This window comes from Prosopis cineraria, unplaced genomic scaffold (assembly GCF_029017545.1).
Source record: "Prosopis cineraria cultivar Desert tree isolate PC_DT_omini unplaced genomic scaffold, ASM2901754v1 PC15, whole genome shotgun sequence".
Classification (NCBI taxonomy): domain Eukaryota; kingdom Viridiplantae; phylum Streptophyta; class Magnoliopsida; order Fabales; family Fabaceae; genus Prosopis; species Prosopis cineraria.
In genome coordinates, this window is record NW_026555346.1 from 2243301 (window position 1) to 2374637 (window position 131337).

At 32.6% G+C, this 131337-nt stretch overlaps 13 protein-coding genes and 1 non-coding gene across 20 annotated transcripts; 6 read left to right on the forward strand and 8 right to left on the reverse strand.

Moving 5' to 3' along the window:
- Positions 1-10232: 10232 nt before the first annotated feature.
- Positions 10233-12957, reverse strand: LOC129294294 (ubiquitin-conjugating enzyme E2 10). 2 transcript variants are annotated; one of them, XM_054932539.1, is made up of 5 exons: positions 12877-12957; positions 12596-12673; positions 11623-11750; positions 11114-11218; positions 10233-10649 (listed from the first exon to the last, which is right to left on the reverse strand). In XM_054932539.1, exons 2-5 carry the CDS (start codon positions 12663-12665, stop codon positions 10506-10508), a joined length of 447 nt encoding a protein of 148 aa, XP_054788514.1. In that variant the 5' UTR covers positions 12666-12673; positions 12877-12957; the 3' UTR covers positions 10233-10505. The 2 variants fall into 2 exon arrangements, with proteins under 2 accessions (XP_054788514.1, XP_054788513.1); XM_054932538.1 differs by having other exon boundaries at positions 12791-12946.
- Positions 12958-14776: 1819 nt separating this feature from the next.
- On the reverse strand, positions 14777-18394 carry LOC129294293 (probable inactive receptor kinase At4g23740). Of its 3 annotated transcripts, none has more exons than XM_054932535.1 (3): positions 18076-18394; positions 16281-17544; positions 14777-15747 (listed from the first exon to the last, which is right to left on the reverse strand). In XM_054932535.1, the coding sequence occupies exons 2-3, from the start codon at positions 17482-17484 to the stop codon at positions 15086-15088; spliced, it is 1866 nt and encodes a 621-aa protein (XP_054788510.1). In that variant the 5' UTR covers positions 17485-17544; positions 18076-18394; the 3' UTR covers positions 14777-15085. The 3 variants fall into 3 exon arrangements, with proteins under 3 accessions (XP_054788510.1, XP_054788508.1, XP_054788509.1); XM_054932533.1 differs by having other exon boundaries at positions 17962-18394; XM_054932534.1 differs by lacking the exon at positions 18076-18394 and having other exon boundaries at positions 16281-17871.
- A 6532-nt stretch (positions 18395-24926) lies between these two features.
- LOC129294096 (uncharacterized) lies at positions 24927-29771 on the forward strand. Of its 2 annotated transcripts, none has more exons than XM_054932227.1 (4): positions 24927-25067; positions 26109-26146; positions 26603-28234; positions 29119-29771. In XM_054932227.1, coding segments are annotated over exons 2-4 (2040 nt in total). In that variant the 5' UTR covers positions 24927-25067; positions 26109-26145; the 3' UTR covers positions 29526-29771. The 2 variants fall into 2 exon arrangements, with proteins under 2 accessions (XP_054788202.1, XP_054788203.1); XM_054932228.1 differs by lacking the exon at positions 29119-29771 and adding an exon at positions 28707-29094.
- On the forward strand, positions 29621-34139 carry LOC129294551 (uncharacterized). The gene is made up of 5 exons (XM_054932972.1): positions 29621-29742; positions 31549-31874; positions 32102-32154; positions 33353-33517; positions 33683-34139. The coding sequence occupies exons 1-4, from the start codon at positions 29621-29623 to the stop codon at positions 33491-33493; spliced, it is 642 nt and encodes a 213-aa protein (XP_054788947.1). The 3' UTR covers positions 33494-33517; positions 33683-34139.
- Positions 34140-35032: 893 nt separating this feature from the next.
- On the reverse strand, positions 35033-40488 carry LOC129294098 (hydroxyproline O-galactosyltransferase HPGT1-like). Its single transcript, XM_054932229.1, has 13 exons — positions 40381-40488; positions 40159-40293; positions 39974-40037; positions 39372-39421; positions 39058-39251; positions 38199-38262; positions 38050-38122; positions 37228-37351; positions 36278-36365; positions 36134-36184; positions 35932-36003; positions 35734-35846; positions 35033-35625 (listed from the first exon to the last, which is right to left on the reverse strand). The coding sequence occupies exons 2-13, from the start codon at positions 40269-40271 to the stop codon at positions 35603-35605; spliced, it is 1029 nt and encodes a 342-aa protein (XP_054788204.1). The 5' UTR covers positions 40272-40293; positions 40381-40488; the 3' UTR covers positions 35033-35602.
- A 14858-nt stretch (positions 40489-55346) lies between these two features.
- On the reverse strand, positions 55347-56308 carry LOC129294757 (protein MKS1-like). Its single transcript, XM_054933237.1, has one exon. The coding sequence runs from the start codon at positions 56182-56184 to the stop codon at positions 55504-55506; it is 681 nt and encodes a 226-aa protein (XP_054789212.1). The 5' UTR covers positions 56185-56308; the 3' UTR covers positions 55347-55503.
- Positions 56309-63856: 7548 nt separating this feature from the next.
- LOC129294552 (dof zinc finger protein DOF3.5-like) lies at positions 63857-64243 on the forward strand. Its single transcript, XM_054932973.1, has one exon. The coding sequence runs from the start codon at positions 63857-63859 to the stop codon at positions 64241-64243; it is 387 nt and encodes a 128-aa protein (XP_054788948.1).
- A 934-nt stretch (positions 64244-65177) lies between these two features.
- Positions 65178-66757, reverse strand: LOC129294119 (uncharacterized). The gene is made up of 6 exons (XM_054932254.1): positions 66372-66757; positions 66160-66271; positions 65883-65964; positions 65714-65765; positions 65555-65609; positions 65178-65416 (listed from the first exon to the last, which is right to left on the reverse strand). Exons 1-6 carry the CDS (start codon positions 66588-66590, stop codon positions 65340-65342), a joined length of 597 nt encoding a protein of 198 aa, XP_054788229.1. The 5' UTR covers positions 66591-66757; the 3' UTR covers positions 65178-65339.
- Positions 66758-74373: 7616 nt separating this feature from the next.
- Positions 74374-76217, forward strand: LOC129294080 (glycolipid transfer protein 3-like). Its single transcript, XM_054932194.1, has 6 exons — positions 74374-74674; positions 74798-74853; positions 75023-75153; positions 75298-75433; positions 75691-75834; positions 75953-76217. Exons 1-6 carry the CDS (start codon positions 74533-74535, stop codon positions 75986-75988), a joined length of 645 nt encoding a protein of 214 aa, XP_054788169.1. The 5' UTR covers positions 74374-74532; the 3' UTR covers positions 75989-76217.
- A 1158-nt stretch (positions 76218-77375) lies between these two features.
- LOC129294462 (uncharacterized protein C57A10.07) lies at positions 77376-79758 on the forward strand. The gene is given in 4 exon segments (XM_054932855.1): positions 77376-77799; positions 77802-78290; positions 78603-78727; positions 79054-79758. Coding segments are annotated over 4 exon segments (1026 nt in total). The 5' UTR covers positions 77376-77705; the 3' UTR covers positions 79372-79758.
- A 14642-nt stretch (positions 79759-94400) lies between these two features.
- LOC129294820 (small nucleolar RNA Z221/R21b) lies at positions 94401-94495 on the reverse strand. The gene has a single exon (XR_008589453.1). It is a non-coding gene; the product is annotated as a small nucleolar RNA Z221/R21b (small nucleolar RNA).
- Positions 94496-96402: 1907 nt separating this feature from the next.
- Positions 96403-102874, reverse strand: LOC129294398 (protein LAZ1 homolog 1). 3 transcript variants are annotated; one of them, XM_054932738.1, is made up of 9 exons: positions 102667-102874; positions 100281-100666; positions 100068-100124; positions 99461-99569; positions 99119-99303; positions 98933-99021; positions 98440-98695; positions 97100-97342; positions 96403-96995 (listed from the first exon to the last, which is right to left on the reverse strand). In XM_054932738.1, exons 2-9 carry the CDS (start codon positions 100419-100421, stop codon positions 96711-96713), a joined length of 1365 nt encoding a protein of 454 aa, XP_054788713.1. In that variant the 5' UTR covers positions 100422-100666; positions 102667-102874; the 3' UTR covers positions 96403-96710. The 3 variants fall into 3 exon arrangements, with proteins under 3 accessions (XP_054788713.1, XP_054788711.1, XP_054788712.1); XM_054932736.1 differs by having other exon boundaries at positions 102588-102874; XM_054932737.1 differs by having other exon boundaries at positions 101378-102874.
- A 973-nt stretch (positions 102875-103847) lies between these two features.
- Positions 103848-115250, reverse strand: LOC129294206 (vacuolar protein sorting-associated protein 45 homolog). The gene is made up of 13 exons (XM_054932393.1): positions 114976-115250; positions 114335-114536; positions 114134-114213; positions 113479-113706; positions 113149-113274; positions 112954-113034; positions 112707-112848; positions 112403-112581; positions 111964-112119; positions 106461-106568; positions 106249-106370; positions 104942-105073; positions 103848-104429 (listed from the first exon to the last, which is right to left on the reverse strand). Exons 1-13 carry the CDS (start codon positions 115063-115065, stop codon positions 104369-104371), a joined length of 1707 nt encoding a protein of 568 aa, XP_054788368.1. The 5' UTR covers positions 115066-115250; the 3' UTR covers positions 103848-104368.
- Positions 115251-122065: 6815 nt separating this feature from the next.
- On the forward strand, positions 122066-125622 carry LOC129294208 (uncharacterized). The gene is made up of 5 exons (XM_054932394.1): positions 122066-122415; positions 122671-122741; positions 122830-123005; positions 124753-124861; positions 125144-125622. The coding sequence occupies exons 1-5, from the start codon at positions 122148-122150 to the stop codon at positions 125450-125452; spliced, it is 933 nt and encodes a 310-aa protein (XP_054788369.1). The 5' UTR covers positions 122066-122147; the 3' UTR covers positions 125453-125622.
- Positions 125623-131337: the final 5715 nt, after the last annotated feature.

Here is a 131337-nt window from a genome sequence, read left to right on the forward strand (position 1 = left end):
TATAACTTATATTATTTATGTTTCAATGCAAGATTCGTATTATTCTTGCCATCTCCATTTTTTATGTACGCAAGTTAGTTCACGTTTATTTTTTAAATTCTTCGGGAAAATAAAAATATGGAACCATCTATATATATATGATCAATATTGTTGAGGAAGCATTGCAGGCGAACCAATTAATCCATTGACAAGAAAAGTAAAATAATCATCAGAAGATGAGAAATTAAAGTACATATTGTTAAGAAATGACGAAAAGGAAAGAAGAAAAAGTTATATGCGAACACATTTGGCCGGAGGAACAAAAATTTAAACAAGTGTCGGGGTTGATTGTGAATATATATTCTAGATTAGAACGTGAAGATAGCAGTATAAAATGAGAACTCATATTCAAGCACGTCACGTGACGCTCTCTGGAATTGGAGCCACTTCTTATTAATCTGCATGTTTACTAATATGTGCAAAAGATCTCGAGTGTAGCGTGGGTAGGACGTGCAAATATGAAAATGTTGATGAACAGTGGCATCATCAGTTGCGCCAAATCCCACACAAAAATATCTTTTGAAACATATTCCATGAAGTTAATATCCCACAAACAAAAGCCGTGACTGCAAAATTCATGCCTTCAATACAGTGTGCATATATAATATGTTGTTTAAGTAATTTAAATGTATATTAATGAGCAAATGGGGCTCCTCAGAGAGATATATTGTCTGCAGATCAGTAGAAGACAGAGAAGGTTTGGGTCCCACTGACATTTCACTGTTCACCGCCGGTTACCAGCGCCGATTATGGACTCCTTGATACAGGCACGTGCGCTTGACCATGTGGACATGATGTGGCCCTCTTTGCTCTTGAGAAATCCAACATAAAACAAGAAGCGTGTATTTGTTGTAACTGAGCTTTGGGTTTCGTGGTCTTGTTGACTAATAATTTGCCAATTAAATTGGAGTTTGGAATGCTTGCTTTATTTTTTTTTTTCTCCCGAAAAAGATTTAACTGGCCGGGAGGAGATTTGGTAGAAATCTCAACATTTAATTTTGTGCCTCAAAATGAGAGTGGATGAAGGAATCAAGGAACATATCCATCTTGATCCCCCGGTCATTCATAACTAAAAGGTATAACTATGAACCTTAAAATCAGGTTTGGTTATGAAGACACGGCATATTCTGTAATATTACTATACCTTTGAGTTATAAGATACAAATGATAATTAACTATCATGTCTTCTCTCTCTGTGCGGAATATGGTGTATAAAAAGGTTAGGCATTTCTAGACAGTGAAATACACAGTTCTTAGCTTTAATTTTGATAATAGTAGAAATTAAAAGTGATATATTTTCTCTTGTGTGATGCCTTTTTTTTTTTTGAAGGCTGGATATATTCTTCAAATATTTCAAGTGTTATTATTTAAAATATATTCTTGTGTGATGCATACTGGTTTTGTTCTTTGCCACTAGCCCACTAGTATTAATGCAATACATTGGTTTCTGCTTTTTTCTTTCTCCCTGCTTCCACTTCTGATTTCCCTTAATAATTCACTCATTTTCTGTATCATCTGAAACATTATTAGTGGGCTGCATGATATCCTTCAACATTAATTCCTAATCCCTTCTGCTATGCTGGTCATTCAAAGCTATTCAGAAAATTTGGTAATTGATAGAGATTGACAATATGTAATCCATGACACCCACACGGAGACTAATTAAAGTTGATCATTATTGTCTTTGGACAGGTCCATCCAGCACAGGATGACTTCAGAGATTAGAAGCAAAATCCCACTAATTTATTTATCGACGCATTTAATTTAATTGGAATGGCTGAGTTATATACAATAATTAGAGAACAGTGATTAAAGAGTGTAGCCTTATCGAGGCATTAGTGATATGTATTCAAACTGGGCCAATTAATTTGTGTGCTGTCCTCAGAAGAGACAATCAGTGCCAGAAAGGGTGAGGAACTGAGATTAGGTATTTGATTTTGGGTTTTCAAACAAACGAACCGGATTTTCGGGGGCCATGCTCTCCCAACCCACTCGGGGGCACGACCCATTTGCTATTTGTTTGAGAATTAAATAAAGTGACCATTGAGTTTCTTCTGATTGAGGGAAAAAAATAAACTGCAATAATATAGGTTATCACAAACTACATGCTGACGTTGGACGCGGATGCATGTGAATAAAGAACTGGGAAAGGTCAGCACTAAACCCATGATTCAAAATATTATTATAACACACTCGACATGGGTCACGACGTCCGTTGCTTAGATATTATAGTATAGGCATCTGATTTCTTAATTTAAAATATCAGAAAACAAATGCCGTATGGGTTGGCAATCTGAGTTGCAGAATATATAATAACTGATATTGGCGTGCGTTCCTTTCTGGTGCATTTTCTCACTCTCGTCCAACTTTGTATATTCTCATAAATTTCATGGTCGACTAGAGATCTAGTTAGGGTGGTGAGAGATATTTAAGTATGTAGTAAGTACACTGTAATGTACGTATGCCTATATGTACCGATTGTGTAAATACTGCCGTAACTTACTTGCATAAATCCACGACATTATATATTAAACTATATATAATCCCATGACATATACACTAACGAAGCTCAGGCTATGGTTGGCTAAATTTGAGTAGTATGTTTTGGACATTATATTAATTAATTAATTACCATTGAAAATGACGCTGCAGAGACTTTAAAGAATAGTTACGCTCCTGATTTTAAAAAAGTAGTACAGTATGATTTTGCCGTGTCCCAGAAACGAAGAGGAGCTAGTGGCATAGTGGTAATGGTCGTGAAATAAACAGAGTGGAACAAATAACAAAGCTTCATTTAATTAAGGGGTCCGATAAATTTGACTTGGAATAGGATGGGAAAGGCTCTTGTTTTGTGTATTTGGGGTTTCAGATGATATAATCAAACAATACCAAACACCGATTTCCGTCAACTTCCTCATCTGTCCCTCGGGCAGCCAGCCTACTGTCCTGAAGACCTCAGCAAAAATTCTCAAAACTCTACTATTGATAGTTTTTCTTTAATTATTTATTTCTTATGAATTTGACTGAATTAAAATATCATCCTTAAATTTTGACTAATGTAATTCAGTTCTATAATTTTATCTATTTAAAATATTAATTTTTACATTTTAAAAAATAAAATTATAAAAATAAAGTTATCATTATGGCTTGGAGACTAATATTTTGAATAACCAAGATTATAAAAACTAAATTGCATTGAATTAAAGTTTAAAAACTAAATTGTATTATATTAAAGTTTAAAAATTAAACTATAACCTTGTCAAAAATACAGGAATCAAATAGTAATTTTTTTTTTTCCTTTCTCACCAAAGGACGTTGATCGACGGTTTAAAAACAAAATGAGCGACTATACATTCACAGTTTCACACCAGCGGCAGAAAAATTAACAATAGGCTTTATCTGTTATGATATGGAATTTGTCGTTTTTCTTTGATTATGTGCTAAAATTTTGGGATTTCAAATTTTGGTGTAGTTGGGCCAGTGATGGACTTTAAACCCGTAGATTGGTAATGGATCAAGTCTCCTGCATAAGTGGACTGCACCATTTCAAATCTCTCTCTCTCTCTCTATATAATTATTCATTATTCATGGATCAAGTGGGGGTGAATTATATTATTGGCAAAGCTCTTTCAATAAATATTTAATACAATTATATGCTTAGCTTGAATTTAAAACCACTAGTTAAGCTACATGCTCATTAAACTATGTGTTCCTTAGTTCAAAGTAGGGCTGCACAAAAGACAGAACGACATTGAACTTCACCTTAATTCAAAATCTGATCTCTTTTATAAAAGAATTGAGTTAAGCAACTCGTAGTTCGATCTTATCTAGGGATAACTTGAAGATTAATAGGACCGGACTCAGTCCATAGGACTGGGAGACTGGTCCTGTAACATCCCAATTTAAATTTTAATAGTTAATTTGGGTTAATAAAAATTTTAAAAAATATTTAGAGGTAAGCAAATTAGTAGAAAATATTATTAAATCTAACTTAGGATATAATTCTAAATTAAATTTTTTTAAAAAATTAAATTAATTAATTAATTAAAAAAATATATTATTAAATTATTATTATTATTATAAAAAAAGAGAAAGGTATGATAAAAAAAAGGGGAAGAAGAAATGAACTTTTGGTGCTCTCCGGTAATGATTATGTTTATATAATAAAAAAAAAAGAAGAAGAGAGAGGAAAGAGTAAATAAAAAAAATGTGGGACCCACAGTTTTTTTTTAAAAAACCCATCCCTCCTTCTTTGTTTCTTCATTTCTCCTTCATTTTTTATTTCTTTTCGTGCGCGAATAAAGGGGCGACGGTGCGCAAGTTCGCCGGTGCTGGGTTTTAAGGTAAGAGTTTTTAATAAGATATTTAGGGTGTGATTTCAAGCTTTTTAAGATTAAGTATGTGTTCTAAAAATTTTTCTTAGTAATCCTTCCTCTTTGGTTTCTGAGTTTGTGGTGGTAGAAAATTTAGGATTTGGAAGAGAGATGAATTTATGTTGAATAAATATGATTTTTGAGGTTATTAGTAATATAATAAATGTTCTAGAGTATAAATTTGTTGATGATTTTTGAATTTATGGCTTATGGATCAAATTCTAAACTAGATCTGAAAATATATATTGATTTATTAAGGTTTAGATGATTATTTGGGATGAGAAACGAATTATTATGGCTATAGGATTATGATTCTAAGCTAGAGACTTAATTTTTAATTTTTGGATATTTTAGGTGCGAATTTATAAAATAAAAAAAAAATTGATAATAGAAATTAGTTTAAAATTTGATTTTTAGATTATTAATGTTTATTGATGAGTAAAAGAGGAGTTAAAAATTTTACTTAATAGTATTAACTCTAAATTTGTATTAAGATTGAGATTAGAAATTATGTTATATTTTTTTAATTCTATTATTAGAATTATTTTATTAGTTTCAATAATTGAAACTAATATTTATAAATAATATGTTATTTGTAGATTGTGTTATTGATGAAGATTGTGGTGGGAGAGAAATTGTAAGAAATAATTTATTGAAAAAGTCACAAGGTAACCATGCTTTTAATTTGTAATTAGTGTTACTTCATGTTAATTGGGTGATTATTGAGAAAATTATGAATTTTGTAATATTGTATAATTGTGTAATATTATTATGAATTTGTTTGATTATTGTGGGAGGTGTTGGGAGACTTGCTATTGTTGTTGTATTTATGTGCCACGTGGTACGCCCCTATTGGAGCTCAATAGGTGGCTCGTAAGGGCTCGGGCTAATCTACCTTTGGCCGGGTAATTTAGCACCGAGTGAGGGTTATGGCTCGAGGTTAATGAGGGATATAAGGATGGTTGTTTGTGTGTATTGTAATATTTTTTATATTTTGTTGGAATTATATTATTTTTGGTTCCCACTTAGTAAGCACACACTTAACTGTTTGTACACACTACCATAAATTGGCTTTAGTTATTGGGACTTTTGAGTCTCATTATGTGATTAACAATTTTCAGGAGAAGAGCCACGAGTGACACGTGGAGGAGTCTTAGAGGCTTAGTGGCATAGATCCACTGTCTCTTTTGGGTATTTGATTTATGATTTATAATGTGTTATATTGCTAATATTAGGGCTTTTTGTTTATTGACAATTATATGAATATATAAATGTAATCATGCCTTTCAAACTATTTCTATTTTTGGTATACTTTGGATGACTGTAGTTTTAATATTTGGTTTACTCTGGATTGGTTAAAATGGCATGATTATAAGGCCAAATAACTGGCTTGTGTTGAGAATTGACTAAATTGCTTATTTTACTTGTTGGGAGTATAACGATGGACAAATGTGATTTAGCCTAATGGCACGTGGGAGGTAAAAATTTATCTAAAATGTTATATTGTGTGAGTTGAAGCCAATTATAAAATATTTTATATTGAAATTATTGATATAAAAAATATTTTGGGTGGCTGTAACCAACTATGGTTAAGTTAAATTATTTAAAAAAAAATTGGTGTGTTACAGGTCCTATTAGTCTAGTACTTACTTAGCTTTTTTTCCCTTTATTTTATAAAAGGCAATAATCCATTTCAACTTAATAAACTCAATTAAGATAGTAAAAACACTTATAATAATAATAAAATCTTAATAATTTCCAACAATCAGAAAAAAATATTTTTATTATAGTCCAAATGATTTAAATTTATAATTTTAACAAAAACAGCATTCAACAAAATTCAACAACACTACATTACAATAAAAATTTAAAAACAAACTCAATAAATCTTCATACAATCATCTCCTTAGCATCAATTATACTTCAAACATTTGTCAAAAATAAATTAATTATAATTATAATAAAAAAATTAATATGACTGGACTAGACCAAGTAGTCTGGATGCCTAATCTCTTATTCAGTCCAACCCGAAGAAATTGTCTGATCTTTTTAGCTTTTTGGGTCCTAAAGGACCAACGTCTGTACAAACTAAATAAGACTGAGACCATCTCAAATTAGACTGAACCAGACAGGATTGAAAGGCTTTTACACAGCCCTAGTTCAAAGTAACAAAATTATGCTCCCGTGTGTTGCATGAGGACATTTTAATGACAATTTTTATTAAGGTTAAATGAGAAATTTTGAAGGTCTCATTTTCTTGTTTAATTTTGACTAATTGTAACTAAAAAATTTATTGAACCTTTTTTCCGTGGAAATGAAAAAAAATGCTAAGGAAAGGAATAAAAAAAAAAGTAGTTGATTTGTCATCAGGAGTTGTTTAAATATGAATTTGGCAACTTGAAAGTGCCTAAAAGAAGGGAGCCAAAAAAGGGTATAAAAAAAATTTAGGAAAAGAACTCGGATTAACTATGAGGTCAGAAATCAAAGTACAATGACCAAATATATATATATATATATATATATATCGATCACTGAGGAAGATGTGCAAATCTAATATTTTCCATAGCCATATAATAAGCTGATTGGATCAAAATGATCAAAAGAGATTCAAGGTACAACATACATATCACTTAGGAATATCATATGTTGAGTTTTAGTCGATAGAATCGAGAATCATATTATAAAGCCATTTTAAGGTTTTTTTTTTTCTTTTTTGGTAGCCATCGTGCACACAAGCTCATGGTCATCCCAAGAAACTTGGTCTGTGCATTTTCATTATTATGAGGCTTCCAATTTGATGTATAGTCTTCTGAAGGCTGTTCCACGAGTAATGGTCATACGGTGGATGTAAATTTTATGTGACTAAAAATAAAATTATTTTATTACACGTGAATATTTAATTTTTTATTAGTTTTTTTGACAATTTTTTAATAATTTTTTAATGTGTAAATTTGATAAATTAATGGTTAGTCGAAAAAATTTAAGAAATTAATGAATACTACATGAGAAGGAATTTGGACAAGTGTGATTAAAAAACGCATTATAAAATACAAACCCACCAATACCGTAAATGGGAACAAATCGAAAGCCTCAACTGACTTAAAATAATGAAATATAAATTCAAAATAGGCAAAATAAAAAATGATTATTACTCAAAAAATCATCTCGCGTATAACACATTAAAAACCAATAAAAAAATATAATATTTTTTTGAAACAGAAACATCCACTGCGCTTGCATGGTCAGACACGGTCACTTTTGTTACAAACTTTTGAGTTCACAACAAAACATAAGGTCCAACATAAATTGCATGATCAAGTCCAAACAAAACAGGAAATTTAATGAGATTTAATAACTTTTCTCGGCTCTAAAAAGGTGCACGTCTAACCGTGCAAATTTGAATGAGGAAAAAAAAAAAGATATTCACTAACTAAATGAAAATACTTGTAAACATTATTCTCAAACTCTTGAGTTGGCTTTACGAATTTATCATTTTTATATTTTTAACTTCTGGAATCATGTTAATTCGCTCATAAACTCGAGCTAAGATAGACTCGATTAAACTCGTAAGTTGACTCTTCAAGTTTATCGTTTTTACGTTTTTGGTTTATAAAATTGTGTTAATTTACTCATAAACTCGTTGAGCAAGATAGGTATATATTATGTACAACTAGATTCGTAGAAGCAGTGGGATTTGGTTTAATAAAAAATAAAACTAAAAAAACAAGTATTAATATTAATAAAAAGAAAATAAAAATATCAAAAATAAGTTGTCATATTTTAAAATTTCTATATTGAGCATAATAATCTATAAATGTAGATAGATTTAATTTAAATGATTTAAATTAAATTATGATTATATTTTATATTTTAATTATTTAATCATGTACTTTTAAAGACTATTTATTAATAGAGATAACTCTCACGAGTTTATGATCCGAGTCTACGTTTCGAATTTATATCTCTATTACGAGTTTATTTAAACTCATGAGTTTAACAACCTTGCTTGTAGGTTACTATTATTTTTACCGTAGAATAAACACTGCATAAGATTATAATTTACAAAAGATAAGATATAGTTATATCTTATAAAAATATGTTATTATATCTTGTTATAACGGATGCATTTTGTTGCAGAGCAAAAATGAGAAAAATTAGAAACAGGCTCAATAGAGTATTAAAATGTCATATACAACAAATCGATTGATTAACCTAATATAGCTGGATAACTGACTAGTCCTTCATCGGATGGAGGCAATATAATTGTCCTTCGAAAATGATAAACCAGCTTAAAATCCGATAATTTATTCGTGAAATATAAGTCTGGGAGGTGGTCGCCCTTGTTGGACAAGCATCCCTCTATTCTACTCTCCAGTATTTTATTGTTATTATTTTAGGGAGAATGACATAGAGGTTATAAAAGAATCAATTAATTTAAGTTAGATCCCAATGTCAAATTTCAGTAATTTGCAACTCAATCTTTCAATTTTACAATTTCGTTGTGATAAATTTGTAACTTGTATTCTAAATTTTAATAGAAAAAATATTTTTTTATATTCTTCAATCATGTTAAAATTTTAAAACAAGTTGCAAACTCATCACAATGCATATGTAAAATTGAGAGATTGAGTTATAAATTTTTAGAGTTTGACACTTGAGACCTAATTTGAATTAGTTGATTCTTTTAGGACCTATTTGTCATTCTTCCTTATTTTTATTTTTTTCCAGTAAAAATCTTGGTCAAAACTAAATGTAAATGGGTAGGCGAAGCATCTAACCCAAAGCACCATACATATCCCTCATAATGGGGCCACACTAGTTTACGTTTTTAAATTTTATTAAATCATATAATTTTGGAGTTAATTTTAGACGCCCCTCCTCCACCTGGTCCAAATTTAATGTAAAAGGCTCTGCTAGCATTGCGACAATCTCTTGTCATTTTTCGTATCTCCTGTTTTGGAAGCCATGGCAGTTCACATGAGCTGATCTACTACCATCAGATTCCAAGATTACACCTGGATGGGTCATGACCCGAAAGTCTTGCCTATACATTCAATTATTATTTCTTACCCATCGTTTGTGATAACGTTCCACATACATGTAGCTTGGTGACAGCAGTGCTTATGGGGACGGACTGGTATTCTCGGTACGCGTATAATCTTCCAACATATTCTCATATCATGCAAAAGGTTGATAGGATTGCTGACATATGCTTCAATCCATTCTCTAAAGCCGTTGACGAGTTCTGTACGAGTGCAGGAATATGACTTGCATACTAATATTCAACCACAAAAAGGCTTGCTTTTTGGTTAATATTTTCCCCATCTTGGTTCAAGGAACTATTATTCAGTTATCTCGCCAGGATCGCCATCGAGAACGGGAGCAGGACGAAGGGGCTGGATAAGCTCTATCGATCACGCCAAACATCCAGCAAAACCCCGAGGAGCAGGACGGCCTTATTAACAAACCCAATACGAATCTCCTCGCTAACATCGAATGACCAGTTCTTCTACTGATCATCTACTTCGCCTCCCCTCCATTTGTCGAACTTTCTATCGCCACTTGCCTCTGCTTTATTCCACCACCATCTGTTCATGCGATCATGCTAGCCAGTGGCAACAGCAATAGACGCCAAATTAACCTCGAGTATAGTCCAATAAATTACGACATATGATGGTCAAACTGAAAGACTCAAACTGCTCTCCTAGAATACAAACTCAAAACGAACTCAAGAATCCCAGGATAAAAGCAGAGCTAACATAGAGCCCCGGCAGAAAGGCGTCAAAAAACCTATCCAGTAAACCTTGTAAACAAACCAGATTCATGCAACGCTCAAGTCCATAAATTGGAAAAGAAAATTATTATGCACAGTCAAAATGGTAAAGTGTTGAAAGAAACATTTAATAGAGCCACGTTTCGTTTGTTTTAAAAATAACAAATGCAATACAAACAACAGAGGAAACGTTTTCCCGCATCCATCTTCAACTGGAGGGCCTTAATCCATCCAATATTGAAGGCAACAAATATTCGTACACAGCTTGTTAGGCGTGAACACTGGAAATATAAGGGCTCTCCCTCACACATGCCAGGTCACTAGCCCATAGCATATTTCTGGGTCCAACTTCTAGCGGTTGACTCATACTTGTTCCTGTCTGTCTTGTACATGTGGGCAATCTCAGGAACCAAAGGATCATCAGGGTTTGGGTCCGTCAACAGGGAGCAAATAGATAGCAACACCTAACGGTGTAAGACAAATGAAGAAATTAACCAAAGATTAGTTGCAGGTAAACAGCTTAATATGAATGAAGGAATTTTTAACCTGGGGTGCAACAAAACCCCAATTACAGAAACAATATCTGCTTGTTTGCAGAAGATACATATCAGAGACCCCCCAGCATGAGTTGTTTAAAATTAATCAACATTCCAATGCTGATGCAGCTCAATCATGTATGACCGCCACAGCCTTTTTTTTTTACAGAAAAACACTGACTAGTATGTCGGGCAAGTTAATCCCTTCTGTTGTCATGAAAAATAAACTTGGTATCTGAGCAATGGATAGTTCAGATGTAGCTAATTTTAGACAACAAGACTGAGAGGAATCATCAGATCTAATTTCATAAAAGGATTGCTCTGAAAAGAAAAGGTATAATGTATTTCCAAGGAACAAAGGAACTACTTGTCATCTAAAATAATAAGTAAACCTTTGAAATAGTTAAAGCAGGGCTCCATTGTTCCTTCAATATGTCAAGACAAATGCTTCCATTGCTATTTATATTTGGGTGGAATACCTTCGTCCTGAATGCAACCTGCATGATCCATCATCACACATGTGTATGATAGATTGAAGTAGTTACATCATGATTAATGGTGGCGTGTATCACATGAAAAAATGTACACAGAAACCTTATTAAATGTTCAGAAAAAAGAATAAAACAAGATTATCAAATGTTGCCCATCTTTTGAGTAATCTACACTGGGCATTATATCCTGATTATTGGAAAAAAACCAAAATACTACAGAAAGAAAAAGCATTCAATATTGATGGATCTACCAGGAAGAGACAAATACAGAGCAAATAAGTGAATATGAAAAGTACATTATGTCGTCATGAATGCTAAACTAGCAAATAAGTGGGACACACACAGTGAAAACACAATAGTAACATGAAATAATCAGCAGCAACTGGAAAGCAAGTGAATGCATTACAAACCTTAGGTGGCTTAAAGGGATAATCTGGAGGAAAATGGATCGTAACTAGGAAAACGCCTCCAGCATAAGGACTGTCAGGAGGACCCATAATCGTTGCTTGCCAATGAAACATGTCTTCAGCAACAGGACCTGCTCAAATGACAAGGCATGAGAAATAAGAATCCGTTAAGTCTGAATATTAACACAACTAGATTGGCAAATTAGATTTTAGTACATAGGCCAGAATTATTCCATTACAGAAATAGGACATAAAATCCTCAAAGATTTTTATTACATAGCAGAAAATATAGTTGGACCCCCTTCGCAAAGATACCACAATCATAGTGCCTTGACGTGAATGGCAGAGCCAGAACCATGCTTTCATTGCAATGCTCGTTCTGGTGACAATTACCTCCCTAACCATAAGATCCAATTAAAACCAGAACACACTGTTCCAAAATTAAGATACCAATTTCACCTCAACACCATTGTCGTGGTGTGAATTTGCCGCTCAGGCATGTTTTGATCATCATATGGGGTATCAGAAGACATGACATTTAGCCCTGTTATCCTGAACCAATAACCCTCCAACGGAAAAGGACCAAACAAGATCTATCCTTCTTAATGGAAGAAGGCTCCACAATCGCAGCCAGCCAGACTAATCTTAAACGTTATCCATGCATACCAGTGCCCCAAAAAAGAGTTAACACATCAATTCCAGAATCCAGATGCTCCAGAAAGAATCACAAGAAGAAATCGAAGGGAAATGACATTCAATTAAGAAACATCAATGCTATAACCTTAGAATCCCATAACAAGGAAGAAAATAGAAAAGCACTATCACCACGTTTAAATTGAAAATGTAAAGATCAAAACAGGCACCAAAAACTATACAAAAATAGAAGCACAATCAAACCATCAACATAGGCAATTTACAAATTCAAGTGAGGAAAACATTATAATAAAGATAAAGAAGGAGAGACAGAATGCGGTACCGGCGCTACAAGATGTAGGTGGATCCTTCTGCAAATCCTTGAGTTCCTTCAAGATCCGCTTCGACGCCATGGTGAAACCTAACGAAGAGGCCGAATCATCTCAGATCAACACCAAAACACACAACGCGTAGGCATAGACATGTACAGGCATCAGAAAAACAAGGAGACAACGGGCAACACAGAAATCGCTCATACCACAGAGAAAACGGAGAGAGGTACTCGATCCGGAAGAAGAAAATAGAGTTGAAACCGAAAACTGATTGATTTGAGATAGCAAATACCTCTTGAAAATGCCTGGGCACGAGTTCGGGATGGAACCACCCCCTTTCTATGATTGAGGTGATTTATTTCCCTCTTCTCCTGTTATTATCATTGTATTACTCTCAAAGTTTTAAATTATAAGATTAAAAAAATTTTACATATTAATAAATTTTATTAAATATATTTAATAATTTTATTTTTTAAAATAAAAATATAAATTTTTAAAAATATATATTATTTAATATATTAAGAAGAGAAGTGATAAAAATTAATTATAAAAATAAAAAAATAATATTAAAATTAATATATTTAATAAAATATTAATGTATATAAAGTATATCATATTTTAAAATAAAAAAAATTTAAAAAATATGTTATAATTTGAGGTGGGGGTATTATTTATTATTATTATTATTTTTTTCATTCTCAAGTTGGGTCCTTCAGCCGAGCGTTTTCTGTACGGAATATAACACTTGCATTCCTCTAAAGCCCAAACGTGGCCGCCAAAATGGAATGGCGTCCGCAGAATGTATCTCCTTGACGACGTCGTTTTATCCCTCCGTCCAGTCGTTCACGCGCAATGCATGGGCAAGCGGTCAAGTTCGTGATTTCGCGCCTTCAGGCGCAGTTGTATTTGTCCCTGCCTTCTCCCCAAGACCCAGTCCATTGCTTTACCTTTCGTCAACGGTCTTCGGCGCTCTGCTTCAGCGCAAGACTTGAAATCAAGTTGGAAATTTTATATTTAAAATAAAAATATTACTCATTTTCATTTTTATTTAATTAATTAATACTAGTGCATGTTATTTTATTACATTTACCGAGTACCGACTTTCTTGAGTTTTAGTCAACGGAATTTTTGAGGATCACGCAGCATCTGACTCACGGCGGAAATGGAAAGCACTTTTTCCAGGCAGGGGGAGGGAGATGAGTAGCTTCCAGGCAGCACCTCTTTGAGGGTCTTCCCCTCATGTATAGTGCTCTCTCCCTCATTTTTCACCCTCTCTTTTTTAAAGTTCATATTCTTCTAATGATATGGCTACAACTTAATAGGAAATATGCATCATTAGTTTGTTGAGTAAATTTGTGATTAAGACTTTCTTTTTTATAACCATATGACATTGGATATGATTTGAGATTATCTCACTGCAGTAGGAGAGACTAGAGGGCTACTCCAATATAATATATGTTTATTCATACAGTAAAATCCTCAATTTTGTACCAGGAATATTGGGTCTCTTATTGTTCGATCGAACTGTCTTTGGTGTAATTATAACTTTTTTTTAATATAAAATAAGTATTTTCTTTCCTTTTTTTTTGAATCGATAAAATCAATAATTTCAAAAATCAATATTAGCAACAGAAATATTGTTACTTGTTTTTTTGGCCAAAAGAAATATTGTTACTTTATTAGTCATTGATATAATTTTTTTTTACAAATCAATTTAATTTTAGATTTTGTGTCGTTTAAGAAACTTTTAAATTTTCACGTAATATCTGTATAATTTTTTTTGGTAAAGTTGCTTCGCATTTCTCCCCTCTAGCAGTCTGTTATATTTGGTGACATTATTTGTATAATCATGCATTGCTTTTATTTAATAAACTGGAAATTATTATCGCTTAAGCAAAACTTTCGTAACTCATGGTCAAAATGACAATGGTATAATTGTATAGGCCACAAACTTTCCAGCTAAGAGTTTTAATAGAACATATTAATTTTTTACTAATTCAAGTGAGAGCTTGTTTAGTTTGGCTAAATTGTCTGAGATGGCACATGTATCCATGAATTTAAAAGTCCTGCTGCAAGTATGAAGAGTCTTTCTTGGCCTTTCGGGTTCGCCTTTTATTTTTTTGCCTGTTCCTTTTCGTTTTGGCTTAAATCTCCTGTCAAACAATCACAAGCTACGTCGGTATTTACATGGATTAATAAATCAGAGAGTGTAATAAATCTTTAATCGAGAATAACAGTTGATGTGAAATGGATAATCCTGCTATGACCGTGGAGCCCAAACTTTACAAGTATAACAATTAACAACTAGATCTAGACTCCAAGCTAAATAATGCATGGTCCATGCAGGGACCAACTTGACTTTGACATCACCTAAACTTAGGTTGGTAGATGAACTACTCACAACCAAATATTTCTTCAACTGCAGAAAGATACTAGACGACAGAGAAACACATAATCTCTTCTGTAAAAGAATAAAGTCGGAATCGAAGGAATAATTAATTCTAAGCATCTACAGAGAAAGAAGGTACGTCAGTTGCTTGTGGTGTTGGGGTAGAAGCTGCTGATCTAGATTCAGACCAAAGCTGATTCTCAGAACCTGGCCGTCGAATTTCCTCCATCATTCTCAAAACATCTGGCATTTTTGGCCGCTGCTCTGGTACCCTTGCAACACATGCCATCGCAAGTTGCAACATTTGTACCATCTTTTCCTCTGTACTTGGAAATCTCAGCAACTGTGCATCAAATACCTCTGCTGTCCATTCCTCTCTGACCACAGAATTCACCCATCTAACCAGGTGGATGGCCTCTTCACTTCCTGTGGCATGCATGGGGCACTTTCCAGTCAGAAGCTCCAACAGCAACACCCCAAAACTGTAGACATCAGATGCGTGGCTGGCTTTTCTGAGGTCTGTTACTTCTGGAGCACGGTACCCAGCACTTCTTAGAGACGGTGGCATTATTGTGCCCATCAGTGTTGCCAAACCAATATCCGATATACAACCATATCCGTCCGAGTTGAGGAAGATGTTCGAGGCTTTTATGTTTCCATGGACAAGTCTTCCTCCTTGTTGGGCATGGACGTGAGCAAGGCCTCTTGCTGCACCTATTGCAATCCCCAGCCTGCTATTCCAATCCAAAGAAATCCTTTCTTCCCCTCTTTTACCTGCATAATAGAGATGCATTTGTACCATTGCCAACTTCTTAAACACGAGTTTCTAAACAATGAGATCATTAATGGAGAGTGGAATTTTAGATTCTTTGCAGGTTGTTGATATCTGAATATCTTTATACTTGTTTCAGATGAAATCTAAGTTTATATGATGATGTGTTCAATTAAACTGTACGCAGTGACAGAGAGGCTAAAATACTGTGGAATTGCGAAGGTCTATTACTTCCTCTGAATTTCTTGTTCAGTGAATTGCATATAAAATGGGGAAAATCTGATCTTTTGTTTTAATTTTTATCAGATTCTCCATATATGATAAAACAGAAACTAAAAAACAGAATATACGGACATCGAAATCTACAACAATAGTTAAATAAGAAATAAAAATATGTCTATGGACTGGGCTCATCATGGCAATCTTCAACAAAAACAATGATGAATCATAGACCATGGAAGAAGAATCAAGGGAGGAACTGGAGATAAATATAACGAAGAGTTGTTTTCCAGAGAGGTAAAAAGGTTAAACATACCATGCAACATAGCAGAAACGCTACTTTGTTCATAGTAATCATAGATCATGAGTTTCTCCTCCTTGGAATAGTAATATGCCCTTAGAGCAGCCACATTGTCGTGCCTAATCCTCCCCACAACCTCCATCTGCTGCTCAAACTCACGTTTTCCGATTATGACTTCCTTCAATCTCTTCACCACCACAACAGCAGAGTCCTCTATATTTGCCTTATATGTTGTACCATAGGTCCCCTTACCAAGCACCTCAGCAGATGCTCTCAGCAGATCCTCCAGGTCAAACGCAAAATTGCAATCCTCAAAGAACTCAATCTTGTTTTTTCTGCAATGACTCTGAGAGATATCCTTCTTCAGAAACCTGTCTTTTTTCTGGGATTTAAGTGCTAGCCCATTTTCACCTCCTCCATCGCAGTAGCACAAAAGCAAGAAAGCTGCAATCAATGCAAATGCTAGCCCGCTGCCACCTAGAATGACACCTAATAATGCAGACTTACCAAATCTTTTTGAGGTTTTCTTTCTTGGTCGAGCATTTGCCAATGTAAGATTGTTCCCAGAAAACGCCCTACTTGGGAATCTCAGAAGGGATTTGGGCACCATCCCACTGAGGTTATTGTTGGCCAGATTCAGCTCTAGAAGGGTAGGAATATTGATATCAGGAATTTCACCCGAAAGAGAGTTATTTGCCAGGACTAGAGATGTGAGATGAATCAAATTCGAAATTGATGGAGGAATGCTCCCATTAAAAAAATTGTTGGATAAATCAGCAACTGCCAAATTCTTCCAGACCGAGAAATCTGATGGCAATGGGCCAGAAAAGTCGTTGAATTGAATGTAAAGATAGGTTAAATTCTTGAGCTCAGAGAAGCCAGAAGGAAAAGGACCCGTTATGCTATTGGATGTTAGATTTACGGTCTCAAGTGCTGAGAGGCGACTTAGGGTGTTCGTTGGGATTGGACCGCTCAATCCAACTGCAGATAAATAAAGGGCTATGACTCTGGAATGGTCTCTATTGCAGGTGATTCCTCTCCAGCTATTGCATACAGAAGAGTTTTCATCCCACCTCAGAGCAAGCGAGTGGTTTATGTTGTGGAGGAAGTCAAGCAACGCTTGTTTATCTTCCACGGGCTCGGCTCTAGCACGAAAGAACACTGCTCCGATCGTGAAGGCTGTTGAGAACATGAACAACCATTCTGGTCTGTTTCCCATTATCTCCCGGAGGTATTGATCGATTCAACAGTAAAGTAAGCTCGTGAGAAAGCAGATGGCCTGAAGTTTAAGCAAAAGTATTCAATCAAAGTATAGAATTGAATCAGAGATAATTAAACGTCACTCGTGAAGCTTCTTTGAGTGTGCAGTATGTTTGTTACTTTATACCCTGATCTTATTATATGAGATTGCGACATAAAATTATAAGCTCTATGTGTTGGGTCAAAATAAGCAACTCATGTTTGAATTTGATATTAACTTTATGCTAACTTCTTCTTCTTGTTTTTTTTTTTTTTTGTGGGTGCTGTTCACCAACTCTGTTTGGCTGCCAGGCGACTGCAACAGAAAAAGATGCAAACCAAACTTTGAAACTAGAACTTCATCTAGCAGCCAATAATCAAGTGACAGAAAGAAAATTAGATCCGTTTTGTGGAAATAAATGAGAAATGTACAAAAGAAGAACATAGAAGTGGAAACCTTCGACTTGTTTTCTCTTTCATTCGTTCAAGAGACGACTAACAACAAAAGAGAGCATAAAGCAGAGTAGCGCAATGCTTAATAGTTAATATCACTGGGATGAAAATGGATTACTCGCTCATGGATTCCAAACAGGCAAACTAGTTAAGGATCCATAGGCAGAAGGCAATGCCCCTCCAAAGCACAGCATGAGTTGACGAGAAGAACGAGTAAAAGAAAGAACACCGTTCAGTGGGGGCCCACTTCAGACGGATCAAAGAGATAGGGTCCATCTGATTCGGGGAGGATTTCAATCATGAAGTATATTTGGTCTGACCGTTTGGTGGTGATAGAAGGTGAGTTTGGTATCTGCTTGCTGAAATAGCAGCATCACGTCCGACATTATTATTTTATGCCGCAAGAACAAGAAGAGGCATGTGGAGGAGACCATTAGAGTAGTGAGACAAAGACGAAGAGGATTCATAAACCTAGAATAATACTAAGGCAGAACTACCGGCCTAACTATTGATGCTGTAGGATCTATAGATGCTGCTATTCCTTTTCGGTTCTAATTTCTTGATTATAGGAATGTAAGTGGGGAATGAGTTGGGAGGGAAAAATAAAGCAACCGCAGATTGCGGAATGAGACAGAACAAGGAGTGAGCTCGTGAGCTTTGTCTGGAGTTTCGTTCGTGTGCGCAATTATACAAGGTCGTTTTGATGGGAACAGGACGACACTTTCAGTCAAAAATTATTGACTTACTGCGATAACAGAAAAAATTGATTTTTTTAAGCTAAAATCAATTTTTTAAGGACAGTTATCCAAACAGCAATATTATTGTGTAATCAATTGTCAGCCAAAAAATCAATTTTTGATATAATCTTTCTGAGATAGCTTCTCAAGGTAAAAAAATTAATTTTTTATATAAGTATACTGTTACAATATTAATATAATTTAAAATTTTATAATTAATTAAATATATAATTTAAATAATATATTTTATTTCTTAAATAAAATTTAAAAAATTTAATAATATTATATGCAAATTTATCAATAATTTTATTTTAAAAGGTAATATCTTTTATGATGATTTATATAGTTAAAATTGATTCTAACTAAATTATTTAAACATCTTTAATTCTATTAAAATTAATTTTAGAAAAACAGTATCCAAATAGATTACGTTATATTATAATCAAAAGAAAAGATAACTTTTGATCCATGTACTTTGCTTATATTTTGTTATAAGTTTCTATACTTTTTTTTATATTCTAAATCCCTACACTTTTATTTTCAGTGTTTTATGTTCATTTTAAGATTCCTATACTTTGTTCATTTTGATCATTTAAGAATTTAAAATATTAAAAAATGAAACTACAGGAATCCAGAATATTAAAAAAAAGTATAAAAATTTATAACAAAACACAAACAAAGTGTAAGGATTAAAAATTATATTTCTCTATAATCAATTATGATTAAAGTCACTCATATTAATTAATTATTTTTATAATTAATTATACTCAATTAAAATTCAAATGAAAACTTAAAATAAAGCATTTGTTAAAATGTCGAATGGGAATTGCATCTTGAGTAACATTGTCTACACACAGGTTCCCCCGTTGCTTTTGTCATGGAGTGAAAAGGAAGCACATATATCCCCACAAGCGCAAGTCTCTCGTGATTGTCAGCTAGCTTCCAGCAATGAAATGTGTTAGAAAAATAACAGTTGTAGACAAACGAGTTGACTTTAAATTCGATTTTGAAAGCCACCGAAAGAAGGGCTTAAATCGTCAGCTTGCTCCGCCATGGACAAATCAGCAGTAAGAACTTTGTAACTTCGTTTTCGACAAACTGCCCCGTTGATCTCAGTTTTCTCTAGTGGGATTAAAAAAACGAACAAAAAGCTAGAGTCAAACTATGAAAAAACTTACCCACGATTTTCATTTTAAATTGGATAAAAATATATTTTTATCATTGGAAAATGTTTCAAGAAACACTCAACATCCTAATATTTTTATTGAAATAATTTTGTCCTTAGACTTAGTAAAATAGAATATTTTTATCATTTTCATCAATTTTTTTAATAGTCAACATTTGAGGTTAACGTGAAAAGTCTGGCAGAAAAAAAAATACTTCATTTTATTAATTTTAAAAGTAAAATTGTTCTAATAAAAATGTTAGAGTTTTAGATATTCATTAAAAAATACTTTAAAAATAAAAATGTCTCTTAATTATTTTCAATTTGTTGCTGTCATCATGTTGTTGTTCAGAATGGATTACCTTTGTGGGTGCGGTTGAAATGAATGTAGAAAAAAATGTTACCCTTGTTTATCTCAGATTGAATAATACAGATTGAATAATATAAAATATTTTGGCAGAGAAAAAATTGAATATAAATATTGAAGAAGTTCGCAACTGTTGTTTTTTCTAATGACCATAGATTAACAATGGGAGAATAACATTAAAGTACCAAACTAATGAATTTAGCCAATAAATTTGTGATAGTTAAGCTCTCAATAAAAAAATTTAAAAAAAATTATAAGTATTAATTTAAATAGTCATAAGTTCAAGAATTTTAATTATAATAATATATTTAAACTTTAAATATAGCTTTCATTTTATAGTTAGAATTTCAGTTTGTAAATGTTTAAATCAATATTTGTAACTTATTTTTTTGAAAAATTCATCCCAAAGTTAACTATCATGAACTTCAAATTTTGAAAATTTATTATCATTTTTTCATAAACAATCTAACCCACTCCCTTCCTCCAAAATTCAAAATTATGCCTAACAGCCGGAACGAATAAAAAAAGGAGAACAGCAAGATATAGTATTATCAAGATAACCACCGCCACACATTAGCTACGCACGAAATGAAACCCTCGGTAGACCACCGCCACTACCACCATCATCACGTTGGTAGCATTGGTAGACCATTATTTTAAGGGAAGTTTACAGGTCAGGAAGATATTAATAAGACGTTGTTTTAAATTTTAATTTATTTTGAATGTTTTTACAGTCAGATTTTCAAATCGAACAAAGGAGTATATCTAAAGTCTTTAAGTTGAGAATTTTTGGTATAAAATATTTCAAATTAATTATAAGATTTAAAGCCGTGCGGTGGTGAGAAAATTTCTAGATCATGATATAAACTAATTAAGTTTCTTGGATTAACATGTGCAGGTACAGGACCACCAGCTCTAAGGTCAAAGAATAACTTGAATGGATAAATTAATTCAGGGTGTATGAAGTTATTGGAATACAATGATAAAAGCTGAGGAATAGTGGCTGAGTAGCCAACAGACGTCAAACCACGGCTCTAAATATAGTTCTACCATTATTTTCAATTATAAAATATTTTTAAATAAAATCTCACATAATAATAAAATTTATTAAATATACTTTATAATTTTATATTTGTAAGATAAAAATATAAATTTTTAAAAATTTCTTTCATTTAATACTTTATTAATAAAATAATATTAAAGAGAGAGAACGTATGAAAAGGATAATCTTAAAAGGCATTATTAATAAAATTTTATTTTTATTAAAATATATTATATTTTAAAATATAATTTTTTTTTAAATTTTATAATTTAAGATGGAAGGAGTATATTATACTTGCATCCGGCTGCCAGAATTGTAACTGACCACGACTTGCCAAAATAGGTTTTTTTTTTTTTTGGTACAGGACTTGCCAAAATAGTTGATTGATTAACACAACTTATATAGCTCTCAACTTGCCAACCCCACCCAAAAAAAAAACAAAAAGGAGTGCCTATGCCTTGATCGCTCCGCTTCTGCTTGCACGACAATGCAACTCACCCTTGGGCCCAAAAAAATATTAAAAAAAACACACACACACACACGGACGCACACAATATGACAATACGACTTCCAAGCAATCAAAAGAATTGATCAAATTAATGAGACTTTATCCGAGTGATAAGCAGTTTAATTTTATTTAAGGAAGATCTCAAATTCAAACTCTATATATGCAGAGAACCTTAGCTGGGAAACTTACCACCATAATCAGGTATGTGATGTGGGTCAGATTCGAATTAATCAGGACAAAGCTTTAAATATCGGGTGGATAACAAAAAAAAAAAAGATTATTTAAAGTATTACATCCATTATGAATTTTGTGACTTTTTAAAACGATTGTCTTTGCCTTTTTTTCTTTTGTAACATTTTACCTTTTAGATTGATGCTTCTTTCATTTTAAAAAATGAGACACTTTTACACAAATATATGTACATGCACGTGCATGCTTTTACAAAACTCATCAAATATATTTTATAATTTCATTTTTTAAAAACACAAATATAAATTTTTAAAAATGTTTTTTATTTAATATTATATTTGCAAAAAAAATTAAAAAGAGAATGTGATGAAAATTATAATATCAGAGCGTTTTAAATTTTGATACATTGAATCTCCTTAAAAAATATCTTATAACTGTGATAGGTATTTAATAGCATTTATCAGATTAGTGAGAATATATTTATAGGCATTTTAGTAAAATATCATTACATTTGAGAACTCTCATAATATTTAAACGTGGAAACATTGGGAAAATGAACATTTGAACCGACAAAAAAAAAACTAAACATTCTTTAAACTTAATTCTAAAATGAAAACCTTACATAGAAAAAGATAAACATTTTCTTGAATAAGACACGCGTGAGTGGGGAGGAGTTTTTGACGAAGATAGAAGTGAAAGTGGAAGTGGGATAAAAAGTGCATTTGGTACGCATGAAGATGAGATAAGAATTTTGTCTAATAAATGTATTTATATTATTAAAAGATCAAAACACCCTTAAAATTAAAAAAACAATTAAATCATGCCGCTATAGCTGTTAAAAAACCTAAAGAAATGGACAAGAGAGATCTTGTCGGAGTTGCTTTCCCATTGTGAGCAATACTACCAAGAAGACAAGATGCAACATTCAAGATCAAAACTACTCAAATGAAAATGCCATAGTAAAAAAAAAGAAGCATAACACATGAAAAAAAGAAAAAAGCCCCCCACTACCCACAAGATCACAAAACCATGGTTCCCACCTTTATCATCAGAGGCGCTTTGGTTATTTATACTAACCCGCAAATCAAAGGCAAAAATGGAAGATCTTCAATAAAAAATCAATAACTCCAAAAAAAAAAAAAAATCAACGAAGCAATTGTAGAGCTAATAACTTAAAAGCTGAAAGTTGTGCCATGGAAGCTAGATTTGAGTGTGGATTACTTCAACCATGGGAAGACCAACACTGATCTGATAAAGGTGGCAATTACTAAAATGAGGGAGCAATCATTGAGATAGACACACTCCATCAAATCCTCATTGTCACGTTCTCCATAGTGTCATCATCAGCAAACATTGTCCCTCGTGTTCTCTCCAGCCAATGCACCTTCCTTTGATGCGAAACCTAGCAACAATAAAATCCTTGATTTCATTCATGCATGGCAAAAAAAAATATATATATTCCAGAAATACATATCTATGAAAGAGGTAGGTTGAAGCTCAAACAGACACCATTTTCATTGACTAAGCAGATTGAAAGCGCCGTCATCACTTGCCACTACCTCTTCGCCATTGTGGTTGCGAGCCAACATCTCTGGTCAAGCATCGTCGCATTCTCCTTTTAGGCTTCCGTCAGTGAAAGTGAGGGAGAGAGATTAAGGGTAAAGAAGTCAGTTTCATGGGTCTATCCAAGGAACCCAATTCCATCAAATTTGATGGAAATTGCTTCTCCAAAGAACTCAATTCATGTAAACCAAACGCATAAGCTTATGGGTTTTACTTCCACTTTCATTTCTCTCCCTCCATCTCCTTGCTATCGAATGGGCCATAAGAGTCATGGGGTGCAATTTTTAACTGCTGAATCTGTTGAACTTGGTCGCTGGGCGAATAAAGGAACCACAACTTCCTAAAATTTTAATTTTTTTTAATATTATATAGATATTTTATGTTTTTAGCCCTTTATAGTTTACATGTTTTTTAATCTTAACTCTCACGCAGTTAAATTCTAACTGCCTTTGGTTGGTTGCCTCCTTGAATCAATGTTACAACAAACTACTCTTATTACGGAATATATTTGTAGGGCGATGAAGTGATATTAAACTATAATGCTAAAAAAAAAAAACCCTCAAAAAAATAGAGAAATTATTCTAGATGTGACTTGTTAAAATTTAAAAAAAATCACATGTAGGCCTCACAAAAGGCATTTCATTTTCAAGAGGTACTATAAAATACATAAAATACTCTCAAGTCATAAACCCTACATATCTACTACTCAACAAAGGGTATTTACAACTTATTATTGAACTCATACATAAGATTTTGTTTTCCTTTGCCCAGTTATAAAGCTCTTTGCCAAGTTGTAAACACATAAAATTTGACACTTGTGGGTATTTCATGCATTTCATAAGCCTTTTAATAATTAAATGTCTTCCGTAGGATTTATGTGTGATTTTCCCTTAAAATTTTACCAAAAAACATTAATTGTAAATTCATGCTGGGTTGCACATATATATAGAATAATGAATCTCATCTCATCCCAGGATACATTAGAAAGGAATCTGCCCGAAAACAAAAGTTGGAATGGAAGTTCATGAATCCCTAATGAAACTAGTTTAATTAACTATCCCTTCACATCTATTATGATGATGATTATGAAATCTTTAATTTTGTAAACTTATTTCAATTATTAATTTAATCTCTTAAATTTAAATGCAAATCTTCAAGGCAAATATATTGGGATTGAAAGGAGTAATTAAGTGCAAATTTTGATCGCTAATAAATTGACAAGGTATTGGAATTTGGGGGAGGCAACTAAGGCAGGACCCAGATCTTATTGTTTTCTAAACCTACGTGGCTCTTTGTGACTGGTAAATTCCAAAAGGTTGCGCGAGATATCGCCAAAGGTAACCCACAAGGGCATATAAGGAGATGTGATCCAAAATGGAAAATCGGAAAAACGAGAATATAATATGAGAAGCAGAGATAAAACCGAAAGACAGTAAAAGCGCATAAACCCTAGCTCGAAAATCTCGCGATAAATAAAAAAATTGCCTCGTCTGCAATCTCCGTTTATATCTCCGTCGAGAAGACCAATCTATCTCCCCTGTAAGCTCCAAATTTCTCGCTATCTCTTTCCTTCCTCAATCATCGCTCTTTATATTTTCTACTGCTACATGTGTGTGTGTGTGTGTGTATTATTTGCACGCCGTAGCATCCCTATTTCCAGTTTGTTTATTTAGGATAGCTTCCCCTGTTCGCTTCAGGGCGATTGATTGATTTTGATTCTTCTAGGCCAATGAAATGTACTTAAAATTCAGTGTTGATTGGAAGGTTGGAGAGACTGCGTGTGAAAAATGCGGGAGAGGGAATGGGAGACTTTGGTTTGTGAGGGGTAGAAGGGCGTGGTCTATTTTTATTGACGATAAGGCATTCAATTTTGAAGTAATCCAGATCGATAAATTCTCAAATGTTCTTATTAACAATCTAACAAAACAAAGATTATTTAATCCCTTCAAATCGTACAGTGGAGTGACGAGTCTAATCCTCAACCTATCGGGGACTGTTAGACGGTTTTCTCTTTCGCCGTAAAAATGGTTTTCGTCTTTAAATATTGCAATACGGCCAATGTGCTGAAGAAGTTCTTAAACCATCTCCTTGTCTTGCATGTTTGATTTTATCTCTGAAACTTACACATAGAATAGTTTGTTAGCCCGCCTAAACTAAGACACTAATCCAAATTGGTTATGATGGTTTTTTGGGAGGACTGTAACTCATTGCCTGTGCTAGCCATATCCACCAAGTCACCAATGAAATCAGAAAAATATATACTTGATTTATAATGCTGACTTAATTTTTTCTGTGGCACCTGAATGGCTACTAAATGCTTGAATGAACTTTCCCATCCTTTTTGTTTGCTCTGCTCCCTCTGTTTATCGTGATTCATGTTATACTTGTAATTAGACAAAATGTTTCTCACTCCCATATCTGGTTTGCTCCTTTGTATAGGCTGAATGGCTATTAGATGCTTGAATGATCTTTCCCATCCTTTTTGTTTGCTCTGCTTCCTCTGTTTATCGTGATTCATGTTATACTTCTAATTAGACAAAATGTTTCTCACTCCCATATCTGGTTTGCTCCTTTTGTTAGGCTGTCATTACTACCGCGGAAGAGTTGCTGCACGCCCAGTAAGTTAAAGCTTATTTTCCTATATATATATATATATATATATCTCCAGTAATGTCCCAGTGATTGCATCAACTTTTGGATTATTTTCTCTTATTCTCTTTCCAATAACTTATAGATAATGATTTTTTGTACTAACACCGTATGGGAAAACGACTTAATAGTGCCCAAGTGGTAGGATGTTTTGCTTATCTGCATTATAGTCGATCATTCACTTATATTTAACTATTTCGATTCTTTATTCTTTTTTTTTTTTTTTTGGGTAGGGACCTAAGATATCAATTCCTATATTTAAGTTTAACCGTTTTAAAAAAAATATATATATATATATATCTATATTTTTTTAGGTTGATTTTTTTTTCCTGTCACCTGTTCTATGTTTACTGTGTTACAGATAATCAAAAGAACACAACCAAACTTATTATATAATGTACTGACAGTATTTTGTTAATTGGTAGTGGTTCGAGAAAAAGATGTCTGTTGGGAATATGCTGATAAATTAGACGGAAACAAGGTAAGATGCAAATTTTGCCAAAGGGTTTTAAATGGAGGCATCAGTAGATTGAAACACCATCTATCTCGACTTCCAAGTAAAGGAGTAAATCCTTGTAGCAAGGTCAGAGACGATGTTACTGATAGGGTACGGGCAATTATTGCATCAAAAGAAGATGTCAAAGAAAACTCTAGTGTGAAAAAGCAGAAGCTGCCAGAAGTCAAGTCTCCAAGTCCTGTTTCTGCAACTAAAGCTCTTCTATCTATAGATGCAGCTTCCCCTGTAATGAAGGGCTTCCTTACAGTCAGTCCTATGACTCCTCCCTCTGTGAACCACCAAGAGAATGCAGAGAAAAGTATTGCTCTCTTCTTTTTTGAGAATAAGCTAGACTTCAGCGTTGCACGGTCTTCATCCTATCAAGTAATGATTGAAGCCATAGGGAAGTGTGGTCCGGGATTCACTGGTCCATCAGCAGAGATGCTGAAGACAACATGGTTGGAAAGGATAAAGTCAGAAGTTGCCCTACAGTCAAAAGATGTTGAGAAAGAGTGGACTACCACTGGTTGTACAATTATTGCAGACACATGGACCGACAATAAATCAAGAGCCTTAATTAATTTCTTAGTCTCGTCACCATCCAGGACGTTTTTCCACAAATCTGTGGATGCATCTGCATATTTTAAGAACACAAAATGCCTTGCTGAACTTTTTGACTCTGTTATTCAAGAGTTCGGCCCTGAAAATGTTGTGCAAATTATTATGGATAGCAATTTTAACTACACTGGCATTGCCAATCACATTGTCCAGAACTATGGAACTATATTTGTCTCTCCTTGTGCTTCCCAATGTTTAAACCTCATTTTGGAGGAATTCTCAAAGGTAGATTGGGTAAGCAGATGCGTTTTACAAGCACAGACCATATCAAAGTTTATATACAATAATGCATTGTTGCTTGATCTCATGAAGAAGTTCTCTGGGGGCCAGGAACTAATCAGGACCAGCATTACAAAATCAGTATCCACCTTCCTTTCATTACAGTCTATGCTGAAGCAAAAAACAAGATTGAAGCATATCTTCCACAGCCCTGAATATGCGTCAAACTCCTCATATGCAAATAAACCACAATGCCTATCTTGTATTGCAATTGCTGAAGATCTTGATTTCTGGAGGACTGTGGAAGAGTGTGTTGCTATCTCCGAGCCTTTTCTGAAAGTGTTGAGAGAAGTTTCTGAAGGAAAACCAACTGTAGGTTCCATATATGAACTAATGACGAGGGCAAAGGAGTCAATTAGGACATACTACATAATGGATGAGAACAAGTGCAAAACATTCTTAGATATTGTGGATAAAAAGTGGCGGGACCAACTCCATTCTCCTTTACATGCCGCCGCCGCCTTCTTGAACCCTGGTATTCAATATAATCCTGAAATAAAATTTCTTTCCTCTATAAAAGAAGACTTTTACAAGGTTTTGGAGAAACTGCTTCCTGTACCTGACATGAGGCGTGATATCACCAATCAAATCTATACCTTTACAAAGGCTCATGGGATGTTTGGATGTAGCCTCGCAAAGGAGGCACGAACAACAGTTTCACCATGTAAGTAAATTACGCTCTTGTCCACAGTGGCTTAGAGGCCCTATTTTGTCGCTGATTGTTTCAATGAGTAAATTTCATAAAATCTCCTTTGGCCAAAAACAAACAATCGTAAAATCTGAGGGACGGACTTCATCTTTAACCTTAAGATGTAGAAAGCAGACCATGCATCCTGGAGCATAGTTCACATCAAGGTTCCCCTAATTGTTACAAAAAACGTTGTTTGAGGTGTTATTTTATGCAGAATTTGATTATTATTTCCGAGTATCATGATAACCGGGAGTTGGTGTTCTTAGGTTTCAAGACTTCAAAGTGGTCCTTATTATTTTGTCCTCTGGGCTATTGATTCTTTATAGTGAATTTTTCAGAAACATTGTGGGCTTATTTTGCCCATGGGAAATTACAATTTCTGAAACTTGGTTTTGATCAGGGAAGCCACTAATCTAATTTCAACATGAACTGTATATTCCAGCAGGAGGGCGGAAGGTTTGGTTCATAAAATGACGAGGGGACGCATTTTAAGAAAATGGTTCACAACTAAGCTAGCTGTGGCCATATTTTTAAGCAGCGGCAGTTTCCCCTCCCGCAACATGCGCTTATTGCTTGGGGTCTTGGTCACTATTTCTTAGAGTAACAGCAACATGCAAATTGCTAATTGCATTCTATTTGTGGATGTTGTACCCTACTCTGATTCTCATGGAATGGCAAGATTGTTATGAAAATGCAGAGCTAGCTTGTAAATTTTTAGGTCTCTTATTCAGATTGTTTGATGGATACAATATAATTTTCTGTTTTCTTTCATGCTATTCCTTTACGTGCAAACCTGCTAATGCTACTGTATCGAGGGTTAGATAATCAACAATGTCATGTTGTATTTATTATTGCAGGGCTTTGGTGGGAACAATATGGTGACTCTGCCCCTGGGTTGCAACGAGTGGCCATTAGAATATTAAGTCAAGTCTGTAGCACCTTCTCTTTTCAGCGGCACTGGAGTACATTCCAGCAAATTCACTCTGAGAAACGAAATAAGATTGACAGAGAGACGTTGAATGACCTTGTCTATATAAATTACAATCTTAAGTTGGCTAGACAAATGAAAGCCAAGTCTTTAGAAGCTGATCCGCTTCAATTTGATGATATTGATATGACTTCGGAGTGGGTAGAGGAGAGTGAAAATGCAAGTCCGACTCAGTGGCTCGATCGTTTTGGCCCTGCCTTGGATGCGAGTGATCTGAATACCAGACAGTTTAGTTCTGCTATTTTTGGCGCAAATGATCCCATATTCGGATTGTAATTATGGGGCTCATTAATTGCTCACTCGGATCATGCGTTCTTTGTATATTGACATTAACATGTTAATGATGTAGTATATTGTATCAACCGCTAATTATGGCCAACAAGGCTGCTCCAACGTGTCGAGAACGACAGCAGCCAGCTGCCTCATGTAGTGGGTATCGAAGTTCGAATCTCCTAATTGTATATAGAACACAACTACTGTCAATTTATAGGAGGTAAATTTTAATATTAACATATCATCAAACCATCATGTATGTTTTTTTAAAGCCAAATTCATAATCCTATTGTATTATAAATAAGTTCTCACATTTCTTGAATTTAACATGTAACCTTGGGTTTTTAAACGTCAATTTCAGCTGAAGTTACAATAGTTCATTTGTTAAAAAATCTATCGTAAATATTTTTTGTATTTATTAATTTTCTTTTACAAAATTTGAAATTGCTTTTGAAACTAAAAGTATCCTTTGCCGAGTATGAAAGATAAAGGGCAAATTCTTTATATCTAAATTTATTTTATGCATAAAAAATTAAAAATTAGATTTCTAACCATTTAATTAATAGATAAGAGTCTGTCGTTTACGTCAACGTGATGAAAATAATAATTTTTCCAAAGTAAACAGAAATGAGAAAATTGATCCAACTTCTCTCGTAAATAGAAATATGTTAAAGAAATTATAAATTATATTAATCTAAAAAAATCGAAGAGATTTCACATGATTATTAAGAGGGTTTGTGTAAATTCTTCATGGATTGTCTAAGCATAGAAGTTACTACCCTGGTTTAGAAATATTTTATTATCTTAAAATATAAAATAATTTAATAAAAATTAAATTTTATTGATGACATTTTTTAATATTATATTATATTTATTTATTTTTGGTCAAAATATTATATTTTAAATGAGGAGAGAATTGAAATAATTAAAAGATAATGATTAAATATATAAATTGGACTCATGGTCGTGACAAATATATTAATAAAAAATTATGAAATGAGTTTTTAAAAATTTGGAAGTGTGGCCCATCTATAATAAGTTGGAGTTTGAATTTTTTTTCTTTTTTTTTTGAATAAATAAAAAAACTTGTGTAAGAGGACCAAATGATTATAATAATAGCCTATTTATAATCGTATACCACTTTAATATTTAAATACTCTTAAATACTTCATAATCAACTTAGAAGCCATAATATATTTTAGATTTGAGAATCAAAATGAAATTTTACATTTGAGAAGGGTGTTTTTATCATTTTAATTTAACATAAATATTAATCTAACCACAATGCAAAATATTTAAAATATTGAATTGTTATCTTTATTTAATTTTATTAAGTGAGTTATATGTGTAAAAGTCTCATTTAAAATCATATCAAATGAATAACATTTTTGAAGTTTATAATTTGAAAAATAAATTGTTTTTATTGAATTGCGTAATCATATTTCATATCTTCTTATATTCTGGGAGGAAAGTATTTGATCCAAAAAAAAAATAGTCATAGTATTTTCTCTAGTTCTATTTATGAAAGAGAGAGAAGAATTTTTTTAATTCTATTTATAAGTCACATCATTAAATTTTAATTATAAAATTTTTCTTTTACCTTTCATTGAATGTTGAAAAGAGAAAATACTCCCTTCGTCCCTGTATATAAAGTGTTTTTTAAAAACTTGTTTTATCCCTAAATATAAAGAATGACAATAATATTTTTAAATAATTAAATAATTTTACTTTTATTTTTAAAAAAATTAAATAAATCATTAATTATATATTTTTCATACTACTATCATGATATTAATTATGATATTATTAATAAAAAATTATTCTGTTTTTATGTGAGTTCAACTAAATAACAAACCTTTATTAGTAAGCGAGATTTTGTTAAAAACACTTTATATATGAGAATGGAGGGAGTATGTTATTAAAGTATGTATATTTAATAAAGATAAAATTAAAAAATTATTAAATAATAAGGTATAATTAATGAGTTTTAAGATTTTTTATAGTATTAAAAATAATTTATAAATAGCATCACAGCAGTAATTATTTGGCCGACGTGGCGTCCCTGGTTAACCGCTTCGACTTTCAAAGCTGGGGAAACCTCCTCCATCAGTCCATCGGAGATTTTTGGCGTTTTTTCAGAAGTTCTGGACTCCGACTTCAGGACCAGGCTCGGTCCACCGCCTCACAACGGACAATTCCCGATGCACCGTTCCGCCGCATCCCCGTCACGGGCGACCAACCAGATGCCCGGTCCGTCTGTGTACTCAAAGGTCGGTCTGCCCGGTCACGCTGCCGTTTCTCCCGTCGGCCGTCCGTCGTCGCATCACCATACTGCTACCCATTCCCCTTCTTGTATTTCTCTCCATCGATTTTGTCCAATCACCTTTTAAAATTCTACAATGACGAAATGAAAATTGTGAGAAAATGAAATCGGTAGTTCGGACAGGCTTCATTACGTGCTCGTGTAATTTAATTGGTTCAATAAAATAGTTTATTTTTCTAATTTATGAAAAAATCAACTAACTCATGTTCCGCCATGAAATTGATTTATTCAATACGTTTATCTCATTGATTTGCAGTAGAATTGGGCATTAAGGTTGCTGTCAAGCCAGAATATAAGATCACTTCTCCGGTAAATTTTGCCGTGCTTGTCTCCCTTATTCATTTGATCCGACATATATGGCATTCATAATATTATTTATTTTATTTTAATCTTGACTTGTCTCTATTCTTTTATCTCGAGAACTTGTGCGTGAATGCTTGTTAATCCCCATTTATGCCAGTTTAGTGAGTCATTCTTTCTTCCTTATGTTCATTAGGATCTTGTATTCTCCACAATCAATTTCATGATCTCTTATTCTCTATCTATATATTGGACGGTTTTCTTGAATTTCACTCATTTTAACCTGGCAAAAGCTGGGGTAAAAATGATAGTCCGTTTTTTTTTTTTTTTTGTTTCCTGGATGTTACAGTCTGCACCAGCCTTATACATCTATCAAGGCTGTTGCAGCCTAGCAGGACTGAGTTGAGCGAACCTTTTAGATGATGCCTTCGTTTTCTCGATTAACCTTTGCCTGGCATAATGACTTGATTTTGAGTTATCTTAAATCTCTTAGACAACTACGTGGCTTCTTCAATTGCTTTGTCAGTGATATGTAGGAATATTTCGGACTGATAGGAATTAGTGAGGTAGGGGAAAATAAGAGAGAAGAACAGTGAAGGTAAGTAGAAGCCGAGAGAAATGAGAGATATTGGGGAGAAGAGATGGAGAGGATTTTAGAAGTGTAAGGAATACTTTTTGATTGATCGCCGAGATAAAAATTACAATTCAAATGCCTTAGTATATATAGGCTTCACGCTCACACTGCCCCAACGGCTAAATCTCAACAACTGTCGTTTAAATCTGAACTAACTAATGTTTTACAAAACTATAACAGTCAGGATCTCTTAAGGCCAATGAATAGCTTTTTTTAAAAAAAAAAAAAATCTTTTGCACCTTTTCCTATTTGGGCGCAAAGTTGCAGATTCGCTCCTTTTTCTGCATTTTTTTAATTAAAAGTGACAAATCTTCATTTTCTTTTATTTCATAAATCTGGGTAGCTAGGCCTATGGGGTAGGTCTTGCAAAAACTATATTATTGTTTATGTACTTCTATTCGACCCAATACAGCTTGTTGGTATTTTACCTTTATCATTTAGATGTTTCTTAAATTTCTTATTTAGCTTGTCCCCCCCCCCCATGCATGGGAAAGTGCTCAAACTATGCGTAATTTACTTGGGGATATTTTGATCTTTTAGCATGACTTTTCAGTGCTTTCGTGAATTTTGTAGCCTCATTTATCACTGCATGCTGGAGATCTTCCATGGAGTAACTTCCAATTTGATTTTGTATCAGAAAGAAAAATTTTGGCTGAAGCTGAGAAGGATAGCCCAAATTGGAGCAGTTTTGGGGTCGAAAATTTTCCAACCTAAGGTGCTCATTCAGCATCACCAGTGGTATGTTCCAATTTTTACAATTGTTTACTTTGTTATTTTATGATAAACTTGCTTTTTCTGTATATTGATAAATATCTGGCTGATTTATCTTCAAAAATTCTTTGGTAATTATAATATATGAATGTAGCTTCCAAGGGTGTGAAATAAACAGTATTTTTCTTGCAGATTCCTGGTTCAACTCCCATTGTGAGCAAATATATTGCCTTGGGCCTGGGCTGAGAAGCTGTCCCCATTGCCGTTTCAAATTATGGTGATAATCCAACGAAGGCATGGGCTTGATCCCTGCATCTCTTTATGGATATGTTCAATGTTCAAACAGTAGCATGACTGAATGTTTCTGGAGAATGGTGCACGATAATTGGTAAACATCAATTATGAAATCTAATGGTTATCTTGAACGATAATTGGTAGACATCATTACTTTCTTCCCTTAATATTCTTAGTTGTAGACATAACATGACTCTGATGATAGTTCCTTTGAGACTAGAGCGTCTCCTTCTTAACATATAGTTAATCATATTACTCAAGTGAAATGTTTCAGTGTCGAGTCTGTAACTTTGGCATCAAGTTTTTTGAATTTCCTTTGGTAGTGGCCTAAAAATTCAATACACTACAACCTCAACCTTGCATTTGTCCTGTTTGATCTGATTATCTCCTGACTCCCTCCTCTGTGCTGAGGGCGATTATCTATGGTTAGCATGAAAACTAATAGCCAGTTTTGACGAAAGCTATCTGTGCTCAATAGATGTTATGCTTTTAGCCTGAATGGGTGGGGAACAGTGATTGTTGCCCATGTTCCAAGGAAGCCTTTCTAATGTTACGGACAGCTTTTTTTGGGGTATTTTTTGCATCTACTTATAGCTGTATTGCAGGAATAATCGCTGCCACTGGCACTACAAGCCTTTTTAGGGACCAAGAGGGTATTAGGAGCCCTGCTAGGTGAAATTCTTTTAGATACCCTGGATCTTAGTTTCGCTTTCAACTTCATCATTGTTGGACTTAATTTGAAATTTCTATATTCTGCATTTCTACATTGGCTGGAAGATGTCTAGCAGTCTTTGCTATTTAATTTGTTCTGCAAGCCTAATGAATGCTTTTTTCATTTGAACGTTCGGGAATTTGTGAATGGCTGCACCATTCTGCGTGAAATTTGGCTAAACTTAAAAAGTTATTCTCCCTACATGAAAAGGGAAAATATGTTCTTCCCAAAAATTAAAAAAAAGCTTTTGTTCACATTTATCAAAAGGAATTTCGGAAATATGCTTTGTAGTCTAAAAATCATAGCTTAAAATAAAATAGGAATGTCTAGACTTGAGATGCTCGACTATGTGCTCACATTCTTTTTTTTTTTTTGTTGGTCCCAAAAAGAAATTTATTAACAGAAAGAAACTCGAAACAAAGTAGGTTACATTCCGGATGCGAAAGAGCTTTGCTAGCCCTTGAAGGAACACTAACAAAGTCTAAAAACCAACGAAGTGAGGAGACTATGCCTAGTATAGTGCTTGAAAACCAAAAGGCGACCCGTCAACACAGCATACTATTTAATTATAATACTTAATGAAAATTGGGAGGTTCTTCAACCATCAACGAATGAAAGAACAATGGAAACCAACCCCCCGAGGAAAGCTGAGCTTCTATAACAGCACTGTATTGCAAACCTTAAGGTCATGTTTGTTTACTCGAATGGAATGGAATGGAATGAATTGAAAAAATCAATATAAAAATGAACTAAATCATGTTTTTCTTTATAATAAGTACGATAAAGTTCATTAATATATGTTACAAATGTGAAAATCATTACACCCTCTAAAAATTTTATGAGCTATGATTCCCAACCTCATGAATTAAATTACCACTTTCTCTCATGAATGTACTTACCTATTCCCCTTAATCATTTTATTTTTATCTTTATTTTTTCAATTCACTTCATTCCGTTATATTTTAGCAAGCAAACCTAACCTAAGTCATCAATGCCTGCTGAACTTGTAACTCAACAATCCGCTAAGTAAGTTCAGTTCGTAACATAAACTATTTTGTCAGACGGATCTGAGGAATATCAAAACTCCATGGGGACAACCAATCAATTCAGACACCCGCACATATTGCTCCTGAAAGACGAATATGTTGCACCCAGAGAATTCAGTAAGTGATTCTTAAATATTCAGTTACACCATCAATTTCATGAGCTCAAATTTGGAGACCAAGTGAGAGAGAACCTGATGACCAAGATGAGCAACAAAACTTCCCCTCATCAACATGCTTCACATCAAGCCCAAGAAACCAGGATCCAGCACTGACATCATCATGGGCGTAGGTACGAAGAATTGATCTGCCAATTCAAGAAACAGATTCAAGCTTGCGTTGTAAAAGCAGTAACTGATACCACTGATGCAGCAAAGAAGAATGCATCTGACCTGTTAATTAATATGAATTTAGCCAAAGCACGAGATATGACATACATCTCTCCTGATGCATGGCGAAAATATCTGTTGGCCAGAAATTTAAGGATCAATTTGAGTTAGTAAATGGACGGAATTAAGTTCTTTGCAAAACTCTGTGTCCATCAATTAGTCTAGAGTAGAGGACTAAAATAAAATCACGGGTGATTCAACTTACGATTTTTTGTCCCCAAATTTCCACCATTCCGGTTCATACCATTTGTGATTCCTGCATGATTAACGGGCAGTGATAAGAGAGCCATAGAATGTTATAATCATAATTGCACAACCTTTTAAACAGCAAGATTCACAAGGGTCTCACGGTTCAGAGAATACTTCGCCCGACTTCATACACCCTATGTAAACACGAGGTTTGTCTAAATGAGTTGCAAGTGTAGCTCCCAATGCATCTGTCGGGGAAGAAACGAGTAAGCTACTAAGTTACATGACATATAGACATCCGCAAGGGGTGAAAATAGTGGTGAGACAACCCAGGATTTTGCCTAATTAGTGCAAAGCAGACAAAAAAATATTTTCACATGGCCAAAGAGAAAAAAAAAAGGATATAACTGATTATTCCTTCTGGAAAGATCAAAATGAAGGAGTAGCACAGGGATCATGAAGCAGTTAAATCGTGAAATTGATCCTTTTTGGTTTTCCCGTTAATTTTGGTTTGGGTGGCCTTCCTGTTCGTCCCTTTGTTAGAGGTGTACCTAAGACACTTCATTAATATGCATTTTTGTGTGAGGTTCTTCCAGTGATAATTATGCAAGAACAGGTTAATAAAAAAGCATGGTAAAATAACCCCCAATTAAATGTAAGGCATATGGCGTATGATAAAACAAGAGGTGGGAATTGAAACAGGATTTTGCTTCTTGAATCCACATCCACAAAGATACTAGTTCAATGAATGACATGAAGGATCTTTTCTTGGAGAGAGTTTAACTTGGGGCCACAAGAGAACAATACTTCTTGCAACACATAGTTCAAGTTAATGGCTAGTAATTAAATGTAAGAGATGATGCTATAAAAACAGTACAACCTAACCCCTGAAGGAGAAACCAAATAGTTTTGATGAGGCTTTGCCACGTTAGAGTCAATTGACCTAATGTATAGAATGATTTGGCCATGGCGTTCTCTAATTAGGAGAGTGCATTCTAAATATCTACCGTGAAAATACCCAAAATAATCACAAATCTTAAGCTAAAACAAGAAAACAACAGAAAATTAGCATTAGACTGATTACTACTAAAAAAAAAAAAAAAAACTGACCAATATTTACATAAACATCGTCATTGACTTTAGCATAAAACTCAGCTTCCCATTTATCTGCAGCAAGAGCAAAGAACAACTTAGCCTTCTTCGGGAGCTCCTCATTAGCCTCCACATGGTTATCCTGCAAACATGGGTGTTACAGATTATTAACTCGCTTGCTTATGCTGCTGAAAGTTATGTTCTTCTCACAAGAAGCAATGGCGTATAAAATAGACGTTATTAGCCCTAAGCAGCCTATGCAATTGCCACTGCCAAAGTATTCTATCATGTCTGGTATCTACCTGAATATTCTCTAAAGTCACCATAAAGCACAATTTTGAGAAGCAAAGCTATTAGTGATAAAAAACAATCTTAGGCTCGACACATCTTAAGATTGGCTTGAGATTGAAATATTGACTTTCATGCGTTAATCCAAAAAGATTGATCTTAACCTAATGGCTAATTCGAACAGAAGTATAAGAAGAACAGAATGCTCAGATCAACAATTAATTGCAAAAACACAATAATGGCTAAAATAAAGGTTTTTCTAAAGCTGTTTGCTCTACCTTGACTGGCACAACTAGTGAATAACATGCTTGTAATAGCATTCTTCGGTGAAATAAAGATTTTGCATGCTCGTCTGCATTATTGAATTATCTAAAAGTTGTGCTCGTGAATATCAAATCTCTTATTGTGAAAAGGATAAATTCATTAGGACATTAGGAAAAAAATATTTTATTTATAGAGAACTGTATCCCCCAAGTTTCATTGCGTTTCTAATATAGAATAACAGTGCAAAGTATAAACTAAAGTAAAATTTTTGAAATATATTATACATACAAGGATCATGAAATCATTAGTCTGTCTATTTTCACGATCAATGTCTCTATCCAGTTGGTCGCCGCGATTAGCACTGGAGAGTTGCAAAATTTCATAAGGTTTCCAGTTGAACCACAAAAATAAAGAAATTAGTTTGAAAGTATTTGAACCTTCTTCCAATAACAAATCGTGCAACGATGCCCTTATTATCCTCCATTTTCTTCAAAGCTGCACCTGCAAAGGCAATGCTCTAAAATATAAATCTCTTTGACCTAAAGTTTTAGTGTGGCAGGCTGTAGTCTCAACATAAGAAATCTTTAAATAAACACTCTGAATTGTACTAAAAGTTACATAATTTACAGACCATCAAAATAATTATGAATAGAATAAAAGGTGAAAAGCACAAGCCACTATAACTTATAAAACAGAGTGGTAGAATCTTCACATGGGTCATAATAATAAGATAAATGATTTTTCTCTGTAGTGTCAAGAGAACAATATATGAAATCACACCATAATATAACCTAAAAAAAAAAAGATAAGGTAAAGAAAAGCATCAAAATTCATGAAAATGATGCACAGCATACATCCTAGTCCCTTGATTTGAACAGTCAGTACATATATGCAAAGTGCAATAACAAGGGTATACATATATAATGAAAAAATTGTGTTTGCTCTATAAAGCAATATTTCCAAAGACTGAGGAGTACTCAGGCACAATACCATATTGTGCCCTGAATTCTCATAGCAGATTGTGCCCTGAATTCTCATAGCAGTACATGATAAAACAGCAACTTAGTTTCAAAATTCATGCTTTATGATGTTACTTCAGTTCATTACACAGCCTCACATCTGAAACTAGTTTCTTCATTTTGGAGAGAGATGTAGGATTGTAGACAACTAGGGTTAGGTTCAGACTACATTATTAGATATACTCATTCCAGAGTTGTTCAAAAGGATGTCACCAATTTAAAACAAGAAGCAAGAAAGAGCATAGATAACCATCAGACCGGAGGAGTAATATTCTACCTGTTCCCATCCATGCCTTACGGATTGCATCTCTATTGTTCTGCCGGCCAAACCTTGTGATTATGCCAATCACTAGCAAGGGCCCTCTCCTAGAGTAAGTCCCATTAGTCTCAGTCAAATGCTTTGAAGCGAAGCCTTCTTGTCTAGCTGCAGCAAGTTCCATTTCAAGGGAATCAAGCTTCTTATGTTGCTCCCTAGCAATCATATGATTTCAAATCAAGATGATGGAAAATTTTGAAAAACTTAAGAAAATCAACAGAGATCATTACCCAAACCAAATGGCAATCGAGAATGCTTTTTCAAAATTAACTTACCTGCAGGCTATGATTTTCAATGTATCATCCACGGATATAGCAGATTGCCCCTAGAATGAAAACCCTGTGGTTAACTTAGCCAGAAATAGAGGTTCCTATCCAAAGAAAATTTCAAAAACCGTACAGTTGAATAACTACAAAATGAGAGTCCTTAATGTGCCCATAATCATATAATCTTCTAGCTCTAGATAATATCAAGCCTTAAATACATGCAGGTTCGGTTATCTAAATGCATCCTCGTGTCATAAAATTATGCCTGTCACTCATGGGAACACATCGGCAACAACCTTTGGCTGTTTTATTACATTGCTTTGCAACTATGATAAATTCCCCACATTGGAATTTGTCTGCGTTGAAATCCAAAGAATCGAAATTATTACAAAACGAGCAATCTACAACGAATTGTCAGAGTTAGGAATCGCACTATCACTTATATCTCCCATTAAAAAGCAAGCAAGCGCGCCACAGAGAGAGAGAGAGAGAGAGAGAGAGAGAGAGTATTATCACTAAATCCGTTAGCGATGATTCATGAAGCCCAAAATGCGCTAGAAACAAAACGTATACATCATCAACCATACAGATAAGGGTAGAAGCATAGTCACCTGCCCAGTTATCCTGTCAAGTTCTCTAATCAGATACACCCTGTTCTCTGCGTCCTGCCATAGCCTGTTTCCATCAGCGCAGGAGGGGAAAACAAGGCAAAAATGGAAGTACGAAGGAAAAAAATTAGAATTTCCTTAAAACGATAGCATAAGAACTGCGGAAAGAGAAGAGTAGGAAAAAGAACCTTCCAGCGACGTAGATAGAAGCAAAAATAGCGAACATGGAGATCAGAAGAGTTGGCATCCGGGACCGATAGGCCATGGTGGAAAGCCTAGAGCTCGATCCCTTGCTCTGCATTTAAGTCCGATATGCCTCCAAGCTGTGAAACAGATCCAAATCTTTCAAATTGATTCAATTTTGGTAAAGAGGAGGGGCGGGTGAGATGCAAGAGAGAGAGAAGACTTACTGGAGGGTGCAACCAAGCGGGACCTGCCGTTGATGTTTGGCTTTCCGAGCTGGTGACCACGATCACGTATTTATTTAAAAGATGCTTCGCAATTTTCTTACAATTTTTTTTTTTCTATGAACTGAAAATTTTAGTGCGCCCAGGGTCAATTATGCTAAAAAAAAAAATTTTATAAAAATACTTCTAAATTAGCTATTAGTAGAGTTTTCACATACTCTCTTCCATAAAAAATATAAAATTAAATCTTATTTCTTAATAAAATAATTATCTATTTTTTAACTAACATTATCTTTTCATATTTATCTTTATTAAATACTCTAAAATAAATATAAAATTATTATCAATAAAGATATTTTTGATAAAAAAGCAATTATTATACTTTGAAAGAATAAAAATACCTTATATTTTTTAACATACAACTCGTTTTATAATTTTAAATGAAAAAATATTCGATCTTATAATTTTAGAATTATGCATTAAATTCTTTTCAACTAGATATTTTTTATTAGTTTTTTCTTATATTTTTTATGGGCAAATAATACTAATAACTATTGTTATACGAGCCATATGAATTAAAAGGGACAATGAACATGAAATAAATAAGTTTCTTTGAATGTGGTGACCGAGACCGAATTATTTTAGGATGGTACGAAAATAAATGATTTTTTCTAATTTTTCACCGCACGATGAAGACGGATAGATGAATCAAGAGTGAATGAAAACTTCGAAAATTTTCAACTTCGTCTTTTTGTCTAACCTGTCGTTTATTTATTTATTTGGAAAAAACCCCTGCTTTGTTTATTAGATAGCGCGCATGGAAAAGGAACGTAAGCTTTATAAATAAAATAATTTTCCATAAATGTCCTTTCATTTCTTTGCATTAGCACTTTGTTCTGTATTGAGCACCTTACATTCTTCCTCAGATATTAATTACATGCAAGATTCTCTTCATTTAAATTAAAAAATACGTGATGTTCACCATAGAAAATAAAAATACGTGACGCTCTTGATAAAATGTAATCCGGATAAGGACAGCAGTAGTAATAATAATTTAAATATGCGTCAAAATCTGCGACTTGCCATGATAATTGTTACAGTCTTTGGTTTCAGCCGCATTGACTTCTCTCACAATAACTAAATAATACTTCCTCCCTTTTAAATTATAAAATATTTTTAAATAAAATTTTATATACAAATAAATTTTATTAAATACACTTAATAATTTTATCCTCTAAAAAAAATATAAACTTCTAAAAATATTCATAATTTAATATATTGAAAAAGAAAAGGAATGAAAATTAATTGTATAAAGAGAAAGGATAATATTAAAATTAGTACATGAATGAAACATTAATCCATTTAAAGTATTTTATATTTTGAGATTAATTTTTTTAAAAAATATCATATAATTTGAGGCGAAAAGAGTACAATATGCGCATACTACATGCATGTGTTTCAGCATCGCTTAGTTGGATTTTAATTAAATAATAAATTTTTATTGATATGCATAACTTGATAATACTTTATATATAAAAGACAGAAAGAGTATAATGCAATGAGATTACTAATGCCATGTGAATATGATAGAACATTAATATAGTGTACAAGAGTAAAAAAAAAAAAAAGAATGCAAATGATTTATGTTCTCGTGATGCGGAGGCTTGGTTTGAAGTTGTCAATGTAAAAGAGCTATGAGCTGAAGTTGTTAACGTAAAAGAGCTGCGAGCAAAATAATGAATGAGATATGGGCACGGTGCTTGCATGTGTTTTAGGATAGATAGAGTCTAATATTGCTGGAGATTAGGAAGGTGCGACTTCCTTTCTAATGGAGAATCATATTGTCCTCCCTTGCCCTCACAGCGTGGGGGTGGAGCCCACCTTATGTAATGGATTCCAAACCTTATATTATCAGTGCAGATAGAGCTGAAATACGAGCGAACTCGGCCCTTAAAGGTCTAAGTCTTAAAGTCCGGTTCCTATTTTAAACCTTATTTTTCAAGCACGGCCTTTATATGAAGGGCTCAGGGCCAGGCTCGTAAGTCTTTTTTCAAGAAAATAAAAAAAATAAAAATAAACTTAAACATTATAAATTAATTAACATATTTTGAAATTTAAAAAATAAAATTCTCATAATTTTTTAAAATTAAACAACACACATTTAGAAGTTTGTAATAAAATTTAAATCTTAGTTAAAAAATAATTCATTTTTTATAAATACACAAACATAATAATTATGGAAAAATAAAAAAATATCAAGAATTTTATACTATACACTGATATTTATTAAATTATATTAAATCAATTTGAGAAGAAATTAAAATTAATAATAATATAATGTGTGTAGGATCAGGTGAGCAGGTCATTAGCTTCAAACACGTGTTTCACCAAAGAAAATAATAATAATAATAATATAACAGAGTTTAAAGGGCTACCTGAGCCTGAGCCCTTTTTTACAGAGTTTATCAGGACCAAGCTCTTAAACTCGATTACTTTAAAAAATTTATTTTAAAAACCTGAATCTTTATTTAAACAGGGCCTCTAAGCCCGGCCCTTCAAACCTGACCTTTATTTTCGACTTTAAGTGTAGGAGGGACCAGGACAATTCTCACCAAGAGAGAGCCTCCTCCATATTAGGGAGAGAAATCATTGCACTCTCTCATCCCTCTCACACGTATATAAAAATTATTTTTAATTATGTCACTAAAAGTGGAAAAATAAGAAATAGACGAGTCATTGATATTGTTTTTTTAAAAAAAATAACACAATTGGAATTGAATTTCCCCCCCCCCCAAAAACAGAGAACTTACCACGATTACAAAAACGCTTACGCTTTATTAAAACCAGAAGCCCAATTTGGTCAAATCCAACAGAATATTGGTGGCACAAGCCCATCTTTGTTAAATCCAACCATATCTCATCTCACAGTTGGGAGCTGGTCCGGTGGCCCCCCCTGTTTGTACACTTCAAAAGTGTCATTCACAATTTCACATGTCTATCCCATTGAGGGTAAAAATAGACTAAACTCTTATTAAGAGCTCATGGCTTGACATGCTTTAAGCCTAGGTTATTGTATTTATTAAATAGGTATCAGCTAGATCAATGCCTTTGATTAGACCTATTTTGATAAGGTCTAGTTTGCAAATCTAACATAGTAGCCTATTTACATATATATTATTATGTAATATATTACATACACATCAATTTTATCATTTAATTTTCAATCAATATATTGATTTTGATGTTATTATTTTATTGTTGTGTTATAGTTGGTAATTTATCTTGATTATCATGTATTGGAATTTGATAAATCGTGTTATATAAATATAAATCTTAATAATCCTAAAACATATTTAAGACATTTAAAATTAATATGTAAGATTATTTAAAAGATTTATTTTTAAGTATGTTTTCAAATAAGCTTCTAGGCTAGGTTGAGCTTTAGATTGTCTTAAGCTTGAACTGTGGGGAAAAAAAAAACTTTTATATACACTTCAAGCTAAGCTCATGTTTTTGATCTACCATACAAGGTTATACTTATTTATTAGCCAAAACCTAACTTATCTTAGCTTATTTACATCCCTGGTCATATAGTCCACATCTTTGAGAAATAATGTGCCCCTCTTCTCCCTGCTCCTATATGCTCATTGGTCCTTAATACGAGATCACTTATAAAATTTAATGAATATTTTTGCCTCGTTTAAAAAAATATTCTCATCTCTTTTTGTTCATCCCCCCTCTCCAGTTATAATAAATTATATTAATCAAAGAGTATTTTGAAAAAAGTGCAAAAATTTTAAAATTGTGACACCTAGTTATTTCTAACCAATACTTTTAATTTCATGAAAGTGGCTAATTACTATAATATTGTAAATAGGAGGGGAGGGAGTATTGCATTAGATAAATTGGCATTTTGTCTTTGTACTCCAAAGATTGGGTTTTTCAACCACCTTTCCATTTGAATACCATCCTAGCTATCGATGGTTATTTTTTTGGATAAACGATGAAAAGAAAAAAAAAGAGGATGGCTGCTCCATAAAATAAGAGAACGAAAAAGGAAGAAACTGTGTGTGGGGAAAGTGAAGGCTACGTAACGCCAGAGCTTGTTTTGCAAGATAATTAACTCTCACGTTTTCCTCTCTTTTTGAACACAGCCGAGCTCAACAATCTAATTACGATAGCACAGTGCGGCAACCAAGAATTAAGTTACAGCTATCACGAACATCATTGTTATGTCATTGATTAGATTATAATTAATGGCCTCCATATGGTCACTTCTCAGCCAAACCATTTAATGTCCCATGCTCATCGAAGCTCAATAATACGGGCCCAAAATTCTAGCAACAAGGTCAATGGATCTTCAAAAAGTTTCAGCATAGAAGCTTCCAGCTGAGATTGATCAATGATTATCCTACGATACCCCACAGCTCATACTGGCACTAAGGTGAGAATAAGCTCAGTCGACATGCACCATAGTCCAACCTTTCAGTACTATAGGAGGAGAATAAGCTCTGATGCTATGAGTTCTTTGTTTTTGAATTTTTGGTTTTGGTTTTCCGTTGCTTTATTGCTCTTGTGCCCGTTGGATATTCTGGATTATTAATGATTTTTTTTGGCAAAAAAAATTAATCAAGGATTGGTGAAGGAAATTTATATCAATCAAAGATTACTTATTATTAAAACTCGAATAAATGCTTGTCAATTTAGGTTAATCTTTTATTAATAAGTATCATTCAAATTTTAACGACAACTTATTATAAATTAACTGCAGTTCATTCAAACTTTTTTCATTCAAAATTTGATAATAATTAATTTTTAATTAATATAAATTTTATCCAACGATCTTTCATCACTATCCCCCCACCAACAAAAAAAAAGACTCGCCCAGCTATAGACGCAAAAAATATGATAATATGCACAGTACTGTTATTTATGCAGTGGTTATCAATCGTCAATTCTATTGTGTGTTGCTACGCTCGTAGACATTAGTAGAAAAAAATGAAATTAGTGATGGATAAATCAGTAACTAATTTTAGATTTACTAAAAATATCCATCACTGATTAATAATTAATCAGCTTCTGTGACTAATTTATTTTATAATTAAATTTTTTTTGCAAGTTCCAATCACTATCATGCCATTGATTGCTCTCGCAAGTGTACGAGATCACAATAATGAATTACTTGAAGTATTTCAGACGTTAAACCTACAGGGAAGTTGCGCTTTTACTAATTTAAATAATTAATAGTTAAAAAAAAGATAAAGTGGATAATTTGATGAAAATATAAATAATAAAAATAAATTAAGAAAATAATAATGACAAAATACAATCACTTGAAGTGTTGGGATTTTGGATTTAACCAATAGGTTGTTAGCTTCTACCATTTGAGTTGACTCTAATTAATTATAATAACAACTATTCTTAAAATGTCATAATATTTTCTCGAATTATTAGTCCATTTTTTATTAGCATTAAATTCGTTCCCACGATACCTAAACAACTAATTAAATCATGAAATTATAATTTAAGTCACTATAATTTTTAAAAGCTATCCATAGCCTAGTTATTTATATTTATCTCTCTAGATTTAAGTTCTCTCTTTACCTCTTAGTCTGTCAAAATTACTCATAAATTTGATTAAATGGTGACCAATCATTAAATCAATATGAAGAGTAAAAGAAATAAATATAATTAAAAAAGTAAAAATATTTATAAATATAAATGCAAAAAAATTAAAATAAAAGAAAATAAAAATTTAGCTCTCTAATTGGGCTACATCCCTACCCCAACTAGATAATTTAGAAATAAATAAGAAAATTAAATAATACCGTTTTAAAATTCCCAATCATAAAAAATGATCACAGAGAAAATTAAGGAGTAAAAAAATAATAATTATGATTTGTAGAACTTCTCAATGATCTCACTTTCAGTCTTCAAAATGCTCCCGCGAGCTTTAAATATCTCAAAAAAATTCTTGAGATATTCAAATAGGTGATTGGATGATTTCTCTCTTGATGGAGTGAGTATTTATAGTTGAAGTGAAGGCTCATTCTTTTTTTCTTATTAATGTGAGACTCTAATATATATATATATATATATTATTTTTTGTATGTATCTCTTCTTTATTCCTTGAAAATCGTGTACGGCATCTCTCCAAAATATTTACTCTCTAAGCATATATTTACATGCTTGTGACAATTGCTTCCTATGTTCCGTTCCTTTATATATATGTGTGTGTGTGTATAATATTTTTCTTTTTTTAATTTTCATTCTATTAAATTTATTATTCTTCTCTGCAAAATATAAAAATAAAAAGATATGAGAATATTTTATATTAAAATCCCTATCTATTTTATAATTAAGTGATGAAAGGAAAATATATAATATTAATTAAATAGATATGAACTCTTAATAAATATAATCAAATTCAAACTAAAATTTACATCTATTTAATTATAAAATATACACTTATCAACCACCTCTCACACCACCTCACAAGTACACATCACCCATTACCCACCACATCTTAACCACTCAGACCTCTATGCCACATTAATTTTAATTATATTTAAATGTGACATTACCTCGTCTTGAACCTAAGACCCTTCTCCTTTTATATGTATTTTTTGCCAGTTGAATTGTGATAATTTTTCATTTTCAATATGCAAAATTTAATGTATATTACTCAATTGAACACATATATTTAACTTAATATATTTTTATATATTTAATATATTATTATTTAAATATGTTGATAATATATATTATCATACACACATTAATACATGCAAATATATAATTCAATATTTATTATCAGCTAATAAATATATTATTTAATGTGAATTAATATTTACTATGAGAATCAGTAGTTGTGCATATCATTATATTATCTATGTTATAATTAAAATATTGTCATATGATAAAAATTTTATGTTATATTTAAATTTACATAATAAAAGAAAAAAATATTTTTATATCATTTTATATTATGTATTTTTCTTATAACAAGAGAAATATATATTTGTATAATTATTTAATTTGGTAATTTTAAAGATTTTTTTTTCATGTGAACCTCTTTGTGTATATTTAAACTTATTTTTTTAATTGTTTTAATTAAAAATATTTGTCACTAATATAAAAATTTAATGATGGATTTAAATATATCATTAAATTTATAAAATTTGATCAAAATATGATGACATCCTTTGTACATTCGTCACTAATCTATTACTAATTTATATAATTAGTCACAGAATTTAATTTGTCACAAAATTTGTCACTAATGCCTATAATTAGTTAAAGTCTTTTGCTGATTTTTTTTAGTAGTGTAGATATTCTGGAGTGAATTTCTTTGTTTTTTTTTTATACTCGAGATTTAGAGTGAATTTCGAATCCATATGCATATTGCAAAATTCCTGTTGCAGTGATTGATATGGGAAATTGATATTTTCTAAGCCACAAGAGTATACACCAAATGGATGCTGATTTTCTTCAAGATATAGTATTAAACATGTAGATGGTAGATTTCTCTTGATTAAAATTATTTCATATTTAAAAATTAAAATCAAGCTGCGAATCATCTGTTTAAGAAATGGGATCTTTATCTCTTATTACTTACATATGTCCATTTAAGCTGGTTATAAAATTATTCCAAGGCAAAGAAAGGTAAAACAAAAGAAAAAGTATGCTAACATGCCAGTTTTTTTATTACGCTTAAAATTTTAAATCACAAGTCCCTTTGTTCAATAACCCAGATCTTCTTTGTCATAGTTCATTTAAATTGAAGATGGCAAAATAAAAAAGACGTGAGGCAGCTTCTTCTATTATACAGTCACATGAAAATAGACCTCAATTCATTCTCTTATCATTTTCCCTTCTGTTCCTTTCTCGGTATGCCTCACTCTGAATTTCTTTATTGTTTAAAATCTTATTTTCTCAGCGAGAAAAGAAAAAAAAATTTCTAACTTGTAATTAAGACTTAAAACCTCATTTATTAATGAAAGAAATGTTTCAAAACTAGGATTTCATTTAACAACGTTATTCTTATATTTTCACTCCATGCATTTTGTTACTGATGCTGAACTTTACGTCACTATCAGCAACTCTCAGATTTACGGGGACAGGCTTAGGGTCCGTTTGTATTTCAGTTTGGTATAATAGATTATGAAAATAATTGATTAAGTGGTAGATTTTAATCATAATTGATTATATTATAACGCAATCTGTTTGGATACTGTTTTTCTAAAATTAATTTTAACAGAATCGAAGATGTTTGGATAATTTAATCAAAATTAATTTTAGTTATATAAATTACTATATAATTTAATTCTTAAATACCAAATATTAATTTTTTGAGGATACAAAGTTTGAATTTTATTAAGAAAAAAAAAAAGAGAAGAGAGTTTGTTTTTATTTTTATTAAATTATGTCCTTCGTTTGTAATTTTTTCCTGAGCCTTTCTTTATAATTTTTCCCAACATTTTTGGTTAGCTTATCCACGAAAGCTCGGCTTCTCAACTTTGGAAGAAAATTGATTTTTTGCCCAAAAATCGATTAACCCATTTTATGAGTGTTTGGATAGTTTTGGCAAAATTCAATTTTTTACCTCAAATAATCGATTAAAACGCTATCCAAACAGGCACTTATAAGACCTAAATTAATGCAAACTCGAAAAACATAATTTGATTGATTGGTTCTGTATCAATACGATCTTCGAGTATGTGCGAGAGAGGTCACGAAATTTCGCAACTAACTAAGTGCGTGTTTGAATTAAAAAAATTTGTAACTAAAGTTAGAATCAACTGAGGTTAGCAAATTGAAGTTAAAAAAAAGTCAGTGACTTTAATGTGATTTATGTTTGGATATCTTTTGTTGAGAAGCCAGTTCAACAAATTAAAATTTATTTGGATGATTTAATTCAAAAGTCAGTTAAGATATATAATGATAAAAATGAATATGAACTTTCTTGTATATATTTTTGTGACAAATTTGATATTTTTAGGAAAAAAAATAAACTTAAAATAACAATTTTAAAAAGTTATTACAAATATAAAATGCATTGAATATAAAATTAGTAAGATTTGAATATTATTAAATTAAAAATAATGCAATTGAATTTTTATTATATTTGTTTTTCGCAAACTTTAAATTTAAATTAAGAATAATATAATTTAATATTAATATTCTTCTACATATTTTTCTCCAGCTGTAAATTAAAAGTTTTTCATATGTATTTTTCTTCATCTTTTTTTTTTTTAATCTTGGGAGTTGAGAACCTAAACGATCATGAAAAGATAAATTATTGATGCTTATGCACATATCTAAATCTAGCTTGTGCAAGCACCATACGGAGGAGAGAAAAAGGGTAACAAAAAAATAATTGTTATTTAAATATTCAATATTCCCACTGACCGCAAATGCCAAACGCTGGAAGCCAAACAAAGTAGCTTCGCAGCCAACGCCACGTTTAGTCCATAAGTCCATTAAAATTTTTTTTTATCCAAATATGATTTTTTTCTTTTCAAAGAGCTTTTAACATCCTAACTAAAGTTTGGGTAGCCCAAACCTCAGTTAAGATATTATCCAAACATAGCCTAAATCCACCTGGCTCGCGTGACAACCAAAATCCAAATTAAAGCTTTTGCTTTCCATGATTTCTTGTTTGAAGCCCTAAGCATTATTATAATGGCAATTGGATCGGTAATGGGCGGGTTTTTTTCTTACCAAAGCATGCCTTTATATCTATACGTTGCCAACTGCTCCCATGTCTGACTCTCGGATAATCATAAACAAATGTCAAGTTTGATTCTTGTATAATTAACTTTTGACTTTGCGCCTTTAATCGTATATGACTGCATCTATATTCTCTCTCCAGAATTTCCAAAATCTCATGCTGGCTATTTTGCTTTGCGTCGCTGCATTGTGTTCCTCTGGGATAAAAAGGGCTGCTAGCCTAGCTAACAGGGGTGAAAATATGGTGGATGGAGTTAGGTTTTAATTAAATAAGGTTGAACTTATATATATATATATATATATATATGGTAAATTAAAAGTTTGAGTTTAATTTAAAACTTATATAAGAGTTTTTTTATGACTCAGAATTGAGCCTATTTAAAGCCTGACTTAATTTACAAGTCTATTTTTGAGCCTACTTAAAAGTAAAGCCTTTTAAATAAGGTCACATTTTAGTTTTAAACGTCTCGAATATACTTTAAGACTATTATAATATACAATATATAATCTAATTTATTAAGTACAATATATAAGAATTGAAAGGACTTACTAACTACAATATAATATAATAACAAAGTGACAATATTAAAATTAATATATAAGTCAAATATGATTGAAAATATAACTAAAAGTAGTAAAGAATAAATTGATTAAAAATTATATGGTAAAACTAATATGTTTGTGATATAGTACATAATATATATATAGGCCGGCTTGTTGGACTCGTAAGTTAGGCTTTAAAAAAATAGACCCAGCTTATTTAATTAAATAGACTTAATTAAAGGCTTGAACCTAATTTAAGCCTGTTTAATAAGTAGGCTAGGCTAGTCTTGAAGTAAGTCAGACTGTAGGCCTCTATTAAGAACCTGATATATTTTCACCCTTACTAGCTAGATGATATTTTCCTAAAGTTTTTTAGGAAGAATTAAATTTAAGGCTCTCCCAAAAAAACTTTTCAAACAAGGAGGCCTATTAATTTTATATTAGATATTATTCTATAAAAATATGTATATATTGTTATTAAAAATTGAACTTTAATCAACAAGTTAAAGTTCAGCTTTTAACAATAATATATATAATTTTATAAAATAATAAATCCCTTTCCTAAGGCTTTAAATGATACTTTTATTGCTCAAACACAACGGACAATTTGTGATGGACAATGAGTTTTAAATATGATATTTTAAATATAAAATTTAAATTTAAATTCATCAATCTAAACTCTACATTAATAATTTTATTGATTTTACAGCTCTTTTAAACTAACCAATTAATTAATCATATGCATATGCTACGATTGTCTGTATCATGAACAGTTTTTTTTGGGTTTATTACTTAAGTTGTGAATGAATGTGCCTGAATTATCCAAGACGAAAAGGATATGCAGGTTTCGGAATGCGCTCTATTAATTGTATGAAGAAAGTGATAACTGATAAGTTTTCATATATGCAAAGTTTGAGAATATTCCCTCATATAATAAGTTAACAACAATAAAATATTTATTTACAGGTTCACATTTTTTAAACACATCACGTGACAATGATATTCGATTTTTTTAATTGATTTAGGGTTGATTTGGTTTACATACATTTTACATTTAAAAAAATTTTGAAAATTTAGAAATGTAAAAGTTATTTGATTTCCTTAAATTGTTTTTAACTCCATTTGAAAAGAACATTCAAAAAACTCTAAAAGCCAATTCTCAAGACTTAACTTTGGATAGTTTTTTGAAAGTATTTTGCATGCTCTTACCATCAACTAATTCTCATTCTTCTATTTTTACTCAATCATTGTCATAATTTAAATAACTTTTAATCTATTAAATTGATTTTTTAAAAAATTATCCAAACACAAATTTCATTATAATGACTAACTTTTGTCAAATTGATTTCTAACAAATAGACTTTCAACTAATGAACTTTTGACAAATTAAAAATCAAATACACATTTAGATTTGAGTACTTAAAGCTAAAAATATGGTCAACATGAATCACATGAGTTGGAAAAAAATATAGGTTAAGATTATCTTATGAGTTGAAAAAATCACTACTTAACCCAATACTTGAAGGTTGACAAGTTAATGGCACTACGGTATTTTTTGCTTTAGGCAACATTTTTATTTGAAACAATTCTAAAAGTGTTGCTTAATATGGTCATAAGCAATAGTTTTTGTATGTTGTTATTGATTCCTTGCTTTAAGTAACACATTTTTGGCAGCATTTGAAAAATGTTTCTTAAAATAAAATGGGCAATTGTTTTTAAGTGTTGAAATAACATTTTTGAATGGGTAACATATAAAAGGTCTTTAATAGTAACATTTCAAAAATGTTCCCTGTTTTAGTAGGTAACAAAAATATAAATGTTGCCCATAGATCTTCTTTCTAATAACATTTAAAAACTATTGTTTGTTATTTTTCAATACACAAAAATTTATTTTTGATTTACTTGTATAATATATATATATATACTTTTATTTATTTATTCTCTTAATTTTTTAATTTATTATTTGGATAAATTAAAAAAATTAATTTAACAATTATATATATATAATTTTGTATTATAATATCAATAAGTCAGCTTAGAAGAGTAGTTAAGGTTACTCCTTCCTCTCAAGAGATTTAGGATTTGAATCTTAGGCAGCGAAGAAAATATTAATGTTTGACTTTTTAACTATTTTGCAACAATTTTAAAATATTACCTATTTTATATAAGAAGCAACATTTTAAAACTGTTGCAATATGTCTTTCAAAAACTGTCATCTATTTTTATAGTTTTAGGCAATAGTTTTTTAAATGATGTGATCAAAAATGAGAAAACCATTGCCTAAAGTAATAAGCAATACTCAAGTTGAGAACATTCGAACATTGTTGCCTATACTTTCAGGCAACATTTTTCAAATTTATAGGAACACTTTTGAATTGTTTCAGGATAACAAAAATGTTGTAGTGTGAGAACCTGTCAACCTATTTATTTGTTCTCAATTTAAAAAAAAAACACATAAATGATGATAAGTGCCAATGTGATACTCATTTATGATTCATTTTAGATGCACTGAAGTATTAAACCACAATATTTGTACAAAATATATGAATTTAGCTAACCAAGTCAAGCTATACCCATCAATTTATTAAAAGTCACATGGTTCAACCCTTTTTTATTTTTATTTTTAAAAAGATAACATGAGTTAAATGAATCAGCTTTGACCTATCAGGATTAAGCCATATAATTAAGGGTAATCTTGTCTAGTCTGGGAAACTCATTTTTATTTAAGCCAACTTTTTCAACTAGACTTAACTTTTATGATCGCTTATTCAAGTCAATTCATATAACCCCAACTCATATTCTTAACTTTATAAGTACTGTTGGTTGGCCAGACCAAGGAGTGATTTTTTAATATTTACAAGGATTAAATCTTCACCTTGTTTAATGACACTACTGTCGAATAGTATCAAAATTAATAAAGACTAAATTTTACAGTAAAATACAACCTAGGTTGTCTCTTTAAGAGTCAATATAGTAACTATTTGAATTATGATTATGAAAAGCTAAAAAGTGAGGGATTTTTGTGTGATGAAATTTAAAACTAAATTAAAAATAAATAAATAGAGAAAATTCAACTATAAAAATTACCAAGCACAAGCAGCGCAATCAATCACGATCAAATCACCTATCTTAATCTTCCTCATCTACAAATTAAATTAATTTTATTTAATTTTATTATTCTAGTTTTAGTATATATTTCTTAAATTATTATTTAAGAATTAAACAAGAAATTAGGTTATAGATTAATTAAAATCTCCCTTAACCCACAATCTAACAACTGTTTTATGTTAGCTGCACAAAAAATAAAGCAGGAGTAATCACTAAAGCCAAGTTAAATTACGCTTAAGTTATTATATCAATCGATTATAGCAAGTAAAATCTCAGATAAAATTTATAACTCAAAAATTATACAATAAAGCTATTCCAATCAGTAATAGCAGTTAAAACATAAAATTTAGAGGTAGAGAGAAGAAGAAAAAATTAAAATAAAGCTAAAATAAAATCTTTCCGAATATCAAAGACTCTGATTAAAATTTAGGATCATAGTTTGTAATTGATCACATAAAAAAAAGCTATTCATAAAATTAAAAATTAAACAATATGAGATAAGAATAGGAGAGGCCATCGCTAGAGGAATTGAAGAAAAAGATGAACTGTAATCGCGGTTACCCTCTTTTCTCTCCTCCGTCCAAGTCGTGGTTTTTATATATTTTTTGTCTCCCGAGTGGCGCGGCTTTCTTTATATACATAAACAATGTTGCACACATTTTCGTACGGTGAAAGAAAAACATGATAAAACTATTCTCAACAACCTTAATTAAAAACTACACTAAATAATTTAAAATATATTTAAATAAAATTTTAAAAATTTAATTTTTCATTTGATCTCCAAGCATATCCATATTCTTTTTATCTAAAATAATCTTTGTCAATATCTTTTAAATTGAATCTAAAAAATCTGCACAAATAAAATAAAATTAAATAGCACATATGCACAAATATTAAAGATATTATTTATATTTTAAAATTATAAATTTAGATAGTTAACATTTTAAAGCTGAATATTGGCTAATAAAATTAAATAATATTTAATTAAACTGAATTAGTCTCAAATAAATATTTAAAAGTCTAAATTAAAAAATAAAAATATATAAAATTATTATTTATCATTTAATATTAGTCCCTTTCATCAACCAATAGCTAGTGAAACCAGTATAAAAATAGAAATCCATAGCCGATCCAATCTCTAACCTGCCCTGCTAGTTTTGTCCCACCATATTGGCCGGGGAATGAGAATAAGTATATCAACGAAACAATACCGCGCCCTATTTGGAGTTTTAATCTGAAGCGTTGACATAATTAATTATGCTCCCCAATAGAAAAAAAGGAGTTGTATGTCAGCGTGGTGGGTTGTTCAATCATCTAGGGTTGCTCCGTGAATGGAATATTCATTGGGACATTTTATTTTCCATACAACCTTCATTGATGACGTCATGCATACTTCATACTGATGTGATGCACATTGAGATACGGATATCAGCAAGTTTGATTTGATGCAAAGGGACTTAAAGACGACGGGAATACCGGGTAAAATGCACCGGAGCGTCAGCAGTTGGATTAAATGGACACGATGAGATATTTCGCGTAAACGGATGGCCCGCGAATTAAATTAAAGGAAAATGAAGTTAATAAAATTGAAAGAATAATCAATCCATTAAGAAATTCTCAACTAAAAGAATAACAATTTTCTTTATTTTTATTAATCCTTCTGCAGTCCCTCCCCCATCTGAAACCCAGCACTCCCCCTCATCAAACAATACTCTCAAAACTTAACGATAAAATCTAAGTAACTTACGAATCAAAGAAATTGTTGAATAAGTCGATAGAAGGAGTACGAGGCGAAATAAAGTAGGAAGGGCTAGGCACGAAGCTACCCTCCATAAAGCTCCGGTGAATGGCCGGGCTCAAGTCATGAAGGAAGCTGCCCACAGCTTGATCTGCCGTTGACGGCGGCGAGAAGAAGCTCGCAGGAATCGGAGACAGCGCAGCCGGTCCCGGCGACAAAATCCCAGGAAACGTACTGCTGGGCCGCTCAATCGCATCGCCCGCCTCCGGGATCCCTTCCACGTCACCACCAGCATGGCCACCATGATGCTGCACCGGTCCTTTCTTCAGCTGGGGAGACCTGGCCCTCTCTATAGCGGCGAATCGCGCTGCCGGTGATACCTTATCGCCATTATTACCAGTGAAAGGATCGTTTGACCTCGCGTTGGAGGAAGAAGCCGAAGAAGAAGAGCCAGTGAGGCGTTGAACGAGACTCATGAAGTCACCCGGCGTGGTGTGGATGACCTTGGGGGAGACAGCGTAGATGATGATCGGCTGGCGCGGGGGAGGCCGCGGTTGCGACGGTTGTGGCGCCAGCGGCGGTTTCTTGATCTTGTGGGAATCTTTGTGTATCCTCAGAGGCGCGGGACGAGGGCCTTGAAGTTCTCTTCTCGGTGATTTCCCTGTCGGAATGTCCGGGAAGTCCATCCTGCTTTGCAGCTGTGAATATGATTGAATTGTAATTGTAATTAGAGTATAAGATAGATACGAGGGGCAGAGAAGGAGGAGGAGGATCGATGGAGAAGCCGATGAAATTCAGTGTAATTATTTTAATTCCAAGGCGATCAGGAATATATACATATAGGAGCATAATATAAATCCTAGGAAGAGAGCTGGTCAACAATGAAGGGAGATTAAATTAATATCCAATACGTTTGATAGTAAAATTTGGCTTCTTGTAAAGGTAATATTTTACAGGGATTTTATTATACGGAGTCCGGTTTCGTGATGTTATGGTGGTCTGAACGTGTCTATTCCCTTTTTATTTTTTTGAGTTTTCCTTCTGTCAAGGTGGGTGTGGGTGTTGGAAAGGGTCCAGCAGTGCCATGTCAGAAGGGCATGCAGAAGGAACGGCGCAGGAGGGAGATTGGAAGCACGTTTTGTGAAGTTGGAACTTGGAATACATGGTCATGGATAAAATGAGATATAATGGAAACTTAATTAACAGTTGACACCGAGCATACTCTCTTCGATTTTAATTATAAGACAGAATTAATTTCACAGTTTTTAACAAGCTAGTGATCATTAATAAAGCATATCTGAAAATTACATCTTGGTACAGTTAGGGAGGGGTGATGGGGGGAAAAACTGCTGCATTTTTCTTGCATACATATATATATTATATGATCAGAAGAGATATGTAAGAATGTCGCTAGGATCTGTGAATGACGCTCATGCGATGCGGCGCAGTAAATAAAGACAAAGCAGCGATTTGAAATTAACGCCGGAACCTTCCTGAAACTACACTAATTGTTTTGGTGGCACGTTTTTTCTCAAGTTTCGGGTATATGTCCTGGATTCGTGTTCTTGCAACCGAGCCAAAATAGCTACTTTCTCCGCTGTCATTTATAAAACATTTTTAATTAAATTTTGTATACTAATAAAAATTTATTATTTAATTATAATTACATAAAATTGTAATGATTTTTTAATTTTATCTTTAATTAATAATGTCACAATTCATATTATGGTGGCAGTGTGTCAAGTATATAATTAATATCTTCTTTATTTTTTAAGATAAAGGTGAAATTATTCAATTATTTAAAAATTTCATGACATTTTTTATATTTAGAGATAAAATAAATTTTTTAAAAATATTTTATGCATAAGGACAGAAATTATTGGGGAATGACAGCTAAGCAAAAGACCGGTATTAATTGTCCATTAAGTGGAAATAACGGATGGGTGAATCCCCTGAGACCCCAGCCAGCTTCTACTTACTCCCTTTAATTTTATTTATAAATCATTTTTAATGTATTTTATTAAAATCAAGAAAAGCATTAAATTTCATTAATTTTTCTTAAAATTTAACAAGCTTTTACTTTTATTCATAATAAATATTCTTAAATTTTATTATTGATATTTTTATTTAAAACATTTGATAGGGATAAAAATGTAAAAAGGAGAGCTCTATAAATAGAACCAATTTTTTTTTCTCTTTTCGCCTTATAAGTAAAACTAAAGAAATATATATAGGAGATTACGTAGCACTCTCTTCATTCCAAATTTGTTCGACTATATTATATTAATTTTATTATTATTTTAAAAATCCTAGACTTAGTTAACTATTTCATATTTGATTTAACTAGCTATACATAAGTAAAGACTGAAGACACATACACACGTGTATATTATATATATACTTAAAATACTTATTTTTAATTAAATTAAAATACGTGAATATTTTATAGATCATTTATTTTCTATAACAAATTCTTATTATTAATATTATATTATTAACAAATTAAAATCTACATATCTTAGTTTAATTACATAAAAATATATTAAGTATATATATAAGGTTATTAAGTACACAAGTCTTTACTTATGCTTTTCACTCGCCACTTTTTCCTCGTTAATCTTGTTTCTCTCTTTGACCCTCTCTATTGAGAAAATCAAACGATGGCGTGCATGTTTGGCAATATCTCGCATTTACTAAAGAATTCTTGATACATATGTCAAAACATTAATTAATCTGAGAATAGTTTTGGAATGGTATAAAGAGATTATACTTTCAATATAAGGCCTTTTCCTGGCTGAATATTAAGCAGTAGGTTCATTGGAGTCGCGTGGGTATAAATTGGTTAAGGGGAACTAATGGGATAACACGCTGTACACACAACATTACGCAGTCCGCATGGAGATAGCACATAGGGTTCATTGGCCACTACAAGAGCGATGGAGGAAAAGAATTAATGGCCGATTTTGTCGAAGAGGAAAATAGCAACCGGCACCGCCTGCACATGTCATATGCATGGATTTGTTAGATATCGCGTCCTTGTCTGAAATTAAATGACATCTCGCATCACTTCCAACTTCTAACTTCTAAGCACTATTTTTTGCATACCCTTTTGCCCAGTCGCAATTGACGGCGTCTAAATTATCTCTACTAGTCTTGCAATCCCAACAGTGACAAATTATTGTATATTTCCAGCGAACCCCCCCCCCCCAAAAAAAAGAGTGTGTGTTGTCAATTGTGCCCAGACTCATAACATGTTAATGAGCTAACAACTGTTATAATTGTCAGCTTGCGCCACATGTATAGAAATAGAATGATATAATGTGCTCTAATTATTCTCTCAAATACATCTTCACTATCGTTTAACTGATCGTGCGGAATCTCTTTAGTATAGATCCCCCGCAACGAAACTATATAATGTACATACGAATTCACAAACTCGATCCAAAACTCTTTCTCTGCAGAGGCCTGTTTTAATCAGGACACATTCATATATAAAAATGAATATGGCTGCAACAGTGGTATGTATGGTTATTAGTAATGGTCAGGGCATATGGTGCCGTCAGCAATCGTTCGCAGCATGACAACGTGACAAATGGACAAATTTTGGTTATTTCAAGCCCCTTGACAACCTTCTTTGCCAGTCTTGAGTAACTAGCTACCTCCCCTTGAAAGTGTCAATCAACTGAAGTAACTCACGCGCTGCCACACACACACACACACTGATTAATTCCAATATAAGAGAGTACTTAATTAGTTGACTTTGTTTTTTGTTTTAAATATTTAACTGTAATGAAAGATACCATCGGACAAGCTTCCACACAAACATAAAATGACTGTGTCTTGTGCATGAGGGGGTGAAAGGTCGGAGCACCTTCTAACTCTCTGGATCCGGTTTATTAATTATATTCCATACGAGCACACGAGTCAACTGTTTCTTGGAGCTACGTACTCGATGGAATATGACCTAGTCCCTCTTGCACTGACCCAGAAAGCCTTGACTCGGCGCAGCGATGCGACGAAGTGACTTTAGCATCCATTTCTTTCATTTGCAACCTCAAGACATTTTCCACTACCAAACACACATTTGCTGCGCTCCCCCATTCTATAATTACTCGTGGATTTGGTCACTCGTTATGAATTTTATTACACGTATATTAGCATACTGGTAGATTAAATTATATTTAATTGATTCATATTTTATTCTAAATCAATTATATAAAATACAACACTATTTAGAAACCAGTTAAAAATATAATAGTATTTTAATTCACGATTTTAAGTTTCTTCGATGCCATGGCCACCAGACTCGAGTTCTTGATGGGCCGAGTCAAAGCCCATATCACTGTTACCCCTGAGTTATCTTCATCTCCGTAAAATCAATATTTAGTAAAAAATAAAAAATAAAAACTAATATTTAGTAAAAATAAGAAATAATGACGTCCCATTACAAATATACATTCATCGCCGTGCAATGTTAAGGGGCAGATAAAAATTGTTTTATGAAGTTCAATAAATACTGGTATTTTCTTATATTCAAAAAATATAAAAGGGAAAATAAAAAATAAAAGAAGAAAAAACCGAAAAGGAAAATTGAAACAGCACTTGAAAAGCGAATTTGCACTATTTTTAATACTGTATATCATCAATATCAATGAATAATGTATTTATCTATCTCATGTGTCTCCCAGGGCGCGTATAAATATATACAGCCTCTGTTAAAAAATATAAAATATTTTTTAAAAGATTGAATATTTAAAAATATAAAATATTTTTAATTTTTTTAAGATGTAATCATTATTTTTTTAAAGTACTTCTGTTGAATACATCATTCATATTTATTTTTAGGTGAAACGCCCTATTAAATAGGGATAAATATGAAAATATAGAATTAATTTGAAGACAAGTAACTATTTTGTTAGAGTAAGATTTAGTTAAAAATATTTTATATTTTTTAAAGAGGATTATATAATTATAGGGCAGTAGAAACAGTATTATTTAAAAAAAAAGAGATATAATTACAGACTAAATACAGAATTTTAAACTTAAATTTGTGTGAATACAAAAAAATTGTTTAATTAGATATAGCAATGTTTGAAATGATCTCGGGGTAATTGATTTTAGATCATTATAGGGAAAATAATTCAATGAGATATATTTTTAATCAACAGAATTAAAATATCAGTCATCCTAATTACAGGTGAACGTTGGTTGGGTCTGGCTAGTTTGGTATTAAAATATGTAAAATTAACTAATTGAACAATATTAAAAATGTGAATTGAATCGAACCAAATGAGAATAGAGCTAAAATTTGACAATTTGGTTCAATCAATTAATTACATTTGAATTTTATGTTGGGTTGTTAGGACTTGAACCAATTTTGTTAAATTTTTCTTGTTAAAATAGATAAGGTTTATTTATAAAATTGAGCTTGTTAAGTGACAGTAACATATTTTAATGAGAGGCTAAGGTTTCAACGCATCAAATTATATATTTATATTTCTAAATATAAAATTAAAAAGAATAAAATAAAATAAAGTAATTAATAAATTAAATATAATTTATAAATTTATAAATTAATAAATTATATGCACATGATAATTTGGTTGGTTTGGTATAGTCAATTTAAATATTACTACCAAATCGAACTAATCAATTGAAAACATTTTAAAAGAATTCAAATCAAATTGAAAAAGCAAACAAACAAAAAAGAACGATTCAATTTTTGGCTTCAACTCTGTTTCGCTCACCTCTAATTCTAATCATCACATTCATCGTGATGGTTTTCTGTCTGCTCACTCCACCAAATATGAGATAATTTTGAATTCCAAAAGAATATGATGGCTTAATTCGTGAATGTCATTATATCATATATATTTAAAAAAAAAATAAATAGGCAAAAATACTCAAAGAATTATTGTCAAGAAGTGTCTGATAACTTAAAGTGAAAAAAAATACATGAGTGCTCATAAAATTATTTTTTTAATGCATACATGACCAAACCATTAAACATAATTTTATGGGCACTCATATATATTTTCTCACTCTATATTACTAGATATTCCTAGTAGATGATTTCTTGAATATTTTTGCCCATTTATCCTAAAAATGTAATCATGTTATTAAAAATGAATTAAAAAATGCATCAACAACATGTATTTATATTAGTGAGGATTTCATTCATAATCAATAAGGTTGTTCTCGGTTCAAATATGCATATATGTTATTGATATGATGATTTTGTTAATAAGCAATATGTAAATACTCTTTTCAGCGGTTGTTAAATTTGAAAGTATATTTTGATTTTGGCACGTCATAAATACCAACTCATCCAAAGTTTTACCCTTAAAAAATGGAAGAAATGTAGACCAATGATTTCATTTGAACTTGGTAGGAAGGAGAAATTGATGATAGTGAATGATATAGGAAGCACGTAGACATTTGAGAGCAGGTTACGTAATAATTAATAGTGAGCAGGGGAGGGAGAGCAAATTAGCAAAGGAAGATATCATATCATGATATGATTATGATTAGGCATGCGAAATAAGTGGAGCACGTGATCTGGTCATGTGCCTCCATTCCCGCATACTCACGTGCTCTTTCCACATCGGTTAGGTTCCTTTCTCACGTCTCCAATTCCAACCCACTTTATTTTTTTGGGGGAGGTTTATAGTTAATTCAGCTCAGTTCAGTACTGGTTTACAAACCCTACCCCAGATGGAGGCTTATTCTAGTGACAGATTTGGGCTTGATGGGAAGCTCATGAAGGCTTATTTTAGATGATTTCAGTTGAAAACTTGACATGATGTTAGGCAAGTCTAGCTAGCACGTAGATATATATTCTCCCGATCATGTATATAAGTTATTTCATTTTGCTGAAACGAAAAAAAAATAATTTCATTAATTTTATTTAAAAATTCAATAAATTTTTAATTAACTTTACCCATATTAAAAAGATATATTTTAAAAATAAAATAATATTTTATTTAATAACATTTTCTCAACACATTTAACAAGCATAAAAAAATTAAATTAAATTAAATATAATAATTATTGAAGTGTTATACAAACAAGGATTAGAGCAAATACTTTGTCTATAAATAGGATCATAAAAGTATTATCATTTACATTATGACTTTAATAAAGCTATAAGGCATCCAGGAATTTGATATTAATTAATGCTGTTGTACATGACAAGGCACCACAACTATTCGTTACATTTAGAAGAAGCCAGCGAGCGATTAATATCTGTTTGAGACCGTGATTGTTATACACCATAGGAAACAAGTTTATTTTTTACACCTGCTTCAATTATCATATAAATTCTTATATTTTATTTTAGGTATTTTAAATCCTTACACTTTATTTATAATATTGATCTGTATATTTTTAAAAAAACTTTGACTTGACATAAATGATGTTAATAATGCTAGCATGTCAATTAATATGTTAATTTTTTATTTATATGTCAAATTGATACCAACATGAAATTTTTAATAAGTAAAAATTTTAAAAAGCATATATCGGATGAAATAAAAAGATTGACCTTAGACCTTTTAATTGATTAGAAAAACACGCAAATTTCGTATAAAACTTTAAAAAAATTGCTCATTAAAAATTCTATATACCAGCATTAGTTAAAACACGTAAGTACAAAATGAACAGTATTAATTAACATGTCAATATTAATAATATTGTTTATATCATGTCAATATTTTTCTAAAAATATAGAGACCAATGATACAAATGGATGAAAGTGTAAGAATATAAAACACATGAAAAATATACAAAAATTTATACCAAAAATTGAATAAAGTGTAAAGATCTAAAATAATATTTTTCTTAAAATATAACTTGTCATGGAAGAGTAGGCCATTATATTCCTTAGTTTTGGGACTCAGGAAATTCCATTAGTGCCCCATGCCGACTCGATGCTAGCTGTACGTTCAAACTTCTCCGCATGTATGTGCACCCTTCCTCGCTTGCCAATTAAGCACATCAAATATCCCATTCTAGTTGCTACTAGAAAAGCGAACGCTTGATGAGATTTATATATTTGACTTCTTATACATGATTTTTTTTATTTTTTTCATATTATAAGAGAAACTGTAGCTAAACAAATTGAACCACGGAGACCAAAGGCAATTCCCATGCATGCATGGTTATCAAATCCATAGCCCTCGTCCACATGACTAATTAGGGAATTAAAAATAAATAAATAAAAAGTCACAAAGGGAAGGGCTATTTGACTCGAGAATCAGATTTCAGAATGGCTCGAAGGGCTTCCCCCCAACTCTCAACCCATATATATGTGCCCCCTACATTTGTGCCTTCTTCGCACATGCTCTGCTATTCCCTGCAATGGCAATAATGCAGTACTCCTCGGGGAGGTTCAAACCCAACATTGATGTAGCTCCCTTTTGCCCTCGTCGTGCCTCCTCCAACACCAAGTTCTGTTACTTCAACAACTACAGCGTCTCCCAGCCCAGGTACTTCTGTAAACCCTACCGCCGCTACTGGACTAGAGGCGGCTCTCTCCTCAATGTCTCCGTCGGCGACGCTTCCCGTAAGTCCCACCCTACCAAACCCTCTCTCCATTCCCCTTGTCCTGCACGCCTTTCCTTCAGCGTCATTTCTTGTTCTCAGGACCTGAATCCAGAGCTTCCCATATTGACATGGCCCTCTTGTTCGCCAAGATTTTTAACCATGACACCACCTCCCCCTGAGAATTCCATCACCAGCCCGTGAACGGGCCGTCGCAGCAAGTAGTTGAAGCCCAGAACGACAAGACTCGACCGCCGTCTGATCCGGTCACATATCGTGATCGCGATCTGATAGAGGGGCTTCCTCTTCAGGAAGCGGTTCATAATTTTTCAGAGCATGAGTTGGAGGGCTTGTTTGGTGCGGATGAAGCGGACCAAGTTGTTTTCTAGTCTGATGTTACGATGTCCTCTTCGTTCTCTTGGCAACCTCCCACTCCCAGCCCTTTGATGGCATTTCCGCAGGAGCTGGAGTACTCGATGTTGATATCCGGGGTGATGCCCTTCCACCACGACGACCGATTCCCAATTAATTCTATAGTTCTGCATTCAATTTAATTAATTAACAAGCCACGGTTGAAATTTCACTGTCTCCTTAATTTCTGGACGTTTTTAATTGCCACTTATTGATTAACTTTTTTAAAATTTTGAGTTATTTTTTTTATATAAGTAAAATCATTTATTTTAATAAGCATTTATTACATAATTTTTAAATCACCTCTCATAATTTACATAACAAAAAATAATTAATGTATCCTTTTGTTAATTAACATAAAGCATTTTAGCTCATTTTTCTATTTTTAAACTAAATCATTATGATTAATTATTATTTTTAAAATGCGTGATACAATTTTTTTAATATATAAAAATAGGGGGAGTATATTCTTCATTTATTTATGGGAAAGAAGTGGGAGTACATTCTACTCTACTGGCCCATGATGTTAAAGATGTTCATTAATTATACAGCGAATTTTCAAGTAATTTTATAATTGAGTGTTTGGTGCAATTGTAGTAGTGAAGACCAGAGAGCAGAGACTACTAAAGATGTCTCACGTCGTACGTAACGGCTCTCACTAATTAAACCGTGCATAGGCGAATATTCATGAATATATATTATATAAAAAGGGTCATTATTCATAAATTGTGAACTCTTCCATAAATTCATAAATAAATATGACGGCCCGAATCACTCCATCTTCAGCGTCATTTCGTGCTCTCATTAATATGTACATATATAACAGATTGAGGCACCCACGCCCCACAAGAAGGATCCCCCAACACAAACACACACACACACACACAAATCAGCGTCCGCGTCCGAAGAGATCGAAATGCATGTCTGCATGTTTCCCTTCTTCGGCACCATAAGCCTTGAGCATCACTGGTACAGATCAAAACGCACACATCCATCTCAAACATAATTATCGATCCACGCTAATTGAAAGTTAATTAATCATATATAAGGGAGAATTCAAAAAAAAAAAAAAAAGGGAGAGGGGGGGTATCCAACGACACATACTCTCGGCTGCTAGTGGATAGCGATCAAAAAGCGCCCCAATTGCTTTCAAGAGTCTCTGCAAAATACAACAAAGCATGCGTGGAAGTGATATTTCAATTGATTTTTTGTTACTCAAAACACAACACAGCACACACTCTAGAAGAAGAACAAGTGAAATACCAGGGCCACTTCACTAGGTCTTACGGGAAGTTCCTTGACGCCCGTTATCTTGCTGAATAATAAACACGCTTAATTATGAACACTCCGGATCCCCATGAGTTTATGTGCTATATGTATATATCATGTACGATTTCTTTGTTTCAACATCAATAAAATGCCACACTCATACCTAATAAGCAGTCTCCCTTGATATTTTTCAAACGTAAAGTATCTGTATCCATTGGTGAAGGGCATCTTATATTCTTTCCAACCTGCGACGTCCATCCTCTTGAACAATTAGCCACTCCCACTATAATATTACACATCATCTATAACACGATTGAATTAGTGTCGCTAAACATTTCTACATCCAAAATCCCGATCTCCTATTCAAGGACTTGATGTTGGCAGGGAAAAACAGAGAAAATTGGGAAATGAAAAGGAGCGTAACGTGAAATGAAGCTTACTTAGGTGCATTCGCGCGGTGGCCGTAAGGTGTTCGCTCTTGATGTCTTCGATAACAATGTGAATATTTTTACCCATGGCTTCCCTGGCTGCCTGCAAAAAATTGATGACATTCTGTGTGCAGAAAAAAAGCATTGATATTGTTATAGCGTAGGATTCACGCGAAGAGGGGAAGAGAAGTTGAATATGGTGAATTAAGAGAATACAGAAAAACCTCTTTGCCTTCATGAGGACCGTAAAATACCAAATCAAGGTAGGCACATTGAGACGCGAGCAGTTCATCCAGCCTCTGAGTGTTCTGTTCATGGAAGGCAACGTAGAAATCTTGGACAGTTTCTTCCACGGAAGGGTGTGGCAGGAACTCAGGGACTAGACCGCACGATCCATCGTCGCTGCCCCATGCTTTCCATTTCTCTCTCGTCTCCTGCTGCATCTTCTATCCCTCTAATGCTAATGCACGGAATGTGGATTTCCACCCTTGCCATATTACTGCTGGATTTCCAGAACGTGTTTTCATGTTCAAAATTTGGCCCCGCAAATTCTTGTTGGAGCTGATGAGGAAAGCAGAGTTTTGAGCCAGAGATGCCATCGTCGAGTAGCCCCGCACAGCATTTGGGGGTAGGAACGGCGCGGAGCCATCCTATTGAAGCTTGTCCTGATTAAGTTACTTGTCATGTTGGCCTTCGAACCTGTTTTCCGTGATTAGATTTCAATTTGGGGCAAGGAATAGATCGTTGCCTCGCAGTCATAAAGAAACCCGAATCTCAAGTCTCCGTCTCTCTTGAACTTTGAAGGCCCATTCTGCTTACTCAGTTACTTGTATACTTGACTTTCGGAAATACCTTTCTCTGTTTTTTGGTTAACAAACCTACTTTCAATATCTGGTTACTCTATTCTCCACTTTAGGATCCTGTTCGCGTGTCCCGGTGTACTCACAATTATTAAATACAGTGTTAAAAGGACATTTTTACGTCAAACTAACTAAAAGTTTGCTTTTAGATGTTAAAAGAAAAACGTTGCAATTTATCCCGACCCGTGTCACTGCGAGAGGGTAAATGTTTGTTAAATTAGTAGACTGGGACCAATAGTGTCTTAGGACATAGGACTGAGTTTTGTGCATTTGTACAATAGTATGAAAAGACCGAATTGCCCTTGAGGGAAAAACTATCCAGCCTGCCTAGATTGCTCTTATATTTGACCATCGAGCATAGCATCGTAAGAATTCTAGGATAGCCAACCAGACTCTTGACCCACTTTCACATATTGAACAAGAATTTCGAATCAATTTCAATCTCATGACAAAGGATTTCAGAATAACCATAAACAATTTTTTTTAAAAAAAAAGCATATTTAGAAGAGAAAAGTTCATCAACGGAGGGAAATTTTAGAATACCGACACCATAACCTCCATATGCTATTGGGACCATGGCAGAAATCAGAATTGCGAGAGTGATCTGCAACGCTTTTCAAAGTTGTAGAGCAATGCTCTACTTGGTAGTTTGGTAGTTTAGAATATATATATATATATATATATACATACATATATCTTATTTTGATGGTATAGAATGTCGTTTGACCCTTAAAGATAACATTTTCTATTATGATATCATTTAGTTAAGGAATTTAGGCAATTTATAATATCGTAAAGTAATAATAACAGCACGCCAAAATTAGAGCAGAACCATAACCATGATGGTGATATTTGGTACAAGAAAGTTAAAGAAAATTACTGATGAAGATCCAAATAAGTGAGTGTAACGTGGTCGGCGTCGGGGGGTGGAGCAATTCCATCCAAACTCCCATCCAGCAAAACAAGCAACTAGTTAGTCAAAAAATGATGGCACAGTGCATGACATGAAATTAAGAAGTCAAGTAATGATTGGGGAATCATTCGTTCCCACCTTCCAAATCCATAAAATGACCTAATCCATCATTTACGGCCCACATGATCTTATAACCCAGATTGTGTTCATCTCCAGCAACAAGAATCGTTTTGTCTCTCCAAATCTTTGCCCCCTTTTGTCTGCTTTGTTAAATTTCTGAGAACGGAGAATACAGCTGACCACCACAAGCAAACTCTTTCTTAAAAAAAAAAATTATTTCAGCAAGTAAATTTTTTTCTTAAAAAAAATTGTACACAGTTGTGGCATTAAAATAAATTCTGAATTTCAATCAATATTTCATCCGTTTTCAAATGTAAGAGAAAAATGGTAAACTAACAATTTAAAAATACTGATGAAGTATGATAATCATGCCTGAAATTAAAAAAATAAAGTAGATTATCTATGTAATTAATAAAATAAATTTATTTTGTGAAAAAATATTAACTTTATGAAAGACAATTTAAAAAATATCATAAAAAGTAAGAAGACATTTAACAGTTCTTTTATAATAAAAAAATGGAGGAAATACTTTTCGAACTTGCTGATAACAACTGGGGAAAGTTGATGGGACTTCGAACTCCAGCCTCACACCTGTGTTAGTTGACTTGTACTCTTTTCATTCTTTTTTTTTTTTTAATATAGCCAGTTTTAAAATGGGGTTCAATCACAATATGAATCCTGAATTATAGGCGGAATGGAAGAGTGATTTAAACCTTGAGCTCATATTTATTATTTAATATATTTTGAAAGCTGAAACAATTAAACTTGACACCCCATAATTAATTTGAAACTAACTGCCGATGCTTTAGGCGTGAGGCCTACATTTTCTCTCACTCACTCCATTTTGCTACATCTAGACCGCTCACTCGCTCCAAACGACCTGAGCTTTTGTCTTTGACGTCGAAGCCCCACAGGCAGCAGCGTTGGTACAAATAAGGACGGTTAGGTGATTTTCTGGTCAATTGAAATTGGAGTTAGAGAGAAGAAGAGACGCTGGAGGCCATTTGAGGAGACCAGATCAAAGAGAATGAGGTGGAAAGTTGGAGATGTTTGGAGAGTCTGGTGGGCTTTGTATTCACAGAAGGTGGCGGCTCACGATGGCATAGATTATTGAAGCTCGATTGGGGGGGGGGGGGTCGTGGAGGTCATGCGTTAATTGTATGGTAGCTTGTTGGGATAAATGGAAATTGAAAGTGATGATAGTGTTGGGTATAAGGTCAAGCCACGTCTGCAATCGGCCGGCCACCGCGCCACACTGTTGGACCTTGCAGCTTCAAGCGTCGACCCAGAGACAACAAGGTCATCATGTATAATGAAAATTTAAAATTTTAGGGGCTTTTGATTAAAATTAAATCTAGCCAAAGGGTTTTCACTCAATTTTTACATTCTCACTTTCGAATGTAAAAGCAGGTATTTGTTGACCTGGGAGAATAAACTTTTGGACTCCTTCAAATGAATATTAATTTTAAGATGAATAATTTTTGAAAAGCAATGAAATCCGGACAAACATTATGGGAAAATGGGATTTACAGAGACACATTTACGTTTCCAAATGCTGAAACCAAACAGACGCCCCGAGCCTTGGATGATGAATATCTATTGACAGGTCTTACGTTTTCACCCTAGGAAATTAACCTCGTATGATTTAGATACATGATTTAGATTTGAAATAAAGGAGCAACAAAGGAAAAACATAGCGGAGAAAAATTCAGCCGATCAAATAATGAGGGGAAAAAAAACCAAAAGAAACGGGTCTTGCCGCAAATAACCGTACATTCATCCACTTGGTGCCCCCGAGCCCCAACCCAGGACATCAGACAAGCCAATGCAGCCATTTTGCATGTCCTTTTTCCCTTCTTGCTGAGCTGAATCCTGCATGTTTTTTTTTTTTTGAAAAAAAATCTAATCAACTTTAATTTTGATATATAACTTGTCTAAGCTGGACTTCCCAAAATTAAGTGCTAATTTTTACTATTACATATATTGTAGACAATGGATGAGCAGTCTTTTAATTTCTAGAATGTAGTCAAATATTTCATCTTATACTTTACACCGTTCATTATTAATCCACACCGAACACGTTGATATGTAATTTTTAAAGCTATTTAGCACAAATTAAAAGAAACAACTCAGTATTATCATTATTATTAATTGATTTTGTCTTACTTTTAAGATGTTTTAAAATACTGAAATTAATTGTTGGGTTTTTCCCTAATGTTGATTAGATTTAATTTTTAAAATATTTTAAAATTAAATAAAATTAACAAAGAATAACAACAGTGAGCTTATATTTTTAATCACCTTGAAATTTGCGCGCAAGTCTCATCTACCGTGTTAATTGACAGTGTTAGAAAAGAAGAAAATTTTTCTACAATTTAAAAAAAAAAGTTAAGGTTTGAAAATACCTACCAAATGATCTCTAGTAATTTAAAGTAAGAAAAGAAGTAAAGATACATATAACATTATCAAAGTTGGCGTAAAAAGTGATCAGATCGTTAACTTTGCTTTAACACTGTCAGTTTTCAGTGTTAAATGCTGATTGTATTTGTCATGTGTCATTCTTTATTGATGTAGAACAAAAATGTGCAAAAATACCAATGAAGTTATCGATTAATAGTGTTCAGTAGCTTAGCGTGAGAAAAATAATAAAAATACCTATAATATTATTGAAATTAGTGCAAACATGATAAATCGATCAAATTCCTTAACTATTGATTCTTTAGTTGATGTCTAAGCAGAAGTTAATCATTTTTTTGTTGATATAGATAAAAAATATTTTTATTTTAATTTCTACAAAGGTTGATCAATGACGTATCTTACCAAATTTTATTTTTTTTACTGAAGTATCCAACCCCTTCCTCCTCTCTCTAAACTCATTTTTTTTATTTGTAAAACTTAAGATTTAGCATAGTGAGACAAGTGGCATACAATCTAAGATGGACAGTAAACATGTTTACTATGCCACTTACCTTAAGAACATTTTAACAACTTTAAGTAATTTCATTCATGATAGGTTCAAAATTTTTAAATGATTTTTGTCACTGTTATAAAGAAGCGATCAATTTAACTTGATATTTAGTCAAAATGATATTTTTTCACATGATATTCATACGATGACAAGTCAACTTTTATAAAATTTTATCTAAGAATATTTTTTTATCCTCGTCAGTGAAAAATTGATCAATTTTTGCTTATGTATTAGTTAAACGATTAACATTTTAGGGATTTGATGGATTAATTATTTTTGCACCAATTTTAATATTATAAGTATTTTTTCTTTTTTCTCACTTTAGGCTACTAGATGCTTTTAACTGAAAATTTTATGAACATTTTTACCCCTCTTTTTGTCTACATTAAAAAGCACAATTAGCTTTTGACACTAACAAATAACGGCACTGGGGTCAAATTAATGGTTTAGTCTTTTTTATGCCAACTCTCATAATTTTGTGATATGTTTGTATTTTTTATTACTTTAGACTATTAGATATTTTCATTGATTACTTGGTTGATATTTTTACACTTTAATTCAAAAATAAAATAAGTTTTTATAAAATCAAAGGGCGAAAATAGTCGTGCAGATAGAAATTTAAGGGGCTAAAACTATGGCTTTACGCGATTGTAATCAAGACATAACCAAATTTAATCTGAAAAAAGAGAATGACCACATTAACTAAGAGTGACAACATATACTGGGAAAGAAATATAGATGACAAAAATAAAGGACGGTGGAGAAGAAGACGCTAATTAAATCCGATTGGGTAATCTAAATCACATTCTGCCACCATAGCTAAAGTATTAAAATTTCCTTTTGTAGTAACAGCGTTTTGGGAATTCGATCCGGGAACTGCGCATCCCAGATCAAGTTCAAAAGGCACACATGACATGACACATAATGGTCCAAATGCCGAGCTAGCTTGTCTCCGACTTTTGGGGCCTGAAGCTACTTTTTTATGCGTTAAGGCATCATTTGGTACGGAGCAGTGGGTCTGGGAGTGGATGATTTTAAGTTTGGTCGGTGGGAATACCCACCCCCCTCTTTTCCATTCCTCTCCCTTTTCTTAGGTTAGACAGAGACAACTTATAGTCTTATACAAGATAGGAAATAAATATAATGTAGCAATATTAAAAAGTTTTTTTCCCCTCAACTCTATTCACAAATGAAAGTGAATACATTTTAAAAACTTTATTCACAAATTAAAGTGAATACATTTTAAAAATCATATAAAAGAAACAAAGTTATACATCCAAAACCTACCTCGATCTCATAGTTAAGTGAGTGCGTGTATGGAGATTGCCTTGAATCTTGCAGGTCAGGCGATAGTTGTAAATCTTTTGCACATTATTTATTTTATAATAAACTCTTATTATAATACTTTAAAATTTACTATTCTGATTTAATTAGCTGAAAATATATTAGATATACAATGTTATTATAGTTACCCGAGTTCTCTCCTAAATATAAGAGAAACTTATGTAGGGGAATATATTGATAATTTAATCGAGCCGTGCATGCATCTTCATATGAATAGGAGCAGGTGCCAAATAAATTAAAAAAAAAAGTCTCAAAGAATCTTGGACGTTCACACCCGGCCCACACACACCTATAACATTGATGTATGTGACACCTTTGTGTATGTGTGTGGGGGGACTTACTTCTTGACTGGAATTAAGCATGCTTTTGCCATACACATGAAGTACCACTGTTAATGTTTGCCTCTATAAGTTTCTGGACGCAACAGATCTGGCCTCAATCTAGCCCAATTTTCAAAACTATTTGCCTTGGAATATTGTTTGTATTATAATAAATTGAGAAGGGATCCTTATATTTAAAAAGATGAGAGACAGACGTCGGGCTGGGGCTAAGGGCTTCCCCTAGTTTCTGCTAGAAAGAGGAAGGTGATATGAATTAATTAAATATTGGGGGTGAAGGGATGAGGATAAACAAATTGTAAGTGGAAAATATTTGAAATGGTACATATTGAAGTTCACAGGTGTTCACCAAGTAGGTGACTCCAAGTGATATAAAATTGGGGAGCCACGAGTTTATTTTAATGGAGGGATTCCTGCGTACGGTAAAAAACAAGAATAGAAAATTGAAGGCATACAGTTGCCGTTTGTCCTGAGGCTTGCCGTCCAGTAGGAGTCATACACATGATCCCTCCAGCAACACACTACCTCCCTCTCCAAAGACCTCGCACTCGATAATCTCAATGTTCCTGTCTTCCAATGCCTCTCTCTTTTTCAACCTTATCCATGTCCCATCGTTTCCCACACTGCTTCTGTTCAATCACTCTTTTTTCCCTATTCATCATGTGATCACTGATCGCTCTTCATTGCATTTCTCACATGCATTCTCTCTTGAGCCTTTCTGGACCAAACTCACTCCAACTTCTTGTTCCTCTTACATCTTATAAGTGTTGATGATTGGCCTGCTTGTCAGCAATGCTCACCTAAGGAAAAATTATAAGTAAAGTATGTAAATTTTATAACTTTACATATATTATTTTTTATATTTTGCATTTTTTAAAATAAATAAGAAGACATTTTATCTAAAAAAATGTATTAGATATATAATATTTTAAGATCTTAATAAGATATAAAAAGTATATTTATAATAAAATCATATTAACCTATTTGATATAATTTTTTAAAATGAAAAATGATAATCAATTTATTTATGTTATTACAATTTTAATCCTAACATTATCATTATTTTTTTAAAGTATTAATTTTTATTAAATTATTCTACACTCCCTAACTTCAAGTCCTTATTCTGCCACCACTTGTCAGCTTGATATATTTAGCTAGCTCAACCTAAACACCATGTAGGATGTCTTAGTCTTGCTCTACAAAACATCATAAAAAAACTTTATCTATTATTTTTTAACTTTTGTAACGATAAATCATGATTTCACAGCGTTTTATACAAACTTCTTAAAAATTATTGTATAATTTCTACATATAATTTCAAGTGTAACTGGTTCAATATATCCCGGCGTGCACACCCTGGCTGTGACGAGTTAAGGCAAAGTGGTTAGGGAAAGATTGAGATGAAGGGCCAGATTCTGTTGCGCATTGAATTTTTAAAATAGTGGGACCTGCAAAGGATAAATTTATGCGGATCATATTTTAAGAAGAGAGAAGGATACATACATATATGTAGAAAAGATAGCTCCAAGGTCAAATGTAACGTCACCATCAATGGTTTCCGCAGCAAACTCATAGCCCACTGTATTTCCCTTTCTCCAAATTTTTGGTCGTGATAGCACACTGTTATTATTATTAAACAAAGAGAGATAGGAGAAAGGGGGGAGAGAGAGAGGGCGCCATGTTATTGGATGTTTGCAGACAATTCAATAGATGGCCTTGCAAGACTCTCACTACATGAAAGAGCCCCTTTTTAAAATTCAAGGAGTTCCCACCCTCCCTCTTGTCCCCTGCGTCTTTATATATATATATATATTATGGAGAGGAGTGGAAGGGTGAAGAAAGATGGAGCAGAAGTCAGAGGTAAGGTGTGCCATTGAGGAGCTGTCGATGATTGCTGTGGCAAAACATGGAGATAATGACGACACGGCCTTCGTCTCCACCGAGCCTTTTTTATCTGTGTGTAACCTAGTTCTACAAGTTCTGGGTGAGTTATTGTTACTGACCACCGATTACCACCTAGCTCTCCCTATATATATGTTCCCAAGTTTCAACCATGAAAGTGACGCCACGCCTAACATATCTTGCATGACTGATGCTGATCTTGCAGATAAGATAGGGCCGACCATGGCTGTTCTCAGACAAGACATTTCTCAAAACATCGAGGTCTTAACAGATACTAATTAACGCGATCCTCTTCATCAGAGGGATCAAACACACTCTTCTCTTAATTCCTTTTGTGTTTCCTGCTTCTTTGACATGAGGCTGTTGATTAACTGTCATTTTTTCAGTTAGCGCATCATAGACACGCTTATCTTTCAATATTTGATCGCAGAGACTGGAAGTGGTGCATAAATCAAATCCCTCCATGAACTCAAACTTGGTTGAGATATTGAAAACAGAGGCAAGCATAGGCAACGCGAAGAAGGGACCCAGCTGCAGTAAAGCCTTTGTTTGGCTCACTAGGTCAACCTTTTAACACTTTTTTTGTGTGCTTTTTAACTGACCTTAGTAATTTAATTTCCATCCAATATTTAGTATTATTATTGTCGTGAAATATGACAATGATACTACCGCATGTTCATGCTATGCACATTTTTGGCGGTGTAGATCTCTGGATTTTGCGTTGGCGTTGTTGCAGAGCGTAGCAGAAGATGGTGGGAAGAATATGGAGGATGTAGTGGAAGAGTGTTATAATAACACTTTGAAACCATGGCATGGATGGATTTCATCTGCTGCTTTCAGAGTATTACATGCATAAACCATTTGTTCTTTCCTTCTAACATCAGTAGTCCATTTTTTTTGGCTTGGGATTTTTATCTCAAGTTTAATCTACTTATTGATCTCACGAATGTCTTTCATTCATTTAAAACTTCACCATAAGAGCGTTCAGCACTGACAGATATATAAAGCAATATTCCCTTGCTAGCTATTATTGCTTTTTAAAGTTCAAAATCCTATTGAGCTATAACATAAAGTGCTAATGTGCTATATAAATTGCAGGTGGCTCTAAAACTGGTGCCAGATAGCCAAACTTTTGTAGATGTGCTCAAGGCAAAAGATGAAAACTATGAAACCCTAAAGGAGGAAATGCAGGCATTGGTTTCTTTACTAGGGCCCTTTCTCCACGACGTTCACTGCATTTTAGTAAGCTTCTATATTGTATTTGTATTGTACATGCATGGCGACATAAAATTGATTGATTCCTTTGTTCGTGGTCTCTACGTGTGTATACCTAGCTGATCAACGCTTAATTATCTTGCAGGAAGTTTATAACTTGGATAAGCTCAAGTCCACTTGAAGTGAAGATTGAAGAATCCAACCCACTGCTTTATTCATGTTATGTGTATAATATCTCCTCTGGTTTATCACTTGGATAAGATGTGTTATGCATATGTAAACTTTGCTTATTGGTCTATTCAGTGGAAGAAAAGAAAACTCTGTATAATGCATTGGCATCTTTGTATATATGATATTTCACCTTGGAGCAAATATCTAACACAAAATAAAAATTCTGGTTCCGCACCCCATGCTTCATGTCTCAAAAAGCCTTTTCCACCATCCGGTCCTACGTGCCTCTACCTTCTAAAATGAGTATCCCTGTATGAACTATGGATGAGCCTTACATACAAAATTTGTGTATCAACGATCCTATTGCACTAGAGTAGCGGCGGGTTTAGAAAGCAATGCAAATGAATGAAGGAGATGAAATTTAAAATAAATTAAATTGCGAGGCCAGAATTAATTTCAGCACTTTTAAAAAATAAGATTATGAATAATTTAATATTTACACACACAGTAGGGGTGACAACCATGATGGGCAAGCATCCTTGCCTCCTTTTGATTCCGCCATCTGTTTAGGGGCCCTTTACAATGACTACCCAGCTTTGTTATCATTATTATTTTTTGAATTAATGGCACTTGCTGTTAATAAGCTGGAGATGAAACTCATCACATGATAACAAATATCCATCTGTTTAGAATATAAGTGATTTTAAATGAATTACACTTTTACACTAATATCATATTTTTATGTTTATTATTATTTAATAGAATGTCTTACTTAAAAATGAATGACGAGTGATTTATTTACTAAAAACATTTAATTTTAATAGGTATTGGCCAAGTACCGCACGTATTGTAGAATATGGTACTTCACATGATATGAGGATTTTTTTTTTCCCCTAATCCCTTACATGTATTCTATGATAAGCAACACTGTTTGAGACATGATCAGGGAGTAAAATGTGAGCACTTTTTGATAAACAGTTTGAACATTAATTCCTCACATTATAAGGAACAAATTTTTTTTTTTTTTTGGGCCTAGGAGGGACTAACTCTCGAGTTAAACCCGATCACATGAAAAATTGAATGAGAAGTGAGTGCTTTCTTCGATCTTAACAGAAGACAAAGAATCCCCCTCGATGTTGCCAGGCCCAAAAATTGCATCAGCGAAAGTCCACTAACCAAAAAAAAAAGTACGGACTTCAGTTAAACTAACCAATAAACAAATCCTGGATGCGTTGGATAAATGTTTTCGCGCACGCTCTGTTGGTGTTGGGTTTTTAGTTGCGCGTAATACTTTTACTGGGTATTTTTTGGGCTATTTCTTTTCTAGGTGTTAAAAGTTGAAAGTTTGGATCCCACGTCCTTCTACTTGAAAAGCAGATCCTCAGATTTTTTTTTTTTTTTACCAGAGCAGGTCCTCAGAATTTGGGATCTCAGGTTTCTTAGTTGCAGCGGAAATATGGGCGTACTCCCTCTCCCTCTCCCTCTCCCACTAGTTGGACTTCGATCTTGGTCGATGCAGTCAGAATCTTGGTGTTCTTTGAGCTTCCAAGTTGTGGTCCTTCAATTTCCTCTGATATTTCGAGATTAGATCTTTCAATACTCGTTCCATCTTGCGCTCTTTAATTAGCTTTAGAGTTAAAATTGAGATGCGGAGCTTCCGACGTTTGACTGCATACTTCTTTCCGGTGCGTTCAATCACTCTTTTCGTTTTCAAATCATAAATTGCGATGAATAATTTCTCATTTGGATCCGGAAGTCCAAAGCCCTACCCAAAAAGCGAATTTGACTTGGAATCCGGAAAACCCATAAAACGATCCCGAAAGTTAAAACCTCGCATCTTCACCCCATCAGAATGATCAAATCATTTGGGAGTCGCCTTCATTACTATTTCAAGTTGCACCCATTTATGGGCTTCTTCATCTCCTTGTGTTTTGGGATCACAATTCTTCTGGTCCTTTCTGTATACGAAAGCCACTACAGAACGGTGAATAGCTATGGTAAACTCGATCTGGGTTTGGACGATTATCCATTCCCGAAGCTTCAAAATCTTATAATGGTTGCGGGCCATTCTATTTATACGAGCAGTAGTTGTGGGAAGATCGAGAAGGAGGAATCTTGGTATCTGGAACCTTATCAGAAAATTGCTGGTCAAGCTGCTACTTTTATGACTCACATACGAGAGGGAATTGATATTGCAGCCAAAGATGACTTGGCTCTGCTCTTGTTTAGTGGAGGAGAGACCCGTAAAGATGCTGGTCCTCGCAGTGAGGCACAGAGTTATTGGGCTGTCGCTGATTCCAAAGGATGGTTTGGTGAGTTCCTTCTTATCAAAACGTCACGGTCTCCCATTGGCAGATTTTTACTCGATCATTGAAAGCCAATCTGGTGACTTGTGAAGTTGAGTCTAGGAACCACAAACAGGGGAATGATAAAAGGAAGAAAATATTGCGTTTTCCTGTCTGTGCTCCAAATCACTGAATGCTCAGCGAAGCTATTTTATATCTTAAGTTCATATAAATTAGTGCTTGAAACTTGTAAATTTGTAATCCTTGGCAATTCCCACACCTTTTGATGCTCCAATGACATGATCACACCACAATTCTGCCTGTTGATTGTTTGTGTAGGTAAAGAAGAAAGTGTGAAATGGAGAGCACTTACTGAAGAGCATGCCCGTGACAGTTTTGAAAACCTCCTATTTAGTATCTGCCGATTCCGGGAGCTCACCGGCGCATATCCTGAGAATATAACCGTATGTATCTTATCCAAGCATCTGTCAATTTTTCGTTTAAATTTGGAATACATGAAAGATATTTTTTTCTTGTGGGTGAATCTTCCATCTGTTAACTACAGCATGTGGATATTTGGAGAGGCATAGAACAGCATATACGAGAATTGCTGATAAAATTGCCTTTTTCTGACGAGTGTCATACTTCAATATGAACTATATTTCGGATTCTTATGGTTATATCCTAAGAGGATCTGAGAGAGTTGAAGTTTAGTGATTACGCCAATAAAAATCATTATTGCTTAGGGGGTTTTGAGATAGGTTCTGATTTTGTTGAATGTGGGAATCAGGTTGTAAGCTATGATTTCAAGCAAGAGAGATTTGCGAATCTGCATCGATCTGCAATTGGGTTTCCAGAGTCAAGGTTCTTCTATACAGGCACTTCTGCTGCATCAAATGCAAAAAAAGCTGCTTTAAAAGGGGAGGCACTGGTGCGAGCCCAATTCCAGAAAGATCCGTTTGGGTGTCAAAGTTCTCTTTATCACAAGAAACTACGGCGTGACCCGTTTCATCGCTCCATTCCTTACCCGAATGGTTGCCCAGAAATTCAAGCTTTATTCAGATACTGTGGACCAGCTCCTTACCCTGGTTCTCTCCCTTGGGCATAGCAAACCCAATTTAGTCAAATTACACTATGAACTACCGGCATGAGAGCTGAGGAGCCGGCAGATAGGATGTATTGAGCTTGAAAAATGGCGAGCCCTGTAGATTCAAGAGTTTTTCCATGTGTTTCAGGTAGGCTGAATTGATTCACCCCCGAGTGAAACATGTCACTGCCCCCGTGGGAGGGTATCAAAATATGCAATTTGTCCTCGCCGGGGAAAAACTGTTGAAGACGGTTCCCATAGTTTGCTTCAAAGAGAGTTCTTACTTGTATATTTATTTGAGTTATTTCAGATTAATTTTTAGAAAAATTGAATGGAAAATTTAGGTAGCTGAATATTTGATATGTTTATTTCTAATGAAATAAAAAGACGTATTCTTTTTAATTACTATTTGGGAGAATCACGGTTAAGTTTCAAAACTTTAAATTAATAATAGATTCTCAGGCAAATTTTTTTAAAAAAATAAATTTTAAATATCGATTAAACAAGTATAAATTTAAAAGTGTTAATTGAAAATAAAACATTTAAGTTTCATTAAAAATATGGTTTGAATTGGTATTTGCAATTTTTTAAAATTAAATATTTTATTATCATTAATTTAATATTTTGAGATTTAATTGCTATTTTTTTTTTATTGCTTTACTGGCAAAGGTCCAATCCAAGAATGAGACATGGGCTAGTTTTAGTGGACCGACTCAGTCTTTTTTCCCCCGTGATTTTGGAGTTGAAAAACTTTTGTTTTGGTAAAATAAATAAAAACCTTACGAGTTAAAAGCTACTCTCACCGTTTTGTCATGTTCGTTTGAAGTTATTGCATCCATTGATATAATGTACTCCCTTTTATTTTTAATAGAAGACAATTTTAGAATTTTTTTAATTCTTAATGTAATTTAGAGTTGTTAATTTTTTTTGTTAAAATTTCATCCCTTTAGTTATTTATTATTATTTGAATTCCTAAAAAATATTATTATGGTTATTAATTATGAAAAGAATAAATTAGATAGTACTATATATTTTTATCAATTTAAATAGATAAATATAATTTCTTAATAGTTAGCATATATCAAGAAATATTTTGGGAAAATCACAATTAAGGAACCCTGAAGCAACATATTCATAGTTGAGGACTAATAAATTATGATTTAACACTGCAATTCTTGGGGTCCTAAGTGAAATTAATTCTAATTGTGAAAATACATATTTGCCTTTAATGTTTTTTTTTAAAAAAAAAACAGTACTAGCCCTCTCTAGATAAGCATTTCCACTATGGACACCCCACACACATCATCTTAAACCTCACCCCGCCCTTCATTTCTTTAATTCCATACTTGTCATTTGGTTATTCGAGAGTATATGAATCAAATCGCCTTGCCTTGCTTTTCTTCTGTCCCCCCCTTTTCTTGATCCCATCTTCTAGATTTCATTTATATGTTCCAGGTTAATCCAAGTGGTTTGTATGGCTTTTAACTCTACATTTTATTTTCAATGTCATTGCTGAGATATTTTCTTGTCTCAATGTCACAAATTATAATAACAAGAGATTTCCTACATACTCTCTCCACCTTTAATCTTTACCATTGATATTTAATTAACTATGAAAAAAGATCCCTATTGCAAGTGTTGCATTAAACAATATATTCACTTTCCCTTTTTGTTAAATTCACATCAATTGTTATGCTTGAACTTCCTATTCTACTTATTTTGGGACTCTTTTAGAAAATAATATAATACAAGATTATGTATTTTGAGCCTTCTAGATTTTAGCAATAAGCAATTCACAAGGATGCAACCTCCATTTAATTTTAACAAGATTAAATTATCTAATTAACCAGTGCAAAAAAATAAAAATGATCATGGAGAGCAATAAATGTTTTGATCTGGTGAACAAGTGACCAAATATTCATTTTAGCAAGACTCCATTTGATTTTAGCAAGAATAAATTCCCTAAGTAATTAGTGTAAAAAATTAAAAATATTCATGGAGAGTAACAACTGTCATTGTCTGAAAAACAAGTGACCATTTAAGAAAAACAAGACTACATTTTATTATAACAAGTGCAAAAAATTAAAATATTTATAGAGAGCAATAACTGTCATTGTCTGGTAAACAAATAATCATTTGAAAAAAAAAATAAGACTTCATTTTATTTTAACAAGAATAAAGTCCCTAATTAACAAGTGCAAAAATTAAAATGTTCATGAAGAGCAACAATTATTTTTGTCTGGTGAACAAGTGATCATTCGTGAAAAATGAAACTCCATTACATTTTAACAACAAATAATTTCTTAATTAACAAGTCAAGAAAATATGAAGATTAAAGAGTGTTTTGATATAGTGAACAAGTGACCATTTGTTTAAAAAAAGACTATTCAATTTTAACAAGAATAAATTATCTAATTAACTAGTGCAAAAAATTTAAATTTTCATAAAGAGGAACAATTGTCATTGTCTAGTGAATAACCATTCGAGAAAAACAGGACTCCATTCAAATTTAACAATAAATTAATAAGTGCAGAAAATTAAAATGTTCGTAGAGAGCAATAACTATTTTTGTTTGGTAAGCAAGTGATTATTCATGAAAAGTAAAACTCCATTCTATTTTAACAACAAATAATACCCTAATTAACAAGTGTAGAAAATTATGGAGATTAAAAAGTGTTATGGTATGGACGTATGGTGAACGAGTAACCATTTGTGAAAAAAATAATGCTCCATTTGATGTTGATAAGAATAAATTTTTTAATTAATTAGTATAGAAAATTAAAATGTTCGTGGAGAGCAACAATTATTATCGTTTGATGAACAAGTGACCATTTGAGAAAAACAAGACTCTATTCAATTTTAACAACAACAAAGTCTCTACTTAACAAATGCAAAAAATTAAAATGTTCATGGAGAGCAATGGCTATTTTGTATAGTAAACAAGTGATCATTCATGAAAAATAAAACTCCATTCTATTTTAATAACAAATAATTCTCTAATTAACAAGTTTAAAAAATTATAGAGATCAATAAGTGTTCTGATATGGTGAACAAGTGACCATTTGTGAAAAAAACAAGAATAAATTCTCTAATTGACTAGTGCACAAAATTAAAATATTCATGGGGACCATCAACTATCATTGTTTGGTGAAAAGGTGATCATTTGAGAAAACTAGACTCCATTCAATTTTAATAAGAACAAATTCCTTAATTAACTAGTGAAAAAAAATTAAATTATTCATAGGAGAGAATGACCATCATTGTCTAGTAAACAAATGACCATTTGATGGAGAGCAAACAATGTCTTGGTCTAGCGAACACGTCATTATTTAGGAAATTACAAGTCATCATTCCTTTTAACAACAATTAACTTCTTAATTAAAAAGTCTAGAACATTAATCATTTGAAGGAGAGCAACAACTGTTTTGGTCTGATGAACAAGTCACCACTTAATAAATAACAAGTCACTATTCCCTTTTAACAATAATCAATTTCTTAATTAATAAGTTTAGAGAATAACCATTTTCATTAATAGAACCAAGTATTGAAATCTTTGAAGAACAAATCATCTTTTAGGAGAAAAAAAACTCCCTTTCCCATTTTAAAAAGAAACTATTCCTGAATGAATAGATATTGCCATTGTATTATTGCAACTAATACATGCACAACGTTAATTTCACCAAATTTCATGCTAATATTTGTCATTGCAACAATAAATACTCTTATCAAATTTTATATCTGTTTACATTATATTGTTGTTTGTTTCCCTACTTTTGCAGCCTGAATTTGGATTCTTGCAAGTCTTATAAGTGCGAGGAGCCTCACCATATCTAGAACAATGATAAACTTTTTAGTTTTAGAATTGTGATTCTATCCTCCTACTTCGTGGCCTCCCTGGAGGTTGGCTAGTCAATGACAATTGAAGGAAGATTGATGTGGAAAAATTTGTTATCTATTATTTGCCATTTGTCATATCAACCTACAACCATTTAAAATAATTTTTACTCTTAATTTTGAATTTATAATTACAATTCTAATACCAACAATATATAATTACTATTCTAACAATAGAAAGTTCAATAATTTCAAATTTTAACTAAATTTTATACTATTTTCTAAATCAAAATTGTAGTTATAATATCAACAGTGTATCATTGCTATTTTAATAATAGACAATTCAATAGTTATAAACTTTCCTTTCTATTTGCCAAACTAAGTTAGCCAACAAAATAAACTATCTCAAATCAATCACATAGCAACGTTAAAAAAAAGACTAATTATATCAATTATCATTTGACAATAAAATGTACAATAAAATGTACATAAAGAGGGAAAAAACAGAGAGTAAAGTTTCAATCTTCAACAACAAAGTTTCAACGTCCACTTTCAATGGAAATTGAGAAATTTAGAACGAGTCATGCATCTTCAATCTATAATAGCAATAGGTGTTTGCTAGTAAGGTATTGTTGCTTAACAAATAAAAATATCCTAGCAAACTTCACCCCTTTGAGGAATAATGGGTGCTTGCAGCCTTATGCAGGAAATCTATCAAAATGTTATGAACTATATAGAAAGCATATTAACCTTTTTCTTGGAGAAGCCTAAAATTAAGAGACCCTTGTTCAATAAATGAGAAATATTCATCAACAACTTAAATATTTTAATGATTGAGCATAGTCTTTTTGAACATGCTTTCCTTTTGGATTTTGAAGGTAGAGAATGATGGATGATCACGATCCTTAAAAAGATTAGTTTCTTTTAAAGATAATAAATCCCGTAATTGATAATAATTATAGAATTTTAATAGGAAAAGAGAGGAAAACAAAAGACAATAATAGCAAGGTGGTATGGAATTAATAAGGGGAACTTGGATGATTGATAGTGGCTGACGGAGCTTTACTAGTGTCTACTATTGTTGAAGATGAGGACAACGATAAAGAAGGTCTTTGATATTCCTTGGTGTGGTAATCGAACTAGGTATAGGGGATTGAAGAAGTGAAGGGTGGGCTAAGGTTTAAAAAGATGGGTGTGGGTGCCAGCTCAAACACTAAGGGCAATTACATAGTTTCACAATAAAATTAATTACAAATAGGACCTTAGGGACTATAATGTTAAATTAAAATTCCTTGATTCTCAACTGTAAAAATGTTTCTCAAAAAGTCCTTAGTTGTGATTTTCCCAAATATTTTTCATTTGCAACTATCAACTAAGGTTGTATAATGGGGCAGGATGAGATGGTTTAAGGGATTGTTTTGTGTAAAATGGGCTAGGCCAGCCCGCATCTAGTAATGACTCACTGCAGCCTGTTTTGGAGGCCATTTGTAGCTGCCAGTTGGCCCAGCCTGTTTTGCATGATAGCCTTTTTTCAAAAAAAAAAAATTAGCACGGCATTATGGATGTACGTGACAGGAGAAAAACAATGAAAGAAATCTTTTAGGAAATATTATGAAGGCACACAATAGATTCCAAAAGCAAGAAAGAAGTGAGACACATGTCAAATTGTGACATACATGCTCATTGTATGGAATATAGATGCACCAGATTTCTCAAGTTATGAGCGAAAATCTTCAATGTCAGGTTTAGTGAATGGGTCAGAGGCATAACAAATCACAGCCATTTACGAATTGAAAGGAGTGAATTTTTTTTTTCCTTTCAATGTGGCAACGGAGATGAAAGTACCGTCCATAGGAATTGAATTGCAATCTCTTGCACTCTTAAATTTAAAATACACTGCTACAGTATATTTCTCTTTCAATCTATAAAAAAGGATAATGGCAATATAATAGTTAGAAGGAAAAATTAATCTTCTAGTCACTTAATTTTTAATTATAATTCGTTAATTTGATCTTCAACTTTTGACTCACTTATTATTCGATCCTTATTTTTTATTTTTTTTAAAATTATTCTTATCAAATAAGAGGAATAAAATAAATGTTTATATCTTATTTTAAAATATCCTCCTTTTACTCGATGTGTAATCTAAGCTAATATAAAAAAAAACTAACAAAAGTTAAATGATTGAGTTATAAGCAAGTGGGCTAAGTCACTATAAATCATACTTGAAAAACTCAATTATAAATAAATTAAAAATTTAAAAATTTTAAAAAAATTAATTTGTTATAATAAAAAACAATAAGCTACAGTCAAAGGCCTCGATAAAATGAGCGCCTGGTATCAAACTCCTAAACATTTAATAGAATATTCAAGCTCCCGCCCCCCCCCCCCTTTTCTTTTTTGGATTTAAATCTTCTAAACCCGAGAATGATAAATTTTTGTGAAGTTTTTTATTTTCAGTATTTTTTCTCATTTTATTATCTTTTATAAAATATAACATTTTCTCTTTCTTTCTTAAAAAGAAAAACTTTCATAAATTTACCATTTTCAACTTTAAAGAATTTAAATCCTTCTTTTTCTCCAATTGTCAATCACTCAGATGGGATTGAATAAATCAAACCGCCAAAACGGTGAGCACTTCTTGAATCTTTTCCCGAAGCCAAATGCGAAGTGAACTTCGTTAGAAATTGCAACTTTCAGATTCCAGAAAATTTAAACTCCATCAAGCGTCCAAGCTCAAAAGCCTTCAAAACACAAATTAGAGTGTTTAGATCGTCGTCGCCCGTAGATTGGACGAAAATTAGGGGAATCTAGAATAGAAGCTACCCTCTCGAACAAGTAGCCGTAACAATCCGAACGGGAAGGAATAGTTAGAGAGAACCAATATTTATTTTTGAAGAAATCGACCCAATAAATTCGGAGTATCGAACCACGAAGCGAAACTGTGATGTAATCGGTGAATCCAACCTTCCGATGCGAATCACGAAACTCTTCTGCACTGCCAAGAGAAAATCCGGAATGATGCATGTAACATCCAATTTAAATTTTAATGGCCAATTAAAAAATATTTTAAGGTAACTGAATTAATTAAGAGATATTTATTTAATTTAACTTATGATATAATTTTAAGTTGAGATTTAAAAAAATAGATATATATATAATAAAATAAATAAATATGAAAAAAAGGAGATTGATAAGTGAAATATATATATATATATATAGAATAAATAAAGAAAAAGAGAGCCACAAGTTTAGTAAAGGGGATTGATATTAAAAAAAAAAAAATAGTTGTTAGCCGAGCTGCAACAGGGGAGAGACAACAGTGGAGGCTTTTAATGGTCAGAATCTCTAATAAAATATTTGGAGTGAGATTTTAAAATTTTTAAAACTATGTAAGTATTCCAACTATTTTATACACATATTGTCTTTAATTTTTAATTTATTGATGGTGAAAAACTTAAGATTTAATATATTTTTAGTTTTGGATATTTTAATTGATTATTTAGTTTTTTAATGAAGCTAATGATGCTAGAATAATAATTTGTATGATTTATATTTGTCCAAATAGTTGATTTGGAGAATTAAAGTTAGGTTTTAATTGAGAAAATTATAAAGTATGAATATAGTGGTAAGTTATTCAAATTTAATGGTTTATTTTGGTTCAATGAAAGTTATATTGATGATCAATTGAATTGTTTTTTAGGTTTATAATTGAATCTGAATATCAATGATTTTTGTAGGTATTATAAATGTTAGAATTTTTAGATTAAGGATGAATTGAAAAATTATTGTTGTTTAATAGCTTTAATAAGTGAACTAAGATTATTGAAAGATGGGAATGTAATTGGGATGAAAAAATTTATTTGTGGCAATAAATTGAGACTTTTTTGAAAAAAATAATGTTTAGATAAAATTGGAATTTCTTTGTGATAATTAGTAGTTTATTTGGGATCAGAATAATTGTAATAAATGAATAATGATATGTGACATGAGATTAAATTTTTTATTTATAAGGTATTTTTATGAAAATTTATGGAACAAAGAAGAGAAAAATAGTGATATCAACAATGAATTATAGGCTAATTATAGCTTGTTGATATTTATAATTTGTTAGAAGAGAGTTTGAAATTTGGTTAGCCATACTAACCTTAAATAAGTATAAGTAATGAAAATTAAAGTGTAGACTCTAAAATTAGAATTGTTTTATTGATTTCTGTAATTAAAACTAATACATTATATTACCATGTCATGTATAAATTATTTTGTTGGTGAAAATTGTTTTAAATTCTAAGGAGAGACAAGCAAGGTTACCCTTGCTCATTCTCCTTAATCTCCAAACATCATAGCAATTACCAAACTTAACAAATTATACAAATGGAATCCTAAATTTTTAATATTTAAAACATTTGAAAAGATTTTACAAACTGAATATCAGAATTCATTTATATGTAGAAGTATATGGGATTAAAAAAAAATTAATGCATTTGCTTAAAATTTGGAAAACGATGAAACAATGTAGGAAATGAGGCATGCGTCGCAACTCTTCACACCTGTGTCGCAGCACATTGCATGCTTTTGACAGCAACCAAAGGCAACTTCCAACGAGCCCTATTTCTCTATCCGACATTTAATTGACGTGATCTAGATGTATACAGAGAGATTTCTCCTAACTCTAGTCAATAGCTTTGGTTTTACAATCAAATTATCTCTCATTTAAAAGTTGAACACTCATTTTAAAATCCTTCTTTTTTACCATTTTCACATAACTTGAGTGCCTAAAACTTACACCAAAAACTAAAAATTATGAACGCCACCTAGATGGACTAAAACAGACTTATACAATATGCCACATCACTAACTATACTTTATTAAATATATTTTTATTGTTCAACCCCTTAATCTTAAAAACAGAAGGGGGAGCTTAAATCTCACATTTTATTAATTAATCATTATAATTCACATGTCATATATGACTTTTATTTACATTAGTATTTTGGCCTTGATATAGATCTCACAATCAATATACATATATCCTAAAGGCCAAAATATACTATATAATTTAACAAAACACTTTTTGCAAATAAATCACAACTTGAACTAACCCTAATTAGCAATATCATGTAAAAATATACATATACATACTTCAAAAAGTAAAGAAGGCCTACTAATAAGATATCAATCCTTTCTCTTAAGCTAGTTTTTGTAATATTAAAGATACTAGGATAAGTATAGCCACTCAGTAATCAAGGTCTATCTAACTCATACTAATGCATGTTAATCAGTTTAGATACAAGTAGCAAAAATATTTAATTTCAAATCATTTAGCATGATCAATATGCATAATCACAATTATCACTTATATTAGCATGTATTCATAAGGTAATGACCTATTAACACATTTTTACATAAATGTAATACAAATCTCATAATTTTAATCATTAAGGTCACAATACAAACAACCATATACCCTTTTATCACTATATGTATGATAACACCTTTCTTGTATCCTCCTTATTTCTATAACACGAAATTGTGGGCTATAATACATTGGGATCATCTATGAACTAAGACTATCTTAGCCAAACACGTGTGAGAGATTACCCAGTCAAGGTTTTTTAACTCATTGGTGAGTCATGGTTTCCCCCATTTCTCACACTATGAGATGTCATTCTCCCTATACTAGATTCCTTGTAGTTAGGTTTAAGTCCCTTATTAAACTAGTGGGATAATAATATAGACAATCCAGGCAAGCCATCAAACTCGGATGAAAGCCTTATCACATGAATTTAATTCTCTACTTCTCTTCCTATGTGAACTCCTGCCTCTTATAATCATGCAATGCATGTATATGTAACACTTTAAGGCATGCAATTTCTCCATGTCAAGCATGCATAATACCATCATTGTGCTCATCTCATACATGAAAATCATTGAACACCTCATTTACATATTCGCTGAACTCCTCAACTATACATTTTGTTAAACTCCACAGTTATTACTTAATTGAACCTTACAATTTTTATTTCATTAAACCATTCACATATCAAGCCATTAAACCTCGCTTAGCACATAATCATTAAACTCCCTATTAACTCATATTATTGAACTCTAAAGAAATCATAGCATAGCACTCCACTGTAATGTTTCATAGAATTTTGCATATACCATGTCATTGAACTTTACAAAATCATGATAGTAGATTTTTGAAGTAATTAATACCATACTTGCATTTCATTCAATTTCACATATTTAAATTATCAAATATAAATTAATAAATCAATTAATACATGAAAGCACAAGAAAGAATTCTTTCGGTTACCTCAAGTCTTTGAAAGATAAAAAAATTTAACCCCTCAAATACACTCTTAAAGCTTCCATGAAGCTTGAATAGTGCCATATATGCTTACTCTATAATTAATCACAATATAATTCATCAACTCTTTTTGGATAATTTTTACTATTAACTCAAACATTTCTTCACTCCCAAGATTCAATCTCTTCTCATACAAGGGTATTCATAGGGTTTTTTTAACTTTTCTTAACTCATATTAACTTCATTAAACTCTTGAATAGCCATTAATGGAGCCACATTGCTCCAACCACTTCATTAATAGTGGATTTTTGAATATTTATGACTTTTAACGATAAAAAAATGCATAGAGCTATAAATGCGAGGTTTAAATAATTCAAATAATGCCCATTAACTCTATTTAAGTTAATGGGTTTGGACACATAACCTCTATGAATAAAAAATTATCATTCTCAACCACACCCTAACTTCCCAACTAGAGAAAATGGAAGAGAAGGAGCGATTCAAATTTTAAGAACTTACCTCTAGTGTTTTGAAACTCTAAAACACTTTAAATGCTTGAATCCCTTAAGTCCTATCAGAGCTCTTATATATCTCCTTCACTTCTCCTTTATTTCTTCTCAATTTTTTACGTTTAATATACCCTTATTTATATGAAAAAGTGGCTATGCACTGCGACGGATACACCATGCGCCGCAGTGTATGGCATAAAAGGGCTCGTCTTAGTTGTTTTACACATATGGCATAGCATGTGGCACATAACCTCCTCCTTCAGATTTTTTTTCCCTCTTTCATATCCGAATGACCTGGCTTCTTTTTTAACCTATATTTAGTGTTAAAAGTACAACTAAACATACCCGTTAAACCTCTCTGGCCACACACCTCACTAATAAACTTAATTATTTAAATCAAGCTTAATTAATCAAGTTTAAATTTTGAGGATGTTACAGTTGTGGTGGAAGAGAAGTTGTAAAAAGTAACTTATTGATAGAGTCACAAAGTAACCATACTTTAATTTGTGATTAGTGTTGTTTACTGTTATTTATATGATTGTTGAGAAATTATATTGTTATGTTTATGAAAAATTATGGAATTGTAAATGTGTTTTGAAATGTTTTTCCAAGTTGGACGTTATGTTGTAATATTGTTGAAAATGAAAAAAATTATGAAGATTGTAATGTTTTATATTTATATGATGTTGATATGTAATTGTTTGACTTTGTGACATATGTTAGGAGACTTATTATTGAATTTTTATGCTACATAATAAGCCCTTACTGGAGGCTCAATAGGTGTCTTGTAAAGATTTAGACTAGTCTAAATTTGGCCGAATAATTTGGCATCAAGTGAGGGCTACAACCCGATTAATGAAAGAAGATAGTGATAATTGTTTATCATGCACTACAATATCTCTTGTATTTTTTTTTTGAAATTATGAAATTGTTATTTTTTCACTTAGCAAACACACATATAACTATTTTCCTGTACTATTATAAATTGATATTGGTTAATGAGACTTTTGAGTTTCATTATATAGTTAACAATTTTTAAAAAATGAGCCAAATATGATGCATAGATGAGCCCCAGAGACTTAGTGGCGTAGATTCACTATCTATTTAAGGTATTTTGGTGTATGATTTCAACAATATTATATTACTAATGCTAAGACTTTTTAATTATTAACAATTGTATGAATGTAATGATGTGATCATGCCCTTCAAGCTATTTATATTTTTAGTAAACTTTGAATAACTGTAGCCTTAAAGTTTGGTTTATTTGGATGGTTTGAAATGACAGAATTATAAGGCCACATGTTTGGCTTGTTTTGAAAATTGATTGAATTGTCAATTATAGTTGTTAGTTTAGGGTTTGCACTTGTTGGAAGCATAAGGTTGGAAAAATATGATTTAGCCTAATGGCATGTAGGAGGTTAAATTTTTTTTTAAGATGTTGTATTGTGCAAACTCAAGTCAAATACTGGACACTTTTTTATTAATTTTATTGATATAAATTGTGTTGGGTAGCCGTAATTCAACTGTAGTTGTAGATGTGTGTGAGCAGTAATAAAAATTATTTTGTATTATTTGAAAAGCTTGCTAGGTGATTGTAAGATTTTGAAATGCATAATTATTTTTAATTTCTTATGTTATTTTGTGTATTGTGTTTCAATTTTTGAATCAGATCACATGAGCCTTTCATACTTAATCTTATTTTTAAATGCTTGGAAACTCAAATTTTAAAAAATGACAATTTAAGGAGCTTAATTTTGTTTACCATGATAATATTTATTTATCTAGGTTAATTTTTTTTACTATGATAGTCATTTTAAAAGGTGAAATAATTTTATAAAAATATATTTCATCTCTTTTTAACCATGATAGCCCATTTTCTACCATGGTAAAAATTATGTTTTATCATTTTTTTAATCATAAATTAGTTGACTACTATTTGTCATGATAAATATTCTTTTATCACGATTAAATTAATTATTTGAGAAAAACTAAGAGGTTGTTACAACGTAGTAAACGCCCAATCAATCGAAGAGTATCAAGGGGGAAGAGTTGCGAGCTATCAATGATGAGGTTTAGGGTTAGGAAAAGTTGATAGAAAGGAATGTGGACTTCGAGGAATTTTCTCTTCTGCTTTGCTTGTGCTTCCCTGATGAAAACAATGTTTAGACTTCAGTTTCATAAATTTTTTTTTATAATGTTAAATTGTAAACAAGATGGAACGGGCAGCTTAAGAGAGAACTCACGTTATGTGTTTTTTATAATGTTAAAATATGGGCGTTTACTATAATTTAAATTTAACAGCATATTATAATATTTAGGCTTCAATTTCATATTTTTTTATAATGTTAAACTAGCCTATGCTATCCCGTGCGATGCACGAGGAGCTAAATGTCAACATTTAAACATTGTAGCAAATAATAATTATACTATTATTGGACAACACATTATAATAAACTTTGTTCTACCACAATCACATGCAAACAAATAAGAAAATAAAAAAAATTAAATGGGTTTACAAATACAAGGCTTCAATTGTCACACTGACAATAAATTTTAAAATATTTTCTTATAAACAATATTTGTTGTTGAGCTGTTTTGGTGGCAGTCATCTCCATGCAATAGGATCTTTAGGTCATCTATGTCTTTAACTCTTGATAATGTCACATATAGTTGATCATGTGTGAAGACAGGCTTTGTAAAATATAATCCTACATGATATAAAAATTACTTTTTACTTTTATTGATAGTCATTGCAAAGGATAGCAATAAAGGAAATTGCCTTCGTTTCATCTTGAATGGCCACCTAATTTTTTAAGAATTCATGTCTATCTTATGAATTAATACCTTATCATTTTAATTTGATCCATTCAACTCGCTCATAATTTTTCTTCAATGGGCGAGTTTTAGCTCACTCATTTTGATCGGGTAATGGCAACGTTTTCGGCACTGCCGCCAGCGTCGGCAACTTGGAAAAGATAAGGTTAAAATTTATGGAGCAAATAATTAATGTTCTGGATGATGATATGGTATCAAATTTGAGGCCTGTAAATGCTATTGCTGAGAAATAATGATTGAATTCATTATTTATGATAACCTCTTCATTTTTATTACTATCGCTCTTTTTTAAAAATATAAAATATTTATAATTAAATTATATTTTATGTTCGTCTTTTATTTAATAATTTATTTTACTTAAAGACTAAAATGGTTGAATAATTTATTTATTAAAAATATTTTTAAAAAAACTTTTGAATTAAATATTGAAAAACTAAACATAACTTGTATTTTTTAAGATCTAATAAAATAAATGCATAATATTTTAAATAAAGTAGATAATTTTAAATCAACTTAAAACTTATAAAAAATATTTAACTTTCTAATTTTTTAAACTAATAATCATAATAATATATATATATATAATTACAATGTACTATAATTTAAAAGGGTTAACTATATATCTTTACCTTTTATTTAATAGTAAATAAGACTTTTTTTAAGCAAATAGTAAATAGGACTTCAAAATTTGTATTTAATTAAAATATATATTTAATATTAATAATTAATATAAAAATGCACCATTTAATTTAATTTCATAGCGTCTACACTGGAGGCGTCTTTGATTGCCGTCTAGGCACTTTTCGCTTATTTAAAAATCTCGATAATATCAACATAAGAGTGATTTAAATCTAGATGGAATTGAATCCAAATTTAATAAATTATTTTATATTTATTAAAATAAAAAATTAAAAAATATTTTAATAATTTTTTTATTAAAATTTTTATAATTTGATTACGTAGATATATTCTGTTCAGTTTAATTTAATATTAAAATTAATATAATTTTATATTTGGATAATTTATCATATTTAATAAAAACATAAAAGATTTTTTTAAAAAAAATTACACATTAAAATTTTTAAATTTAAAATGTGCAGATCTCATGATGAACACCGACGATCGAATCACAAAATTATGCATCGAAACAAATTCTCTCGCCCCCGAATTCTCTCTCCCGGTGACCTACCTGCGATTCTGAACAGTTCAAATCAAATTTTAATTATGCGAATCTGATCCGATACGATAGTCCAGATTTGGAGTGGACTCTCTACTGAATGGAGAGAAGCCACTTCCTCCAGAAGATAGAAGGCGAAGGCAAAACGACTGTTTCGTGACCAAAAGAAAATAAAATTTAAGAAAAAGGAACCATCAGGAACCAGAGTTTTATCCCCAAAAGCTACGACAGCTATACGGTCCGCATCATGGCTAGGGTTACAGAACCCCCATCACTTGGCTCCAATCAATCACACATTCATTCGAAACCGGACCAATCAGATCAACAAAAACAGATTATTTTCAGATCGCAAGAAAAAGAGAATACCAGATGAGAAGAAATAGGGCTCAGATAGAATGGGTACGAGAAATTTATCAGCACAGATTGATAAAAATCATCAGAGTGGTGCATGACTTTCTCTAATACTCATCACCGCCCACAACATCCAATATGAAGAAAGATGATAGATGTAATGTGCATGTGCGCAAGGGGAGAATATAAACGAAGTAAAACAGAGCGAGAGAAATGAAGGACACGATAGCCCTATCTGAGAAATTAAGCAGCGAAGAGGGCAAGGGTAAAGAAGAAAAGCAGAATGATGGTTATATATAGGTGGAGGAGGAGGCCGAGGTTAGTCCTGCGGGTATGGTGGCCACTGGCCAGTAATCTCAAAACGCAAACCCTAAACTCTTTTAAGTTTTATTGACAAGTTTGCCCTCACTAGGTTATCTTCTATCCCACGGTACAGTTGTCGGCAGCTCACGCCCCCGCGTGGAGCAAGAAATGGTTCCCTGGGACTGGGATAACTGCATGGCCTCAAGCCTTCGAGTTACGGCTAAAAGTATATTTTATAATTACGTTTTTTTTAAAATATTAATTTAAAAAAATGTCACCCATCTAATATTTTATTTATTAAATAATATTAAATAGGGATAATATAATGCTTAAAATAATATTGAAAAAAATAAAATTGATAAAATTTTATTTTTATTAAAGTGTTTATTTTAAAATGTTAAATTTTTTTTTAATATCTTATAATTTGGAGGTAGCACTTTTTTTTTTTTTACACTATGAGATATTGTAATATTTTCACTGAGATCCGTGTAATAACTTTCGGAATCATGAGTCTTTTCAATGCTATCGTAATAGAATTCATTACAAATTTACTATTATGTTTTAAATTGAATAATATTTTTATAAAAAGTACATATTGATATAAGCCATGCAATATAGATTTAGTACATTCACTCTGAGGGCTGAAATTTATTATTATGGAGGTGACAGGGCTGGGTTAAAAGAAAAGCCATTTTTGCGAACATTACTTGAAATTTGATCTGAATTTGTATTATTTATAACTCAAATAATACGATTTTGTATATTCTTAATACACACACACATATTGACAAATGATTTGAATTACAAACTTGCCATATTACTTTGTTTAAAATGGTGGTGGCAAAAGTTGAATTTAGCAAAAATGGTTAGTTTCTCAAAAGCTAAAATATAATTTTTTTATTGAAAGAAATATCATGTTTATTTTTTAACTGTACCTTAAACAAAATTATTTTCAATTAAAAACACGTGTACAATTAAAAAAAACCCAGTCACTATAAGTTGCAGGGGATTTAATATACAATAATGTATACACTGAAAGTAAACAAATGAAACTATAATGCCAACAGCCTTGTGGCTCAATTGGCACCCCACCCTCGCCCTTAAGGTTGTGGGATCAAACCCATAAGTGATGTGTGTGTGAGTTGTCCATTTTGGAGAAGGATTAAGTTAGGATTAGCCCCAAAAAACAAAACATGAAACTATGGTCTTCTTGAAACAATCTTTTGGAGGCTAGGGAAAATAAAGCAGACTCAAGGGAGATGTAAAAGAATTTTTTAAAATGCAAAACAGATATATAATATTTATAATTATAATTATCATTTACCAATAATAAACTTTTCACATACATACAAAATCCAAATTAAATCGGCTTACAAATAATTTAACTATATTAACTTTTATATATAAATAATATTAGTTATATGCTTTAATCATTCTATCCAAAGACATGAATGTTTTTTTTTTTTTTACTATCTATTCTATTCCATCCAATCTAATTTTATAAGTCACTTTTGGCATTATCACCAAAGTCAAGGGGATGCTTACAACTCAATAACCCTAGCTTTAAATTAACAGTTTTTACCTTTGCCCTTATTGAACCCATTCTTAAAAGAAATAATTTAAATCCTTAACACGGGAAGTATAAAATAGGGGTAATATAAAAAAAATGCAATAAATATATTATATGGTGCCCTCTAAAAAGGACCAAAAAAAATTCTCATCCAAAAGACTTGTAATAAGGACAAGAGTATCCATCTATTTTCTTTCCCCTTTGTTCATTACTTCCCGGACTAAAGCAACTTACAAAAAAGGCTATGTACACGAGACGGTCCAAAAGATATACAATTACACATGACATAAAATGACCCCTGACCTATCATTATCATACTTAAAGCTAATCAAGGAACCGTTTAGCGGAAGGAAAAAGGGGAAAAAAAAACGATCATCAAATCACCTGGACGTAGTTTAAAAAATAATGTCAAAATCCATTTTGAGTATGACTTTAAATTTATACATGCATGAACTGTAAAAACGAAATTCAAAACCTAGACGTTGACGCTCTGGATTGGGGAGGCCGCCTCTTTCCACTGGGCAAACCACTGTCACTGACACTCCCTTCCACAAGAATATCTTGAAGCTCAGGAAATTCAGTCCTCCATGACCGCAAGGGTACGAGATGGCTATCATCCTTGGTGCTCCTCCTCCTCTCCTCGTGCCGTTTCACGTTCTCTGATATCTCATGGAATGTTTTGTTTATTTTTGCAATTCCCCTTTCAACTGGTTCTACCACATGCGAAACTGTGTATTTCATGTCGTCAACAATCTGGAATACAATGACACCAAAAAAAAAAAAAAAGCTAGATCAGCTTTGACGCATAACTGAGAAGGCTCAGCTTAAACTGTATGAGTATAATGTTCATATCTCACAATTTCACCACTTCCAACAACCACATCACGAACACTGTGAGTAAATTTCATTCTCTCTCTCTCGTCATGTCGTCCAAGCCGTGTCCTGGTTGTGCGTTCAGAGTCTTGAATCTCCTCAGGGTCAGGTAATGTCCCTAGCGATGCATAGTCATCCATCACCGCTACATTACGAACACACCTCTCTCCCCTTTTATAAGGTACTGCAGGGAACACATAAAGGTGCACAACAGCAGCTATGCCCATCTGCCAACAAATTTTGCAATGGAAACCATTAAAAAAAGGCCATCCCAAAACATCAGAATTGACAGGAAACACTATAGCATACGACACGCATGATGAAAATTTAAGTTCAAACAGGAGCAAAAAACAGCAAACTACAGTAGATAAAATGACTTGACTCTTCACAAAGATAAGCTGAATGCATTTTTTGTAACTAATACAAGTTTTTGTCACACTTCTAAAGCAGAGCAGTCATTGACCTCAAAAGATTTAAGAAGATAGAGCAGAGCTCAGAATATTCCAGGTGTGAGCATGACCACAACATGTGCTAACAGAGTACAAAGCTCACCAACTAAAAATGAATTTCCCCCAAGATATTATACACTGCTTAGTTTTGGCGGTTTACTGCCCATTTATCAATTCTAATTATATCCCTCATCAAACTTTATGGAACGTTTACGAAGACAAGGTCACTGATACCATCCATTCAGTCAAAAAGAATCATGCTAATAAATACTCCTCCCTCCATCCCTATATACAGGGTGTTTTCTAGAAATTTATTTTGTCATTATAAATATAAGGAGTGTCATGATATATTTAAGTAATTAGACAATTTTGCCCTTGTCTTGAAAAATGGAGAAGATATTAATTGTGTGATTTACCCACCACCATGATATTGATTCTGACATTATTAGGGGCAAAATTAAAAAATTATTGTGATTTTATGTGATTGCAACTAAATTACAAACTTTTATTGGCATGTAGGATTCGATTAAAAACACTTTATACATAAGAACGGAGAGAATATTTCATCCACTTCATGTATTCGTTTATACAAACTATATAGACAAGAAAATTCAATTTGTCATATCCACAATAGAACCTGCAAGTTCACAAATTAGTCTATTCAATATTTACATATATCCATATTAGTAAAATGTGGCGGTGGCCCAAGGCTTTCATTCATAGATCCCACATGATGCTGATTAAAGCTTAAACTTGCTCAAAACACAACCAAACATGGATAATACGTCATACCAGTACTCCCAAAAATTAAAAGAGCTTGATAACGCAGAATTAGAAATGAGAATAAAAAATCAAAGAGTGCCACAATGGCTAACCTCTATACAGATTATATAGTCTTGTATACGTGTTTTGAGCTCCTGAGCCAATGAACCTTTAAATGCTCCGACTGAAAAAAGAAATGCAACAGCCACCCCTTGCCACCATGTCAGAAACACAATTGACTTGAAAGTTAGGAACTTAGCCAGTGGTTTAATTGGCTCCAATTTATCTTTAGTAACAGAATAGAACTGTACAAGGCAGTATAAGGCCCATGTCTGGCTAAAATTAAGAACAACTGCCAGGTAGGGATACCTACAAGCAAATAGGAGAATCAGAATGCAAGAATTCTAATGACAAATAGCCCTCCCCAAATCAAAAGAAGTAGAAATAGTATTTTAACCTTTTCAATTGGTGATCCCAAGAGAGTATGAAATGTTATTTATATTGCACAGCATAATTTATATTTGAGAATTGAAATATGTTCTATGACATGCACAATGCACGAGCGAACAATATCAAGATATAAACTGATATATTAGCTTAACTTACCCATACTTCCATTCAAACTTCCCCTCTCCATAAACCCCAAAAGATTGGAGGATCATTGCCAGCAATGCGCATATCATTTTTAGTATCATCTGAAATAAAAGCTTTACTCATCAGAAAACAATAGGTAAATTCTGATCCTAACAGGGAAGGGGCTTTACATATCTCAATCTACCAAATCACACATACATATTGCACAATGCCAATTTTCACAGCATTATAGAAGTCAGGACCAAGATACCAATCTCTTAGGAGGCAGTTTAAAGGGAATGGATGCTCTACAACTCCATACGCATATACTTCTTTTAGAAGAGGAGAGTTGTAATCCATTACACTCATGCTTTCCATGAACTGAATTGTCATGTCCTCACCACCTATGAGCATAAAAAGTTGAGCAAAAAGTGAGACAATCACAACACAATTCAACCAACAAATAATTTTGCATTAAATATATTCGACATGCATTGCACAGATATAAGTTGCAGCTGCAACTAGAGAGAATTGTATGGGTGTATAATCTGTTTGACATACCTAAGCAAGCTATCAAGTATCTCTCAAAGCAATATAATGCAAAAGCCTCATAGCAATCTCGAATGACTTCACAGTTGAATGCTGCACTCGAATCAAGTAGCGACAAAAACTGCAAAATAAAATATGGAAATTGACAATGTGTTATTCAAGGAAAAATAAATAAAAACATTATGATTTTATTCTGCAGTAGGTCAAGCAGATATGCCTATACTTAAGTTTGCTGTAGCTCACAACAAAGAATTCCTGCCAGAAATGCAAACTGAGCTTTATAGAAAGTTGTATCATCAGCTAAACAAGGGAAAAAAGGCTGGAAGTCTACAATGAAAGGAAACAATGCACAATTCTTCCAATAAGTAAACAGCAACAACCTATGTTCCCGAAGCAAAATACAATCAATCAACATGCATGCACTAAATAGTAGATTCCCTTGCACTTCCATGATATAGCAACACCATTATAGTCCATAATGAAAAAATTGAGGCAAGATGGAAAATATTTACATTGCATTCAGCGTATGCAGACATGGATATTCATAAAAAAAAAAAAAACTAGATAAATTTAACAAACCATGAAAAAGAGAGTAAATGGCACTTAATTTGTTACTTACCGATTCCAGTGCATAAACAGGAACCATTAAAATGAGACCAATCAAAAACTTCTGCTCCTGAACAAGGAAACACACAGATATGAAGGAAAAGAAGAACCTGAGGTGAAATAGCCACGTTAAAGAAAACTAGACAAATATAGTAAGAAGCATTTCAAGAGGGGAAGGAGAGATCAACTAAGTATGACCAAAAAGTAGAAGAGCATAAGATTGAACCTCTGGCTGATTATAGGCAGATAAATGCTCAAAAATCAGATACATGGAGAGAACAAGAGCGACAAGCACAAATAGACTTGAACTGGAGATAGCCCAGTTGAAGGTTCCCGCAAACTCCACACCTAGGTTTAGGAGCCACATATTTCCTGACCTGATCGTGGACTCAAGGAATGTATAAAAAGATGTGGAAGAACATAAAGCACCCGTCAAACTCGTGGTAGAAAATTATTATTTCTCGTAATAGATGGTCAGCATTCCTTGATCAATCTCATGATTTGCTACTTCTACAGCATGTGTTGTGTCTCCAAAAGTCTAAAACGCCTCTGATTCACTCATTCAACTCTCTTTCTTTCAGTCTGCTCTTGACTGTACGGAATTAATCAAACCTGTAAGGCACAATATTTGACAGAGGAAAACCACCCTTCTGTTACAACAAATAGTCCTCAAATATAATGTGCACCATGAAGAACTAACAAATTCCATTAACAGTAAACAGGGATGTTAGCTTTTGACACAAGGAAATCCACCAAGAGAATGGACAACAATCCTGCATTGACAATCATATTCATTATTTAACTAATTAATAACAAGAAGAAATGACAACAAGCAGGAACGCTCTAAAGGTCATCCTTAAAACTATGTATTATGGTTCAATTAGAAACCAAACATAACAGGAAATGAAGTAATGGCAATCCCCGAGAGTTAAACTAGAAAACATAAAACCCTCCTGACATATTTTGGAAGTTGGCAACTAAAACAACCAAATCTTGAGGCATCATTAAATAACAAGATTGCAAATCAGTATACATGCACCATACTTTCATGAGAAATTGAGTCCAACCACCAGATAACTCAAAGTTGGCATGACAAGTTCTTATCATGCATATTAAATAACCGACCTTCAAAAGGTTACGATCCTTGGCTTAGAACATGCCAATAAATCACAAACAAAAGAACCACCTAGCCCAAAAGCCCAGAAAAAGGTTGACCCCAGTCACAACTCACAAGTACCAAATAATATAGAATGGTCAAGTTATTAAGCATGCTGCCCCACATCACCTTCTCTAGTAAGTAAAATAACTATAGTTAGTTGCCACCTTATCAATTGCCTCAGGTGAAAACATCATCTTTGACAATATCAGGTGTACCTAGATTGCTGCTGGAAACAACCTTGTTCATGTGTCTATTCATTTTTTTATCCTCTCTTTTCGGGGAAGGGACGTCAGAAGGAGGAATTGGAATAACACAGAAGACACATCATCATCAAACAACTTCTGTTCCATCTTATCCTAGGGAAACGAAAATGCAAATCAACAGCGCATGAGAGCCATAATAGTATGTTCTTTGCATCAGTAAATTATTCATTGATAACATATAGGTGCGGTATCTTCTCCCTGCGTAAAATAATGTCCACATGGAACTTATTACTTATCAAACGGTTATATCGACTTTCTTTCATACATTAAATTGCAGCATTGCTGCTACTCTATGGAGAATGGGCTCGGGATCGCAGATATAGTTTGCTAGGCGCAAAAAAAGTATTACTGAAATTTAATGTTTTTTCAGACAATAAAAGTAGATGTGGTGAAGGGCGACAATAACTTCTAACGTGTCCAGACTCCAGAATTAAAAGATGGAGGGCATAGTATTTCTTTCTCTAAGAGGTCAACAGTACAACAACATTCATATCTACTCCCCCCTATCTCCAGTGCAACCGGCCTAATTGCAGGTAACGAAAGTATTATCATACACCATACACGGAACTCAGAGATTAAAACAAAAATAGCATAGTGATCAAGCAGAGGCTCCAGTAAGGAGCTAAAAACCAATGCAAAAATAAGATAGCATAATGAGAGTACTGAAATAAGAGCATCATCGCTACGATCAACTAAACATCACTATTTCATAAGAATTTTCTCTCGCCGTGCCTAACCTTATGATTGCTATGGTTGATAAATAAATTCAGAATTTGATAAGAGCAGGGGAGGCTGAAAAAGGGTCAAACGAGTGAGGAGAGGATGACTTACCTTGCTCCATGTTGCAGAAAGGGAACAGAAACAAGTGAAAAAAGCAAAAATAAAACCATCATTCGTAATAAACCGCTGAAGTTCAATAAAACCTCAGTTCATTAAGAACAGTGAATCAGACTAACTAGCCGCGATTGTTAATCAAACAACAGTTATAAAACACACATCTTTCACGGCATATGCAATTCCAGTAAGAAGAATTCAGCGGGAAAAGGAATGCGAAAAACCCTAGACGACATAAAAATGGAAAATAAGTTCCTTATGAACCGAAATAACTCACTGCAACCGAAACGAAATAAGCACTGCAATGTGGCACCAGGGATACGGCTGACAGAAAATTAAGAAGAGAGAGTTCAAACCTTCGCTAAAAAAAAAAAAATTTCCCTGAAAAATCGAGATGAATAGTTTTGTGGAAGAATCAACACAGCAAAGTGGGGAGAAAAGCAAACGGAATTTGCTTCGGCGGTTGGAAAACTATAGTCACGAAATTATCTGAAAAGGGGCGAAGATTCTAAAGGTACTGAAGTGATTAGAAATAGTAGTCACAGACGAAATCGAAGTCGTTCATGTGAGAGGGCCCCTGACTCATCGGTCGTTGGTCATCTAGGTTTGCTGATTTGGCGCTTTATCCGAGGGCTGTGACTGGCCACGAGCTTTGGTTGGTAAAATTTAAAAGGAAAAGAAAAAGAACACGTCATGTTGCGTGCGTGGCAAAAGAAGGAGGGCCGAAGTTTCCGCTCCCGTGTCATATCGAAGTTCGGCTTTGGGCTTTGTCACTCATGCTTCTCGCTCTGCCAAACAATCTGAGCTCACCTTAGACTGTTAGCTAAGAAAGGTTTATTTTTGTTTTGAAGTATTTTTTAAAAGGTTAATGAGCAGATAGATAGAGTCATAAATTTTTACTCAAAAATTATTTTGACTTTAAATTTTTAAATTTATAATAAAATAAATTTTGATCATTAATTTTTTAATATCATTACTGTTCATGTAATTACTGTTCATATGGACTCTCAATTAATGCTGACATGTCATTATAAATTAACATCACAAATTCTAAACTATTATATTGTAGCATTCTTAACCCTAAATGATTATGTAAGTAACATTTTCAACTATAAACTTTAAAATTTTAAGAAAATTATCCCCACTATTTATATATAAAACATTAACTATTATATATACTAAATTAATTTCAGTATAATTCACCACAATAAATGCATCGTTAGTCATAATGAACGACCTATAATTTTATAAAATAACATTTTTTATCCCTTTTTTTATAATATTTTCTAAACGATTCATATATCATGCTTTTATATTCTATCACTCTAATGTAATATTATTTTGAATAATTTTTATTTATTTAATGATAAAAACTTAAAATTTCATTTAAAAAAATTAAATATCATAAAATTTTGATAGATGCAAAAGTCAATGAATTTAAGACTCAAATTAATTGATTAATTAAAATTATCTAATAAATAAAAGGAGGGCCTAAGTACCCTATTATAATTCCGTCTGGAATGCTGTTTTAGACACATTAAATTGAAAATAATGATTGAACCAATATTAAATAGGAAGGCGGCCCCTATCTTTCAAAAATGCGAAAGAAGTTTGTCTGCCAGTATACAAAACTTACAAAAGAATCGGGATATTCATTACATGGTTATACAGTAACTATAAGCATCCTCAGCAGGAATCAACAAACCCATTAACATGGCCAGAGAGGCTGTGGACAAAGCGGGGGAGAAGAAAGCCCATTACAGGAATTAGAAGGTTTCCTATCTTTGTACCCAGTTCCGTGTTTGTTTTTTCTCCTGAAACGAGGCGAGTGTTTTTGCAACTTCTCATTTTAGGATATGTCAAAATCCACATTATCGCCAAGGCGTCAGCTAGCATTATTTTCAACCTGCTTAACAATTATTTTATCGTCTTCTGCAGCGGATAGTGGATCGAGTCCAATACCTCTGATCAAGCTCCTCTGGTGACCTTTTTCCATGCATGCCCAAGACACATTAATTCTGTAAACACTTATCTACGTGGCCCCTGCCAGAACATCCCTCAAACGACAGAGGAGCTAGAACGAGCTACCCTCTGAGCTTCTTCCAAGTCCCTAAGAAACCTGCGATTTTAAACAAAGACATATCTAATGCCAAGGAAATCGAGACTACTATCTGTTAAAATGTCTTCACAGTTATTAGAAGTATCCTCAACCCATCAATGGACAGCCAAATATAACAAGTACATCAATCTATAAGAAAATAAGACCAGACCAATGAACTTTATCACCTAGATAAAGACCATGAATCATTCACAAGGAACTGGAATAGTCTAGTCACAGGATATGGTTTTTGTTGTAAAAGCAGTCTACTGAAGCATAACTCACCAACAGAAAAACCACCAAATCCCAACCACATCGCTTTAAAAAATATCCAAATTAAGATAAATCAAGTCCAAGTTAAGACAAGTTTCAAATTTTGCTCTCAACACAAGACAAGAACCAAGCCAGAACCTGGACCTATCAATTCAACAAATCTATCAATTTTAGCATGCCAAATTCAGAGCATAATTGGTGCACAAAAGCCGAAAACATTGCCTACTCAAATCCAAACTATCTTCATCGGTTCATCTTACCCCTTAGAATTAAGAACTGTAGTACCGCAAAGTATAAAACGAACCCCAATATTACTGGTATTTTGTATAGCAACACATCGTGACTCCTCATAAGTCGTCCCACCAACAATGAAGATGATAACTTCCTGCGGCCTTCATTCCACGAACACATCAGAAATGACACATTAATATTCAATAAATCAATTAACAAAACTGCACTATCTATAAGTCGGGAATAGTTGGTCCATTTCTCATATTCCATACAATGCACAGAATCCTAAATCCACTATCTAGTTTGAGACTATTCAAGGGTATGGTAATTATCATATGTAAAACAAAAAGGGAAAAACAAATAGACGCAATCTTACACTAGCTATGCAAATAAACACTTTACATATATGTAAGGCTTCTTCTTCTTCTTCTTCTTTTTGTATCCATTATCATGGATTTTTTTCTCAAACACTATTTAAATATGATTTTCCTCAAAACAGAAACTGATATAAAATTATTTGAAAATGTAGAAAAGCAGTGCAATATGTCAAACTACATTAGCAAGTAACTTTAAATGTATTTTATACAAAACATTACACTCATCTGCATAATTGTAGTACAAATCTTTGTACCTGTACACAACATTTTGGATTGTAAAATGCAACATACATGAAACAATGCTAATCGTGAATATAGTGGCATTATTTAGAGGCATATTTGATTCACTCCAAAAACATGATTTGTTCCTGCTGCAGCAAATGAAACACAGGACTGTAATAGATCAGATATTAAGTTTTTACAAATGCAATGATGAGAGAGTACAGTACAGATGCCAAGGACCAGAAATCAAAGGAGAGAAGCTTTATCATATATTGTAATGTCTGAAATCATATCAATGGCAGTTAAGGTAGTAATCTTTAAGTTGGACCATATTGAATAGGATTGTCATTTAAATTCATAATTAAAAACTACAGACAATTAGACTCCAATCAATTAGGAGGCTCATTAGCATAAAAGGATATCAGAATTCAGGCTTGAAAGAAACCACAACAAAAGTTCACGTCATGTTGTCAAGATGATACACGTCCATTAATATGTCATGTCTTACAATCATGCTGATAATTTCTGATACAGATATTTAAGAGTGTCTCACTGCATTCTTCTTAACTAATATCCTGCATTCATTTGACTTGTTACTAAAAAGCTCATTATCCTTGTTAGACTTCAGTCAAATATCAAATGACTTATCAGACACCATGCAACTTCCAGTGGCGCCACATGAAATCTAACAACTCACAAATAACACAGAAGTATACTTAATACTAATAGCAACCAACCTTCCCTGCTGAAAGTGATTTCCAACAATTGGGTAGTCCACATCTCTCAATCGTCCTTTCACAATACTTTCCATGGTCTGGAACAGAAGTGGCTGATGTTGAGTGTATACATTCTCCACACCCTGAATCATAATCAAAAATAAATTTATTTTAGAATCCAAGATTCACAATATCAAGCATAAGGTATAATAATCAATTTTGTTCCATGATACCTTCAATCCACGGGCCATGTTACGAGCAATATTCAGTAGATCTCTACTTCCATAAAGGTCACCCGTTCTCTTGTCAACACCTGCTTGCTTCAAAAGAAACTGGACAATCTGTTGTAACATAAAAAAGATATCAATAACAATTACTTCCTAATGGAATGTAGGGCCATCAAGAAAAAAAAAGATTCATATTTCCTTCTCTACATTTGTGGTTGACCTATATTTAATGTAAATATTATTTCCTTCTCTACGTCTTGCAATCCATGTAGCCGACCCCACCTAGTGGGATAAAGGCTTGTTGTTGTTGTTGTTGTTGTTGTTATTATTTATTAATAAAGGGGATACTGTGAGGAGTAAAAATAGGGATTTTGTAGATATCCTATTCCCGAATATCCTCTCCTGATTCCATCTCCTGATTTCTTGGAGATTTGATCATCTTCTCACATGTATAAATCAGTGTACATACTCTGGGATTCAATAATAAGAGTTTTTCGGTCTATTTGCTACATGGTATCAGAGCAACTAGCAGATATCGACGCCGAAAACTCTGAGACAGAAAGCACCGAAGACGAGACACAAGAGTTGCACCCGATTCACACTTCTCCAATGTCGAAGAGTGATGGGTCCTCGCAAATCGATCCAGATAAGGCCGGTAGTCCCCTCGGGTCGATCACTGGTCATGACGGATCATCGGTGCTCGTGGTTACCATGAAACTCAATGGCTCGAATTATCGGGTATGGGCACAGGCTATGCGACTTGCGATTGGAGGCCGAGGGAAGATGGGTTACCTCGATGGCTCATCAAAAATTCCAGAAGAGTCCAGAACGCAGGAGCTACAGCGATGGCATACCGAAAATTCGTTGGTATCATCGTGGCTGATCAATGCCATGATTCCGGAAATTCAACAGAGCTTCATATTTCTTCCATCAGCTCATGAAATCTGGAAAGCTGTGCGAGATTCATACTCTGATGGGAAGGATTTGGCGCGAATATATGAGCTTAAAACAAAAGCATGGTCACTGCAGCAGGGAGAACGTGATGTCACGGCTTTCTGGCTGGAGCTGAATACCATCTGGCAGGAATTAGACTTGATGACAGAAGTGGAATGGTCTAGCAGTAATGATGCAATCCGTTATAAGGAGCAAGTCGAGAATGAACGGGTGTTTCAGTTTCTTGCAGGACTGAATCAATCTCTAGATGATGTACGGGGGCGCGTTCTGAGCCGTATGCCACTTCCATCCACTAGAGAAGTATTCTCAGAGGTACGTCGAGAGGCTTCAAGACGCAAGGTAATGACTCCTGGAGCTATTTCTGCACCAACTTCTTCCTTGGACACTGCTGCACTTGTGAGCAAGGGCAGTGATTCAAATCATAAGAACCAAAAGGGGAAGGTCACTTGTGAACATTGCAAGAAGATTGGGCATACCCGTGACACTTGTTGGGATATACATGGAAAGCCAGCCGATTGGAAGCCGAAAAAGGGCAAGCAACGAAGTTATCAAACTTCTCATGATGTACCGCCAGATAAACCAGACTCAATACCTGAAATTGATAAGGAGCAACTAGGTAAGCTACTTGAGATGCTTAGTGTGTTGCAGAAGAATGAGAAAAACCAGAAACTGAATCCTACTGCATCTGTGGCTCACAAAGGTAAATGTGCCTTACTTACTTCTAATAGTAACCCCAAATGGATTGTTGATACTGGGGCAACTGATCATATGACCTCAAATGTTAAACTATTCAATACCTATATTCCTAGCGCTGGGAATGAAACAGTAAGTACAGCTAATGGATCTTCCTCGTCAATAGCAGGAACAGGAAGTGTGGTTATTTCTAAAGTCATGAGACTGAATCATGTTTTACATGTACCTTACTTGGCTTGTAACTTATTGTCTATAAGTAAGTTGACTAAAGAGGCAAATTGCTGGGCTCATTTCTGTTCTACTCATTGTATTTTTCAGGACCTCTTATCGGGGAAGATGATTGGCAGTGCTAAGGAGCATAACGGTCTCTACTATCTCGATGAATCAACCGTGAGTAGTCTTTGGTCTCGAATCCAGTGTCACATTGCAAATAAAGACTTTAATGATCTTATGTTATGGCATAGGAGAATGGGTCATCCAAATTTTCAATACTTATGTCGTTTGTTTCCTGAATTTCAAGTTAATAAAATTTCTTCATTTCACTGTGCTGAGTGTGAACTTGCTAAACATCACAGATCTGTGTTCAAACCTGTTGAATATAAATCTACCCGTCCTTTTTCCATTATTCATAGTGACTTATGGGGTCCTACTCGTATTGCTAATCGTACAAATACTAAATGGTTCATTACATTTATTGATGACCATACTAGAATGTGTTGGGTCTACCTATTACAAGATAAATCTGCTGTGCCCTCTGTCTTTTCTCAATTTTATACAATGGTAAAAAACCAGTTTGACACCACAATCCAAGTCCTCCATACTGACAATGGCACTGAATACTTTAATAAAACCATGGATATGTTCCTCACAGAACATGGAATTGTCCATAAAAGTACCTGTCCTAACACTCCCCAACAAAATGGTATTGCGGAACGGAAAAACAAACACCTCTTAGAAGTTGCACGTGCCTTGCTCTTCACTTATAACGTTCCCAAATATTTCTGGGGAGATGCAATTCTTACCGCTACATATTTAATCAACCGCATGCCAAGTCGTGTCCTCTCATTTACCACACCTCTTGAGAAATTAAAAGAATCTCACTCCATTACTCATCTTGACACCAACCTACCACTTAAAATTTTTGGTTGTTCCACTTATGTTCACTCCCATCACTCCCAAAAGCTGGACCCTAAAGCCATCAAATGTATCTTTCTTGGTTATTCCTCTACACAAAAAGGGTATAAATGCTTTGATCCTCATACCAAGAAACTTTACATAAGCCGAGACGTTAGCTTTGTTGAGCATGAGTCCTTTTACCCAAACACTTCAAGTCAGGGGGAGAGGGGGAGTGACTTTCAGTTTTTGGAAAGTGAAAGTGAGAGGCAAAGGGGTAAAGAAATCACCACCATTCATGATTCTGATCCCTTCATTCTTGCACCAACAAACTCTCAAATAGAGTCTGAACTCTTAAACCCACAGTCCACCGAATTCAGGGTCCAATCTCCTAGGCCAGAAACTGAAGTAAAAAGTCTTTCAGATTGCACTGAAATTGCTGGAAATGCACTGGAAAAGACACCCATAGTCTACTCTAGGAAGAAATGGCGAGAAAGGGAGACTGTTATACCTGAAGCACAACCAGAATTCGAACCACAAGAGGCTCCTGAAGCTGGGAAAGCGGAGACAGACTTACCGATAGCCCTCAGAAAACAACCCAGAACTTGTACACAGCACCCCATCCAAAGGTTTGTGAGCTATCAGACTCTATCCTCACAATTCCGCACTTTTGTAACTAACCTTGATAAAGTGAAGATTCCCAATGATGTATATGAGGCCCTTAGCATACCAGATTGGAAGAATGCTGTGATAGAGGAGATGAATGCTTTAACAAAAAATGGCACATGGGAAGTTGTAGAGCTACCAAAAGGGAAGAGGGTTGTGGGCTGCAAGTGGGTGTTCACCCCAAAATATGATGCTGCTGGTAAGTTGGACAGATTAAAGGCACGGTTAGTGGCAAAAGGGTTCACCCAAACATATGGCTTGGACTACAAAGAAACTTTTGCCCCTGTAGCCAAGCTTAATACTATCAGAATCCTAATCTCTGTGGCTGTAAATCTGGATTGGCCTCTCCAGCAGCTAGATATTAAAAACGCCTTCCTAAATGGTGACCTTAAGGAAGAAGTCTTCATGACACTACCTCCAGGTTTTGAGGCGGGAAAGAACAATCAAGTGTGTAAGCTTAAGAAATCCTTGTATGGCCTAAAACAATCACCGCGGGCTTGGTTTGACAGATTCTCGGAAGTCTTGAAGAATGAAGGATATAAGCAGGGATTGTCTGATCACACAATGTTTGTAAAAATGGAAGGTGGTAAGAGGTGTATTCTCATTGTATATGTTGATGATATAATTGTCACAGGTGACTATGAGGAAGAGGTAGATAGAGTAAAGAAGGCTCTTGGAAAGGAATTTGAAGTGAAGGATCTTGGTAACTTGAAATACTTTCTGGGCATGGAGGTTGCAAGATCACAAAAAGGGATTTATATGTCTCAAAGAAAATATGTTCTCGACTTGCTTACTGAAACAGGAATGTTGGGATGTAAACCTGTAGAGACCCCTATTGTTGTGAAGAAGAAGGGGAAGAAATTAATAAAAGATATGGAAAATCAAGAAGATGAAGTTGAACCTGAGGAAAATGATTGTGAAGAAGAAGGAGAGAAGAATGAGCCTGTGGAAAAAGAAAGATACCAGAAGCTAGTTGGGAAACTGATTTATCTCTCTCATACTCGACCAGACATAACTTTTGCAGTAAGTGTGGCAAGCCAGTATATGTGTGACCCTAGAGAAAGGCATATGGAAGCTGTATACAGAATCCTAAGGTACTTGAAGGGGACACCAGGTAAAGGATTATTGTTCAAGAAGCAAAGTCTACGATCAATAGAAATCTACACAGATGCAGATTGGGGAGGAACATACAAGGATAAGAGATCAACGTCAGGCTACTGCTCATGTGTATGGGGAAACCTAGTTTCATGGAAGAGTCAAAAGCAAAGAGTGGTCTCAAGGAGTAGTGCAGAATCAGAACTAAGGGCGTTGGCCCAAGGTATATCAGAGGTACTATGGGTAAGGCGAGTACTAGATGAGATATACGTCAAGACTGATCTTCCACTGAAGTTGTACTGTGACAACAAGGCTGCCATAAGTATGGCGCTAAATCCAGTTCAACACGAAAGATCCAAACATGTGGAGATTGATAGACATTTTATAAGGGAAAAGGTTGAAGAAGGAATTGTGTGCCTTGTCTACATACCAACAAAGCTTCAAGCTGCTGATGTACTCACCAAAGGATTACACAAGCCAGCATTTGATAGTTGTATAAGCAAATTGGACATGATTAGCATCTATGATCCAACTTGAGGGGGAGTGTGGTTGACCTATATTTAATGTAAATATTATTTATTAATAAAGGGGATACTGTGAGGAGTAAAAATAGGGATTTTGTAGATATCCTATTCCCGAATATCCTCTCCTGATTCCATCTCCTGATTTCTTGGAGATTTGATCATCTTCTCACATGTATAAATCAGTGTACATACTCTGGGATTCAATAATAAGAGTTTTTCGGTCTATTTGCTACAACATTTAATCCACTGAATGGTGAATTTCCACTCCGGAATCCAAAACAAAAAAGGACAAGGTAAAGCAACCAAAAGCAATCTACAATCATCTTTCACATGTGGTGAACAACATTCCCAAAGGATAGAAGACCGCCAACCATGCTGGGGAGCATGTTAACAAATTCCAAAAATAGGTGAGGAACAAAAGAAATTCAGGTATTCAAAAAAGGCAACCATTTAAATTAATTTACCCCAGGCTTGTACTTGGCTGATCGGGAAGCCAGTTTGTTGAAAAGCTGCATCAATTGAACAGGGCTATCCTTCTCATATCGCAAAGCATACAACATGACTAAACGTAGCCGGTCCTCATCTGATATGCTTTCACTGTTTAATAGATTTGTCACTGCCTGAAAAAGAGTACATAAAAAAGAGAAGTCACAGCTTGTAAAGTATGTAACCATTTAGAGCGGATACCTGTACATATGATACAGGAAATTGATGCTTAGCACTACTCTTATTGTTTCCTTCTGGCAACTAAGAGAATCGCATTAGATGCCAAATAATTTTTCTTAGCTGAAGATTAACCCATTGCATATATTAACCCATTAAATATGTTTATTTTATTGCCCAGAAAAGCTTAAGCAAAAGGAAGTGAAAGGGTTTCAATAATAAAAAACAAACAACATATACCTCAAAAGCAGCCCCTTGCCCTCCATTACAAGCCAACTCCTGTTCTACTTCTGAAACTAACATAAGCTTTCTCTCTTGAACAATCTTGCTCATTTCTGTTACCAAGGCTACATGCTTTGACACATTTCCATGCATTTTTCTGTACTCAGGGTAATTGTCAACAAATTTGGCCATGTCCTCTGCAACAAGTCAAATCATGAAATCAATGAATCATTTACTATGCTGCTGTGCTTTGGTGAGTTTATTGCACTAGTACCAGCAAAAAGAATTTTACTGTAAATATTGAGAAATTCAAAGCACAGACCTATTGTCTGGATGTTCTGGTTACTCTTTGCCACTTGCTGAAATTCATCTACCAATCGCTTGATATTCATGCCTATATCTCCAAAATTCTCATACATGTTACTTTTGAAGAAAGAATCTTGCTCTGATGACAGCACAACTTCCTGTGACAAGGAGTAGCACAAAAATCACTTTCCAATCAGGACACTTTTTAAATTGCAACATCATGACATGATAGTTCATGTTAACTTATAAAGAGTGTATCAAACCTCCTGCTCCTTTGGAAATTTACCAAGGGCTTTTAAATCTACTTTGTTATCTTGGATTCCTATAAGCTCATGAACCATTGCCTGCAAAATATAATGACACAAACGAGCATTACACATATATTCAAATAACTTTTCAGATTAATCAGAGGATGTTTCTTGGTAAGCAAAAGAGTTTTAGCTTAAACCCACAGATACCTGATAGGTCCATTGATTTAACAATGGGGTTACAGGATCATCCCTCCTGTCAATTACCAATAATAATGGAGAAACTTCGGTTCGCCTAAAATCAAAAAGGCCACTTTCCTGTTGGTACATCATTTTCTGTTTCAAGAACATTAATTCAATTAGTAATTTATCACAAGCAACATGATACAATAATATGACATGTTGAAACTAATCTACACATTGCCAAACCAAAAGTGAAGAAATTTTTTTCTTTCTTTTTTTTTCTTTTTTTTTGGTTAAAGAGTTACAAAACATGGCTTTATAATCATTTTAAGGGAACAAATTCTTGTCACTACTTACAGCTGCTTCCTGTGCTATCCTTTTTGCAATGTCAGATGTCCTTTGGTATCTAATAATGGGTCTTCGTTTTAAAGCCAAAAAAACAGCTGCTATACTGTCAACAGCCCGATCACAGAAGCGCTGCAATGTTGAAGGATCCACCACCGCTGGGAGCATATAAATGTAATTTGAAGGCATATTTAAGGTAAAATGGTAAGGATCAAGGGCAACAAAGTCTGCATAAAACTCCTGGATCACCAGGACGACAATAACTATATCAGCATTAAGATTTTCAACATGAACGCTAGAACTTGAGATTGCACTACAATATAAAAGAGGGTGGTTAAGGGCTTCAAGCTCAACAATATGATGAGTCATTTATCAGATAAAAAGCTAAAACAAAAATAAAATATTCTTTGTAATTATATGCAGGAGGAAGAAGAGAAAAAGGAATTTCTTTTCAACCAGGGCTTATTTCGCAAGAATCACGATACTATTCAGGAATAATAAACTGCTAAGTAATGATCTTATCTACTTTTTTTAAAAAAAAAAAAAAACTTAGCAGAGCATCTAATATAACAAAATCCATGTCCAAAGTGCCAAAACCAGCATACTCAGACAGAAAAGCTCCTAAAAGACCAAAAGGTAGAGACTGCAGTGCACACATAAAAAATACCTGAACTTGCTGGACAACTTCCTCTTCATCTGAATCAGCGAGTATGTGAATCTGAGTGTCCTTCAACATATTGGAGAAAACTGTAATTTCAGAACGGATTCACAAAGTGTCTTCAATCAATGGGAGAAAAAAACTCCTAAACTTGGAATAAGTATAATTGAAGTTCCAAAGGACATGTTCCAAACAACTTTAAACACCTACAAAGATGATATTCTCCAAATCTAGGATTGGCTATTTGGCGGCGTAGATGCTGGATGTTCTCTGAAGTTGGTCGAAGGAAGTAAACAGCCTTGAGATGTGACATTGATTCCTTCGACTTGGAAATGGAATCCACTAACTCTACCAAGAAGACTTCTTTCTGAAGAAGCTCTGACTGTGAATAGACAACACTGACAATACTTACCTGCACCAATTTGAGAAAGATATCCACTCAAACTCAACAACAGATTTCCACCTTTCAGAGAAATTCTAGAAAGTTGAAACTGAATTCCTTCAGTAAATTGATCTGCGGCTTTAGAATAATTTAATTTAAAAATATAATAGCAGGCCAAACAAACACGACGATAGTAACTGCAAGCTAAATCAGAACAAATAAGGAGAAGAAAAAGAAATATGGAATAGTCCTTCATTGTTGTAGGTGACACGGTACTGACACATGAGCAAAACTTAACGCAGATGGTAGCTGATCTAGCAGAAATATCACTCGCCTAAATGATTAGAAATTGTTAATGTGTAAAATATAATTTGAATCAGCAGAAGTCATGATTCAGAACAAAGGATTATAAGTGCCAGGTCCAACTATCGAACACCGATAACCAAAGCTGGTTAGTAAAGGGACGTACCGTCTGGGAATCTAATATGAGAACCTTCATGCCAGAGATGTCTTGCAACATCCGGCTGATATAATCCCGTACCGCCGATATCAGAACCATTTTTCCGGGTTTAAGTCGGATGAACCCCTCAGTTCCTGGTTATTTATCTTTCCCTTGATGACGACGATGAAAGTTCCAATTCCAATATAGTTAGTGCGAATCGGGAAGGGAACGGCCGTGCGACTCAGATCTGGGACGACGGAACAAGAAAAGCGTTCAAGTCCTGACGCACCGTTTTAGATGTGCATCGAGTTCGTACTTTCTTCAATTTGAGACTTCTAGTGATGGCGACGATTTTTTTTTTTTTTTTTTGGTGGGAGGGGACAAAGCGTTCTTGAAAGAGGAAATTTTACTCAATTTAATTTCCATCAAAATGCTTAAAATTTTAAAATTTCATTACATATCCATTTTTATAATTATACATTTTAACTGATTTTTAAATTAAATTATTTAAATAAATTTTAATTTATTTAACTGATTTCTAAAAAAAATATTTAAACATCAATCATGTTATAGTCATAAATATTTTTTATAATTTCAATTTGCTAATTTCAATTGCAGATTTTTAATCCAAATACATGTTAAGGGAGGGGATGATATCCTCCTCTTCCTTCTCATTGTCATCCTCTATTTTTCTTAATTTCTATCATTAGATTAAGATTTTGGATGATCTAGATTTGATCTCTTCCGAAATATTTTATCTTACTTTACTTTTCGTGTTTTTTAATTGTTCTTACTAAATTTTAATAGTTTGAATTTTATTTTTTTTATGATTTAATATGTTTATATTGATTTAAAAAAATTACTTTAGATCCTAACACTTTACTCACGTTTTGTTATTAGTTACTGTACTTTTTTTATACTTTAGGTCCTTATATTTTTATTTTTTATTATTTTAAGTCCCTTCAAGTTCCTACACTTTATTCATGGAGGAACTTAAAACAATAAAAAAAAGTATAGGAACCTAAAATATTAAAAAATACAAGAAATAATAACAAAATTCAAGCAAAATGTAAGAACTTAAAGTTATATTTTTTCTTGATTTTATAGGAAACCAAATCTAAATTGTTTAAATTTTGATCTAATGGCTGGAAAGGGAACAAAAAAAGGATAATGTAAAAGAAGAAAAGAGAATCAATGCCCACTAAACCTCCTCTCCTCCAATTAAACTAAGCGAGATAAGATAATAACACTCTCTTCTCTTCTCTTGAACCAGACATAGCCTTAGGAGTTAAGAAAGATAATCAAGCTTGAAAAGGTCAGTATGTTCAAGCTTAATATTATTCTTTAAGAAACCTTTTAAAAAGTACAAATTATATTAATGATGAAGGATGATAAAAAAAAAAGATATACAAAGCTTAATATTTCTGCCACTAAAAAGGAAATGATCAAATTATACCAAGATTGAAGGTGATAATGATAATCTCAATGTCAATGTTGCCAGTTTTAATTTTTAGTATGTTATTTGTATTATTAAGAGCTCTTACTGATTTGTTGTGATTGTGGACTGATTTTGTTTTAAATTGTTTATTTTTTAAAATTTCATCTTGTGAGAAATAATTTTTTTGAATTATAAATATGTTTTAAATAATTAATTTAGAAAAAAACATATATAAATCTGTGTAACATTCTGATTTTAAATAATAAAAAATTATAAAATTTAAATCTTATTAAAATATATATATATATATAATAAAGATTTATATTATTTGAAGTCATTCGGGGATAATAATATGATTAAGTATTTAATTATAAATTAAAATTTTAAATTTTAAATTGCATAAAAAAATTTAATCAAGATATAATTTTAAAATTTTAAATATATAAATAAATATGTGTGTGTAGGTAAAAGGAAAAAAAAGAAATGCAAGGTATATTTTAAATTCCCCATCAATTAGACGTGAGAAGAGAAAAAGTTTTGTCATGTATAAAAGCTGGAATGCGCATGGGCAGAGACCGGAGAGGCATTGATGTAATTTGTAAAAATTATAATTAATGATTCAATAGTTTGAATAATTTAATTTAAATCTATAATTATTTTTGTAATATAATTGTGGGCTCCAACTTTTCAGTTTATATTAGCAATAAAAAAATTATTTAATTATAAAATTCATTTCATAGTTATTTTTTAAATAATATTACCTTTCTAATGATGTAATTATTTTGTAAAGTAAAACAAATATTTTGATTAAGATTTTTTTATAGGATAGTTAATTTGACATTATAATAAATTAAAAATACATATTAAAGTTGTTATAGATATAATAAATATTATAAAATATTTTTTTGAGGTTGAAACTCATATTTAAGAATTTTTGAGTTAGACTCTAAATCTGTATAATTGAATTTATGTTGAATCGAAAATGTAGAGACAAACCTCTAATCATTAAATATTTATTTAAGTATGATTAGGTATGTCTAAGGTTATAGAATGGTGATTTGAGGATTAAGGGTAATTTTTAAATTTTTAATTTATTTTTGAACTAATTTTTGAAATATAAATTGATGAAATTGTGATATTAGAAGTGATTCAAGGCTTAAATATAGTTTATTAGGATATGAAAATTATAAAAAGAATTTAAAAAGTTAAATGAGGCACAAATCTTAAATTAGTGTTAATATAGTCTTAGGCCTAAAACTTTCTAACTCTTTAAATTAGAATTATTTATTAATTTAAACATGAAATTAATATATAAAATTATGAAATAATTATGTGGACTGTATTGATAAAGAAAGTGATAAAAGAGGAGTTGTGAAGGGAAATTTATTGTTTAAGACACAAGGTAATCATTATTAATGTGTAGTGATGGGCATGTGTGTGATTAGTTATGTGTTGTTTTTGTTTGGAAAAAATTATGAATTGTTAGAAATAAATATTGGTATGTACTTATTTGAAATTATTGCTAAGTGGATTAAAAATTTATATTTGTTTATTATGATGAGATATTATTATTCGGTTATATTTTTGTTTAGATGTTTAAATGATGCATAACTTGTCAGGGTATTTTAATATATGGTATTGTTAGAAATTTTTGTTTGGTTAATTATTATCATATGATAAGCCCTCATTGGACCCAATAAGTGGCATGTAACTTGGTCTAACTCATATTTGGTTGGGTGATTTGACATCCAGACATGACGAAATGAGGATATAAGATGTAGTCATACAATTAAATACTTATCTAGTTTGTTTGAAAATATTATTCGATTAAATATTTTTATATGCCCACTTAGTAGTCGCATCATTGCATATTAATTTTTAATTACTAGGACTTTTAAGTCTCATTCCTCGTGGTTAATATTTTTACATGAGCGAGTCTGGCCTAAAAAGCATCAAAGGCGTAACTTTGATATATGAGACACAACCTTTTACGTTACTTCTTATTTTGAATTATGTAATATATCTAGCGTCAATTTAAGACACATCTTATTTTGTAGAGCATATAGACGTTAATCCTTTTTATTAACTGCATTTATATGACTAAGAGGATCATGTCTGTCCCTTTTGATCCTTGACCTGATTTAAATATCATGCCATAAGAATCATGTCTGTCCCTTATGGTTTTAATTACTTTTTGGAATATCAATAACATAACAAAATTTACTTGGAAGTATTGAGTATTTAGTGAAAAGGTATTTATAATACAAATAAGTATATATTCTATAATTATATTTTGTTAAGGATACGTGTTAGATTATGGTGAATGTTGTGCAGACCCGTTTTGGGTATTGTTGAACCATATTATTTAAGAAGTGTTGGTACTTAAACAAGACTTGTGGTGTATTGTCCTAGATGTACACTCGGGTCACATAACAACATTAAAAATTTGTATTTAGAAATTATTTAGGATTCTGTCACCTTGGATAGGCTTTTGCATCAAATGTTGATTTAAAAATTATTTTCCTCAATATAATTGTTTGACATTGTATTTTATTAGATAAAATTTTATTATAAATGCATTTTCAATTATCATGGTAGAGCTTATTCATTATGTTAAATTCTTTCTACTATAGTCGGTTATTTGTAAAATATTTTATTTATATGATAAAATATTTTCTACCATAGTAAAGCTTTAAAAAAAAGTTTTGTTATTTATTACCATGATAGAAATTTTTTTTATCATGGTAAGGGTCTAATAAAGTAAAAATAATTTATTAAATTAATAAATTATAAAAAATCAGTTTGAAGATTTTAGGGTGTTATAGTTTGCGCCCCTAAAAACATGGGCTAAGCTTTAAAAACATGACTTTGGGGTATTTTTAGGTTCTAATTCATAGTTTTATTAAGTAACCACTAATAACCCTTAAAAGTACGTTCAAATCATATTTAAACATACTTTTTCCAAATTTAATAAAAAGTTGAATCCCTTAAATAGATTTTTGTTAGATGAAAACTGAAAAATAAACATGCAAATGATGAACCACTGTAGATCCGGACAGTTAAATTAGATTTGATAATTTTTAAAAGTATATATTTAATTTGAAGATTCAAATTCATAATGGAGGGAAAATGCTGTGGAAATAAACTCACTCTAAATACAAGCCATTGGCATTTTTTGGTTGCCTGGACGTGTTAGTGTGCATGTTAGCATTGGCCAAAATAATTAAAATCAAATGGAGGGTTTATCATTGATAAAACATGAAGTTTACAGATGATGATTCATTGATCCCTGAGCCATCAAAGCCAATCATCTACTAGTGAATCGATTCGCTCGTTCCAAAACATAGTTAACTATTACCTAATTAAAGAGCAGAAAATTTGAATCATTTCTAATTTCTAATTCTAGCCTCCTATTTTGAACTCGCATAAAAATATCCCCGTTAATCAATGAAGTGATAAAACCTTGTGGTAAGGTTAAGAACTACTCTCTCAAGTATGGTTGTGCAAAAGTGTTTTTGTTCGGTCCTACCCAATTTAGTTCAGTTTGGATAAAATTGGTCTTGAAGGATCAAAAATATAAAAAAAAACCTTGCCTTATTTTTGGATTGGATTAGACAAGAGATTGAATATTAGATCACTTAGTCAAGTCTAGTCCTATAAATTTACTTAATATAATTATAATTAATTTATTAATTATTATAACATCAAGTTAAGTTTGTACTCTATTAAAAAGAAAACTAGAAATTAAAGGACAGGTCCCTCGCTCAAGTCACTCGCACAACATGCCCATTTTCTTGCTCACAGTGTTGCAAACGAAGTATCTAAATGTGATATTTAGATGCAGTAAACTTAAACTTCTATACCAAAATAGGCCGTCGCATTTTGACTCAGATAGACACAAATGCTACTTATTTTAATGGACATGTCTGGCTCCTTTCACTTCACATTGCTCTTATAATTTTAACTGAGCAAGCCTGTTTTTAACTCTCCTTTGCGAATCATTAATTTCAAACATATGATCTTTTTATATGATGCTCTCACTAAATAGTTGTGGATGATTTAAAAAATTGTTATTGCAATTAATTTATCTTAGAAAGCGCAGAGAGATATTCTAAGTGCCATAGTTTATTGAAATTTAACTATAGTTGATGGTCTGTAACTATTCAATGTAAAATTCAGCCTAGCTCATTGGCATCCTAACAGTCCATAAACTATTCTAACATATATAAAAAATGAAACAAGTGGATAGACAAATTAGGTCAAAATAAATTATTATCTTTTGTAAAAAAAAAATTGAGACATTAGCCTAGTTTTCTAGTATTTACTAGACTAGTTTAATCTTACTCAACTTCAAGTTATACTAGGGCAAGATCACATCATAAGTTGCCTAACTTAGTTCTTTTCATGAAAATAACTAAACTTTGAGTTAAATCAAAGTGTTGTTTGGTTTGTCCTTTGCACAGCCTTATCTCAAAGTCCGATGCAAGTAAAACTAATCAATTGTTTCACAAAAATTAACAAAGTGATTTTTTAATTGTGTTAAAATTAAATATCTTTTATACTTACTCCGGACTAAAATATAAGATATTGGTAACTAATTCATAATTCTAAAAAAATGTTAATTGAAACATTAATTTCTTAAAAAATCTTGCATCTTTTCAATTTTGCCCTCATTAAACATCATATGTAGATGCTTTGATAATGATAATTAAAATTTGAATGCATCATTTTTTCATGAAGAATAATAAATAAAATAGAGGTATAGTTAAAAAATAATTATAAAAATTACCTAATGTCCTAATTTCTGGACAAAACAAATATTTTTAAATATACTCCTTTCGATCCTATTTATAATTCATACCTACTAATTTATTAATATCAATACAATATAAATATAAGGAATAAAAGTAAGTAAAATTCTAAATATAATCTCAAAGTAAAAAGTAAAAAGTAAAAAAATTATATAATATTATTTTTTGTCCTCTTTGTTTTATTTTTCAAGAGTAGTTTAAGAATTTTAATTTAAAATAAAATAATTTTATCAATTAATTAATAAGTTATAAAGTAAATTAAATTATATTTTTAAAAGGCATATAAAATATTGGACCCAAGGGAGTACTCTGTATTGTAATAGGAGGTAACATGTTTTAACTACAAGCAGTCCAGCCCAAACATTCGACCCAAAAAAGCCGAACATTTCACCCAAAAAACATTGGAACACCACAGCGACCACCTCTCTTGAACCAAGGCAAGAAAAATAATAATAATAATAATAAATTTTTTTAAAATATATAAATAATAATTTAATCTATTAAAATATTATAACTCCCTTAAAATTTTAAATTTTTTTATTATTAATAAATTTATATAAATTATTAAATTATTTTTATTAAAAATAAATATTTTACACTTTTTTTATATTCATAACCTTTTTTTAAAATTTATAATAATATGATAATAAATATTTTAATTTAATGTTGCATTATTATAAATTTTTTTAAAAAATAATAAATTATTTATTTTTAATAAAAATAATTTAATAATTTATATAAATTTATTATTAATAAAATTTTTATTTAAAATTTTAAAAAAATTATAATATTATAAAAAAATTAAATTATTATTTCTACATTTAAGGGAGATTTTATCGCGGTGTTTCCATAAAAATCGGGGCTTGTGGCGTCTCAGACTCGGAGAAAACTCCACTCCCCACCGTACGAAGCTCCAAAACCAGAATTCAAGTGCACCTTCTGATAATCGAATGGATCTGGTGAAAGCCTTGACCTTGAGAGACTCCCCAACATCATTCTCACATGTAGTTCCTGCTAGTAACTTCTACTTACTTCCCCCATCTCCCAGAAATTTTTCTTTCCAATTGTGGGCCAGCTCATTCCATCATATTTCGAGAAAGTCCCAAATTCTCTGCGCCAAGAAAAGAAAATCGGAGTCAGATTTAGTTCTCGAACCCGCACTTGTCGAAGAGATGCCAATGAACGATGAAGAGGACGTCCTTGATGATTTCGAATACGGTAGAGCTACCCTCTACACCGAATCTCTTCTTTGTCTTTGAGTGACTCTGACTAAAATTTTTCTCTGAGATGTACTCGAAGTTCATATTTTTCCCGTTTTAATCACACAAGTATTATACCTTTACATTCAAATCGTGCTATAGTGACCATGTGCGGAAGTCAAGACGAGTTTATTGCGAAATTTCCATTGAAGTCAACCTGGGATATTTTTGCTCCAAACCCCATTATTTCTGACGGAAGTTATTGATTTCATAGAGGACTCAGGGGATGACGGTGACAACTTCTACGACGAAGAGGAGTATGGAGATGGCGATGCTGAACTCTTTGTAATTTTCGCTCTTGTATTGCTGTGTTGATATAAAATATCAGATATTTTGTTTGTACGTATATCAATGTGCACATTTGGTTTCTAAGGTAGGTGATGGGGGCGGAGGCGGTGGAATTTCTCTTGCTGGAACATGGTGGGATAAGAAAGCACTGGCGATTGCTGAAGAGGTTATTAGCTCTTTCGATGGTGAACTGCAAATATATGCTTTCAAGACATTGGTCAATTCCACCATTCGTGTGCGCATAGAGAGGCTTTCCAACAAGTAAGCATTAGATGCTTTTTTATTGTATTTTCTGGGGGAAAATAAAAGCGAAGAAGTGGACCTTGAAGCTTATATTGCTTCAATTAGTCATAACGTATTTTGTTGGCATTTATGTTGGATATGCCGCAAAACAAGGACGCGTCTATGACAGTATGGCTGTGTTTTCTAACTCGTGAAATATATCCTGATTCAGATATGATCATTAATGCTCAGCAAGACAGACAGATTGAATTATTTTGCTCAATTTTCTGATTATATGGTCATATTGTCATAAAGTGTTTACTGTGTTTATAACAAGCTGACCCTTTGACGTAATTATTATTTTCTAAAGTAACATGCCGAAGTTGAAAATATTGTAGTGTAGCTATCCTCGGGTGCCAATAACTGAAGTCCCTTAAATGTTGCATATGTAAGTCAAAGGATCAAAATAATACAATTAATATGCATATATATTTATATAGTGAAATTCATGTGCCAAGAGTTTCGGATAGGTAATGTTGTATTGTTTTCCATCTTTTATGCCTTTTCATTGCTGTTATTCTGATTTCTTCTGTAAGTGTTGTATACCCTATCCAATCATCTCACGTTTGCTGAGACAAAATATCTGGCTGATGTCAGATCTGAGAACCAATCGGTCAAGCTGGGTAATGGTTGCAATTTTATTTAGGATTGAAAACGAGAAGATGGAATGCATTTTGGTATCCCTATCCCTTGTAAGCAAAAAGAGGACTTTTACTTTGTAACTGAGAAGAGCAAATCTTTGCAATTTTATCGAAGGTTTTAAGTGCAATGAATGGATAAAAGGGGGTAGAAACATTACCCTTGGCAACTGTGTTTAGACTAGCAAGACTCTTTAATGACTCCATGGCTACTATATATTTCATTAGATTACCCAAGTTTTTTCACCTTGTAGTTAAACATAGTCAATACCATGTGGACATTTTTTAGTGGATGAACTAATCATGCTATTTGAATGTTAAGCAGTAGGGGTCAAAATAAGCTAGGTTGAGCTAAAGTTTGGCCAAATGGGCCTGAGCCTGTGTGATAAGTTAAAGACTTGAAGTTTGTATCAAGCTTTTTTTTACGGTTTTGACTTGAACCTACCCAAAGCCTACTTAAATGTAAGCATTTTAAATAAGCTTACATATTGGTTTTCAACATCTCAAACATGCTTTAGGACTTTTAAATTCTATATTTATATAACATGATTTATCAATTCTAATATATAACAATTAAATTACTTACCAACTAAATTACAACAATAAATTAACAACATTAAAATCAATATATAAGTCTAATCTGATTGAGAATATAATTAGAAATAAAAAAGAATAGATTGATCAAAAATCAAATGGTGAAATTAATGTGCATGCAATATATTACATAATAATATATACGCAAATAGGAAGGCTTGTTAGGCTTGTAGGTTGGGCCTTGTAAAAATAGATTCGGCCTATTTAACTAAATAGGCCCAATCAAAGGCTTGAACCTAGCCTGAGCCTATTTAGTAAATAGGTTAGGCTAGGCTCCAAGTAGACCAAGCCATAGCCTGGTTTATTTCCACTTCTAGTTAGCAAAATCCACCAAGTGTAGTAATATTTGTCTGTTTCAGTTTCCCTATTGTCTCTGCCTGGTAATATCTGCTAGTATATTCACTGATTTTTTGCCTAAGTTGTTGAGGTTGCTGTAGTATAGTAATAGCCAGTTGGTGCTTGATGTTTGAGCTTTCACTTTCACATATTGTTAGGTCTGGCTCGCCTAGCATGGAAGACATCGAAGCTTTTTCTACTGCCTATAGAGCAAAGTTAGATGAAGCAGAGCTTGCCAAATTTGTGCCTGAAGATATAAGTTTGGAGGTATCATTTCAAGTATCTCATTGGAATTTTATCTTACTTTAATTTGGGTTGCGAGAAATAACTTGTGAAGCTGGCATGGCATGATGAGCAACATTTGAAGGTGCAGATTGTTGAATTTATGAGCTAATGATTAATGAAACGTGTGGTCTCGTTATAGTAGCTAAGCTTCTGTTTCTTTTGCGCCCGTGTTCTTGGAGGCCGCTAGAGCTCTCAAATTGAAATTTATGAAATTTTCAAGGCTTCCTTTTGATGGAGAGTAAAATTTATGATATCTTCCTTCAGGTGTCTTCTCCTGGTGTTGAAAGGATAGTCCGGATTCCCAATGACCTGGATCGATTCAAGGAGCGACCAATGTATGTGAAATACGTGAGCAATGAGGATTTAGATGTCTCATCTGCAGAAAGTGAGGGTGTGTTCAACCTGATAGCCTTTGACCTGGAAACAAGGTGCTGCACCTGGGGTTTGGCAGACGTGAGAGCAAATAGAGAGAAAGCAGGGAAAGGAAGACCACTGAACAAGAAGCAAAGAGAGTGGCGTTTAAGTACCCCCTTTGATTCTTTGCGTTTAGTTAGGTTGTATTCTGAAATGTAACTTTGGTTATATTTTTGGCAAGAGGTCATATTTTGGTACCCCACGCCTGCCCATGTCTTTTTGTACGTCTGAGTGTATTTAGAGAGCGTCATGTTCGTGCATGTACAAAGCGAAGAGTTGCAATAATTTTTTTTGTCAATTTAACGGTATCATGGGTAATTACTGTCGTTTCTGTCATTGCTTGTTTTCACAACTGATTGTTGGTTGCATGTGAAAGTGGAAGAGAGAGGAAGAACAAAAAAAAAAAAAGGTGTGGAAGCTTAGGCCCCAGAATGCCATTGCCATTTAGACGTTTCACACTAGTTGTTGAAACATTTGCTTCACACTAGCTAGTAAACGAAACGTTTCACTGTGACATGAAGTTGGTTAGTTGGTAATGGTAAATCCTGATATTGGCTGACCAATTAGGGAAGCGTGCGTTCGCAGGGGTTTAACGCACTCATTCTTGGACCATTAGATTATACTGTGTTTTCACATAGTAATTCTAATTTTGAATTACCAGAAACTAAAACGGGCTTTTGGGAACTGGAGACCTCCAATTGTAGCATTCAGCTCCCCCACTTCTATTTGAACCATCTCACGCCTTCATAGATGAATTGATTAACATATCGCTAGCCATTCGATGAATCTCATATTAGCATAGCCTTTACACATTTACTTAAATAATTTAGATCGTGACATATTTAATAATATTTGGATAAAATACTTTGATTTATTGTTGTTTTATTTTGGGAGAATTACATTCAGGGTACCAAATGAGAAAAAATGATAATGAGAGCTCAAAACAATGGAAAGTGTAGCATGCACAGCTGAATCACTAAACCTTCTGTTCTGGAGCTCTGGTTGTGATTTTCTTTTATTTTCTATTATTGAAGTGACTTTCTTACTCCATCTATTATGATTTAAAAATAGTCAAAGTTAAATTAAAAATAAAGAAAGCTATATATTCTGAAACAAAACTAAAACCAACTAATATTTTGGAAAAGAGTAGGTCTACCGCCTTTCTCAAAATAAAGGAAAAAAACAACTCAACTAAAGGTCTGGAATTTGAACTATGTAAATATAGCAACTTTAGTGGTAGGGCTACTATTTAAAAGGGCCTCGTTTCAACTCAATCCAAATTAACTTCGACCCTCATTAAAATTCTTTCATTTTGCCATGGGATGGGCCTAGGATATTGGGTATTGCAAAGTACAAAAAAAAAAAATAAGAGCTTATCCTTATCACTCTGTTTTTATTTATAAAAAAAATTATTATTTTTTACTTATTTTTTCATATAAATAAAATTACATATTTTAATAAATATTTATTATACATTTTTAAATCACCCTTCATAGTTTACATTAATGAAAAATAATTAATGTATATTTATATTGATTAATATAGAATATTTTAATTTAATTTTTTTATTTTCAGATATAATTATTATAATTAGTTAATTTTTTTAAATTGTGTGATATAATTTTTTTTATATATAAAAAATGAAAGAAGTACATTTTAACACCAAAGCTGGGATTAGTTGGGGAAGAGAACAGTCTATTTGGTCATCATAACGTCATTTCCCCCTCCACAAGGAAAAACGTCAGTTTCAATAGCATTATTGAAACTCTCAATTGCTGGGAAACGCCGAATGGAAGGCTTCCCTAGCGTCTGAAGTTTGAACAGTGCATTTATTTAATTGCAGTATGTTAAAAAATTAGAATTTGTCTTTTACCCCATCCTTAGCTTGACAATTACTCCAAGGCTAAACTTTCCCCCTTTTTAATCATTTCGTCTTTGCTTTCCTTGTCTTATTTATTCGGCGCTTGATTCATACATTGGTTTCATTCGAAAGCAGCCATAAAAATGATAAAGGCTATATTTATTGTTTCTTCTATCATTTGTATTGCTGCTTGCAACTTGTTCATTATATTGAATGAAATATATGAGTGATGGTAAGTTATGAAACAGAAATAAAAGAACCACTTTCTACCTTAAGCAATGAGTGCTAGCCAATCAAGCTAGGAAAAGTCTTAAAAGAACTTGGAACCTGTGTCTAGTTGCTTGGAAGATAATGAATGGGATGAATTGAAGAAATAAAGATAAAATTAAAATCATATATAGAAGTAAGATAAGTTAACAATCATGATTTATGAGAATTCATGGAGGGTTTGATGATTCTCATGTATATAGCATGTGGTGTTAAATTTTGTTATATTTATCAAGAAGAGTAATTAATTGATTCATTTTTATTATTGTTTCTTTTCTATTCTCATTATTTCAACAATTAAACGACTCTTCAATTTATTGCTCAAACTTTTGTATATATAATTTTACATATATTATGTCGCATGATTAAAAGTTTGAATTACGATCCATGTCATATCGTTCAATTGATTCTTTAAATATTCTTTTACTTCTCGTGCTATAAATTTATAATCATACCATTGGCTAAATGTTGTATCAATATTCTCAAATATTTATTGAAGACAACGATATTACTACCTATTTTAGGTCCAACCTAACTTATTTATTAAATAGGTTTTAAGTTAGATTCAAGCTTTTAATTAGGTTTATTCAATTAAATAGGTCAAGTTTGGTTTACGAACTCAACAAGTTGGCTTATTTACACACACACACATTATGCAATATATCACACACACGTCAGTTTTATAATTTGATTTTTAATCAATATATGTTTTTTTATTTTTAGTTATGTTTTTAATCATATTGATTTTAATGCTATTATTTTATTATTGTATTATATTATAGTTAGTAAGTTTTTTTAATTATTATATATTGTAATTAATAAATCATGTTATATATTCATACTAATAGTCTTAAAGTATATTTGAAATATTAAAAATTAAAATATAAGCTTATTTAAAAAACTTACTTTTAAGTAAGCTTTTAGATTAGGCCAAACTTTACATAAGTTTAGGCTTAAGTTGTAAGAAAAGTCTCACATAAGCTTTATGTCAAGTTCAAAACTATAACTTATCATACAAGCTTAAATTTATTTGATCAAAACCTAATTTGACTGAATATGTTTCTACCCTTAAATATTACCATGTGTTTCAAGTAGTCCTTGTGGCGTGTATTTAAAGACCGTGCCAGCAATGTTGAATGGATTCCCAATTACTTATGTTTGGTACAATGGAATGAAGAGTGATGGAATATGAATGGGAAAAGAAATGGCCTATTGCCTTGTTTGCTGCACAGGAGTGGTTATTCTATTGGAATAACTTGTTATCTCATTTGAGGTAATCCTCATTTCATCATAAGGCCGTGGGAATGGGATTTATTCATTGGGAATGAACCTTTATGGACAAAAATATCCCCAATTAAGAGTTTTATAGACACAACTGCCCATCTCATTTTTTGTCCTGATTTCATAAGTCTCCCTCTCTCCCTTTTGCCTCTCTCTTTGGTGCCTTCTGCATTGTCGTTCTTCCTCGTCGTCGACCTTCTTCTCCATCGTTTCTCGCCATCTGGCCTTCTTCCCGTCCACCCTTGCCGTTCGACTCCTCCCCGTCTTTAATTAACCTCCTTGTCGTAGCTGTTCAATGTCGCCAGTCACTGCTAAATGATTAAATCAAAGCTTTGCCACCGTCGCTTCAGCTTCGCCGCCGCCATTGCCCCTTCTTCCCTCTCTCCGATGTCGCAAGTCTCTGCCTTTGTCATTATTTGTATCTTCATCATTTTTCACAAGCTTTGCTCACCTTTCCTTCTTCATCAACCTTCCTTCACCACCTGTCCAGATCTACTTCAGTACATTTTTTTATTTTTTCTTTTTAATCTTGCATATATTGATTTAATGATTTAGGTATTATGTGTTTTGAATTTGAATATCTTGATGGAAGTTAGAATATTTAAATTTTGACATGGTGCTTCCCATTGCTGTTATGGTTGAGGGAGGTCGTTTTTAATTTCTTTAAACTAACAAGAAAGAAGATATATGCGGGAAGGGAGTCTTGACTGGATTTTTTTTCCTATGATATGAATAAGAGTAATATGGTATTTTTTATATTATAATTATGAATATTAAATAAAATTCATCGGAGTATTCCATAAGATACCAAACGTATTTTTAGAATTCATTCCCATTCTCAATCCTATTCTCTGATCTTATTCTCATTCCCACTCCATTCCCTCAAAATGCACTTTGACAGTTTGACGTACCAAACGTAGTCATATGATGAATGTTTAAGGCTTTTGAATTAGTTGACTTCTTGTTAACAAATTGAATTTTGATACTATTACTTTAGATTTGAGCATTGTAATAATTGATGAATAGGATAAATATTCAACAAATTGGATTTAACTGTGTTAGCTTGGACATCCAAGTAAAAAGTCTCTCGTTATCAAAGTTAGTTTTAATAATTAATATATATTCTCCCCATTAAAAAATATAAGTATTTTTAGAAGAATTGAATATCTAAAAATATCCTATTAAACAATCACTTTATATTTATTTTAAAATAAAACACTCTATTACGTAGGGTAAATATAAAATATAGTATTAATATGAAAACAAGTAATTATTTTATTAAAAATAAAATTGATTTAAAAATACATTACATTTTTTAACAAAGTGAGTAAAAATAAAAAAATTATAAATTTAGTTTTGAAACTTTTAATTAAAATGTGATGTCTTTTTATTACTCATTTCTATTTATTCTCCCTCCTATTTTTGAACGGCCCCTCCCTATTTTCAATAAGAACACATCAGAAATGAACAAACATTTGGATTCTCATTCTAGGCTGCTCCCACGAAAGGACAAATCTGCATTCTATAGTAGGAATAAATTCGGTACCTCGACTCGTCCTCTATCACTCTTTTTCGGTTATCTCAATTACATGCCATATTAAAAGTCATTTCATGCTCTTTTCTTCTTCTTTTCTTTTTCTAATTAAATATTGAACACACATGGTATAAAGGCTTCTAGATTAGTTACTATGATCCCTTTTAATTAATTTGTTAATGTGATAATAAAAACTACTCTTGTTCTCCAACTAATAAGTAATGATCAGCAAACAAAGTGTTAGGTAAGAATTTTAGCTCATCTATGGGGAACGATAATTACCTTTGAATGTTTTGAAAAATTCAAAAATTTTTAAGTAACAAAAATTATTATTACGTAACATTATTGTAAGTGTAAGCCAACACTTAATTGGTTACGTCTTTAAAATGTTAGAAAATATCAAAATTATAAATATAAATGATATTCCAAAAACTAATTTTACAATAACATTATATATGGATTAGTTCTTGAAAGTTTACCCAAGAATTAAATCGTCAATCTGCCCCGGAATTTGATAATAAGATTAAGATTAAGATATGCCCAATTATTTCCGTCCTCCAAAACTTTGAAAGATGCCATCTCGTGTAGGTTGTTCCTTCACAAATCGTCAATCCTCTATCATTGGACAGTGACATGAAACTGGTCAACACGAGTCTCATGTCCAACAATCCTAGTTGGGATTCTAGCTTGTCAAGTTTGTTTCAAGGAATGACGAAATGTTTAATTCTTTAAGTTTGTCTTGGTTATTAATTTGATCTCTTGAGATTAATTTTTACTGATTGGGTGTCATTACAATTATCAATTTGGTTGTTATTTATTTAAAGAGAAGATAACACTATTAAAATATAATAACACCGATAATAGAATAGTGATGGCAGTTGTTAAATAGAGAATACACATTTTAAATATAACGATTAACGAATACTTGTTTCTAGGAGATGTTGATGTTTAAAATATAGGGAATAAAAATAAAAAGAGAAAACTAATGTTTACATGATAAATAGATTTAAGTGCCTCCTTAATTTATGTAGTTTTTTTTTTAATATGAGGACTTATATACATGGAATGACAAAAAAGTATTATAAATCAAAAGGATCTTAT

Coding starts and splice junctions, on each gene's coding strand:
- LOC129294294 (XM_054932539.1), bottom strand. CDS start 12,665: ATGGCGTCGAAGCGGATCTTGAAGGAACTCAAGGATTTGCAGAAGGAT. Junction 11,751..12,595: donor ACCTACATCTTGTAGCGCCG/GTACCGCATTCT, acceptor TCATTTGAGCAG/GTCCTGTTGCTGAAGACATG. Junction 11,219..11,622: donor ATCCCTTTAAGCCACCTAAG/GTTTGTAATGCA, acceptor TGGATCATGCAG/GTTGCATTCAGGACGAAGGT.
- LOC129294293 (XM_054932535.1), bottom strand. CDS start 17,484: ATGGGAAACAGACCAGAATGGTTGTTCATGTTCTCAACAGCCTTCACG. Junction 15,748..16,280: donor CGTTTCTGCTATGTTGCATG/GTATGTTTAACC, acceptor TCTATTATGCAG/GTAAAAGAGGGGAAGAAAGG.
- LOC129294096 (XM_054932227.1), top strand. Junction 28,235..29,118: donor ACGAACAACAGTTTCACCAT/GTAAGTAAATTA, acceptor TTATTATTGCAG/GGCTTTGGTGGGAACAATAT.
- LOC129294551 (XM_054932972.1), top strand. CDS start 29,621: ATGGCCAACAAGGCTGCTCCAACGTGTCGAGAACGACAGCAGCCAGCT. Junction 29,743..31,548: donor CTACTGTCAATTTATAGGAG/GTAAATTTTAAT, acceptor ATTTATAAATAG/CATCACAGCAGTAATTATTT. Junction 32,155..33,352: donor AATATAAGATCACTTCTCCG/GTAAATTTTGCC, acceptor TGAATTTTGTAG/CCTCATTTATCACTGCATGC.
- LOC129294098 (XM_054932229.1), bottom strand. CDS start 40,271: ATGCAGAGCAAGGGATCGAGCTCTAGGCTTTCCACCATGGCCTATCGG. Junction 39,252..39,371: donor TTGAAAATCATAGCCTGCAG/GTAAGTTAATTT, acceptor TATGATTGCTAG/GGAGCAACATAAGAAGCTTG. Junction 38,123..38,198: donor CGATTTGTTATTGGAAGAAG/GTTCAAATACTT, acceptor GCAACTCTCCAG/TGCTAATCGCGGCGACCAAC.
- LOC129294757 (XM_054933237.1), bottom strand. CDS start 56,184: ATGGACTTCCCGGACATTCCGACAGGGAAATCACCGAGAAGAGAACTT.
- LOC129294552 (XM_054932973.1), top strand. CDS start 63,857: ATGGCAATAATGCAGTACTCCTCGGGGAGGTTCAAACCCAACATTGAT.
- LOC129294119 (XM_054932254.1), bottom strand. CDS start 66,590: ATGCAGCAGGAGACGAGAGAGAAATGGAAAGCATGGGGCAGCGACGAT. Junction 65,965..66,159: donor CACCGCGCGAATGCACCTAA/GTAAGCTTCATT, acceptor TGGACGTCGCAG/GTTGGAAAGAATATAAGATG. Junction 65,417..65,554: donor CTATCCACTAGCAGCCGAGA/GTATGTGTCGTT, acceptor GATCTGTACCAG/TGATGCTCAAGGCTTATGGT.
- LOC129294080 (XM_054932194.1), top strand. CDS start 74,533: ATGGAGCAGAAGTCAGAGGTAAGGTGTGCCATTGAGGAGCTGTCGATG. Junction 74,854..75,022: donor ACATTTCTCAAAACATCGAG/GTCTTAACAGAT, acceptor ATTTGATCGCAG/AGACTGGAAGTGGTGCATAA. Junction 75,154..75,297: donor GCCTTTGTTTGGCTCACTAG/GTCAACCTTTTA, acceptor TTGGCGGTGTAG/ATCTCTGGATTTTGCGTTGG.
- LOC129294398 (XM_054932738.1), bottom strand. CDS start 100,421: ATGTGGCTCCTAAACCTAGGTGTGGAGTTTGCGGGAACCTTCAACTGG. Junction 99,304..99,460: donor ATACTTGATAGCTTGCTTAG/GTATGTCAAACA, acceptor TTATGCTCATAG/GTGGTGAGGACATGACAATT. Junction 98,696..98,932: donor AAGTTTGAATGGAAGTATGG/GTAAGTTAAGCT, acceptor ATTTGCTTGTAG/GTATCCCTACCTGGCAGTTG.
- LOC129294206 (XM_054932393.1), bottom strand. CDS start 115,065: ATGGTTCTGATATCGGCGGTACGGGATTATATCAGCCGGATGTTGCAA. Junction 114,214..114,334: donor ATTTGGAGAATATCATCTTT/GTAGGTGTTTAA, acceptor CTGAAATTACAG/TTTTCTCCAATATGTTGAAG. Junction 105,074..106,248: donor AATCACTTTCAGCAGGGAAG/GTTGGTTGCTAT, acceptor CGTGGAATGAAG/GCCGCAGGAAGTTATCATCT.
- LOC129294208 (XM_054932394.1), top strand. CDS start 122,148: ATGGATCTGGTGAAAGCCTTGACCTTGAGAGACTCCCCAACATCATTC. Junction 123,006..124,752: donor ATAGAGAGGCTTTCCAACAA/GTAAGCATTAGA, acceptor ACATATTGTTAG/GTCTGGCTCGCCTAGCATGG. Junction 124,862..125,143: donor CTGAAGATATAAGTTTGGAG/GTATCATTTCAA, acceptor ATCTTCCTTCAG/GTGTCTTCTCCTGGTGTTGA.